This window comes from Panthera onca, chromosome D2 (assembly GCF_046562875.1).
Source record: "Panthera onca isolate mPanOnc1 chromosome D2, mPanOnc1 haplotype 2, whole genome shotgun sequence".
In the NCBI taxonomy this organism is placed as follows: domain Eukaryota; kingdom Metazoa; phylum Chordata; class Mammalia; order Carnivora; family Felidae; genus Panthera; species Panthera onca.
Window position 1 is genome coordinate 88,405,075 of NC_138349.1, and position 144,179 is coordinate 88,549,253.

A 144,179-nucleotide genomic window follows, 5' to 3' on the forward strand; every position below is an offset into this window, starting at 1 on the left:
GATTCATTTTCTTGCTGCAACATGGGAGGCACTTCAAAGCAGCTGTGCAATGGCTCTCATCAAACAAAGGAAGACGCAAGGTTATTGTAGGATTCAGGGGGAGGGTAGAGTTTAGGTAAAATTTCGGTGAAATAAAGTTTTGACTGGCTCAAAGCAAAGTAAGAGCTTGATGTAAAGAGGCTTACATCCTGGCTGGATGGCAAATTGGACTCAAGGTTCTGTTTCCTTGGAAACTACAAAAGTAAGATAATTTAGAGTGTTTTATTTAAAAACTCCTTATCTGTAGTTCTGAATGTGTGGGTTAGCAATTCAGGTTGTCTCAAAGTGACTCAGATCCTCTATGCAAAATGGTTCCATTCTTATTCATAGGGTTTTTAAACAGCAAGGTTTCTGACATTCTGTGATTTTAGGAAACAAAATACTTTCTTAGAACTATGTCCTTATGTTAAGCAACAAAATCAGTTTTGGCAGGTTCCTGGTTTCCTCATTTCTTTTCACCTGCATTAGACCTACATAGAATCAACCCCTAAGAGGCAATGGGGAACTATAATCTCGACCCTCTTCCTCCACCCAGTATCTTCAATATTTATTGAATGCCTACTATAAACTAAGCGTATACTATAAACAAGAAAAAAAGAATGAAGCAAAAACAAACAAACAAACAAAACTGGTCCCTGCCTTCAAGGAACATCCCCTCACTTCACATAAAAATGATAAGTGGATCACACCAGAGGACACCCTTTAGATGAAAGGATTTCTTTTAAGTTCTCTGCCTTTTGTTCACCTTACTGTTAGAAGTAGATGACCAAGTGAATAATGCATCAATGTTGCCACAGGCAAGAGTCTTAAAACCAGAAGTGTTGCCGTTAAACTAGTCCTGCTCTCGTAACCAGTCATAACGAAGCTGAATATACACAGGACCAGAAAACAGCCTGAGCATCAGGGGAAGGGAAGTTATTTCTCAACAGTGGAAGGGCATCTCTCTTTACCATAATTTGTCTAGTTACTAATCATCTTTCATGCCTCCTACACAGTCCCAATTTCTCTGCCAATCCTCCCCTAACTGCCAGAGGCCACCCTGACTCTTCACCTTCATAGATTGCTTTTGTAGTTGGAAGCAACAAACCAGTGGTAAACTCATTGTCCCCTATGTGGCTAATTAGTAAGTTCCTAAGAAAGTATGTTTGCTGATACATTCTGTATAGTGCAGTAAACTCGTGAATATGATACTGCGTAAGTCATGGGCAATGTGTAAAGTGGATCAGCTATAATTGCTGTTCACCTTTGTGTTCCAAGACAGTAGGTTAGGAAGATTCGATAGGAGTCTACTGAATTGATGCATAGGCAGAGAGATGTATTTCATTGCATTTTTTTTTTTTTTTTTTTTTTTTATTTATTTTTGGGACAGAGAGAGACAGAGCATGAACGGGGGAGGGGCAGAGAGAGAGGGAGACACAGAATCGGAATCAGGCTCCAGGCTCTGAGCCATCAGCCCAGAGCCTGACGCGGGGCTCGAACTCACGGACCGCGAGATCGTGACCTGGCTGAAGTCGGACGCTTAACCGACTGCGCCACCCAGGCGCCCCTATTTCATTGCATTTTGTGACAAGCAACTTCATGCCCCTTTTGTCAGATTATATTTTTTACAGTGGCAATAAATTGCAGTTTACGTATTTACAATCATTTCAAAGTCACTGATCCAGGTGGAATCCTAGATTCCTGACATTTGAAGGGAAACCTAAATTTCACTCTTTACTCAAGAAGGGTGATGAATGGTCTCTTCAAGGAAATGTAACTAATAGGCATAAATATATGGCAAGACTGAGATGACTCAAGCCTTAGAAAAGGGAACAGGAAGAAGGTTATAGGGAAATTTGTCCTTTATACAAATAAGTAGCCAATTTAACCTAATCTTTTAGGTTGAGTCAATGGAATAGAAGTTAGGGTATCAATAGAATAGGTGAGATTGGAATATGAATAAGGAGCATTTTTATTAGAGAGAATAAATGAGAAAGAGAAGTAACAGGTATAGTAACTAACATTGCTGAATGTCAGACTTGGTTATTAAAAATTAGCTTTCAGATTACTACCAGGTGATCATATCAACTGGTAATAAGGGCAATCACTTTCTTCAATGTGTATTTATTTTTGAGAGAGAAGGGGGGGGGGGGGTGCAGGGGTGGGGCAGAGAGAGAGGGAGACACAAAATCCAAAGCAGGCTCCAGGCTCTGAGCCGTCAGCACAGAGCCCGACGTGGGGCTTTAACCTACGAACTGTGAGATCGTGACCTGAGCCGAAGTCGGACACCCAACCGACTGAGCCACCCAGGCTACCCATGCTTAACTTAAAAAAAATTTTTTTTAATGTTTATTTATTTTTGACAGAGAGAGAGAGAGACAGACAGAGAGAGAAAGCATGAGCATGAGCAGGGGAGGGACAGAGAGAGAGGGAGACACAGAATCCGAAGCAGTTTCCAGGCTCTGAGCTGTCAGCACAGAGCCAGACACGGGGCTGGAATCCACAAGCCACGAGCTCATAACCTTAGCCGAAGTCAAATGCTTAACTGACTGAGCCCCCAGACGCCCCTGGGCAATCACTTTTAATAGTAGCGTTTATCTTTTCCCTTCTGGGTGTCTCAAGCACATAACATATAAATGCTGACTGTTGGAAACATTAGTTCTACATGATTCTCTTGACTGCCATTTTGTCCTGAGTTTGGTATGAGCTGCATGGATTTGCTGAACAATAAATGAAAAGATGTTATGGCATGCCGTTGCCTTCTGTTGCCATTTGGAGTCAGTCCCCTGAATGACTAGGAGAAGGAAGAGCATACCAGTGCCCTTAAATCTAGGCCAGAATGAGCTAATTCCTATCACATTCACCATCTCCACAAGTGAAACATTTTATGATTTGAAGCACGACACGGACAATGCTGAGCACAGCGTGCAACACTGTGTGGGCAGCCTTCCCTTCCTCTCCAGCCTCTCTCAATGCTGCTTCTTACCTCTCCACTTCCGTTCCTGGGGTTTCACAGCTACTTTTTTCATGAGGCTTACCTGTAATATGGTTCTTGGGCATTGAGTCCTAAGCTTCTTACAACTAAAACAGCGGCAGCCACAAGTCCCACGCGTTGTTTTGAACCTTTCCTGTAGCTCCCATGTTTTCTCCATTGTTAGTTGCATCTGTGTTTTTCCCTCCAGGCTTCTCAAGAGAAGTGTTTGTGTGTGTCATTCACTGTGATATCATCTGTAATGCCTGTCAAAGTGCCCTATGAAATAAGAATTGAATAAATAAATGCTTACTGGATTTAAATAATAATGCCAGGAAATCATAGAGTTTCAAAAGTCAGCTGATAACTCTTTTTGTTCTTTTCCCTCAAATGTTCACAAAGCTCAGAGATCACTTGCAAACACCATATCAAGTAATTGACTTCTGGTCATATATCTTCTAGGACCTTCTACTGCAATCGATTTGCCCTAAATCAGCTATGCTAGAATCATATTAAAACTTAACTTAAAGCCCTAAAGGAGTATTGAGAGTAAAGAAAAAACATTTTATTCTATTTTATTTTATTTTTATTTTTAATGTTTATTTATTCTGAGAGAGACAGAGAGAGACAGAGAGAGAGATGGAGCATGAGCAGGGGAGGGGCAGAGAGAGATGGAGACACAGAACCTGAAGCAGGCTCTAGGCTCTGAGCTGTCAGCACAGAGGCTGGATGTGGGCCTCGAACTCACAAACCATGAGATCATGACCTGTGCCGAAGTTGGTCACTTAACCGATTGAGCCACCCAGATGCCCCCCCAAAACACTTTATACTATGGACAGAAAGAGGCCATGGGAATCCAGCCTGGCTGTGCGGGCTCCCGGGGGGCAGTAAGGGGAGGTAAGATCAGACGCGGAGCCACAGCACTCCCATCTCCTATGGGTTGGGAAACAGGGCTAGATGCCCAGCACAAAAAAGAATGACAGAAGTCAGAAACCAGCAAGGAGTCTAGCTGGAAATCGGGTGCCTGGAAGGGCGGGACACATCCACCTAACCTCTCCCCAGTGGTCCTCGATTGAAAAGGATGCAGCAAAGTTCCTTGGGCAGTTTTCTCAAATCTAATTACAAGTCTCTCCTGTCACCAAAGGACAGATTGGAACCTCTGGAGAGGAAGACCTAAGAGTAATATTTTGACACTTTCTCTTCATAATTCACAAATATGAATTAACATGTTTGTCTATCCAGTGCCCCATATTCACAGATGTCTCAGGTAATAGCTAGCAAAGTAAACAAAGAAAATAAAGTGAGTATGAGACAGTTTCTCACAGTGGTTAAGTGCTAAGTTCCAGAGGGAACCCTTGACAGATCCAGTCCCACCAGGTGGACCTGTGTGACCATAATAATATGTTTAGCCTGCTTGAAGTCCAGTTTTATTACCTACTGAGTAGAGGTCATTACCGAATCTGTTGCTGTGAGGACTGAACGGGATGACCTCTCCAAGGCACCTGACACAGCCTTGCACAGACTACAGCTCTATGTGTTGGCTGCACATACTAAGAGCAAAATTAACTATAACCACAAGCAGAACACTGAGGCAGCACAGGGACTGTTCAGGGAAGGTCAGTGGTAGATTTCCTTAAGGAAATGGCAGTGGAGGCAGCACAGGCATCTCCAAGTTGTAGCCCTCTTCAAAACCAATAAGCCAGAGTCACTGGAGAGCTATTTGAGATCAAAGTACTATTTGCTCAGTATTTTATCCCCTGTAATTATCAAAACACTCAAGATGCACTTTTTTAATAAATAAAGAGCAAAGTTAATCCTTAGTGGACTATATGTTATGTCAGTACAGCATCCCCACTGGAGCAATGCTAAGCACAACAAAAGAAATCTGAGGTAGTAACTTGTAAAACAAGTCAGAGGTCCTGATCACAGGCTGTGAACTTCACGGCCAAGTTCTGTGTCACCTGAAACCATAGGAAATCACAAATTCCAGGATCCTTCTCCTTAGAATAAAAAAGGGAAAATCAGGTAGAGGTCCGAGAGATTAGTGATAATTACTGTTCAAATGGTCAGAGTTAGTCTTGTCCCCTCTTAAATGTAGGTTTCCGTTAAAAAGACATCTTGGCAAAACCAGAAAAGTTCGCCTATGCCCACTATGCACCACTTTGAGCCCCTCACTCATTTCTGCACAAGCCCTACTATTAAGACAAAGAAAAGTTTAGGTTATCTAGGACTCTGTATAACAATGTATCAGCACAATGTTATTAAACACTTATTCCAAATAGAATAGATTTCAATTACCCAGTCAGTGAACAAAGGTTTACTGAGGTTCTTCTTGCTTCTACCTGCTCACCACTTGGTTTAGGAAACCACTTACTGTGGAAGGAATTATTAAAATAATCATGAAAGATATTGAAATATGCAAAAAATAAGAGGGCTATTTATAATAATATTCAAATATTATTGAATGTTCAAAGTTTTATAAGTTGGAAATATATAACTTCTCTTTGATTTTTAAAAAAAAAATAATGTTTTTATTTACTTTTGAGACAGAGACAGACAGAGCATGAGCGGGGGAGGAGCAGAGAGAGAGGGAGACACAGAATCCAAAGCGGGCTCCAGGCTCTGAGCTGTCAGCACAGAGCCCGACACGGGTCTCGAACTCATGGACTATGAGATCATGACCCAAGCTGAAGGCGGACGCTTAACCGACTGAACCGCCCAGGCGCCCCAACTTTGCTTTGATTTTATAGACTTGAAAACATAGCTGTGGAAAGATATTTGACTGTCATTCTTTAATGAAATTTGAAGTATTGCAAATTCTACATGCATATATTCATCATCTGATACTTGAATATACTAAAATAATATCAGAATTTACATTCAGCATAACAGAACTGCAGAGACAGATAGGGAGAATTTTGTTAGTTCTAAACTATTCTGTGAAGAACCAGTCTTATCTCTGAGGACAGACTCTTTCCCATGCCCTTTGCACACACAGATTACACTTTAACTTTACTGGGTGTTCATTATGCGTAAAGGTCGATTAAGCCTCTGTGGGAAACTAAATTGTAGTAAAAACCCACTTCAACTGCTCTAATTAGAGATATTTAGGGCTTCCTGGTTAAGGGAATTTATACTTATTTTTTTCTAGATGCAACTTTCACAAAAGATTCATAAATTCAGTGATTTTTTTTAAAGAATACACAGGTTTGAACAAGTGATTTAGATTTTCTAGTGGTTGGTTAAAAATATATCATAATGTTTGTGGTCATTTTGCTGAGCATTTTTATTAGTTAATTGTTTTAATGATAGCTATAATGTTGACCCAGGACACTGAAGATTACCAGATTTAATTCAGTCTTGCTTACATTTAACTGTTAGAAGTAGGGAAAGGATACTAGAGTGGAAATAGCTGATAAGAATTCAACATCCATCAGTGTTGGTATTACATCATACTGGTGCATTTACAAGTGAGGGTCTAAGAGGTGATGGCATCATGTTGCCATGTTTATGACAACAAAGTAAACTTTCATGTGATGGAACTGAGTATTCCCTTTTGAAAGTAACCAAAATGAAATGTTACCCTAACACTGACTGATTATATCACTCTGTATAGATACCATTTAAGGGCAACTGTGAATTTTACACCTGACAAATATTGTTATGATGATTCTTCAAAGTATTATCATTGAAATATTCCACCACCATGGGCAAGACTAATGCTGGAGAAATGAGACTGGCCTAGGGCCACACTGAGAAATGACCTGGGGTGCTATTTCATTTGGTGTCCTGGTACATATCTGGAGTTCTAAAACACCATGGAGATGTTATAAACATGACCATCATAATAATGGCTAAAACACAGAGTGTTTGCTATGTGTCAGACACTTTTCTAAAGTATTTGCATATATTACCTTATTTAATACTTACAACTTCACAAGATATACATTATTATTATTATTATTGTTATTAACCATTATTATTATTTACACATTACAGGAAAGTGAAGCACAAGAGAAGATAAGTAACTTGTCCAAAAAGTATATTGTGTTTACCAGAATTCCGCCCAGGACAAGTATTCTCTATTTTTGGAAGGAACGCTTTGATCAGCCACTTGGTATAAGAAGCGAGATTACCATTCTCTCCTAAACACAACAAACACACACAAAAGACTGCCTTTAAACAGAATAAATGATCTTTAATTACCATTTCAAGAGGATGGGTCATGTTACCTGTGGGGATATGGGTTTGCTGAATAGAGTAGGCAAATTTTCTTCCAAAGCTAAAGTGATTAGAGCCACATTGCTCTCTTCACTCCCTTTAATTCAAAGCCTTGGGCATTGATAATGGAAACATTTCTACTGAATACATTGATCTCCTGATCAGAAATTCCGTAGGCTTTGTCACTGTTCTTTAGAGTAAGAATTTGATACCAGATGAGAAAAAGAAATGAAGAGAAGAAGGTATGATCTCGACTGTCAAATTTACTTTGTAAACTTCCCATAAATACAGAAATGTAAAAAGAAATAGTCCAATTTGAAAAGTAGAAAGTAAAAAAGTTTGAATAAAATTGAACAAAATCTCAGAAAACCATGGGACAAATTCAAATATATAAATATATATAGTAGTCACAGAACAAAAGGGAAAAAATAAAAGTAAAGTAAGTATAATTGCTTAAGGAAATAATAGCTGGGATTTCCCTGATTTGATGAAAGAAATTATTATATAGAAGCAAACATTTCAAGGAATCCAAATGAGATAAACACAAAGATTTATACATGTAGATACAACACATTCAAGCCACTGAAAGTAAAAGACAGAGAGAATCTTGAAAGCAGCAAAAGAAGAATGATACATGTCATACTAGGGAACAACAATGTGATTAATAGCTGACTTCTCATCAGAGACAATGGAGACTGGAAGTCAGAGCAATGACATATTCAGAGCGCTGGAGAAAAAAAAAAATCTGCCCACAAAGTAAAATTACCTTTCAAAAATGAAGGTGAAACAAAGAGTCATACATAAATAAGAACTAAGATAATTCATTTTCAACAGACCTGTCTTACAAGAAATACTAACAAAGTCTTTCAGGAGGAAAGAAAATGACACCATACGGTAACTTGAATCCACAGGAAAAAATGAAGAGTAAAAGCCTTGGAAAATAGGTGAGTAAATATAAAGGACCATATGTTTTAGAGTGAGTGTGTCCCGCCCCCCACATTAATATTTTGAGATTCTAGCCCCTGATATGATAGCATTAGGAGGTAGCAACTTTGGAAGATAATAGGTCACGAAAGTAGAACAATGGTGAGTGAACACGTGTCCTTATAAAAGAAACCCCAGAGAGCACAGTTGCCCTTTCCACCATGTGAAGACATGGCAAGAAGACAGTTGTCTGCGAAGCTGGAAGTAGCTCTTACCAGACACCAAATATGCCAGTGCCTGGGTCTTAGACTTTTTAGTCTCCAGAACGATGAGAAATAAATGTTTGTTGTTTATAAGCTACCTACTCTATGGTATTCTGTTACAGCAACCTGAACTATGACACTATATAAATATATATCTTCTCTTTTCTCCTTTTATTTTATTTTTAAAACATGTTTATATAAAGCAATAATTATAGCACTACTAGAGTAAATTTATAACATATATAAGTGTAATATGTATTAATATTAGCACAAAGGACAGGAAGGAAATGGAGCTATATTAAAGCAAAGTTGCTATATTTTACTAGAATTACATTATTAACCTAAAGAAGATTCTGATAAGGTAAAATGTATATTATAATTTCAGGAGCAATCACTAAATAAACAACTCAAAAGGTACAGTTAATATCAACAGAGGAGTTTAAAAAAGGCACAAAGTAGAAACATTTGTAAAACAAACAGAAAAAGAAGACACGAAAGAAAGAAAAATGAAATGAGACATATAGGAAAAAAGAATAAAATGATAGATATAAATCCAAACAGAGCAATAATTATATTAAATATGAATGGACAAAATACTCTAAAAAGTATTGGCAAAAGGCAGGGATTGTCACACCAAATAAAGAAGCAAGATACAACCATATGTTGTCTGCAACAATATAGAGAAATAAATGGAAAGTAAACAGATGGAAAAAGACAAACTGCAAAATACCATCAAAACAACTGGAATCACTGCATTAATACCAGACTCAATAGACCATAAGCAATATTCTTAGAAACAAAAAGAGTAATTTCATAATGATAAAATGCTTAGTTCATCAGGAAAATAAAAAAAAAATTATAAAGTTATATGCAGATGGCAACTGAGTTCCAAAATATATGAAGCAAAAATTTATAGATCTGAAAATAAAAATAGACAATTCAATACTTACAGTGGCCTTTAATGGTCCTCTCTCAGTAGTTGAAAGAATCAGATACAAAATCAGTATGAATAAAGGCTAACGCTAAAAACCAAATTGACGTAACTGGAATTTGTAGAGCATTCTATCCAAAAAAAAGAATGAATCATATGCTAAATCATGTGTGACACAATGTGTGGTAACAGACTGATCATGTGCATAGTCATTGTGGTATAAGGCAGTTTTTTTGCAGTAGAATGACAACATTGGGTCTGTCCTGGATTTGAATTAGGCTTACTAAATTACTAGCTGTTAAATTTTGGACAGGCTATTCAACATCCCTGAGATTGCAAATGATATCTCCTACTTCACAGCTTGTTGAAATAATTCAAGACGATATATGTAAATAAAGCAGGAATTACTTAATAAAAGGTAACTACCATTGTTATTACCATGAACACTCAGCGGTAGCCTATTAGTAATTATTTACTTATTTTGCCTTATTAAGCAAGAAGTAGAAAACACCTTTTCTACTCTAAGCAATGAATAAAAAACAACGGAAACAAAAATTTGATATAGGAACAAAAAGCAATAGCAAAGTATCTTCTCGTAGTTGAGAACACAAGCAAAGTGAAAGAGCCAATAAAGAAAGAAGTGAATAATCTCAAAGAAAAATGTTGGCTATTTTATACATTTAGGTAGAATGGAACTTTAAAATTGTCTCTTCTATCATCTTTGGAAGAAGTTATCAACTGAAGTTCTAGAGAATGCTCAAAGCACACAAATATACGTGAACATTTGTCCAAGCATGACTACCCCCACACAGACTTACTTCAAACATCCCTATGAGCAAAGGAGTTTACGTGGAATGGAATTTGTTTTTTACTAGACAAAAGTGTAGTCTGATTAAGTTAATATTCCAAATCTATCAGTGGAAAAGTCAAGAGTACTAACTTGCATAGCTGAATTATTTCAGCCACTCTTCTTTTTTTGTTTTAGCAAAAGAAACATAAATGGTAGAAAGGAACTTGGTAATGAAGAGGTTAAAATTTTTTTAATGTTTATTTTATTTTTGAGAGAGAGATAGAGAGACAGAGAACAGCAGGGGAAGGGCAGAGAGGGAAGGAGACACAGAATCTGAAGCAGCCTCCAGGCTCTGAGCTGTCAGCACAGTGCCCAATGCAGGCCTCGAAGCCACGAACCATGAGATTATGACCTGAGCTGAAGTTGGACACTCAACTGACTGAGCCACCCAGGTGCCCCTAAAGAGTTTAATACTAAACATATTTCCATCTATTGTGAGTCTTTGGGCCCAGGCACAGGATAAATCACTAGCCAAGATAATTTATACTATGGTTTCTGAAGGCAAATGTTATTTTAGAATGACAAGAAAACAGATTTGTTTCCAAGTTCCTAATAAGTGGCAACAATTCCTTCATGCCTTCTACTTTTATACTTTTATTTGTGTAGTTGTACTAGGAAAATAATAGCTACATTTTACTGGGATTGAATAAGTAGATAAAAAACATCATGGCAAATATTCAGTAACAATTTAAGTATTAGTGAATTCCATGTTCACTGCAGGTAATTCATTAACATGAATATACATTCAATTATCTCTCATCTTCTAAGAATTTCAAACAGTATACTACAGAACAACAAAAAGGTGAATTTTACTTCACTCCAGGGAATCAGATGTAATTTTCTATTTACCTTTGGACCTCAAACAGGAGAAGAAATGAATTTCCAAGTATTCTTAACCCTTACTCATAGAAAGGGGATTGAGACTATTTAATCAGTTAGGTTTCCTAACAGTTATTATGTGGTTACCATGTCACAAAACAGGGTGCAAGAATTAGATTCAAGACATGTAAGAGAACAAAAATCCTCTAAAAGAAGACTTGGGTGCCTGGGTGGCTCAGGTGTTTAAGTGTCTGACCATTGCTGTTGCTGTTGTTTTAATGTTTATTTTTTATTTACTTTTGGGAGAGAGAGGGGTGGGGGGGGGAGAGGGAGACAGAGAATTCCAAGCAGTCTCTGCACTGCCAACACAGAGCCCAACGTAATGTTCAAACTCATGAACCATGAGATCATGACTTAAGTCAAAATCAAGAGTAGGATGCTTAACTGACCGAGCTACCCAGGTGCTCCAAGCGTCCAACTCTTGATTTCAGCTCAGATCATAATCTCACAGGTCCATGAGTTCAAGCTCTTCATAGGGCTCCTCACTGTCAACACAGAGCCTGCTTGGGATTCTCTCTCTCTCTCCCTCCCTCTCTGCTCCCCAGTGGCTCACACCCTCGCTCTCAAAATAAATAAAAAACTTAAAAAAAAATGCCTTCCTTGACTAGTAGTTTTATTGCATATTAATAGATGTTCTATGAAATAAAAAGGTCTCATGGGTAAATAAGTTTAAAATAATAAGGTTAAAAAAGTTGAACTATTTTTTCTCTCTTATTTTATTTTCCTTTATTTTTTTTCTTGCTACAGTACGTATGTCAATTTTTAATGAATGCATGTTCAGTGGGAATTTCCAAGAGGGAGATAGAGAATGCACTATCTTCCAAACTTGTTTGACTAATAAACCCAATTTTTCTGGATGATATTTTCAAAACTGTAGTTTGTGTCTAATTCTCTCTGTACACAAAAGGAAACTGCACTGCAGAGAAGTTACTCAAAATCACAGGTAATTGTAGGACTAGTATTAGGATCTGCATTTTCTGTGTCTAGAGGCAGAAATATTTTCATGACAATTCTCATTCTTCAGCTCATATCATAGTCTGTTTTCAGAAGAATTCCAACTTGTAAAATGTTAAGCCTTAAATTATCTTTATTATTATTATTTTTTTTTTTGAGAGAGAAGGAGAGAACAAGCATGGGAGGGACAGAGTGGGGGAGAGAGAGAGAATCCCAAGCAGGCTCTAAGTCAAGCTAAGAGCCAGACACAAGGCTGGATTACATGACCAAGAGATCATGACCTGAGCCAAAATCAAGAGTCAGATGCTTAATTAACTGAGCCACCTTGTTTGGTGCCTCAACCCTTAAATTATTTTTTATATTACGATGAAATATATTGTGGTGCCTGGGTGGCTCTGTCAGTTAAGCGTCTGACTCTTAATCTTGGCTCAGGTCACAATCTCATGATTCATGAATTCAAGCCCTGCATCACACTCTGCTGACAGTGTGGAGACGGCTTGGGATTCTCTCTCTCCATCTCTCTCTCAGCCCTTCCCATTCTCTCTCTCTTTCTCTCAAAATAAATAAATAAACTTAAAAAATTCACTCTGTGCATTTATTGAGTTACCAATTAAATCAACTTCTCAAGAAAAGGAAAGTGGCTATAATTCTTTAATTTTGAAGATTGTCTTTTATCTTTGCTTCCTTTATGTGAATCCCTAATTTTTCACTTCTTTTCCTCCTACCATACTGTACCCTGCAGGGCATATTTCTGTTGCATATATAATCTCACATTAGGGAGAGTACTCTTCTAAATAGAGCAGGCCCAATATTAACTCCAATTAATTGTATTGGTCACAGGTTGCATAAGTGGTAAATTCAGTTCTCAGGATTAAGATAATTATTTCATGCACCAAACATTATACCACAGGTTTACACATATATATTTTTGTTTAATCATTATAACCACCTTACAGCATGGGTAATATTTTAGAATACATTTTATATATCAGAAAAGGAAACTTTAAAATTTTAAGGTAGTTGTCCAAGATTGTACCCTAGTAATTCCTGGGTTACAGTTCAAACACTGGCAATAGGACTCCTGAGTTACACTCTGCCAACTCACCTTACTGTTGGCTTAGCTTTTAGGTAGGTGATACTGGCAGTTGAAATCAAGCCACCAAGACTAGAGTGATTAATTTGATGTTATGACTAAGAGAAGAGAAATCATTACTGCAAGATGGACACCCAATCTGTCACTCAACACCATGTCAGTCTCACTTTTAGAAAAGCATCATTTTTATCTCTGTTTCCCCTAACCTCCAATCAAAGATGATGAGTATATCCAATACCAATAACTTCCAAGTACATTGTAAATGATCAAGTAAGGATGAATATTCAGCTGCGTAATCAGTAAATACTGAGTTGTGACAATTTTAATAGCCCACCACTAGGCAGAAAACATTTGAACTGAAGATATGAAAGATGACTTTTATGGATTGATATGTTGCTGAGTACAGAAGAATGAATTCAAAACCACATTTGAGTATTTGAGAAATGGTCACTGCTCTTCTAATAAACATGTAACCAGCTCTCATATTTAAGGTGCCATTTTCACTTAAAGTAACAGTGTTTTTGCATACAGCTTATTGTTAGTTTGCCCTTCCAGATTCATCATCAGCCTCTCTGTGCCCTACGCTGCGCCTTGGGAGGTGACTTCCAAGGGCTGCTGTCATTAAGCTCCCCTGCTGTCTGGCTTCATGTCTACCCTCTGGGAGGCACTGCCTGGGGTCAGAAGGTAGGAACAGAAGTAGGGCAAGGAATTTATTCCCTTTTCTGCTTCTGTATGTTGTTTGGTCCTTTCCTCTCATCTATAGGCACAGCTCCCTTCAGAGCAACATATCCTGTGGGTTCAGCTAACTGCTCCCTCTACTTGACATTTTATACCTAAAAGTGGTAACTTCTTTTCATTTTTACAAGCCTGTGTCTCTGGCTGGTTTCCTTATTCCTGTCCACACCTCTGTAAACATCCCCTCCATTTAACCCTTGAGATATCCCCTTGACTAAGGCATCTGCATTCCAGCTGGGCCCTGACATACCTTGCTTAAAAAAAAAAAAAAAAAAAAAAAAAAAACAATAAACAAACAATGAAACCACACTCCTCTCCACAGTGGAAATGGCTTCTCACCACAATGCAGCAAAAATAATGTACTCACTGTACAATCTCTGAGGGTTTTGCTCATCTCCCTTGTGTTCAGCAGCTATACCTGTGACCCACCTGAAAGCCTGTAGACTATTTCCCAACCCATTTGGTATAAATATTTGTTATAAAGGACTGAATTGTAAGAAATATATTCCTGAATGAAAAGTTTTGATGCCTTAACTGAGACATGGATTAAGAATTAAAGAGAAAATACTTCCAGTCACCAAGAACAGTGTTCTTTTGTTTCCTTTTGAATCAGTCAGAAAGTAATTTCTTTTTGATAGTTGAAATCATTTACTAAGAATTATTATGTCTTAATTTCAGAGACGATCATTTTAATAATTAATATAGTCCTTTTATCTTAGTTTATCAACTATAGATGTAAGAGAGATATTCCCAATTTCAAAACTATTTTAAGGAAGTGAGAAAAGGGAAAAGGAGAAGATCAACACAAAGGAAACTGGCATCCTCCTACACAGCATAGTGTTGAAGGTTTTTTTTCAGACTCTGTTGAAGGAAAATGTAAAAACCATGAGACACTCATTTAAAGAAACACATAAAAACCAAAGTAAGGACATGAATAAAATCTTCAAAAATTAGTATAGATGTTTATTGTTGAATATAAGGAAATAATGACAGCTTTTAAAGATCTTATAGGTAATATGGCAACCAATTAGATATTAATAAAAACCTTAATGTGGAATTTTATTTCAGTTACTGTCTTTTATAATTTTAATCATTCAAACATTTATCTTTTGAGAACTTTCAACTCCTTTTAATGTTATTAGGATCACTCATGATGATTAGTAGGAAGAAACTAATATAATAATAATAACATTTATGAGGCATTTACTATGAACCAAGAACTATGCTATATGGTTTATATACACTAACTTATCCTCCAAGTGACTAATTCGGTTGGCGTTTACTGAGCACTTAGCAAAAACCAGATACAGTTCTACATGTTTTGTATACACTAACTCATTCAACCCTATATCAAACATATGAGATGGGTACAGACCAGAGCACTAAGGCAGAGACAGGTTAAGCAATGTGCTCAAGGTTACACATCTGTTAAGTGGTGTAGCTGTAATATATGCACCCAAGGACCACTTCAGAAGTCATTCGTTTAAACACTCCGTTTTTATCATTCCCATTTTACAATGGGGTGAATGTTTAAAAATTAAATAATTTGTCTAAGTCACAAAGCTAATAAGTAGTTGTATTTGTTTACTAGGGCTATCATAACAAAATGCCATAATCTGAGTGGTTTAAACAACAGAAATTTATTGTCTCAAAATTCTGGAAGCTAGAAGTACAAAATCAAGATGTTGGCAGAGTTAGTTCATCTGTGAGGGAAGTTCTATTCCAGGTCTCTCTCCTTGGCTTATATATGGCTGTCTTTATGTTCACATGACATTCTCCCTGTATTGTATGGGTGTCTGTCTCCAGATTTCTCCTTTTTTTACAGATACCAGTCAAAGGAGGTTAGGGCCCATCCTAATGACCCCATCTTAACTTGATTATCTCTGTAAAGACCCTAACTGCAAATAAAGTTCATCATTCTGAGGGACTGGAGGTTAGGACTTCAATATAAGTTTGGGGGTAGGACACAATTTAAACCATAACAGTAATTTTTTTGTTGTTGTTGTTGTTTTTTTTAATTTTTTTTTATGTTTATTTATTTTTGAGACAGGGAGAGACAGAGCATGAACGGGGGAGGGTCAGAGAGAGAGGGAGACACAGAATCTGAAACAGGCTCCAGGCTCTGAGCTGTCAGCACAGAGCCCGACGCGGGGCTCGAACTCACGGACCCCGAGATCATGACCTGAGCTGAAGTCGGATGCTTAACCGACTGAGCCACCCAGGCGCCCCAACCATAACAGTAATTTGAACTATAGCTAAAATGTAAATTCACTCTCAAGTTTCTGGCAATGCAATTAGACAACAGAAAACCTTTCTCTCAGCAAGTCAAATAGAAATATCACTTACTTACAATCTCAGGATCCAAAGATGCACAGTGACCAGTGGCAGAGAGGAGCCCAGACAATTGTCCTCCACTCTCCCTTAACTGAGACACCATGTTCTTTCTGGAACACTATGACATATATATTAGGACCCTAATTCTCCAAATGAAGGAAGGAGTAGATGAATGGAATGACCATTTCTCTTCTATCAGTTGCAGACCTCTCTTCGAGCAACAAATTCTGAGAACCTATCTAAACTGCACATCTCTGCTCTTAAATCACTTTATCAATAATCACAATGCTGGACCAATGATAGGTCTACCAAGAGTTGTTGCCACACGTATAAAAACAACCTATATTATACATCAGCCAAAACCCTAGTAGGATTAAACAGCTTTAAATTAACTCAACTTGTCTTAGCATTTCATGACTGAATAAATATGAAACAGAGAAAAAACATTCTTTTTATAGTAATGGACTTAAAATCTTAATTTTTTATTTTCTCAAATAAAAGACAGCTTTTCAATAGTCAGCAATGAGAACATGTGGTTCTAGGGGTGTAAAAAGCAGATGTTCCTTTATGCAAAAACAGAGACCACAGGGCTGTAATATTCCCCTTAATATCATTTTTCATTTCCGTTGTGTATAAACTATAATTTTAGAAGAAAAAAGAATGAGTTCAATGCTGAGCCAGTATTTTTTAAGTTTCATATTAGCAAGCTTATTCTATAAGATTAGTCTTGGATATTCCATAAAACCTAAAGTAATTATTTAAATCCAGCCCTGAAGCAGGAGGTATACTTAGCACATACATTTTCAATAGTGCTGTAGTTGCTCCTTAGCAAATGTGAAAATGTGATCGTGTGTCTTAATTATGGTATAATAATGATGATGATGGTGAGGATGGTGAGGATGATGATGATGATGATGATGATGATGATGATGTTGATGATGATGTTGATGATAAACACTGTGAGAACCCAAAGCCAAAAGTGAGCATTTGATGCTGTTTTCTGGAAACTTTGCCCATATCTAGAATATTTAGGCACTGTTTATTCATTTTATCTAATGTACCTATTTCTTAAAGGAATTATGTGTTATAGTTTTCAGTGTTCCTATTTTACAGGTGAAGAGAATGAGACCCAAAAAGCTAAGTTACAGCCTAGGGAATGGTATTACGTGTGAAAATCAGTATCTGCAACCTAATTCCTCTTTCCTGGTACCTCTACTATGGTAAAAAGTGCCAGAGAGACAGCTAGGCAGGAAAGGCTAGCATTTGAATGCTGAAGAAAAGGATCCATTGGATCCAGTAGACAAGGGGCTCAATCTCAGGACTTGTGGCTCAAACAGGAGAGGTCAATTTTGAGCAAGTTCTCAGAATTAAGCATACACTTGGCATCAGGAACAGCACTGGTGAGCAGACCTGCTGAGCTCTATGCCTCACTTTTATTTTGCCTGGTTCAAATTGCCTGCAGGTAGTCCTTGATCTGTAGATACTGACTGTGACTTCATGAGGCTAATGAGCCTTTTAGGTGATTCTTTTCTTTCAGAAAAGAAAGGGATAGAAATACGAGCATTAAACCATGACTTTCCCTAAATTAAGCAGGGCAGAGTTGGCGACTTGGTTACATGGCATTCTTGGCACCCTTCCTGCACCAGGACTAATCTCCCCAAAAAGTCAATCTTTCTGAGAACCTAAAATCTGGATTAAACTGTTTCCTGGTCTTTCCAAATCTACTGCACGTCTACGGTAAGATTTCAAGTACTGACCATCTTGAACATCCTGGCATTCCAACCCTTTTCCTATGTGTTCATTTGTTCACATATTTGCTAGAAACTTTGCAAAAATGAACATACTGTTTTCAAAAAACAGTAGGCAAATAAATTTTTACTAAATAGGACATATGGTACTTCCTAGGCAAAATAGTGTTTGGATGGTTGTGATGTGTCTTATAAATTCAGGTTTATAATTTATAAAGAAATTACTTGTAAATAACTTAAAATGTAGATACTTATAATATTTAGAAATTCATGTTTATAAAAACAAAAGTATTTTTAATTAAAATACATTCCTTATATTGTTTTAGTCTCAAACCAGTTAAATACATACATCTTCTTCCAGTTAGAAGGATTTATGATGGCTCTTTGTCCTGACAGAAGCCTGGGTCAGTAAGAAAGCTATGTGCCTATTGCCCCTGCATGGTGTGTACACTGATTTTTTTTCTTCTTATAAGAAGTGCTCATTTCAGCATCTCTGTCAAGATCCACTGCCCCCCTTCAATTACAATATAGTGATTAAGAAGGAAAAGAAAACCTTAAGGATAACTCATCTGTTCTTTAGATTTTTAAGTTGTTCATTCAACCGAAAGGTGATTTTGCAACAGATGGAGTGAGGCAAGTTATTGATGCAGCGTTTGGTTCCAGAGGCAATTCAGTCCTTTCTATTTAATTCACATTGGTCTTGTGCATGAAAGACCCAAGAACTTCTCTGACAGTTTCCATTGTCTTATAGTAATTTAATGAAACAATCCTGACTAAGCAAGTCTAAGTGGGAAGAAGAAAGTAAGCACTTTTGCCCAAATAACAAAATGTATAAGATAGGTTTTTTTTCATTGGGTGGGGCGTATTGTCCTGTTTTGTTTTGTTTTGTTTTGAAGTAAAGTAGGGAAAACCCAACTCAAAGGGAAATGGAAGGGCTATTCACACTTTGGAGTTTAAAGAGTCATAAAGTAAAACAATTTTTTGGATCAAAGCTGTTTTGCCTGCACATAGCAGAGGCCCACGCAGCCAGTTCAAAGATGTCAGATCTCACTGATGTCACATGAAAATGTGATGTTAGGCATCGCTGGGCAAAAGGGGAAACTTAGCTGCAAAAGGGTACCACTGAATTTCCCCCTCCATTCCTCTTTGCCTCTGCCTGACCTCTCTCTTCTCATTTTTCTCCCTGTTTTTGCTCACATTAGCATTTTCCTATCTCTTCTCATACTTGGCTTTAACTTGTCAGGATTCCAGCCTTAACCCAGCATGATCATTCATGTTAATCTTCCCATTCCCAAATACCTACAAAAGGAATGTTATTGGACCAACTAGAAACAGATGTGCATATCTGAAGTAGCTGTTGTAGGGAAATGGATCACAGGACACAAATCTGACTACCGCACTTTAGGTGGGAAGAAAAAATGTTTCTATACCCTTCAAGATTCTTCTACCTGGTCTAAGAATTAAATTGACATGAGACAGATTAACAGGAGGGAGCACATGGAGGCTCAATAATGAAACTGAGAACCAAAGAAATGACGAAGGCAGGAGGTTTTTATACTTTTTAGACACAGAGATGTAAATCTCTGAGAAATTGACAGGGCAAAGAAAACTTATGTTTGGGAGCTTCAATTAGTAAGGAATTCTAAATAAAATTTGGGCTGGGGTAGTAAATTAGAAAAAGTGGCAAAATTTGCTTATATAGCCTTCTTGGCTCTGAGTTTCCTATCTCTGATGATAAGAAGTCTCTTTATCTCTTGGTACAGAATTGGTACTTTTCACATGGGAGATTTATTTGCTGCTTACAGGGGGTCAGAGGGGGGCCAGATGTTCTTCTTGCACCGGCTGTTCCTTAATTAACTTTAATTCAGAATCATCAATATGCCATTATTGCATATTTTGGGGCAGCCTGCCCTGGGCCTCTACAGTGTACTGATATGTGGTTGCTATAAATGTTTTAATTCAAGAAATGTTTAAAAAAAAAAAAAAAGCTCAGAAAATGCACCTCCTACAATATCTGCTACATTGAGGAGTCACAAGCATCAAGTTTAAGTCGCCTCTTATCTCCAAAGTGAGACAATTACTGCCTTCTGTATCATCAATGATGGGGAACATCTCTACCTTGTATCTTCACCCTGTTGCACTGTGCAGCAGTCTCTCCTCTACCTGCAGTGGCTAAAAGAGCTACAGCACAACTATTGTGACCTGACATAATTCACACCTAACAATCTGGTTGTATGGTCTTGATTAAAAACACTTCACCTATTATTCCGTTTCGTGGAGGGTGGAGTGGGGATAGAGATATTAAACTAAATGATCTCTGAGATTCCCTCCAGATCAAATGTGTTTGTGAAATGCTTTGCTCTCAGTCATTTTGATAGATTCAGTATTAAACTTGGTTTGGTAAATGTCAGAGAAATGACTACAGCTTCTCTGTTTGTAAAATGGTGTATTTCCTAGTTAGCTCTCTCCCATCTCATGGCACTTTATCCCATACTGAACATCACCAGTATCACAACTTCTAGTGGTGTGAGCATGTCAACAACTTTCCTCTGTGTCCCTGTTGCTGTTCTCTTAATCAATGATGCCCTTTTCACCTTTTCCTGCTATTGAAATTCTACTTATATGTCAAGGCCCAGTTAAAACATCACCTCCTCTCTGCAGCCTTCCCTGACAACAAGAATTAATTGCCCTTTCTTCTAAGGCACAAGTTACTAATGCATCTCTTCTAGCATGAATTTCAACTGGGATTGAAACAGCACTTATTTGGTAATTTATTTTATATTACTTACTGATTCACAATGCTTTAAGTACATGGATTCTTTCTTAGACATCTTTGTAACCCCATTAGTACCTAGAAAAGCATTTAGAATCTGCACTGAATGGATGTATAAATGAATGAATGAATGACTATTCATTAAATAAAAATATCTAAAATTAAGAATCCAGCATTCTTGAAAATAAAAAATTTTACAAACGATAACATTTTGGAAATCCTTTCACAGTATAATGAGGAATTAATTTTTATAACTTTTAAATCTGATAATGGTCACCAATCCAAGTAACTGGGCCAACAGGAAATCAGTTTAATAATCATTTTCTCCACTTTTATGGCTTTATATTCAAATATTCAATGTTTAAAATAAATTTCCTTTGCCCATTGTCATGCATCATCATGAAATTCAGTGGAAATATTTTGTTCTATACTTGGAATCCTCTAAAAGGTGAATTTTCTATCTATCCTGCCTTTTATGCCTTCTCTCTAATGATGGGCACCTCACCTTGCTGTGTTTTCTGACTTTATCCTCAACATCATTTAAATACTTCCACTAGTTTCATCTTGTAAAAATGTGGCATGGTCTGCATGCATGAGTGTGATATTGTCTCCCATGCTGACTTGGACTCCATGGCTGCATATAGATAGTTTATAAAGACAAGTTATATCCTTCTTTTGGGTGTTGCTCAATTACATGAGTGCATGTCCTAAGATCTTGGTCTGGAATTAAGAGTCTCTTCTGAGGGATATTTGGAAAATATCAACACTTCAGTATGTGGGTTTGTAATCAGTCTCTTAATTTTCTGTATCTGATCCCTATGACTGCTTGACTAAAAACAGATAAGCAAAAGATGGTTCATAGCAAGAGGAAGTTTCTCTGTGATTTCTCAAATCAAGAACTTCTCCAAACCAACCGAAAACTGAGTTTCTCCCAAGAATACTACTACTTGTATTATTCTGTCTTCATAGTTCTATTGTTTTCTGTCTTCCATTCTGGAACTAGTAAAAAAGTGAGATAAGTTTTGAGAATAACTGTTACCTTCCTTGAAAATACTTCACAGTAGGAGCGCCTGTGTGTTTCAGGCTGGTAAGCATTCACCTCTTGATTTTGGCGCAGGTCATGAACTCACGGTTTGTGAGACGAGTCCTGCCATTGGGCTCCACCTGACAGTGTGGAGCCTGCTTGGGATTCTCTTGCTCTCCCTCTCTATGTCCCTCCCCCACTCACTCTCACTCTCTCTCAAAAATAAATTAATAAACTTAAAAAAATACTTCAAAGTAAAATAAAGTCTTATCTAGTTGAACTGGTTTATGTTAATATAGTTGGAATTGGGGAAAGAACAATGATATCTTAATGTTTCTTCTATTTTTGTGATTCTATGTTTTAAAGACATGAAAATAGTTTAGCTACTTCAAAAATATCAGAGATTCATAAGTGAGACAAGTTAGCTCCAAAGAACTTGAAATTGAGATGGCTCTTTGAACATGCCAGCAATGAACAGATACGATTAATCATGTGGGGGAGTGTACTAAAAGATCATTAAATGTATGACACACACACACACACACACACACAAAACAAAACAAAACAAAACAAAACAAACAAACAAAAAAAACAACTCTGTGAATCCCCCAAGGTAATCTGGAAATCATCTCCAGTAAACAGAACTAAGGTATATCTGTAGTTGCTGTTGTCAGAAACTTCATTACTTGTATTGCCCTCCATAGGAAATGAAAAAAGAAAAAAAAAGATATGAACAGGGAAAATGATCAGCCTGTCCATGAGAAATGGGAAGCCCACAGAATTAATAGCAAGTATTGTTTACATGGCACCCTCCATTAATGAGACCACCCTGGGGAGATGCTGGCACAGGCATCTGGGGCAGGGAGTACTCTGTGGTGTGAAAGAAGTCACTGGCACCAACACATTCTAAACAGAAAGTACTCACTATTATTTATCTGCCTCTGCATTCATTCAACTCTCACTAAAACCACTTTCTAATTATTAACTTGACAGTAATAGAAGAGTTTACCTAAACAAGTGACTTGAATATTCCAATTAATGAAAATCATCACTCACTGTAAATTAATGCATCTATCTTAATTTATCCATCAGTTTCCCCTATAAATTTAGTTAAAATAAATTGTTCTGAATCTAAACACCAAAAAGTGTCCTGATAAAGATATAATGTGGACATGCTGAACCTCAGAAAAAATGAATAAACGTATTGCCAAGCATGAAGACTGTCCAACCATCTACTACTAGTAAAAGAAACTCATCATTAACCTCTTTGTCTTTTAAATGTTACATTGAAGTATAATATACATTGATGGGATTTCAGGTAGTTTTTGATCTCGTGCTATTACAGATGGTGCTGCTTTCAGGACGTTGGGGGTATATTTCAGGAGCAGAGGGACTAAGGCTAGGTATGACCTGCTTTGGTAGCTGCTACCAAAACAGTTCTTTCAAGGAGTTGTACAGGTTTCATTCTCATCAGCAATATGGGTTGCAATTACTACATAACTTCATCAGTGCTTTATTATCTTCTTTCAATCTACAATAAATAGTGTGGCCCTCTGTGTTTACCAAGTACATTGATTTCTTATGAATATTTTTAAATCAAAGAGTTATGAACTAAGAATGTAATTTGTTGCATCAAATACTGTATTAAATTAGCATCGCTGTATGAGCTCTCATGATGTATTTCAGTAAGTGATGCAGACACTTAGGTAAACAAATCTATTCCAACGAATCACTGGCAAATAACAAGTAACAACAATAATTTCCTAGCAACTAGAGTTTTAATGCAAAATGGATAATCCAAAAACTTCATTCATTTCTTCAAAGTAGAGGAGAAATAATTTTTACCACACTATAAAATATGAAACTCATTTATACAAAAAATGATTCCAGGAACTTTGATTAGAAAGTTTAAAAGTCCCTAATGAAAATTTCTGTTTGGTTTGACAGTGATTAAAAAAAATACCATCACTCAGATCCTAGCTGTCTAAGAATAAAAAGTTCTTGTCTCTGAAAATGATTTTTTTGGGAAAAAAATGTTAAGAAAATTATGCAAATATGCAGAAAGTGGGAAAGACAAGATTTTAAGCCTCTTAATATGACTGAAGACTGCATTTTCAAACCAAACTCAGCTTTTATAGCTATTATTCTATTAATCTAAAAACAATGACAAAATAAACAAAAAATATTATGTGCCCACCAGTTTTCTGATGTTAACCTGAAACAACTGTGACCTCTGCTGTCCACATGTGTTTGCACGTTCAAATTGTCAATGCAAAGCTCAGCATCATTACTGAAAATTCTTTGAGTTTCTAGTGAAAAAGGCTACTAGGAAAACCGATGCAAAGTCTAAAAACATGCCTCTGATTCTGAAGAAATGGACAATTCAGTAAATTCGGAGGGAAGAACAAATGTGTCAGTATAAAATAGCTCTGCTTTTCCTGGAAGCTTCCCTGTAAACTAGCTGTAGACACTGTGCCTGCCCTACTTCAGCCCGCATGTATGAATGGAGTAGACTGTAATGTAGAAAGAATGGCTCGAGATATTGTTTAAAAAGACTTATTAAGACATATTGTCACTGATAATTGCAACCTCTATTTTTATTGATTCTTCAGATTTCTTAGTGTAAACTCAGGAATTAATGCAAGTTTCCCCATGTACAGAAAAATATACTTAGTTGCAGATTAAGCATACTAATAGGTCCTCCCGATATCTAGGTGGCACTTTAATGTAACATTTAATGAGAAAGATTAACTGGGCATCTCATTAGACCAAAGCAGTGTTTATTTACATACGCAGTTTGGGATGAAGGATGTAGAAAAAGGGAATTTATTATTATTATTATTATTATTATTATTATTATTGAGCATTTCCTATATGACAGTCACTGTTATAAGTGCTTTATATGTATTTTGTCAAGCTAGTACTCAGGGCATTATGACCTATTGATTATTATCCAAATTTCAGACAGTCTAAGTAAAACTGTCCAAGGTTACATGGAAATTGAGTAGTAGAGCCAGGACCCAAGAGCAAGTCTACCTGACTCCACAGCATAGACTCTCGTATAAAACCATCCTGCCTCCCACATCCTACTGTATTTAGGATTCAGAACAGAGCACAGAGATCAGTTGTAACAAATGCACCACTCACTGGAGATGTTGATAAGGTGGGAAGCTGTGCATGTGTGGGGGCAGGAGCTAAATGGGAAACCTCTTTACCTTCCTCTCAATTTTGCTGTGAACCTAAAACTGATCTAAACAACAAAGTCCTTTTTTAAAAAATAGCACATAGAAACAGGAAGAAAAAGACAACTTTGTCAAAGATCAATAGGACATATTTTCCTAACTCTATGAATTAAATAGAACAAATATTTATTTATTGCCACTATGTAACTAGAACTTTGTGTTATTCTAGAGAGAAGTTAAAGTGTGAAGACATGTCACAAAAGGCAAAGTACAAGAATAGGTAATTTCCTAAGAGGAGAAAAACTTAATAAATCCTGGGAAACACATTCAATGTCATTATTATTAAAATATTGGATCAAGTAATAACGAGTTAGCAGTTTTTATTTTTCATATTGGCAAAAGTTAACATTTGGCCCTAGTAAGTATTGGCAAGGATATATGGAAATTGGTTGTGCTATATATAGCTAGTAGGACTCTAAAATGGTTCAGCCTGTTGTGAGTTGGGGAAGCAATTTCGCAAAGTCTAATAAAATTAAAAAGGAATAATCTTATGACTTAGCATTTTCATTTCTGGTAACATACCCTTAGAGAAATTTTTATACAGAACCTTGTGCAAGATGCATACATAAACATATTTTGCAGCATTTTTGTCATATTAAAGAAATAGGAACAACTTAGAAATTCAGCATTCAGGAACAGATAAATTAAATATGGCCTATTCATATAATGAAATACTAAATACCAATTAAAAGGCATGAACTATATAAAAAATATAATGTTGCAGAAAAGAAGCAGATGCCAAATAACATGTCTAGTGTAATAGTGATCTTATTTACCTGAACATGATGTGAATGGCTTCTCCTAGAACTATGTGGTGCCTTTACTAGTATTTATGGAGGTTTTTCAGATAGGTATTATTAATACATAAATGGTAGATTGATTGATCAATAGATAGATGGATAGATAGATAGATAGATAGATAGATAGATAGAATCTGTGTTTGCATGTGCCTGAGTGTGTATCTATGTATAGATGGTATTATTTACACATCTGTATTTATCTCTATATCTATCTGTTCACAAGAGAATAATGATGACCAGAAGAAAACAAACCAAGTTCACAATAGGAATGCCCTAGGAATAGACCTAAGTGATTTGAAACTAACAGTGGTTGATAAAAGGAACTTTAATTTTATTTGTAACATTTTAATTTTCTTTAGGAAATGGTAGTAACAAAACTAATGAAATATTAATGCTATTCTGGGTGGTAGAACTGTTTGTAGTTATTTTTATTCATTCATCCAAAACATATGCTATAGTACCTACAATATGCCAGCCATTCTCTCTTGGTGGTGTGAATAGAGAAGCTCAAGTCTCATATTCTGTTTTTTTTATATTATTAATTTTACTCTTATGTATTTTATTATCAAAAATTCAAAAACAAAATATTTTCAAAGAGATAAGACATCTTTGTCAGCAAAATACACCTACAATGGAATGAGAAAAAGCTGACTTCTATAAAACAAACCACGGAAAAGAAAGGAAAGAACATTTATGACAGTTAGTACATGGATAGGCATTTGTGAACTGAGGAACCTACCTTTCTGGCTTACTTGAATTCCAGCCATCCCCCACCTCAACCTGGTTTCAGGCTTTGAAAACGGAAAATCAGGGCCAGGAAAATTACTGTTAAGCATTTTATGCTGCTATTTTATGGCATCACCAGCTCCTACCAACCTGCTAATGAGCACTCTCAGAGCTTGATGTTTGTTTTTTTCTTTTTCCTCAGCACTTTAAAATGTGTCATTCTACTGTCCAATTGCCCAATGCTTTACATAATTTCTGAAAAGGAATCTGTAGTAAGTCTTTTTCTTCTTCCTCCCCTTCCTCCTCCTTCCCCTCCTCCTCCTCCTCCTCCTCCTCCTCCTTCTTCTTCTTCTTCTTCTTCTTCTTCTTCTTCCCCTTCTTCTTCTTCTTCTCCTTCTTCTCCTCCTCCTCCTCCTCCTCCTTCTTCTTCTTCTTCTTCTTCTTCTTCTTCTTCTTCTTCTTCTTCTTCTTCTTTTTCTTCATCTTCTTCCAGAGTGAGCAAGAGAACATGAGTGGGAGAGAGGGGCAGAGAGAGAGAGAGACAATCTCAAGCAGGCTGCACACAGAGGCCAACATGGGGCTCCATATGACAATCCGGGAATCAGGACCTGAGCCAAAATCAAGAGTTGGATGCTCAACCAACTGAGCCACCCTGGTGCCTCTGTAGTAATTTTTATCTTTTTTTTCTCTCTGTGTATGCTTATTTTTGTCCAGTTGCTTTTAATATTGTTTTCTTTATCATTGAATTGCAGCAGTTTGATGGTGGTGTGCTTTGATGTGGTATTCTTTGTGTTTATCCTACTTGGGTTCATGAACTTTGTAGATCTGGATGATTATCAGCCATTATTTCTCAGAAGATTTTTTTTTCTCTCCCCCACTCATTCTGGGACTTCAATTACACAAATATTAGGTTGCTTGATAATTTCTTATAACTCTTCAAGTCTCGGTGGGTTTTTGTCATCCCAATCACATTATTTTCCAGTTTTCATTTTGAATTATTTCTATTCTTATGCATTCAAATTAACTGATTTTCTTGTGCAGTGTCAAATCTGCTGTTAATTTTATACAAAGAGATTTCACTTCAGATATTGTACTTTTCATCTCCAGAAGTTGCAATTGGTTGTTTCAATTTTCCATCTCTCTCTTCATTATGTTTACATTTGGTTTACATATTTGAGACTATAGAGCATGCTTACAATAGCTGTGTTAGTTTTCTTTTTTATATATACTAATTTTTCTGGTTATTGGCCATATTCTCTGCTTTTTTATATATCTAGAAGTTTTTCTTTGAATGATGAACATTTTATATTATTTCCTGCTAGATTTTGGGGAGGAGGGGATAGGAAGTTAAATTACTGAAGATCAGTTTGATTCTTTCACATATTTTTTGTTCTTTTAATTTTTTAAAAACTTTTGTTTGTTTTTAAAATGATTATTTGAGAGAGAGAGAGAGAGAGAGAGAGAGAGCACATGTGGGGGAAGGACAAAGAGTGAGAGAGGCACAGAATCTGAAGCAGGCTCCAGGCTCTGTGCTGATAGTGGGGCTCAAACCCACAAACCATGAGATCATGACCTGAGCTGAAGTCAGACACTTAACTGACTGAGCCACTGACGTGTCCCCTTTCACACCTTATTAAAAACTTTATTTTAAGGAAACTCAAGTAAAGACTACTCTTGGATTAATTTAATTCCACTTCTATGTCATGACCCTTCTGCAGTCTCTACTGAATGCCCAATATATTAAATAAGATCTCTCAACTTTGGCTGGTAGGAACTCAAATGATTCCCAGTCCTCTGTGAAATCCAGGAATTGTTTAGCTTTCAGATTCTTTCCATAGAACTTGTCCTTTCCTGTCTTCATAGGGTGCCTATGCATTCTCAGATTAACATTCACCTAAAACGTCAAAGGGAACCCTATGCAGGTTTCTGGCACTCTTTCTCTGGCCAGCTCTCTCCTACTGGGTACTATGCCCTCAAAACTCTTCCCAGAACTCCATTCTCTGTATCTGTTGTTTAGATTCTCACTTTCTCCATCACAGTCTGCAACTTACCTCTAGATACAAAGTCTGGCTTACATAGGGACATGTACATATTTTTTTATATTGAGTTGTATAAGTCCTTTATATATTTTTCATATTAACTCTTTATCAGAATATCATTTAAAAATATCTTCTCACATACAGTAAATTGCCTTTTCATTTTGATGATGATTTCCTTCACTGCACAAAAGCTTTTTATTCTGATGTAGTCTCAAGAGTTTAATTTTGTTTTCATTTCCCTTGCCTGAGGAAACATATCTAGAAAAATGTTGCAATGGCCAATATCAAAGAAATTAGTAGTGTTGAATTTTAAATGTGTATTTTCAATCACTCATTTTCCAACAGTGTAGACCCAAGGAGGCAAAGATTTTAGTTTAATCAGAGTTAAAGTTTCATTTTGGTGACCCAGAATTATATGGCTTTCTATTTCATTTGCTAATTTGTTAATTTATATGTTCATTCCCTTGCCGTATATATTCATGTTCCCTATAATAGATGATAGATAGATAGATAGATGATATAGATATAGATACTCTCTTTCTTTCTCTCTTTCTTAGAGAGAGAAAAATATATATATCTCCAAGGTAATGTACACCATAACTTAATTTGTTTCTTTTGTGTCTTTTGTATGCTCAAGGATTGTATCCTGAAGCATGCCCAAATTTCACCTTTGAGCTGGATATTTTAAATAACTTAACTGTATAAGTCTCATATTTTTTACTTTTTCAACTTGGCCCATTTGTGTCTAAGAGGAATTACAACCTCAAGAAAATATATATATTTTGCCTCTGATACTACTCTGATAATTTCAGCAAATCAAATAAAGCACATGATGTTCATTTTAAAGTTGGTGTATTTTATTTTCAGAACAGGATTTTTAATCCATGGTAGAATATGTTTATCATTAAATACTCACAGATTGTTTTGCTACCACTGCCTATTACTTTTCCTGGTTACACACCAGAAATTTACTATACAATCATTGTGAAAATATCAAGGGACACAGCTACACCAATCCATTATTACATTACACATTCTTTGGGTATTATCTCATCTGTTTCTTTAAAAGTGATGTAGCATAGCAGTCTCAAAGCTGCTTCTTTTTCACTTGAGATATTTTAAGAAGCAAGGGATTTTTATAGCTTATTTCTCAACCTAGAAGTGTTCCATCATTCTGGGGGGAGAAAGAGAGACTTCAAGTCATGAAAGTATATCTATGCTCTTTGTTTGCTTTTAACTTTAAAATTTATAAAGTACTACCTTCAAGCTTATAAAACACTATCAATGCATGAATATATAAAAATTATATAATAAATCAGGACTTAAACCAAAGAAAAAATTAGAAATTATTTTACCAAGTGGAATCTTATTACCATTCACACCTTCTTCATAAAACATTTTCCTATTCTACAAAGCTACAAAGTCATAAATTATAGAAATTGAAATACAATGAACCCAAAATCAAGGCCAAGATCTATGGTCTCACTGACAAAGTAGTGGTATTTTTCTTGAGGAAAATTCTCCCCTTCAATGAAAATCAATTCTCTAATTCTAAAAAATCATATATTTGTGGGGTGACTGGGTGGCTCAGTTGATTAAGAATCTGACTCTTGGCTTCAGCCCAGGTCATGATGTCACAGTTTGTGACTTCCAGCCCTGCATCGGGCTCTGTGCTGAGTGTGGAGGCTGCTTGGGATCCATTCTCTCTCTCTCTCAAAGTAAATGACTTAAAAAACAAAACCAAAAAGCCATATATTTGAGAGTGGGAATAAGTCACTGCATTCTTCATGTTAAATAGTTTTAAATTTGTATTGCTTTGACTGCTTTCTGCATACCTATTCAATTTTGTCACAGTCGCTCTTTTAAATACTGCACTAAGAACTTTAAACAATTATACAAAGGTTCTGACAAATGTGATGAGACCCGTGGAATTATCAATGCCTTTGCACTGAACATTCTACTTCAATCTAAGCCATGGTCTTTACTTTCTTTGACAACATCATAAAGGGGACTCATTTTGAGAAGGTGTTGCCATTATGTGACTACAACTCATTACGTTTTTCACTATTAAATTTTCTATTAAGGACAGTTGCTTCACCCATGAAGTTTTTATGTTTTAATTTTATTAATTAACATATTTTTGCTTTCATTCACAAGTACAATAAAAATGTCTCGTTTTCAATGAATCAAGACTATTTAGGTTTTTTTCTGTGTGTGTTTTAGGCACTGAAAATCATATAGGTTAATTCATCCCTTGCTGTCCTATGACTTACTTTTTATAGATTTCTAGGTCTTGAAACAAATAGGTATAAAAAATACTGAGTGGAGCAGATTCATGGCTCAGCACAGCTTGATTATCAGTCATTCCTATTGTCTGAGGCCAGGTAAAGTGCCCCCTCTGAGTTCCTGCAGCCCAGTGTGTTCAGAATCCGGTATACACGCTCTGAGCCCACAGCACTTGGCACAACACCGAATCCCCATGTTATGTTTTCTCCATGAATGCATCCTGAGGCCTTGACTTTTCCTCTCAACATTTCAATATCCCAATCATTATACTTTCTGAATATGTTAGTTGAGCTATTGAACTGGACAAACCAGGACAAGTACAGAGACATGGAACATGATATCCATTCACGCAACAACGAAAACTCCCTCTAGCTTTCTTCCAAACCATCAGCTTTCAATTAAACAAGCTACAAATTTACATAAATGTTTATCTACTTTGGTAGATAGATAGATAGATAGATAGAGAATAGATATAGATAGATGAAGTTACACACTGATATAGAAAATATAGATAAATATGTATAGACATATTCACCTTTTCTGTAAGACTATTCTAAGAAATACTTCAGTTCTTCAAAACTTTTGCTCTCTGTAGTGTCCAGGCTATTGTACGTGAAGTTCCTTTACCTCGTCTTCTCTGGCCAACCCCCACTTGCCCCCAGTAAGCCTTCTCTGACCCTCGTTTACCAAAGTTGGCTTCGCCTCTCTGTTTATATAATACCTTGAATTGCCCACTGTACTGTAAGTACTAGTTTAGTTGTCCTATCCTCCAGATTCTTGGCCCAGTGAGGGACAGTATGTTTATCTTCCTCACTCTTACCTCCCCAGAACCTCACAGTGTCCTATCATAGATAAGAGCCCATTAATAATCATTTGCAAAGTGAATAGATGGAGTTCAGGGCAGGCCACCCCAGAATGTGCCACTTTGGCATATGGGTTATTTCATCAAGGCCCAACAATCAAGACAATCAAAACCAACAGACTCAAGAAGAGCTTTTTACTTCTCCCTTGCCCATCTAAAGGAATATAGTCGGGGGCCCAAATCAGGAAGGGCTATTCCCAGTGTAGAAGGCAAGCACAGGCCCCTCAAGATGGGACGCTTTGGCTTGTGGACTATTTTGAGCTAAAGTCAATCTAGACCCTGTAGGCTCAGGAAAAAAAAAAGCCTCTCCCTTAACTATATAGAAGAATCTAAATTAGGGATCTTTCCCAAAATAATTAGGGCATTAACAGAGATAGATTTTACGTGAGTAACTCATCTGGTTATCAGGGCAAATGTCTAATTACCAAATATCTGCTCTTAGTGCCCCATGAACTTCATTCCTTCTCTCTGAAGTCCCAGACCCTACCCCCTTCACCTTAGCTCAGGATGGCATATTTACCTCATCTTGCATGACTGTCTATAATTTCCATGTCTGTGTGGATTCCCCATACATATGAAATTAATCTCTCTCATATCAGTTTGATTCTTATTATAGCTAGAGGGACCTTGAGGGGGGACAGGTAATTCTTCCTCCCAAAACCAGAGATAACGTCTTTACATGGTAAAGACTCATCTGTATGGCATGGTAAACATTTGTTCACCAAACATTTGCTCTCCCATGTTCTATGAATTGTCTTCTTCCCCTTTGAAGTCCCAGACTCCCGCCCCCTTCTTCTTAGCTTGGGATGGCACATGAGTCTCAACTGCCTGTCTGAGAGCCTCACACACCTTTGTGGGGCTCCTGAACGTAAGAAATTTGTTTTTCTCCTGAATATCAATTTAATCGTTAGACCAGCCAGAGAGCCTAGAAGGTAAGAAGGAAAACTTTCTACCTCACAGAATGAACGATCCATACTATTTATGGAAACTTTCTGGATTGCTCAAACTTTGATTAAAAGGGAAAACAAATGTTTAAATGTGAAAAACATTTTAGACTTGCATAGCTGCATACAATTAAAATTAGAATCTTTGATGTGTTAGGTAAACATGGAGTGCACATGGTATTTCACACAGTCGGACACTTACCAACATTCCAATATTTTATCTCAATATTTCTCTATATGGACCCAAGAGAAAAATGCATTTTTTCTGAGTTGTAGGCATGTACCTTTCTTTTGTGTATTTTATTGGGCACTTAAACGCGTAATTCTGAGAATTACCTCTTTCTCTTTTACCAAACATTACTGTTTAACTCTTACACTAAATTTTGTAGATGTATATGTCCAATTTCTCAAATGATTGAAAGTTTCTGAGGATAGGGGCTGCATGTTTCTTTGTATTCATACACTCTGATATCTCAGTGTTGGGTATTTTTATTTTTCAAAAAAGAATTTCTAAAGTTATTTTTTTTAATCATAAGAACTATTGAAGTCACCCAGGTTTATTTACTTCTCTGTAGATCTGCCAATATGCTAAATGTTTCTGAGCTTTACACCAGAGAATGAGAATGTTGGTATTCTAAAAACATTAATTCAGATTAAGTTCAGAAAACCCTCAATTCTTCCTTCCAATTACTAGTAACCTTTTATATTATTCCCTAAGTTGATTGATGTTGACCTAAAGAAATCCAATTCTTATTGCAGTTGTATTTCTCAGAGAACATGACTATATCAGCTATTTTTATGTCATTTCTGTTTTTGCACTATTATAATACATAAAATCTATTTTGGATGATGCATAATTTAAGATCGTTAGTAGATCTGCAACATAACTGGATGAAGTAAGAGACTTTGTTAGGTTTACAAAAAGTTAGGAACTCAGGTAGGGCTGTTGAGCAGAGCTCCTCAGGCGTTACCATGTGGCATGTGCTGTTTACAGCATGGTGGCTAAATGTTGAAAGGGAGCCCCAAAAAAACAAACATTCCTGAAGGACAAGTTTTAGTGTGCATGTGTTATCAGCCTTTGAATGAACATGCTTGCTAATGTTCCATCCCAAAGTAACTACAGGAGTGTGCAGTCTAGTGGGGATGTATTGGGAGGGGGTCATCCCAGCGGGGAGATGTGTGCTATCGCTGACATGGTTTCAAATTGAAATACATGGTGATAACAAAAAGCTGACAAACTCTAAGTTGATTTTATCATATTTTTAATTTCTCTATAAGCAATGCCTGCATTCTAAGACTGATTGCCCCATCCCTTTTGGTACACCACTGGGGAAATGCATAAATACTGAAGGCGGAGTTCATCTGGGCACCATCAAAGTTGTAGTCTACCACAGTGTGAGACTTTGGGCTCTCACATGGGAGAGGAAATGTTTTGAGGCAAAAGTCAAAGACTTTGGGAAATTGATTAAGTATAGCGAATAAAGGAGAGGAAGAGTCAAAAGTTATAGTGAAGAGTGTCTTAGCATATAGTTAAGATCTTAGAATATTGGCTGCTTCTCAGAAATTAGAGAAGCAAATAAAATAAGATGGGCTTATTGTAAAATGTTGATAAAATGTACAGGTGGAAATTCCCCAGATGTAATTGAAAATATGTCCCAAATTGATACTGGGGGGATGACTAGAAATATGGATGTCTGTTTGAGATACAAAAGCATGGAGAGAAGGATACGGAGGATGTTGAATCATTGCAGGGATGCTCACACGCAAAGGTTGATGATAGGAGAGTATGTCATGAAACGATTTCATGAGAAGGGACTGGAAGCAGGAGAAATTTTCAAGAAATGGGAGATAATTGGGCCAAATGTTAGAGGGAAATATGGTAATGGTGATATCTGAAAATAGGCCAATTAACTTAGCGATCAAGATGTCCCTTCCAACAGAACATTTCAGTTGAACAGTGCAGGGAGAATCAGGCTGCAAAAGTTTTGGAGGAGAGTCTGCGGTGATCTACTGATAGTGACAGCATCTGGCATGTGAGTGATCACTATATAATTTGTATGGGCTTAACATACAATCCTTATTTACTACAACAACCTTGTAAGGTAGGTCAGAATAACCACATTTCATAGTGTCAGAAAAATTATCTCAAACTTGGAAACAGGTAAGACAGTACTGCTTTTTTTTCAGTGCAATGCTAGACATGACTTTTATTGTCTGAGCAATTTACAAGTCTGAGAGGCAAAGGTTAATTCAAAGAGTGTTGCCTAGTAGATATGCAAATAATTTCTCTCTGGTGGAACATGAAATGTCTGTTGGATATTAACCAAATTAGTATCTAAACAAGCAGCTTTCTTTTAAAATTCTTCTTAAATTGTTGATTACTCCTAACTTTTCAAATACTCTTGCTTATTTTGAAATCTTAGTTGTTCCCTCACAGCAGTTTTCAGGAGAGAGTAGCAGTCAAGGACTGGGAAGGTGGGGTGCCCCCAGCCTGGGCTAGAGATGTTCACATGCATATCTATACCCCTAAAGCAGGCACTCTCAATCCCAATGGGACGTTGGCTAAGGAATCTATCTCCCCTCTGACTCAGCACCTGCCCACATCTAGCCCTGTCCCTGTGGTCTCTCCTCAGACCTGGGGTTCATAAACATGCACAAGTCCTTCCATCAGAAGCTGCGGGATAACCCCCCCATCTGTGCTACCTTCATCTGAACCTCTCCATGTTCCGTTTCTTGGGGGAAATTGGAATACCCCGGAACAGGTGCCTCTTTTTTGTTTCTTGCCTACACAGTCATAATAAGTGAATAGGGGCTCGACTCTGAATTTCCATTTGGCTCATTATTCTCATGACCACCTTCATACCCAGCAGCTCATCAATGTGCAAAGTACAATATTAGAAACTTGATTTAACTAGAAATTATGAATACTAAGAAAGGACTACTGGCTAAGGAAGATGGCTTAATAAGGATAATTTAAACTCACTTTTTGCCAGTGAAGGGGAGGAAAAATAATTTTTCCTTTACTTTTCTATGTTCTTGGCTGCCACCAACACCTCTCCCCCTCATAAAAGACAGACTAACAGAAGAAAAGCAAACATATGTACAAAAGCAAACATGATAACATGTGTACCTCCTATGTACATGGAGAAATGCAGGAAAAGAGCAACTCCCTGAAATGGCCCAGGCCACCACCTTGAATGCCATCTCTAGGTACAGACAAGGCATGGGGACAAAGGAAGCAGTTTTGCAAGGTTACCAGGAAACAGTGGCCAGTAACAAGGGTTCACAGGTAACAAAGACAGTAAACAGTATAAGGTTATATGTCTAGTCCCTTCCTCCTCCATCCATAAGCGTTTCTGGAGAGTCAGCCATCCTCTTCCTGGTACAGGGAGGGAGACTCTCCTACAGATGGAGACTCCCCATATACATGTAAATACCTCTTACAAAAGGGTAACTTCTACTCAGTTGTCTGCTGTTTCTTAAAAATAGCCAGCTCAGAATAATCAATATGCCAAAGAGACATATTTTGGGGTTGTGTGTTGCTCTTTCACCAGGCATTCTACTATCACTTTCAGAGGGTTATTTATTGTTTATTTAGAAATTACAGCAGCCCATATCGGCAGGTGTTATATGGAGAGAAATCAGAACAACAGAGATACCTAAGTTCAATGCTCCTTTCTAAATTTTTTTAAATGTTTATTTATTTTTGACAGAGAGAGAGACAGAGCATGAGCAGGGGAGGGGCAGAGAGAGAGGGAGACACAGAATCTGAAGCAGGCTCCAGGCTCCGAGCTCCGAGCTGTCAGCACAGAGCCCAACGCGGGGCTCAAACTCACAGACCACCAGATCATGACCTGAGCTGAAGTTGGACGCTCAACCGACTGAACCACTCAGGTGCCCCAATGCTCCTTTCTTAAGTTACCAACACATTGCCAAATAAACATGGGGTGTTTCCACCTGTGCATGGGTTTGGTGAGGACAGGAAGGAAGTGGTAAATTAAATGGTAAGGGGACACTCAGGATCTGGAAAAGATATTTTCAGATTGAGTATAGCATGTGTGCATGCATTCTGGTACCAGAAAAGCAGCAGGTGCAGAGGGAGAAACTGAGGCTTCCAAGGAGAGGGAGGGAAGCAGAGGAGTGCCACAGAAGGAAGGGGCAGGGGGCAAAGCATGGGGGGGGCAGTGAGGTATAAGCATCATGGAGGAATGTTACCTGCTTTCCTAAGTCAGAAAGAAAGAAAAGAGGTGAGGAAAAGCACAGAAATAATTAGATGCAGCAGGGTGGCATTTTGGCAGGCAGCAGGAGCTGGAGGGATGAACGAATTCTCACTAGGTGACCTCAATCTGCTCAGGAAAATGGGAGACAAGGTCATGTGGTGAGGATCAAGGATCTGAGTTTGATTGGAAGGGACAGGACTGGAGCAGCCACTCCGATGATGAATTAGAAAGTGAACGTGATATAAATAAAAGGATTGCTAAGCAGAAGAGAGAGCAGCAGTGTTGTTACCTGGTCCAGCCATGCAGCCAGAGACTGGGGAGCGGGGGTTGGACAGAAGGAAGTTCACGGGAGAGGGAGGGCAAGCAAGCTTGAAACTGGAGAGGGGTGGGTGGACATAGGGAAGGTCACAGGAGAGGGAGGGCAAGCCCAAGTCCCAGGGGACAGAGGGGAGATCAGGGCAGAGGGAGGGCAAGCCCGAGACTGGTAGGGGTTGCCCTACCAGTGGAATCTTGTGGAATTCCAGGTTCCACAAGACCCCTGGAATTCAGATAGGTGGGGGCAGGACTGGAATCCCTGCTAAGTGTTCCCAGAGCACCTGCACTGCCACAGTCACAGCTTTGTCACAAAAAGATGTAACTTCTATTTTGCAAGTGTCCCCAGCTCAAGTGTAAACAGACTGAGGGCAGGGCTGTGACCCCCTTGCTGCTCTCTCAGAACAACAGGGGGCACAACCCACCTCATATCCACTCAGGGGCCAGAAAATAGTTGCTACCTGCTTGGACTTTGACCAACTGCCCAGTAGCCTCCAGGCTTTGTGCTGTGCTGGAGCTGGTCACATGTTCTCACCTGGGTTTTCTCCTGATGGATGCTCTGGTTCTCACGATCTGTGTCTCTCCTGACCTTGACCTGCCTGGATTTGTCCAGTGCACCTGTCCTTACCTTTCAGGAGAATTACTTGTTTCCAGGTCCACTCTTCTCCCTTGGCCACCAGTTCCCAGACATGCCTATCTCCATCCATGGCTTCAATTCGTAGCATGTGCTGCCACTTTATGCCCAGTACTGACCGTGATGCAGTGATAGCAACATGGGATGAGAAGAAAACATCATCCTGTGGTGTAGACAGGGTCCAGGGACAGAACTGACAATGCCAGAGTGAAAACAGGAGAGAGGGGTTCCAGAATCTGGCATCAGTAAGGAGAAGAGAAATGGAGGAGGTCAGAAACATGTCAGAGGCTGAAAGCCAGAGGTCAAGGAGGGAACAAAGAGAAAGTGGAGTGAAGGGCGGCCTGAAGGAAATAACTTACAAAGAATGCATGTGACCTTATGGGTCAGAGCAGGTGAAATGGAAAGCCCACTCTCCTGAATAGCTCAGCTCTGGCACCTGTGACTTCCTGGGAACATAGAAATGAACCTGACACTTGATGAGAGCATATGTTCTCACTTATTTTCATGCCCATAATCCTGGTGCATTGTAATTATCACAAAGGGGCTACGGAGTCAGGGCTGGTCTAATATCTAGAGTTAGAGCTATGAGGCTATGCATCCCCAAGACATTTGTTGAATATCCTTTTCATGCAACTCAGAAGCAACATGAAAATGGCTGCCCTCCTTTGGCAGGCAGTGAGGGGGAGGGGTGAGGGTAAGCTGTCCAATCCTGGAAGGATCTAGGAGGACTTCCAGAGCAGGAGTCACGAAACCAAGGCCTAAAAAATGATAGCTGTTTGCTGGGTAGGACAGCTCTTCAGGCACAGGAGAAAGAATGTCTCCAAATGCATCACTGTGAAAGAGCACCTTGTGTTTGGCAAACCACAGGTATTTTAGCATGGTGGCGTATAGGAGAGGTATCAGAGAGTGACACGTGGTAAAACTTAAAAAAAAATGAAGCAGAAATTAGATGATTAAGATAATCATCTAATCATGATAAAACATTTGGCATTATTCTGTAGGTGAGAAGAAATATTCCATAAGAAGCTATAGGAACAGGGCATTTTCAACCCAGGAAATACAGAATTCATGGGGAACATTATGCTTTTCCAGGTATCAATGGGGTAAAATGCAGAAATGTAAATTTCCTGTGGGCATTTTGTAAACCTAGAGTCAATGTGTAGAATTTAAAGAAATGCTGTGCATACGGATGCCCTGTTATTTCAGGAAGGCTCTCTAGCAATGAAATGGTATCATAAGGGAGTGAGCCTCCTAGCACAAGATGTATTAAAGTGGAGGCTGGAGTCTGCCCGGGAAAAGCACATAGAAGAAGACGGTATGAAAAGAAGAAAAGATAACCAATAATAACCCTTCCAAGTGTAGGATTTTCTATTGCTTTTGCACTTCAAAATCAGAATGGTGTATGTATGCTTCACAGATACTGAGCAGTAAGTTATCTGCAGCAAAATTCAAAATGAACTCTGACGTAAGCCTTTAACAAGCAGTTTCCAGGCCTCAGTGATTCCCTGCAAATACAGTTATATACCCAATTTCTTTGTCTAAAGAGCCTCTCCAACTTCAGAGGCTGAGATTTCAAGCTAAACGTCCAAAAAGAGAAAGCCCTAAATTATAGCTAAAATAGTTTAGCATTTTTAAAAGTCTGTTTTCTGCTGGTAAGGATATTTTAGCCTTCATTCCACAAAGATATGAAGTTAATTATATTCAAGATTTTAAAACCACCTTCTTGCAATCAGGGGTTTATAACATGGCTTTGTTCTTCAACAAGAAATTGTTCCTATATTCCTCTTAGTCTAATTTGTCTTACTTGAATCATTTTTCATGGAGATTGAGGTCAAAAGGTGTGCCAATCTAATCATTTTTCAGCCCAAATGTGACAACTTCTCAGAGTTGCATTTAGCTTATCAATATGTTTAATGACATACAATTATTTGTGCTAAATTTTAATTATATAAAGGTTCTCAAATGCATGAAAGTCTATGAATGGTGTTTTTTTGATCTCATTTTTTCTCAGTGAAAGAGTATTTGACAGACTAATCTTTTGTGTTTTAATGTAATCAGTTCATAATGAGAATTTTGGAATTGGTTCTTTAATATAGTTAACATTTCTCAAATCCTGTTTGGTTTAATCCAGACAAATTCTGTAGTTCTTAACAATCCAGGCAAAAATACGATACGACCAAAGACAGTTTGTTTTCCTGCATTGCAATTTGTAAGTCTCCCTTATGGAAATTTAACTCAGGAAGGTGAAGGTCAGTCTCTCTGGAGAATTTGTGCCTGTGTGGCTACATCGTCACTTCCTCACCACCTGTTATGTGCATTCAGAAACTTTTCCTATGCCCTACGAATTATCTCATAGCAGTGTTTCCCAAGCCTGACTGCTCATCAGAACACTAGGAAAAAAAAATTAGATGTCTAAGCCTTACCTAAGATTGAGACTCATTGGGTGTACGGGTCTGACATCTGTATTTTCTAAAAAGTTCCCCAAGGGGAAATGATAAAACAGAGCCATTGGCTGATGTGTCCAGATTTAATGTCAGTTCCTTGTTAGCCAAGTCTTTATTTTTTTGACATCTCATATTCTCTATAAATGTTCTCTACAGTTGTTCTGGAAGTTTCATATCAAAAAATGCCTGCTATAAAGTATCTCTCTCTACTTTGCCATATTGTATTTAAGTTTCTCCAATGCTTTTTCTACCCCTCTATTGGCTCAACTTTGGGATGTTTTCCCCATCACTAGCGTTCAAGCCCTGAGATAACCTCAGAATATTCCTTCTCCATGGTGCCAAACAAATTGTGTCCTCCATAGTTCACCATGTAGAAAAGCCTTCATTTATTTCTGGTGAAATAGCCCTAAGCCTGTGCAAAACTTCTCCTATCTTTTAACCTTTTTTGTTTGTTTGTTTGTTTTGTTTTTTTGTTTTAAGTAGGCTCCACACATAGAGCCCTATGTAGAGCTTGAACTCATGATGCTGAAATCAACATCTGAGCTGAGACCAAGAGTCAGACACTTAACCCACTGAGCCAGGTTTCCCAAAACGTTGTATTGTTAAAATCAACTTTACATAGGCATAATTTGCATACAAAAAATGCACCCATTTTAAGTGGACGTCTTGGTGAATTTTGACAAACTTATGTACAAGCGTAATCACTTCTACAATCGAAATTAAGAACATCTTCCAAATGTACCCTGTGTCTCATTCTCCCCCAAATTCCAGCCTCAGGAAACACCTGACTTGCTTCCTGTCACCATAGACTAAATTTGGCTTTTCCAGAATTATACAGTACAGGAGACCCATGGACAACCTAGGAGTTAGGGATATAGTCAAAAATGTACATGTACCTTTCTACTCCCTTGAGAACTTTACTGATAGCCTACTGTTGATCAGAAAGAAACCTTACCCACAACATAAACAGCTGACTATGTATTTTACATGTTGTATATATTACATGCTATGTTGTTTCAATAAAGTAAGCCAGAGAAAAGGAAATGTCATTAAAATCATAAGGAAGAAAAAAATACATTGACAGTGCTGTGCTGCATTTATCAGAAAAAATCTGCACATAAGTGGACCCACACAGGTCCCACCCGCATTGTTGAAGGGTTAGCTATATGCATGCTTTTGTGTAGAGCTGCTCTTTTTAAGCATAACCGTATTAGCCACTGTTCTCCAGAGAAACAGGATCAGTAGGATGTGTGTGTGTGTATAGGGTTATACAAATGGGTCATACAATTTTAGAGGCTGGCAAGTGCAAACTCTGTGGGGTGGGCCAGCAAACTGGAGACCCAGGAAACAATGATATTGCACTTCAAGTCCCAGGCCTTGTGCTGGCAGAATATCCTCTCACTCAGTGGAGCTCTGCTTTGTTCTACTAAGGGTTCCCCTTAGTAGATGAGGCCCACTCACATTATGGAGAGCGATCTGCTTTTCTCCAAGAGCACAGATTTAAATGTTCATCAATGAAACATTAATATAATCCAAACAACACCCTCACAGAAACATCCAGAATAATGTTTGACTACATACTGGGCACTGTGGGCCAGCCATGTTGGCACATAAAATTAACCATCACAAGTATGTTCCTCATATTCATCTGTGTTTTACACAAATGAACAGATCGGTCCATTTAAATATCGAATAATATTCCAATCTGTGAATACGATACAGTTTGTTTACCTCTTCTTCTGTGGGTGGGAACTTGGATACTTCCAGTTTGTGTCTATGACAAGAGAAGGGGCTTGGAGCACATACATGTAAGTATTTGCAAGAACAAATGTTTCATTTATCTTGGGTAAATGTGTATGAGTGGGCATTACTGGGTCATATGATAAGTGTAAATTTAACAATATAAAAACTGTCAAGTTTTTTCTCACGGTGGGTTTAAATTTTAAATTTCCAAAAGTAATCTAGGAAAGTTCTAGCTGCTCTGTATTCTCGTCAAATTCTTGGTACTTTCGGTGTGTTCTCATTTTAGTGGTGACTAAAAGTATCTCACTGTGGTTTTAATTTGCATTTTCCTGATAACTAATGATGTCAAGCATATTTTTATGTATTGACCAGCATTTGTATCTTACTTTTAAAGTGTTTCTTCAAATCTGAAGCCCATTTTTAAATTGTGTTTAGTTTCTATCATTGAGTTGTAAGTCTTCTTTACGTGTTATGAATACAAATCATTTGACAAGTGTATACATATTACAAAGGTTTTCACCCAATCTGTGGCTTGCCTTTTTTTATTTTCTTGCCGTTTTCATTAGAAGAGCAGAAGTTTTTAGTTTAGGTGCCTCCCTGTTTTCCTGTTTTCTTATAGTTTAGTTTTCATGCTATCTTTGCTTACCATAGGCCAGAAAGATGTTTTCCTCTAGAAGACTTTTAATTTTTGCTTTTACATTTACGTCTATGAGCTATCTTGGTTTATTATTTGTGTACCACACGAGAAGAGAACTGATATTTATTTATTTTCCGTTTGGATAGCCAATTGTCCTAACACTATTTTTTATAAGGCTCTCCTTTCCCCATTTAATTGCCTTGTCACCTTTGATGAAAATCAATTGACAAATATGTGTGGACCATTTACTGGTGTCTCTGTTCTGTTCCCTTGATCTATATGTCTATTCACATGCCAACAGAACACTATGTTGGTTACTGCAAATTTCATGGTGAGTCCTGAAATCAGGCAATGCAGGGCCTCCAATTTTGTTCCGACTTCACAAAATTGTCTTGGTATAATTTTCATTTTAACTCTAGCTGTCAATGCATTTAGTATTAATTTGATGTTTTTATAGGATGAAGTCAACGGATATGCATATGCATAAGCAGAAACATAGCACCCTCTTTCGGTCCTGCATAATTATCCTTTTAAATTTACTTTTCTTAAACATAGTGAGTCTTCAGGGGCGCCTGGGTGGCTCAGTCGGTTAGGCATCAGCTCAGGTCATGATCTCACCGTTTGTGAGTTTGAGCCCCGCGTCGGGCTCTGTGCTGACAGCTCAGAGCCTGGAGCCTGCTTCAGATTCTGTGTCTCCCTCTCTCTCTGCCCCTCCCCTGCTCATGCTCTGTCTCTCTCTGTCTCAAAAATAAATAAACAGTGAAAAAATAAATAAATAAAACACCATAAGTCTTTCAGTAGCCCACGTGCATGTGCTTTCTGTATTATGACCGGTATCATTGTTCTGCACGTTGAACTACTGTCAGGTTACATCTCTTCTCATCCTCATCCACAATGAACCTCTGCATCATGACTCTATTCCATATTCTCCTCTCAAAACAACCTCCTCAATGCTTAAACATTTGAATTTCTTTAAACCCAGCCTGCTGCTGTCAACCCTCATTTTCTTAATCTTAAAGACAGCACCTGAGGTCTGACCTTGTCAGAGCGTAGATGCAGAATAATCACCTTATGACATGTACAAATGTCACTGCACATTTTGATGACATTCTCACTGTCTCACAGCAAATCCAATTTCTGCTCTGCTCTCCCTGAAAGTTTTCTTCTGCCTTAATGATTCATAACTCATGTTAGCTATTACGAATCTTCCCCTCCAAACAATCATGACATGACTTTCTTAAAGTAAATCATGATGGGTGGTTTGCACTCATCTCCAATTATTTATTTTAAAAATAAAGGCTAAAAGAACAAAAGGAGGGTTGAATTTGAATGCCCTATTGTGAAGGACAGGCATGCTGAGTTATTTCTGAGGGTGGGATAAACTGGAGAAACTGCAAATTAAGAGCAGAGGAAACAGAGGAAGAAGAGGAGCTTTGCTCTGGAAGGAACAAGAATTGGGGTGACAATCAAAGGAGCAGGAATTCAGAGAAACAAGAAGAGCTTCACTTGCTTCACCAGCAGCCTCCCCACACCCCACAGCCTTTTCTCAGTAGCCTCAGTCCTGTTATTTGTCAGCACCATCATTTAAATGACCCCGGGTCTGAAAGCTTATGACCCTAGCCCATCCACCCAGCCCCCACCCCCGCAAGTACAAAGGTCACCACTGCCATTTCATTCTGCAACTCCATCAGCACCTGTCCTTATGATCATGTCCTTAAAAATATGGAAGAGACTACAGAATATGTTCCTTTTTCTTGATGGCCTTGTGGTCCTCTTAGTGTAAGAGAAAATACATGACACAGCGACCCCATGAGTTACAGCAGCCGCCCCCACCCAGGGTCTGAATTCACAGGAATTGAGCATAAGCATTGACCAAGGCAATGCCCGCAGGATGCTTTAGTAAAATCCAGAAAGTGCTTCCAAACAAAGTAGCCACACCTGTCCTCTGTGAGCCCACAGACCGGACAGAAGGGGAGCCAAGCTCTTTTCCCTACCCTCTACTAATAACCAACATCTATGCATTTTGGAAACATCCTCACCAACACAACTATCTAATTCTTGATAAACCCTGAATTTTAGAATCAAAAGAGTCCTTTGGAAATCTTTTTACAGGTGTAAACATTAGAAAGAGAGAGAAGTTAAATGGTGTAAGACCACATGCAAATCTAGTCCAAAAAGTAATTAATGCTGGTTTTCTGTTTCTATCTTACCAAACCAATCTATACCAAAAATATTCTACACCCTCACCTTTCCTAGATCCTTTTGGGGATATTGTTTCAAGGGTGGAAGAAGCATTTCTGGAGACAAGAAATTTCATTCAATAAGAAATATGATATTGGCAGTACTCTCTGAGAGCTGATACAGGACATCGCTTCAAGGAAGCCCAATGTGCTGGAATGAACGATACCTGTGCCAGCTGACTGATAATATACACGGACATCCAATGCCTCCAAAATTAGAAAGAAGAAATTTCCAAAATACAGTGAAGAACTGAAGTCATTGTCTTCATCTATAAAAATAAAAACCTACTTAAATTTTCTATGAAAATTTTTTAGATAGAAAATTAATCATCAATTGTTTCTCCCTTTCATTTTACTCCACATACTTAGAAGAACAAACTTTGAATTTACCAAAAGCAAGATCAATAATGATCTGAGGGATATTTAACAAATCACATGGCCCAGGAAATCCAATGCCATCTCAGCAGTTCCATCCCCTTCCTCCAGGCCACCTGCTGTTGACAAAGTAGCAAACAGTGTTGTTGTGGTTCCTGCTAACCGTATAATACCTCCAAACAATACACTTTGATGGCCTGTGTGTGTCTCTGTACTCCACCCTCAGTGACAGAGGAAAACCAAGTGCCAGCTTTTAGCACTTACCTTGCCAGGCTGTCTCAGCTGATAGAGAAATTTTTCTCCATTATCTTCCCTGTAGAAGGTCTTACATGTTAAATTATAGCCACCTAGAATGCAAAATAGCAATCATTATGATTGTGTCAGGGTCTTGAAAGCTACAGATATTGAGGCATGACTCATTCCCCATCATTACAGATCATAAAATTGATGAATAAATACACGTTTTGGCAAAGGAAGGCCATCAAGCCACATATATATTAAAAGTTTGTAACTTGAAATGAAAGGCGGGCAATAGTTTCATTAACCATTTACTGTTATTGAAGGACAAAATCAACAACAGATGAATTTGGCCGACGGAAGGGCAACTGGATGCAATCTCGTGCAGGATTTCATAGTCCTAGCTCTTAATCCCTCTCCTCAAATTCTAATCAAAAATATGATCTGTCCATACACAAGACACACATAAAGCCAGAGACCATTATAGTCTTTATAAGACATTGAACAAATTCACCTCTTTACAACTGGAAATTGTCAGACTAAATATACCATTTTCTTCAAATCATAAGGTAGTTTATAGGGCAGCACGTTGTTGACATGTGTGAAAGCTGGTAATGTGTGGATTATGATTTTAAACAACCTTAGGGTGCTTGGGTGTTAGGACAATTTGCAATCTGTTTTGGGGTCTATTAGAAGCCACTGATGTAGAAGCAATCAGCCTCTTGATTTGCTTGTATTACTACTGGCAGTCTCCAAAAACTCAAAGAGCTGGTTGGAAAATGAAATTGTTCAGTCAATTATCAGTCAGCTGGTAATAATTTTAGTTCAGGTGAGCTTCTGTGAGCGGGCCAGGGTTTTATTTACAAAGAATAGCATATTTTCTGCCAGAACTCCTGCATTAAAAAGGCTTGTGTATCCATTGTCCATTTTCAAAGAAAGCTGTAAATTATAAATGCTTATGACTATCCGTACCAACAAGTCATCTCAATGGAAATGACATTAAAAAAAAAAAAAAGAGGGGCACCTGGGTGGCGCAGTCGGTTGAGCGTCCGACTTCAGCCAGGTCACGATCTCGCGGTCCGTGAGTTCCAGCACCGCGTCAGGCTCTGGGCTGATGGCTCGGAGCCTGGAGCCTGTTTCCGATTCTGTGTCTCCCTCTCTCTCTGCCCCTCCCCCGTTCATGCTCTGTCTCTCTCGGTCCCAAAAATTAAAAAAAAAAAAAAAAAAAAAAAAAAACGTTGGAAAAAAAAAAAAAAAAGATACATTCACATGTCCACTGGAATTATAAGACAGTACGGGTTTTATAATGAGAAGCACCAGTGTTCTCCCCAATTTCCACACAAGCTATCTGCTCCTCAGAGGTCATTGCTTTTAACCATGTCTGTCTTTATTTCTGACTGTTACTTCCAAACTACTCTAAATAATATGCTTATGTCTCCATTTCTTTATTTTCTTTCACCAACTCTACTCCCTGCTATAAAAAATAAGGACTTATTTCTTCATGATACTTCTTTCTTAATCCTTTCAATTTTTGAGATATGCAAAATTTCCCAGTTCTTTTATTGATTGTCTTGGTAGAGTTGAATAATATATCTAAAATTCTGTATATTTTGCTATCAACTTTAAACAGTCACTTAGATGTTTACTATGTAAAATGTTTATGTTTGTATTCTTTTTTTCTGCCAGTCTTCCAAATTTTGATCTCCAATTTGTGCCATTTTCTCTATTCTTACATTAATAGCACATAGAGGCTTTTTTGGTAAACATGATCACATCAACTGTGTTTTGACCAAAGGCTGATGGTGAAGTTGAAAACTAATGAAGAGGTTACATTGACCTGTCTAGAAAATGCTTAACACCTACAGAAAAGATGAGGGTGTTTCTAGGAAGTTACTGAATGGCTGGCTTTGTTTCCTCCACAGGCCTCACAGCTGAATGACAGAGCGAATGGGCTGTCTCCAATGGAAGAGTGTATGGCCTGGGACACTGACTTCAGGACACAGAGCATTGCGTATCTAAATGAGAAGCAGGTGACAGTGCAGGGTCATTCTCCTCTAACTCCTTTGGAACATGGTCTTCAGTGTGTGGTCCCAGACGGGCAGCAGCAGCACTGTCCGAAATTTGTGAACTGTAAATTCTGGTTATCCACTCCAGAACAACTGCATCAGAAACCCTGGGAGTGAGACCAGCAATCTGTGTGTGAACAAGCCCCCAGCTGATCATGAAGCAAGCTAAGGTTAAAAAAACCATGCTTTAGAGGAGACGCTATAGGGGCTATAGGGTTTTGCATTGAGGTGAATGCCAAGTAGCAGGCAGAAACAGGGTAAAAAGAGTAGGGCCAATTGGCACTGCTGGTCTAGACCTTTAATTATCTCTGCTCTCTCTTGGGGTCTCACCCTTTATTCTTACCTTTTGGACCAGGACACCCAAAGTGGATTTTCTATGGTGTTCCTTTCAATGATATGCTGGTAAATGATTAACAACCAGCTAATGAGAAGGGAGGGAGACCCTGATCTGTACTCCCCGCAAGACCAATTTCAAGTTGCCAACATGACATCTCTGAAGAAGATGGGAAGACATGGGCACAATCCCAGACCGGTGAGACCTGGTTCCACCACTGGCTCCCTGGGGAACAGATTCTTGTGCAGCTCCCCTCTGCCCATTTCCAGCTCTGTTTCCTCCACCAACGTGCCTTCACAAGCTTCTTTTCTTCCAGAAATTCTGTTGACATCTCTTTCAATTGTTGATGTTTTACTGTTAAAGGTTTTACCACCTTTGATTGTTCTTTACTAACATTCTTCTGGGGTTTTATATGCATGTGTTCAGTCCAACACCTTGAAGCAGAAACCTAAGGATATATTATCACCCAAAGTTTATGACCCATTTCACTGGGTAAAGACAAAGCAACTATTCACCAACGTGTTGTTGAGGTTACCATCTGGTATTTATAAATATGCCGTGACCCCCATGGTAAAGGTCAAAGGTAGCACTGAAATTCAGTGATCCTCTATAATCCCTCATCATTTATGTGTTCAACAAATATTGAGCGCTTCCTATATGCTAAGAATGATTATAAGTGTTAGGAATAAAAAAGTAACAAAAGAGAATAAAACTGCCCTACGATTTTCATCCTGGGGACACTGGAATAATGTAGACAAGAGGTCCAGCCTGGAATGGGAACATCACAAAAGGGCAGCTAAAAGGAGGGTCATGGCCTGGAAGACTGGCCCAACACTACTTGATATCTGACAAAGTAGGTTGGGAGAAATGCACAAGGCTGACTGTAACCATATAAACCAAACATACTGTAAAAGAAATGTAAAGTGTGTAATTAATACATATTATTCACAATTTCCAGCAAGATTCAGCTCTCAGTCATGCACATGCATCTCTGATATACCAGACACAGTCACCATTTAGGTACCAGAAGACAGTAGAACAGGATCCTCTAAAAAGACGAAGCTTAAAATAACGACACCAATCCTTCAATGACTTCTTGCCTTGCCAGCAATGAACTCATTCCCAGACAAGCCTCTTTTGAACTCTAGTGGGTGTTATCGCCTTTGAGTGAGGGCACGGAGTTAGAAGGTCAGCTTGGCTATGTGCCCTGGCTTGGCCCCTCCCATCCTCCCAACCTCTGCAGATTCACAGCTCTAAGGCAAAGTGTCTCATCTATAAAATTAATTTGATAACAGCACTTCAGCAACGTGCTGGAAGAGTTGAATGAATAATGCAGGTGGAGGTGAGGCACACAATCCTTGCTTATTAAGTGCTCGTTGTGTGCGCTGAGTTGGCATTCTCTTTTCTGCCCTATTGCACCACAGTCAGTGCTGTCTTCCACCCACTCAACTTTGACACTGACAGATTTGGGGGATGATTTGAACCCTTCTTTTTTTTAACAAAATATGCTGCATGTCAGCTCTCAAAATTCTCTAGTTTATAATGAAGCAAACATTTCCTTTTCCAGAGCCTCGCTGTTCAGTTCAGCCCCCCTGCCTGGTGCCACACACTGAGATTTCCCACAGCCACCTGAAGGCTCAGAAATGGGCCCTTTCTAATTTGTCAGCTCTTTGGGTAGAGCCTGAGTTATCAGTGAAGGCAAACTTTGGTCCTTGGAGGTGAAAAAAATCTAAGTCTTCCTAATTATAGAACACAAATATACATACAATATGGGTTGTATGATAAACAAATGTTCCACCAGAGAGCACAAAACATAAACAAATACACAATTTGTCTGTGGTATTAAAATATCATGGGCTGTCTCTAGGAAAAATTTCCAAAAAGGCTAGAGGGGAAATGATGAACAATATTTGAGAAAGAGAAAAATACAGTTTTCAACTTACAAAGGGGTAAGTTGATCATAGAATTTTTATGGAGAGGGCATTACAGGTCAAAAGACTTTTAAGTACCACCCCACCCCACCACCCCACCCCCGACAAAAAAAAAAAAAAAAAAAAGCTTACTTTACTTCAAAATGCTTTTTAATTCTTACCTGGTCAGTCCAGGAAAGGGCACTTCCCTGCCTTCTACTGCAGCCGCTACAAAAGACAGAAGGCTCTGCAGAGTCGGCAGGAAGAGGGGTTCCTCCACAGTGGTAGGGAGCACATGAGAATATAATTATAACTGAAGCCTGGACCCTGAAGTGGGGAAACAGATACACCTGTCAAGAAAGCCCAGGAAAGACTATGATCACAAATGATTCCACTGTCTCCGTGGAGCCTCGAGGATCCTGTGAGTAGACTGGCTGGATGACCTTGAAGACCCCTTGATCCAGAACACTCTATGATTCTGTAGGTCAGCCAGGTTCACACAGCTCATCAGCAGCTGGTCAGCGCAAACATCTTTCTCCCAAATAAGCACATATACAGAAAGGGGAAAGCAAAGCTCAGGGTAATTTAGTGACTGGCATTCAGGTGTCCTTGCTCTAATATATAAATGTTGGAAAAAGTTCTCTCACATATCAGTCCTTGATCAACATGCATCAAATGTCTGCTGTTGGTTTGGTGACTAAAATGCCATGAATTATTACTATGCATTATCAAATTGTCCGAATACTCTGGGTTTGCTGCCCTGATGTGGTTCTGAATAACAGAGAAGCTTACTGGCACTCGCATGTCTATCAATCCCCCAGACACAAATATTCTCATGGGTTGCATGATAAATAAATAAATGTTCCACTAGAGCCTACAAAACAAGTAGAATTATACATCATTGCTTAAAGGAAAGATTGTCCTTGAACAGATGAATTGTACTGAGATCTTGATTTTTAAGATATTTTTAGAACTATCAAAGAAATAATTTACTTACTGATGATTCTCCTTCCTTCCTCCTCTTATTCTATCATGAGTTTTTGGCTTTATTAGCACTAATTTCTACAGCACTGTGATTCTAATATGATTACTTGACAGAGTGATCTGAATTTTTACCACCTGTCAAATGAAACTGTATTATTGAAAATAAACCTCATTTTAGTATCTTGAACACTTTTACCAAAAAAAACCACCCCACCTTTTTCATCTAACCATTTCCCATTATTAGAGCTAAGCAGGCAGTGAAACATGCAAAGAGTGATGTGTATCTGCTTATTGTAAATGCATTTGCTCATTCATTGTTCATTTCATGCCTAGAGACCTAAGATTGAATAATTAAAAATAAATAAAGAGAGTAAAACTTTCTCTTCCAGAAACAAAGAAAGGCTCAGTACTTCAAGAACTCAAGATACGGCATCTTGATGGTGGCTCAGCCCGTCCAGAGCCTCTTGAGCCAGGGACCAGCAGCACAGTGTTCACAAATGAGTCTTTTCAGGCTGGTCCTCAGTCAGTGACCCAGTAAATCATCTTCTTCAAACTCAATTTTAAGCGAGGCCAACCATTTAAAACTGATTTCGGTTTTGGCTCTCAGGAAGCCAGAAGTCATGAAGGGACAGGTGGTCCAGAATGCAATATGTCTCTGGCAATATTTCCTCAATAATTCCCTGTGAGCTCTTCCCATGACATGGACTTTGACCTGATTGTGGGAGCAGTTTGGGTATGCCCAGTGCTAACACCTTCCTGGGAAAAACTCAAGTCCCACTGCTGAGTATAAACAATTAGGAAACATAAATATGTACATTCTGCCTCACTAGATTTGCTCCCAGGAAATAGCAGTGAACCCCAGAGTGGTGTTTTTCCAGCATGATAGCCAGTAGGGTGCACAGAGCCAGAGAGGTACCACTGTGCTGAGGTGAAGGGGTCTGAAGAAGTGTGTCTGAAATCAATTCAGCTTCCACAGAACCTATGGGTGATTTTTCTGGTAAAATTCCATTTTGCTATATTTGACATATCCAAGCTCAGATAAAGGGACATGACAATTCATAACTCTTAAGGAACATTTCAGGTATTTTTAAAAGCTTAGGTGACTAAGAGGTATTCTTTCAAAAGCAGTTTTAAAATAAAGAGGGGAGAAAAGTAAAGCTAATTTTACTTTACAAAATCCTACATTTAATGCTTAGAACTCTTTCTTCATGGGAGTTTTTGTTTATAAGTTTCAAGCTATTTTCTGGATTGGTCATTTACACAAGAAGCTCTTACCACAAGATCATATCATGTAAATGTGCCAAGTAGACCACATTTCACATTCCATTGTGTGGGGAATACAAAGCAAGGCTTTTTTAAAAAAAATATGACTTGATTTATTGATTTTCTTGGGATTTCTACTTACATAATGATATTAAAAATTCAATCTCAGTCTTAAATCGCTGTTCTCCCTAAGGGTCAGCAACTGCTCATTTTCTTTTTTTTTTTAATTTAGACACACATACATCTGTGATTATTTGAACAACTCATAGTGACAAAATATGAAGTCTGGAAAAACCAGGGATGCTAGAATAGGTCTCCCTATATTTAAATCCCAGCTTGGCCACTTCCCTGTTTGACGGCCTCTGGGAAACCACTTAATCTCTCTGTGTCTCAATGTCGTGTAATGTCAAAATGTTGATTATGATGATACGAACCTCATAAGGTTATTTGCAGGTTTACATGGCTTAATACTAATGTGCTTAAAAAAGAGTTTCATACTGGGGTGCCTGGGTGGCTCAGTCAGTTAAGTGTCCTACGCTTGATTTCGGCTCATGTCATGAGATCGAACCCTGCATCAGGCTCTGCACTGACAGTGCAAAGCCTACTTGGGATTTTCTCTTTCCTTCTCTCTGCCACTCCCCTCCATGCTCTCTCTCAAAATAAATAAACATAAAAAAAAACCTGGTACCTTATACATATTTGTTGTATAATCAAACACAATAGAAAGCAATGACTCAAATACATGCAAGAACTTCACACATTCATTCAACTGCCATTCAAAATTCATTTAATAATTGTCATTTTCATCTCTTTTAAATCTATAAAATTTTGTTTCTGCATAGCTTTTTGGGGCAGTTGGGTGGCTTGGTCGGTTAAGCGTCCGACTTCGGCCTAGGTCATGATCTCATGGTCCGTGAGTTTAAGCCCCGCGTTGGGCTCTGTGTTGACAGCTCAGAGCCTGGAGCCTGTTTCAGATTCTGTGTCTCCCTCTCTCTCTGCCCCTCCCCTGTTTATGCTCTGTCTCTCTCTGTCTCAAAAATAAATAAACATTAAAACAAAAATTTAAATCTATAAAATTTTCTTTCTGCATAGCTTTTTAACTGTGTGGCCTTTGGACACATTGTGTAACATATATACACTTCAGTTTCTTCATCTGTTCAACAGGAATAATAAACGTACACATGTCATAAAATTATGTGTGATAAATAACATGATGTTGGTAAAATGCTTAAGAAAGTCCTTACTCTTTCAGCAAAAGATTAACAAATGTTATGTAATCTTAATACTCTAAACAAGGCCTTGGGCATATAATCGATACGATATTTCATATTAGGGATGAACAGATGGATTACCCAGTGAGTGGTGTGGAGGCAGCCAGCATGTGGGAATGTAATATTAGATTTTCACATTACATCTTAAACCGAAATACATACAAATGTAAAAATGAATCCTTTAAATCTAGCTGGAAATCTAGGTACATTTTTTTAATCACAGCAAAAGGTTATTCATTGATTGGCAAACCTTTTCTATAAAGGGCCACGAATTTTAGCATTTGAGGCCCATAGAGTTTCTGTTGCATTTGTTCAGCTCTGCTGTTATAGCTGCAAACACCTACAGAAAATCAATGACCAATGAGGTATCGATGTGTCCCAGGAAAACATCATAAAAATAGGCTAAGGGCCTGTTAGACTCCAGGACCATAGTTTTCCAATCCCTGTCTACTTCATTCTAGTGTCCCAAACAAAAACTATATAAAACCTTGTAAAAGCCATGTTGGGTTACCAAGTTTGTCATATTATCTCGGGCCTAGACTCTACATAGTATCATGAAAAAGAAATAAATAATGTGTTCTCTACCTTTAAGAGCATTGTCATCCAGTCAACTAGTTCCGGACAAAGTAATGCACAAAATGTTATAAAGAGCACACAGACGTGCGATCGGAATTACAAATGGTTTGTAGTCAAAACAAGTCACGTCAGTGCTTGAAGAAAATTATATGAAATCCAACTGGAAGATTTCCCAGTGGGGCAGTAATTCCATCTGGGGCTCATTTTCCATGGACACCAACCTGTTTTTCTTCAAAAATATGAAGGAACTTGAAGATTTAATGTTCTTTCATAAACTGAATCAACCATTCACATAAAATGTGACATATTTTAATCCACATACTTTTTGAGAATTTTGGTTTTAAGAACTCCAACATGAAAGTACCCTCTTTGGGCTTTTCTTGACAAGTGTCTTAAGACAAGGAGGCTTCTTAACCCCATTTGTTCATGTTTTTCTCATCCCATAGTCAGACACTGCCTTTCATTTCATTTGCCTTAATGAATTGGATGGTAAATTGATTTTCTAAAATGAAGAGTTATCCCTCAATTAACTTGTTAAATTAAATATCAGCTGTGCCATCAAGGAATTCTTTCCTAGTGAACAATTAAGTTTTACAAGCATTATTCTGTCTGTTCATTCTGGCATGACAAATATAACACTTCAGGCATCAAGCTTTTATAAACTGTTAACATGTAATCTGATTCATCATGAGAATGCACATTTTGTCCAGTGGGAAGGGTTCTACACAATGCACACTGAAGGAACAGCAAAACCATGAACTGCTCTGATGACTCGATTAGTCATTTCAAGTTCCTTAAAATCATCCCACTGTCCTACCAGGAATCATTCTGTAATTCCCACAGCCGTCTCTATATTTCCCTACCTTCGAAGGCAGGGGGTTAATGACTTGCTTCACTCCAAGTGTGATTCACTACGTTCCTGCCACACTGGACTTCTTGAACCCCCAATATCATTCTTGGGTCTTTGCATTTGCTGTTTCTTCTGCCTGAAAAACTTTACCTGTAAACTTATTGATGTGTCTCATTAATGAGTGTTCTACAAGTTTTAACTCATCTTTAACTCTTCAAAATACTTTTTCCAGATTACTTAACCTAAAGTGTGACACAAACACACCCTCCATCAATCACCATCAGATGACCCTAATTCATTTTGGTTACCAAGATCTGATATGATCCTGTTTGTAGATGCATTCTTGTATTTTATGACTCCCGTCACCAGAACATAAGATACATGAGTGCATCTTTGTGCATCTGTAGCTCCTAAAAGATGGTCAGGAATACAGTAGGCCCTCAACAGTAGAATAACAAAAAGAAAGAAGGAGGAAACAAAGGAAAGGAAGGCAAGAAGGAATAAAAACCAATAGATAGTGCAGCCTCGTCTGGAACTCCAGAGACACAGAACTTCTCAAAGGCCCTTCCTTATTCTGTCTGCTCCAGCAGGGTAAAAAGCCACTTGAGGTTTTGAATGCAGGTTTGAGTCTGGTTCTCTTGGGAGAACGTCATGTGATATGCAAAGGGAAGACCAGTATGTTAGAGCTATACATGAGTTCACATGGCTAGACATGTTAGAACATGTTAGAGCTGTTTGCTCATGAGTTCACACTGGTGTATGTGTGTGTGTGTGTGTGTGTGTGTGGTTCTATTCTACCCAACAACTCATTGATTACCCTCTGGGTCCAGTGTTTTTTCAGCCCTCTTATTGTTTCCCTTACTTAAGCCCACAAACTTCTTTCAATCTGTATGTCTCTACATAAAACAAAATTTGATTTAAATAACCTCTTTTCATTCTGTGTTTCAAATTTTGATTAAAAAAATAAAAATTAAGTATTAAATTATTTTTTACTAAGTAATTTTTTACATATTTCTGTCCACATATTTAGTCATTATGGAATTTCTTCCATTACCATTCTTTTCCATATTTTTACTATATTAGCAAAAAGCATTCTCAGAAATAAGCTCCCATAATTCAGTCTAGCATTGAACACACTGTCCCCCAGCCATGACTGCTACAACTGTTTTTAGTGCACATTATAATCACATAAAATTAATTTTTGTGCTAACTATAATAGAGAGAAGAGGGTACAACTTGGGTGTCAAATATTAGTGGAAGACATCTCTTCAATGAAATACCATGCAGTTAATAAATATTATGTGATTATGATGTGTCTGTGTAAGCTCATCAGTTGAAACAAATGTACCATTTTAGTGAGTGATGCTGACAAGGGCCGAAGATATGCATGTGTCCAGGCAAGGAATATTCAGGAAATCTCCATACCTTCTCAATTTTTCTGTGAATCTAAACTGCTCTAAAATACAAAATTTTTAAAAATATAAACAAAGTATATCTGTATTATAATCAAAACTACAAAAAATTAATGTGCACCTGATCTGGGTAAGGATGATAATAAGCACCATGAGAGTGGTCAACAGTTCATGCACTTGAGGGACTTCAAGAGGTCTTTTAAAAAAAAAAAATTTTAACCATTAATTAATTTTATCAATAATAATAAAACAAAATAGCACAAAATTATATTTATACATGAATAAAAGTAAATACCCATCTAAAGTAATTTTCCAATCAATATGAAGATCTTTTTTCATTCACTGAATGCAACCCAGAGCTTTGACAGTGAGGATATTTTACGGATTTCCTACAAAGGCTCACTGTGGTGTCTAATCTGCAGAGCTGATGATATCATAGGGGAGCTTAAAAACAGTTACAAAAATTCCTTCTCTGCCAGATAGCACATGAAGAAGTTTTAATGTGAGCTGCTGCCCTAAGCTGCTTTGTATTTCAAAAGTAGACAGAAGGCTTTGGACAAGCAAAAGAGGAAAGCCTCCTGGCAGAAGAGCCTTTGGGTTGGACCTGAGAGAGGCAGGTAGTCTCCACAGACATCATGGGCACCACATAACTTCCAGTCAAGTGTGGGCAATCCTAGCTGTGATTTCTACGGAATCACTGAATCATTGGCATAAGTAATTGGTTGGATTTAATAAGTTCTTTCTGCCAGAAGAGTAACGTTTCAGCCTATCTATGAAACTTCTTTCTGGCAAGATTACGCTGGAATACAAAGGCTGATTGCTTTCATACTGAGTATCAGCTTTTCTTCAAATGTGTTTTGCAGAATCCTGACTCCTGGAGATTTTCTGCCAAACCCACCTACCCCCATCACAGATTAACAGTCCTGAAGTCAACCTTTCTATTCTCATTTCACCACAAACCCTTTTGGGTTAGTAGGTAATGCTTATTAACAGCCTAGCAGCATTGTAGAATTAAGAGGCAGTACAGTGTAGTGGGGAGAAGCCTGGACTAGAGACAGCCTACCAGGGCTGTCACTGCAGCTTTCCATCTAGGGCTGTGTGACCTCAAGCAGGTTACTTAACCTCTCTGTGTCTTACATTCTTCATGTACAAAATGCCAATGACAATAATCACTGGACATGGTGAGCACTAGGTAAGGGCTATCCTTAGAGCAGCGTTCTCTGGGTTCTCTGTCAGAAAAAAGAAATTTCTGAGACACAAGCAAATGTAACATGCTCTTGTTGATGTTCACATAAAAATCCAAGAAGGCTGCTTCACCCGTGCCTCTGGCCCCTGGACAGAAGCTTCTGACTTCCCGCACAGCAGAGGAATGAGAGCACAGGAATGAGAGTGGTGCACTCAGGTGTAGGAGTTGTTAAATCTGAGACGGTCTGGTATGCGCAGTAGATGGCAGGCCATGCAGATTTGCAGTGCAGAGCCGAGGACAAGGCTTTTCAATGAATTACCCCTGTTGTCTCTCCTGATGGCTTCAGGACATGGACCCTGTCACACTCACATACGTTCTCTTCCAGGACTGGCTAAGTCTCAATGATCTGCTGAGAGACCTTGGTAAAGCAGTCCTCTATTTATGGACGTGTGTCCATTCCACCAGGGATGTAGGCACTGGTTTCCGAGAGTGTGCTGAACTGCCTCCTCTTGTCATTTATGTGTCCCTTCTTATACCTGCATGGCTGGCTGGCAGCATTTCCCGCCAGAGGCAAACCATAGTTCTGGGTCCCAGACCTGACAGAGTGTATCAGCCCCTGCAATGAGGATGCCTCTGAAAGCATCCTCCCTACCTCCAATGAAGCCGAATGTGGTCCTGTCAAATCAAGTGGACCTGGAGTTTTGCTCTGAGGCTAGAACTGGTGTGATGGCATGTAACAAAGTTGACTGAAAATCTCAAGAGCCAGAGAATGAATCGGAACTAAAGTTTCAGAGAGCACAGAGGCTCAAGGCTCAGAAACAGCCGTCAAATTCCAGGAGTCTTCTTGAGTCACCATAGACCTTTTAAACCACTGATCCTTCTTTAGGAGGTCTGGAGGGGTCTTCCTATTTATTCATTTTTAAATTTATTTTTATTTTTATGTTATTTTATTTTGTTTATTTTATTTGGGTCTTTGTATTTAAGCTGCATTGCCACTGAAATGTTCTGGTCATTGTGCTACCTCAGGTTGGATTATGATGACAATGATGATACCGTGTATCCCAGTGATTCCCAGACTTCTCTAGTCTTCAGAACCACGTGTTTCTGCTGTGAAGCCATAAGGATTCACTGGTTGATATATGTCCCTGATTTACAACACTTATTTGGTTCTCAGTCACCTGAACCTAATGATGTCCCACCAGCAACAGTGGTACACTGGGTGGAACACTGCTGTGGACTGAGTGCTCCAGTTCTCTCCCACCCCTACCCCACACTCCCCATCTCCACACCCCACTCCTGAAAAAATCCATATGTTGATTCCCTAATACCCAGCGTGATGGTATTTGGAAGTGGAGGCTTTGGGAGGTAATTCCATTTAGACTAGGTCATGAGATGGGGCCCATGATGGTATTCTTACCTTTGTAAGAAGAGGAAAAAGACCAGAGCCCCTCTCTGCTATGTGAGGACACAGCAAGAGGTGGCCATCCACAATGAGGAACAGGGTTCTCACCAGACACTTAAGTCCACCAGCATCTTGATCTTGGACTTCCCGACCTGCAGAATGTGAGAAAGACATGTTTATTGTTTAAGCTAAGCAGTATATAGCACCTTGTGTTGACTGAAGCATGCTCACCATCCACGTGAGCATAATGTTAGGGAGTGAGAACACTGAAAAAGATGCCCATGGAATTCTGATGCTTCCCATACTATGTCTCTGAGAATCACTCTTGTATGCAAACTGCTTAGGAGATGCCTATGAAATATGAGCTATTCATTAATCTGCCTCTGCATACAAAGGTATTATCATTTTTTTAATTGTTTTTCTTTTTCTCTCAGTGAATTTAAAATTCTGTAGCAGAGAAAAACCTAGTAAGTTAAACATTAATAAATGGAAGATAGAGATGTAGACTTTGAAAACTCATATGTTTATATGGTTTCTCCTTCCAATTTATCTGTCACAGGCATTTACAATGTCTAGTAGGTGTTGTCAGATTTCAATGTTCTCAAGTCTATAATAGGGACAATGATCTTGCCCTATCTCACAGAGTAATTAAAGAAAGCAAATTAGAAAAAACAACACCGGGGTGCCTGGGTGGCTCAGTTGGTTGAATAATTTCAGCTCAGGTCATTATCTCATAGCTTGTGGGTTCGTGCCCCGCATTGGCCTTTGTGCTGACAGCTCAGAGCCTGGAGCCTGCCCCTCTGCCCCTCCCCTGCTCATGCTCTGCCTCTCTCTTTCTCTCTCAAAAACATTAATTTTTTTTTTAAATTTAAAAAAATAATTAAAAAAATTATAAAGAGAGATACCATTAAAAAATAAATGAAAAGAAAGAAGAACACAAATGTTCCTGGTAGTGTATAAAATATTCTACTAGTTAAAATTGAATTTATTTTAGTTAAATTATCATCATTAGTATAAGAAAGAAATATTTAAAAGTTTATTGTTGCACTAAGTCACTGTTGACACAAATCACTTCTAGTAAGGGGGCCAAAAAGAAGAATAGCCTGTCTTCCAAATGAATAAATAAACAAAAAGCAGAATAAGAGAACAAATTTATGGTGGCCGTACAGGAGGTAGGTAGGGGATGGGAGAAACTGGTGAAGGGGAGTGGGAGCCTACATAGGCTTCCAGTAATGGAAGGAAGAAGTCATGGGGCTGAAAGGCACAGCACTGGAAATGCAGTCAATGATATTGTGATCAGGTTGTGTGGTCACAGATGGTAGTTACAAGTGTGGGGAGCACAGCATAACGTACAGAGTTGTTGAGTCATTATGTTGTACACCTGAAACTAATATCACATTATATGTCAACTAGACTCAAATTTTTAAAAAATAGCCTGTTTTTGCTAAGCCCTTTACTAGTGAAAACTAAATTGATATGCAAACAAATATGATAAATAATATGATAAAAATGGCATTTACTAGTTGCTTTGGACTTGACCATGAAATAACCAAGCCATTCAGTGCATTAAATTCCATGATCTGTCTTCAACCACTGCAAGTGAATCAGTTGTGTGATACACATCAGTCATTACATCAGCTGCCCTTTTATTTTATTTTTTTAATTTTTTGTATGTTTATTTTTGAGAGACAGAGAGAGACAGAGTATGAGGGGGGAAGGGCGGAGACAGAGGGAGACAGAATACGAAGCAGGCTTCCAGGCTCTGAACTGTCAGCACAGAGCCTGATGCGGGGCTCGAATTCACAAACCACGAGATCATGACCTGAGCTGAAGTTGGATACTCAACACACTGAGCCACCCAGGCGCCCGTCAGCTGCCCTTTTAGACATGGGCTAGGATCCAATGCTACAGGCACTATGTTTATTTCCAGTAAGCACTTTTGGCCTTGGGCAAGTTGTTCCCATTTATCAGAGAATAGGGACAATTCTGTGGTTTCTTAATTGGGTGAGTGGCTTTGACAGCCCTTCAGAAGCATGAAGAAAGTCCAGTTTTGAGGATCCTCAGTACAAGCATGAGCATATGATAGCCCCAAGAGATAACAGACCTTATGCTGCTCAAACGGAACCAAGGTGCTGGCCAGCATCGTGCTGAGCCCATGGACACATTTTGTTATTGTAATTCTATGTGGCATTCACTAAGGATATGCAGTATATTCACATTTCAAGCCTGCAAATAATTCTTTAACCTTTAATCAAGAAAGCTGGAGAATGCTACCCCTTACCCATTGCTCTATTTCATTTAAAAGAGAAAGCCTTTGCTTCAAGCTTTCTTTGAATTTGGAAACCAAATTATCCATTGTAAAATAACATGAAATTTATAGCATATTAAAAGAATTCTCTCTGGACTTATTTTCATCATATCACTGAGAACACAATATTACGGGTGACTCAGAGGAAATAAATAATTCACCAGCATGTTACAATGGCCCTTTCTGGATTTAATTGTCAAGCCTGAGATATTGCATACTGTTTTGGGGAGAAAACCTAGCATAGGAGTTGATTTTAATGAAGAAACAAAAATGTAAGCATTTAAATAGAAGCAGAACTTAAAGTTATCAAGTCACTGACAAAGAAGCTAGTCAAGGACAATTTTACACTTGTGTTAAAAAAAGCCATACGTTGTGTGTGTCCATTGTGTGTCACACGAGCTGGCTATAGTTTGTCTGTGAAAAATGGAGAGATTTGTAAGGGCAGGATAGGGTCTGGCTGGATCACCAAAAGCAGACTTTAAGTGCAACTAACTTTCCAAAGATTCTTTAATACAAATGCTATTTTTATAATCAGATAAAAATAACACACATTCTAAGCAATCAAGTAACTTTGTAAACAATTTTCGCCTCTTGCATAATGTGGGAAATTTTTCTAATCATATTTTAGTCGGTAAACTTTTTAATAAAACATTTTTACCTGAGGTCTAAAATCCAATATACTGATGTATAACAGACAAAGACAAAAAAAAATGCTTCTCAAGCCTAGGAGTTAACAGAACTAACCAACCTTTTCACCCTACATCTAGTAATCACTCGATTTCAATTTCAACATTTATCAGTCAGGCTTCAATTACTGAAAACAAGATGCATTCCAGCTGGTTTATGCAGAAAGGCTCTGCACCACTTGCAGAATTATTACGGGACTGAAGATATGGTCTGAACAGCCAGGACGGACTGGACCACCCATGGGCAGCTGACCTGAAAAGATCACAATGGTCTGGACTGAATTAAAGAGCCATCAGCCAGCCACTGACTCCAGTACAACCACCTCTGCTTGGGAAGTTACCAGCCAAACAGGGAAGCTGTTTGGAGGAATCAGAAAATGTTAAGTTCCTCTGTGAAGAAAATGTCTGCACAAGACAGATATTCCACAGCTTCTACCTGGTCAGAGAAGAAAGAAGTCACCTCACCTTGAGAAACTAATTCAATATCCATCAAATTTAGTCATACCCAACCCCACTCTGTATATGGTTCTGAGCTTATTCCTATGTATTTACCTCCCACTGGAGACTGTCAAAGTCATTGGACAACCTGTTGAACCAAGATTCTAGGAAAATTTGGGATGACTAACAGCTATAGATAAACCTTTATCATTTCCCTAAAATTTTAAGTGTCATTTTTGACTCTACGACACTATTCAGAAATTGGAGCATTTGAATATTTTGCTAACTGGTACTCATGGAACACATGAGGCTTGTATCTGTGAGATTATGACACCCGGGAGCTGAATATGACCTGAGGTCACCTGGCTCACCCGCTTTGCAGGCCAGCACGTCTAGGGGGTGGTCAGGCCACTGTGTTCTGGCACATGCACTTAAGGAGCATGGTGGCAGGTGCGTTATTTGACTTCATTCCTCCCCATTCTTGCTGTCACCACCACCAGGAAGATGGAGCAAGCATATGCCCCTCTCCCTTGTCTCTTCTCAACCTAAAGCGATGGCTTTCCCATCTCTTGTCAGTGGCAATAGGGACACTGTTGGCGTCACACCCAGGTCCTTGGTGTCACTCTGTCCAGTTACTGTGCCTGTTGCTACCAACCGCTTTCTCCTGCTACCTTCTGTAAAGAGCACCCTGGTTGGTGGACTCTGCCTGCCCAGAAGCACAGCAAGGTGATGACAACTGTCCACCATGTCTGGCCGCCAGTGACTGTTCTGTACGAGGGGCACAACAGCCCAATGCTCTTGACCGTGGAGAACTTGCCACAGGAGCAGACCGGAGCGAGACTTCACCTGGAAACACTTGGCTAGCTTCTCTCTCCAGTATCCTTACTCCCATTCAGGTTTCTCTGGAAAGCACTGCCTTAAATACCCACCACAGACATCTGTGTCTCAGCCCCATTTCCAGAGGCCCACCTGCCACACTGCCTGTCCCCGAACGCCTCCTCAGAGACCGTCTCCCAGCCTGCCCCTGTGTGGCCTCCATAACCACTAGCACAGGACATGGCACCCAGGAGACACCCAAGAAATGTCTGATGAAGGAGTATCAATAGCACTTTTCAAGGAAGATTAAAAACTTGTCGTTGCTGCTGCTTTGTACTTTTCCATGACTCCTGAGTTTACTTTCTGAGCATCTCTGACCATGGGGCAAGCTAGCTTCCTCTGAATTATTCTGTGGTTTTACAGTGCTGTATAACTAAATGTATTGTATATTCTAAGTGTATTGGATTTTCTGATAAACACAATTTTTAAACCATACTATGAAAGAACAAAGTTATCCCTTTCCCAGAACTTTTATAGTGCTTTTCTGCAGATTTTGCTTTTGTCAGAAGACAAGAAACTGCCACCTTTATTTAGTGTTACAACTTGTGAACTGCATTAGAATTCAGTCCAGGCAGACAACTGTGTTGGGTGGATGGCATTAGAGTCCTGGTATCTGGGATAGAGAAGGATATGCATCATTTCCACCCAGGTCCATGATGGCTTCCTAAATAGCTGTGTTGTGTCTCATATCAGTGTGACATGTGGCATAAGGGAACATCACGCAGGATGTCCCAGGACTCCCCTCTCTTTGGAGAATAGCACAGTAAAACGGTATTGGACAAATGCATGAACCCAAGCTTTTCAGATTCCATGCAGTGCCGTGAAACCCTGGACACATTTGAGGTCATTCGCTAAATACTGCTTCATACTGGTCTTTCCAGCAACATTTGCTGCTGGTCTGCTCTTCCTTTCTTCCTTCTCTTTTTTCCTATAACACTTTTTCTTTATCTCTGTGAAAGAACATTTGACCACAACTTTCTTTTCAACTCTTTAAGTTTTAATCATCCGTACACAGCCAAATTCCCTCAGCGAACGCTGAAACAGTTAAAGCACACTATACTTGCCAGCCTGCTGAAGAAACAGAGGAATTTTAAATATGCCAGGGGCTGCATTGGTCTGCCCTCTTGCCTTCCCCTGGTTAAGGTTTTTCTTTATTCTCTTACTTCCCTTTCTATGGTGTAGAGTATTTTTGTATTTTGTATCTTCGGGCTTTAGGCCTGTTACACATTCCTTTGTAACTAGACTACAGATAATGACAGATACTCTAAGAAGTCAGGAACAACACAGCTATATTTATAGAATATTTGCATCTTCACTTAGGGAATGTGGTGGAATAGTATATCAGAACAGGAAATCAGAGGAAATGGCTATTCAGCAGTGGAGAACAAATGCACAGGGCAAAAGTGAAAGGGAATATAGTTTATGAAGCACCAGCCAAGAAAGGAAAAAAATGGTGTGATATTAAAATAATTATGAAGGAAAATGAGGTTCTTTTTTCACACAGCATTTACAAAATGTGTTTTAAAAGAATTTAAATTAATTCATTTTAAACGTAGAGAAATGCATGGTTGAAACTTTAATAACATGGTAATAATATAGTAAAGCCCCACAGTCACCAAGCAGTCATTTTTTAAAGAGAATATAAGTTCAGTGTGAGAAAATTTCTACTTGTGTTGTATGACTACACATAACTTCAAAAAATTTTTTTAATGTTTACTTATTTTTGAGAGACAGAGAGACCGAGCATGAGCAAGGGAAGGGCAAAGAGAGAGGGAGACACAGAATCTGAAGCAGGCTCCAGGCTCTGAGTTGTCAGCACAGAACCCAACACGGGGCTTGAACTCACAAACTGTGAGATCATGACCTGAGCTGATGTCAGAAGCTCAGCCTACTGAGCCACCCAGGCGCCCCTGAATATACATAACTTTTGAGCAATGTTATAGGGAATCACTATTTGTTATCAACGGAGGGAGGAATCCCCCTAAACAAGCCACATAAAGATCATCCCTATGTTAAGCTGGTAATGACAATCTAATATGAAAGTTTTTCAGGGAGGTAGTTTTGAGGAAGTTTTTTTTTTTTAATCGGTGAAAAGAGATTATCAGATTTTAACACAAAGTGGTTTCATTGACTCCTTTTAAAGACTACCTAAAGATATTTCTATTAGTTCTTACATACATTTTGAATTCCTATAAATTTGTAGTATACATTGAAGGCAATGTCACTGACACATTTCTATAAATCAGTATAAAGAGAATGATACTGAGGTTAAGAATATAAAAACAAAGCTCCTGATACTTAAATGAAACAGCATTAATGGTTGTATTAAAAATAGCATCACAATTAAAATTGAGTTCTAAAAAAACTGATTTTGTGAAGTATTTTGTCTTGAATATACGAATACGGGCAACATAGTACAATTTCCCCCTTTCGGGGTTTAGCACTGAGCTGGAAGACCAGACAAAAAGACTGGGATTTGAAATCCTCTGCTGGCTTAAATCTACGCCAACTTTACACAGTTCGAGATGCAGAATCTGCTATTAGGTCCCGGAAAGAAGGAACAGATCCCATGTAAGCTTAATGCTCACTGTGTGCCGGGACCAGAACTCAGAGTGTTGTGTTGCCTCAGACCTCAGATGCCATCTGCCAATGGTAGGCACCCTTCCCACCCACACCAAACGGGTGACGTGAAAACAAAATAGAAGTGACTGTGCTGGCACTAGCCATAGAGCTGACAGCCAGTGGCCTTCCTGACCTGGCCTCGGCCTCCACCCCCACGGACCCTGCCTCACACCAAATGGCCCCCTGGCTCTGGGCTCCACAGAGCCTCCCTCTCCAGGCACCGGTGCTTGTTCCCCGCCTTCAAGTTCTTCCCTCCCCCGTGCCCACCCACAGGCTGGCCCTCCTGCAGCCTCTCTCCAGTCATTTCCATTCATCCCTGGATCTTGGCTCCAGTATTGTTTCCTCCCACAAACCTTCTTAGACCCCTTACCCTGAAGTTAGGTCAAGGTCTCTCCCATTCATTCCTGAGGCATCCTTAACACGCATTCAGAGCCCTTATCTCCCTTTCAAGCTTACATTTACATATGATTGTTTGCTTCATTTTGCCTGTCCCAGAATTTTGGAGGAAGTAGGGCAGGATGTGCTTGTCATTTTATCCCCCAAAATGTGCAAAATCATGCAAATTACAGTAGTTTGAGAATGGGTGAGTACAATATTTAATACAGACTCACTTATCTCAGGGAGTTTACATGAAAAGTTATAATTTGTTATATGATATATGCTGAGAAATAAACAACATAATTGCTGTAAATTAGTAGATAGAGAGCTTGTTTGCTGATGTAGTGAACAAGACATCTCCCTAGGGAAGGCTGAATTTGCCTGAACTGAGGCAAGTGGCTTAAGACAATGCTGTAGAGGTAACCTCTACAAACTACAAATAATTGGAATTCACCTCCTCCCCGACCAAAAACAAACAAACAAAAAATCAGATGAATCTATATGACCTTTGCAAGAGAAGTTAGACCATTGCAAGGCTTAAGATCGATCCTGTGATCAAACTTCCATTTCTCCTCCTGAGTCAAAAAAATGGTGGACTGAATTATTAACAACTCTATCTGGACAAACATGAAGTATTGTTCCAGAAGCTGAAACTCACTTCTAACAATTTATGAACATACAACTAATAAACAAATAAAGAAAATATAAATAAGTAAATAAACTGCTTACATGATTCATTAGGATTAAGGAAAAGTTATTTTCAACTAATAAAATGAACTTTATATTTTTAAAAGAAAAACTTTTTCTTAAACTTTCATGCATTTACAAAACCTAGAAAGAGGCTTATCAAGTATTATGTAGGAAAAGATTTAAAATTTCTTTAGAATGTTTTTTATTAGGATATAAGTTATATGAAATAATGCTCTTATGTTTGAAACTTATTCTCTCTGGTGGTTTTAAATATTTCCTTTATAGTTGTTATATTATTGATATTTTAGCCTATCTTTTTTTAAAAAAATTTTTTAATGTTTAGTTATTTTTGACAGAGAGAGAGAGAGAGACAGAACATGAGCGGGGGACGGGCAGAGAGAGAGGGAGACACAGAATCTGAAGCAGGCTCCAGGCTCTGAGCTGTCAGCACAGAGCCCAATGCAGGGCTCGAACTCACAGACCACGAGATCATGACCTGAGCCGGAGTCGGACATTCGACCGACTGAGCCACCCAGGTGCCCCTAGTCTATCTTTTATCTATGAATAATATCAAAATCAATTTAAGTGCACCTATTGCTTTTACAATTACAAATTCTGAATGTAAAATATTTAAACAGTGATTTGTGGTTAAATTTCATTCAGTCAGAGTGTCTTTATTTTTATATGTAGAAATACATTTTCTGGGAATTATATTTTAATGGAATGAAATTGTAGGGTCTTCAGAGTTGGGCTTTCTCTTCTAAAAGTTTCTCAGTTCACTAGAAACATTGTAAAGGCATCAGTCATGGCCACACAGAGCTTGGGAGAGCTTTATCAGCTGGAATGGGTCAGAAATCAAAGCTCATTTTTATAAAGATAAACCAGGCTGGTTTTAGAGAAGCCCATCCAGTCAACAGTGCCTAGAACCCTGTGAACTCAAGCATCCCCAATGATTTTGATACTATCCATTATAAGAGGCAGCATTTTTCAAATTCCAAAGAAGCAGTTTTTTTCATCTGATTTCATGAGCATGTCCTAATTTCCATACTGACGTCTCCAGGCAGCTGTGACCTCAGGTTATGGCTCCCTGAGGATTCGTACCCAGCACCTGAATGACCAATCATTAGCCAGGGAGCTGAGAAGTAATAACTTTCCTTGGATGAAGTTAGTTTTAGTTGGAAGTGAAGATTTATTATTTCTTTTTCTCTGGTCCAGGTACAAGTGAATGTGCATTTAATCTCAACTTTCCTGGTTTGCCAGACACAAAGTTTGCAGATTTATTGTTCAGTCCTCATGCTTCAGTTTTATTATTATTATACAATTTATTTTCTGTTTAAATGAATGGAAAAATCATATTCTTTGATGAGGAGCTAGAGAATTAAAATATTAATGCTCTGAGAAAAAGATTTTAATTTCTGACTGATATAAGACTGATAAATCTTTCCACCAGGAGGCATTGCTGGTGGAAATATAAATTGTCATAGCCCTTTTAGAATGAGGTAAAGAATCAGTTGATTAAAACTTCTGGAATGTTATACCATTTCTGGGGCATCATCCCATTATACCAGGCACTGGTACAACGGATACATGTAAAGGGAAGTTTATGGCAACCATGTTTGTAGTGCAAGACAAAACCCTACACATAAAAATATAAATGCCCACTGCTAAGTAAATGGTGTCAGTAAATGTGCTTCCATCCCACGGGACACTCTGCAGCTGTTCAAAAGAGTGAGTTGTCTTCAAAGCCCAGCGAAATAATAAACTTGTCAGAAAAAACACAAAAAGAAATTGCCAGGTGCCAAAAGCAAGAAGGAAGCAAAAACCAGGACAGTAGGCACATCTGCCGATGGTGCAGCAGCCCTGGGGAATTACTGGAGCAGGCAGGGGCTAGAAGTGTGGGACTTAACACCCGCACAGGACAGGGCAGCAGGCCTCAGGCCCATACCAGGTTAGGGATTGGAACTCAGCACTCTGTAGACATCTGGACCCTGGAGGCTACAAATCCAATGCAAGAAACCCTTAATCATTCTGCCCACTGACCCAGAGAAATGACAAAGTTTGACAGATGGTTTCAGTGCCCCGACCATGTCTCCAGAATTCAGACAGCAAATGCCTGAGACTTGTAAAATCTACTTTTCTGAGGGGTGGGTGTGGATGTGGGGCTTCGTGCATAAAGACAGCAAGCTCAACATGTTGGAGACACTGTCCCTCAGAAGTGCCCCCAACCAATGATGGGCAGGAAGTGGCCATATAAACATCTCACCATTCTCCCCCCTTGACTGGGATAACTCTGGTGTAGGCTCTACATTATCCTCAGCAGGATGTGCTTCAGGTGCACCGCGGTAACCTGATTCTATATACTAAACATGGGCATGCAGGAACTAAATGTGAAAACATAATAGCATTTACAATTGCCACTGAACTTCGTTGGTTTGCTTCCTTTTTTGTCTCATGTTAGCCATTCCCCTATAGATGTTTCCTGGGATAACTTCCCAAATGAACTACCTGCATTTGAATCCTTACTTTGGGGTCTTTTTTTCTGGGGGAACCCAAACTAAGATAGATTATGTCTGTCCCAAATATGGAAGAAAAAAAACAACACATTTTTCTGTGAGAAATTACAGGTATGCCTCCACTGGCTTGGAGTCAGAATCTACTACACCTGAGTGACACAGAGAGGCCAAGCCAGTAAGTAATTTTAGAAATTGAAGAAAATTAAGTAATGCTCCTAAGGCATATGACAAAAGCAAATTCAAAACCGTTTCTGAAGAACACTTCCCCAAAACTTGCCATATTTACATTCTTTAAAGGAGAATTTTGGGGGACTGCCTGGATGGCTCAGTCAGAAGAGGATGCTACTCTTAATCTTGGGGTCATGAGTTTGAGTTCCATATTCAATGTAGAGATTACTAAAAAAAAATTAATTAAAAAAGTAGAACTTTTGTTCTTAAAATGACTTTATAATACAGAATATAGATTTATTTTTTTTTAATTTTTTAATGTTTATTTATTTTTGAGAAAGAGAGAGAGACAGGGTGTGAGCATGGGAGGGGCAGAGAGAGAGGGAGGCAGAATCTGAAGCAGGCTCCAGGCTCTGAGCTGTCAGCACAGAGCCTGACATGAGCTCGAACCCACAAACTGTGAGATCAAGACCTGGGCCAAAGTTGGACGCTTAACCAACTTACCCACTGAGATGCCCCTAATAATACAGAATATTAAAACACACAAAGAAACAATCTACCTTGCGTTGGAATCAAAGGACAAAATAAACAGGGTAATATCCTCTCCCCACAAAAAAACGTGAAATAACAATTTGAATTCACAAAATAGATATTTTAAAATTATCAAAGTGTTTTTTTAATTATAGATCAACAAGAAAAATATTTAATATGACAATGGCTAACTTTTCCTCAATGTTTCTCATGAGCTAGGCTATCACTCATGGAACAAAATAATGTGCAATTCAAGATGAGCTAATAACTTGGCTTTTGTTTACTAGTAGTTTTTGGTAATGACATAGTAATAAATGTATATAATACCACTCTTTTCAACATAGTGCTGGGAGTTCTAGAAACTTCAATAAAGCAAGAAAAAGAAATAAAAGATGTACTTATTGGAAAGCAAAAAATAAAACTTTCCTTCTTGAAGACAACATTGTTGTCTATGCAGAAAATCCCAAGGAATCTAACAAAAAAATCTTAGACTAATAAGTGAGTTCAAGAAGTTTGCAGGAGGGGCACCTGGGTGGCTCAGTCGGTTAAGCATCTGACTTCTGGCTCACGTCATGATCTCGCAGTTCGTGGGTTTGAGCCCCATGTCGGGCTCTGTGCTGACAGCTCAGAGCCTGGAGCCTGTTTCGGATTCTGTGTCTCCCTCTCTCTCTGACCCTCCCCCATTCATGCTCTGTCTCTCTCTGTCTCAAAAATAAATAAACGTTAAAAAAAATTAAAAAAAAAAGAAGTTTGCAGGAAATAATCACACAAAAATCTATTGCTTTTCTATATACAAATCTCAAATGAATGATGTTAAGTAAAAAAAAAAATCGAATCTCCAAAATTTACATACTGTAGGATTCCATTTATATAATTTTCTCACACTATTTTAGAAACAGGTTAGTTGTTGGCAGGAGTCAGGGATGATGGGGTAAGGTAGCTGTGGGATGTGGGTTTATAAGAGCAGTACAGGGATATGTGTGGTTATGGAAGTGTTCTGCACCTTAACTCCAGTGGTGGGTCCATTAAAGTACACATGTAATAAGACTGCATGTGATAGAACTAAATACACACACACTTGGCATGCAAGTAAAAAGGAAAAAAAACCTGGCGTAACATCAGTGGATTGTATCAGTGTCAGTACCCTGATTGTGATATAAACTGTAATTTGTAAGATGTTCTCACTGGGGAAACTGAGGAAAGGGCACAAGACACCTCTGTACCATTTCTTATAACTACATGGGAATCTACAATTATCTTGAAATAAGAATGTAATAAGAGAAAACGCAATAATATTCCACAAAAGCATACAGAAATGTGTGAACTAAAAACTAATCCATTAAAATATATTTTACTAAACAGTTCTCACTTTCTTGGAATTCCTGTACTCTAGTTGGGTTCACAATAGTCTGAACTAGAGACTATCTTAGGAAGGGGTTGCAGTTGACCTAGTAACTCTCAGGAAATCGCATCACCACATATCATAATAATTAAGAACATGATATTTGGAGCAGAATAACCAGGTTTAAATTTAGCCTTTTCCACTTCCTGGCAGCATTACTTTAATAGTCTCATTAAATCTACAATCTTCAATTTTCATATTACAAAATGGGGATAATCACACTACCTAATCCACTGGGTGTTGTGAGCATCAAATTAAACAATGCATGGCAGGCAGTTGGTGCAGGGTTGGCACATGGTAAGAGCTCACTATACTTAAATATGGCTTATGTTTATGTTTGTTGTGGAGCCTGTCCAGTGGCAGCACAGTTTGTACTTGGATCCTGAATTATGGTGTAAGGTGTCTCACTCACATGCACTTTGTCTCTCAATGTCCCTCTCTCCCTCTTACACACACACACACACACACTCACTATTCAGTAGAGAAAGGTTAGGAAACTGTGACAACAAATCCTTAATTTTATTGCAGAACCCCAGGGCTTTGGAGCTTTATTCCATGGTAGAAAGACCAATTTCCACACCAGAAGTCAAGTATGAACTGACACATGGACACCCATGTTGTCCGCCACATCTGTGACGTGTTCCAGTGATGTTTCAGAGACACTCAGGCTGGGGAAACTGCTGGCCGGCTCCCGTTCCGTGCATCAGCAGTTAGCACCCACCTTGACTGTGTGCTCACCACAGCACTGAGGATGGGTGTGTGTTCACTTCACAGTGAGGAAACAGTGAAATCCTGTCATTTGCAAGGATGTGGATGAAGAAGCTAAAGAGTATAATGTTAAGCAAAATAAGTCAGTCAGAAAACGACAAATACCATATGATTTAATTCATATGTGGAATTCAAGAAACAAAACTGAGAAAAGATGGGAGAGAGAGAGAGAGAGACAAACCAAGAAACAGATTCTTACCTGTAAAGAACACACTACCAGAAAGTAGGTGGGTGGTGGACAGGGGAAACAGGTGATGGGGGTGAGGAGAGCACTTGTGATGAGCACGGCGTGATGTGTGGAAGTGATGAACCACTATATTGTACACCTGGAAACAATATTACACTGTACGTTAACTGGAATTTAAGTAAAAACTTTAAAAAAAAAGGAAGATGAAGCAACTTGCCCAAGGTCAAGATTACTAAAGTCTAAAAGTAAAAACTTACATCCATCTGACCCTAAAACCAAAGGTCTTATATATTATATAAAACCAAAGATAAAATCATAATTACATAAAGTTTTGTAAATATTTTCCCCTTTTATCTATGAGGTGGGTTGCCTAATATGGGCAGTATTTCACAAGACAATAGATGTGCTACTAATGTCTAAACCTTGTCTTACTATAAAACTAACCATTTGGTAAATACCACAGGAAAACTGATTTATTTGTACACTTCTGTACTTTTTTTTGTAATGAAAATGTATTTGCCTTGTAAATCTAAATTCTGGTATATTTTGCTTGCTCACAATATAATGTACTTATGACCAGCTATGAAAGCTCATTGGACTCTCATAAGTGTATCAGGTTGATCTAAGGCCTCAAACCCCAATAGGAAACAGAACGATATCCTGAAACATACACATGGCTTTGATTTCTAACTTCATCACTTTACAGATAACCTTCCTTGTGTTATATGCATGATATGTCTTGCCCCGTTGTACCTTCACCACAACCCTTTAAGGAAAGTTCTTTCGTTATTCCCATTTAATAGGTGAAGAACATGATGTATCAAGAAGTCATGAACCTTGCCCAAGGACACAGGAGCTCAGTGCTCAGAAGCCAGGGTCAAGCCAGGTGGCATCACTCCTCAGCAGTGCTGGTAACTACTAATGACTTCCAGATTCTTCTGCCCCCTCCTGACCTCAGGAGTCTGTCACCTCTCTAAGGCTCGGTTTGCCCATCCATTAAGTTTTAAAGTAATGCCTTCTCTAAAAGACTTAAAAGAATTAAAAGAGATAATACATACAAGTTGCCTTGGAAAGAAATGTAAAATCTTCCTCCAATCACTGTCACTTTAATTGCCAAGAAGTGTCCACTAATAGAAAAATATGAACCAATGAATTGATTCTAAATATGTAAAAACAGAAGTATAAAGAATAGATATTCTTCCCAGGGCTGTTGGAATGGAAATCCAGAATGTCCTCCCTAACTTGCACACACTGGCTTGCTCTTTCTTGGCCCATCCCTACTTCTAAAGCCAGGAAACCAGATAGCTTTGAATGTGAGCACATGTTCATGCTCCCATCAGGCCCACAAAACAGTGTATGTGCTTGCCGTTGTCAGAAATAATCCTCTAAGCTTGAGGAAAATTACAAGGCAGCTTCACTGGAGTCCCTCTGCTATGCATAGACACACTTGCCCCTCTGTTACAAGTCCACTATCTGGCAGTCATGCTTTTGTGAATCTGTGCACATTATTCTAACAAATAAGCCCCATCTCTGCACACAAGGAATAATGGGGCAATTTTAGTTGCAAACAGGACTAATGAACATGGACATAGGGATATACAAGTTTGTGATGACCCATCAGGGAAGACTGATCTTGCCACTTCAATGATCCCACAGAACACTGACTGACGAAGGGAAATAGGTATGAATAGGTATCAGTGTCCATGTACAGTAAATGCTGAGGATGACAGTGATCATCTGGATTCTCATTGCCTTTGGACAAGCCAAAATCCAAGGTCCTCAGGTCTTCTTCTTCCATTTGATCTTAACATGCTCTATACTTCACCAGTCCTCTTGATGTGACAGCTCTGGCCGTGACCAGAGAATTGTTACCAGGTGGTGACCAGGGATATGACTACAGTGCTCCACAAATATCAAACACATCTTAGGTTCTATATGGGAAGCCAATTGAAGAGTTTTTAACCAATTCCAAATTTTAAGACCCAGCGCCACTCATTATTTTACATACATTTATATAAACTCATTCAGGACCAAGCATAGAATATCATTCAATAAATTTTGAAGTAATGAATGAGTATGTCGGACCTAAGTCCATTCACTAGCTCCTGGTCACTAAAAGTGAACATTAAAGAAACATGTTTGTAGACACTTTAGTTATCAATCTGATAGAGTGATAATTTCTGGATTCAGGAAGATTTAATTGAAACCTCAATTAAAATTAATTGAGCTATGCTAGTGCTGGTGATTTAGAAACTAAATAACAAACCTAAAATATGCCAATTTGCTGATGATTAATTCACATTAGAATAAGATGGTCATTAAACTGCCTTGTATATATGATTTTGATTTGCAAATAGAAATGAATTACATTGATCATGATTTACCAGTTTAGAGTCCAATTTTTACTTTTCTTCCTTAACCCAAGAATTGAATCAAAATTCATAGATAATATATTTAATGTTTTAAATTATTTTTAGTTATCATTAGTTATAAGTTATTATTTTAACTATTAAAGATTTTTGATGTTTTATACGAGTTCTCAATCTATATACAATATAAACATTTAGATTTAGAATATATTGGTGGTTATTCAGGAATTCAATGTACAGGCTATTTTAATAACTTTGTAAAATGGGGAATAATTGTAAGTTTTCTAAATGGACTTTTACTTATCTAACCTTCTTCAAACATCAGCGTGTGCCAGATGTTGTTCTGGGTTGTATGGATTCAGTGTTAAACAAGAAAAAGTCTGTGTTATTAAGGAGTTTACATTCTATTAAATAGAACAAGAAAAGAATCATTATAAGCAAAATTTGCCTACGTTTTCACTCATGCTGGTTATTTCTTCCTCTTTATATTGTTCATATCCTTTGTTCATGCTTTGCAAATTGACATATAATTACAAATCAGAAATCACAATGGCATATCAATGTATATAAATAGATTTTGATAGAATTTTCCCTTGATTAGCACTGATGTCTGATTTAAGAGGATATTGTGTTTCATTTTATTGTATATGGTGACTTATGTTTAGTTTTAAAACTTAATCATTAATAACAATTGCCAAATTTGATTGATATCTAATTCAGCTGTAATACATTAACAATCTAGTTCTGACAGCAGAGCATTTAATCATGTGTAATTATTTTAAATAGATATGCATTAAATTTTTAAAAAGGTCACTTTGCTATAAAATATATTCACATGGGAATTAATAACAGATTTTGTGTGAGTTCCTTGCAATTTGACATTTGTTATGATTGACTAAAGAGTCAAGTGTAATTTGTTCCTTGAATAACTTGGCTTATTTCGGCAGTCTTGTTTTGAAAATATCACAATCCAATTCAATGTTAATTTATATTCAGTCACACAAATAGAGACTATTATAAAGCCCATATTCTAAAAGCCTAAATCATTACCTTTCCAACCCTTCCTTGATAGCTTCAACGGAGCAAGATTTGCTAAAAAGGGTACATATCTATATCCATTATGACCTTGGTCTTTGTGCTGCTGCTTATGGCTGAAAGCAATAGATGGCGAACCTTGAGAGAAGCAATCGGAAGGTATAAACATCTAATCTTTGGGGAATGACACTGATAGAAGAAGTGCTAATATCCACACCATTTCTCATCATTCAAAGTGGTAAACGTTCAGTGTCTCAAACTGTCAGCAGTTTTTCACAGAAGCAACAGCTGAGAATGCCAAAATTCATTTGATTTTGAAACTTTAGTTTCATCCCAAGACCAGTCTTTTTTAATTTTTTTAATGTTTATTTATTTTTGAGAGAGGAGAGAGAGACAGAGTGCAAGCAGGGGAGGGTTAGAGAGAGAGAGGGAGACACAGAATCCGAAGCAGGCTCCAGACTCTGAACTGTAAGCACAGAGCCTGACAAGGGGCTCAAACTCAAGAACCGTGAGATCATGACGTGAGCCAGAAGTCAGGCGCTCAACAGACTGAGACACCCCGATGCTCCTCATCCCAAGGCCTTTTTGTAGGGGAGCTGTTGGGTCCATTTCTTAAGAATGAGCTGTATTTAATTCAGTTTGGCTTCAAGTGTGAACATTTTTATGGGATTTTAAAATGACAACTTTTCATAAGATCTCTAGAAGCCCAGCAAATAAATTACACCACTGAAATAATAATCAGAATAAAAATATTAAATGCTTTGAAATAAGTTTGTAAATCCTCTCTTTTGGAATGTAAGAATCTGAGAAAACTAAGGGAATCACAGGGAAATACATTTGAGAAGGACCGTGTAAAGGCACAGCCTGCCTCACTAAATGGGCTTGGGCAATGGCTGGGCTGTAATGCAAGTCTAACCAAACCCAGCAAGGAAAGAATAAGAAAATCAATAGCTTAGTTACTCAGAACTTTAAATAAATAACTTATACTCTCCATTTCCTTACAAGCCTAAAAACAAATAAGACAACAGATTGCTAATGTAGGAGCCTATCCATTTGAGGGCAATCAGTGTGGAGTTTGGAGGTTTGAGAAAGTGTTTGCTCACTGCTGCACCATTAGGCAGTGACTTCCATATTGGGAGATTGCACACATGTGAACCATTATCGCCAGCAAAAACCCAACGAAGTATATGGCTAATAATTCCTGCCCAGATTAAAACATTTGATTTTAAATTCCCCTAATAACTCTAGGTATTTAAAGATAAAATCAGTTGTTAGACTGAATATTTTACTATGATGAAAATTAGAAATAGTATTTTCTAAGACCTAGTTCTTGATAAAACCACCATTAATACAACCTTTCCTGTCCGTCAATGATTCTGCATCCTTTTCTCTAGGCTTAGAGGGATGGGAGCTAACACAAAACCCAGCATCTTTGCTTTATTTTATTCATGGGAGTGCATATAACTTGTGCAGGTTTAAGGAATGTGACTTTACACAACTGAGTTTTAAGTGGAAAGTGGGCTACCTGAACAAATCCCTCCCTTTCTATAATTGTGAATTCCAATCTCCATCACAGGCCATAAAAACGCATTTCTTACTACTGATATTCTGGGGAAACAGTATATCCTGCAGGGAGATCTAAGAATTTCCTGTGCTGTAAAAAGGGCAAGGCTTAAAAACATAAATTCATTCCATATAGCTATGTCACAAAGGGTGAGGCCAGACCTCTCTTGATTTACAACTACAATAGACACTGAGCAGTATATTACAAAATATATTCGTTTGCAAATTTACTTAGAACATATTCTTTATGTCTGGATGTATTTCTTTCTATTGTAGTCAGCAAAATAGGACTTAGACTCCAATGCGCTGCAGAGAAGGCCACATCCTCTATCAAAGACAAATGGATAAAACAAACTCACAGATCTTCCTGCAGAAGCAATATTTTAGCAGATCTACCTGGAGCTGAGGCTTTTGCTCCACACTTTATGGGGACAGAGGAGACAATCTAGTGAAAGCTTTGGTAGATTCCAAGGCTCTCTTCAAAAATAAAATATTGGATGTTGTCATGAAGCAGTTCCTATTCCAATAAGTTATTCTACTGATTTTGAAAATGAGAAAGGTACTAGACTATATAAGATATTTTTTTGATTTATGTAAGATACTTTCTTGCTGCGGATAACAGGTGTCCTTCTTGGATGAGCCTAAGCAGAGAGTACATTCATCATAAGGGTGCTGGTTGCCACAAGAACCCACGCTGATGAATGGGATAGACCTCTGCACTGAGCTAGAACCCATGACCCAGAATGCCACTGCAACTATCCCTGTTCCTCTATGCACCCCTATCCTCCTTGTTTCCCTCTAAGCCATTTATCTGTTCCCTAAAACCCTCCCCTCACATGTAGCTTGGATCAATCCCAACTCCAAACGTAAATGGGCCCACTCAATCCCTCCCCCAGGATTTGGGAGCCAGCATGGAACATGTGTCATGTAAATTATGGGGATCTTGATGCAAGGTGCTCTGGCACTCACCTAGCTGACCCCATGGCCACATGTCAAGTAGGCCACCTCCTTCGTGAAATTCTCTGCCTTTACTTGAAAATTCAAGTTAACATAAATAAGATTTGTGTAAAGTGGTGAATGTCTCCTTAACTTTGATGAGCCTACAGATTTGGACTTTAAGAAGACTAAAAGAAGCAGGAGGTGTTTTCATAATCCCTAACTGTTATAAGTATTTCCTCTTCCCATCCCTATAGGAATACATAAAACCACAGAAATCACATAACAAAAGACCCTCAGAAAATTTTAAGGGAGCATATGTGTAAAGCACATTCCCAAACTGTATGCTAGACTTGGGGCAACATAAATGGAAGGATAAACAGGAGGTTGGAAAAATAAGCAAAAGCTTGGAGCACCTGGGTAGTTCAGTTGGTTGAGTATCTGACTTCGTCTCAGGTTACGATCTCAAGATCCATGGGTTTGAGCCCCGTGTCAGGCTCTGTGCTGACAGCTCAGAGCCTGGAGCCTGCTTCGTTTTCTGTGTCTCCCTCTCTCTCTGCCCCTCCCCTGCTCACACTGTCTCTCTCGCTCCCCAAAATAAATAAACATAAAAAATTTTTTTTAAAAAAGAAAAAGAAGCAAAAGTTTAATATGAAATGAATTCCTGGTATGATTTCAATATGAAATTTTAATTAGCTTTGGATATGAATGCTATTTCTAATGTGTAAATATGTACATACTAACATGAAAAATGTACTTAAATTTTTAATTAGAAGTCCATTTTGTCTTACTATCAGTTTGTATTATTAGTCAGTTCATATCTGGTTTTCACAAAAGCCCAATAAATAAACATACAACAGAATAAAATTCTTTGAAATAATAAAAAAGATAAATTAAAATTTAAATTTACTTCTACAGGTTTCTGCTCAGAAGTTTCCAAGTATTAATTAATTTAAAGAATCACTGAGATAATTCACATAAATATATTCAGGATTGTCATTTGGGAAATTCATGTTTATGGGTACCAAATTTGCATGCTGTTCATAGGCTAATTTTTGTTTAATTAAAATTTAGAAAATTTAAAAATTATACAGTAAGTGTGCCTAAAATCCATGGAGTAGAAAAGTTGAAGCATAGTATTGACATTTTTGGAAGGTTCCTCCAGGAAGATATTGAGAATTAATTAAGGGCAGAATTTTTAAAGCATTCAGTCATTTAAAGCATTCATTTAGGTAATAAGATTTTGATGAATGTGACATTATGCTCACCAAACTGAAATTTTTATTCAGGAAGCAAAAATAAATTAATATCTTTAAAGGCAGATAGGAATATTCTGCAAAATATTGGATTTATGTAATCTCTGAGGCAGCCTCAAAAAACACTGGCGTGAAATTAAAATTTTCATCTTGCAAATATGAAACACTCAGGGAAAAACTTTCCTGAGTTAGCTAATTATTTAGACCAGATGAAACAGAAATTCTAGTATCTGGAAAACTGCCATCCAGTTTCTTCATCTGGTGGCACACGCAGGTGCTTCTGTGCCAGTGTGAGCCTCAGGGGACACGAGGCTCCCGTGTGAGGCCATGCACTGCACTCTGAACCTTGGCTGTGTGGCCATCAGACCCCTTGTCCTTTCCTTCTGGCCCTGCCTATGTGTTTGCACCCCCAAAATGACAATCCTATGCTTGAACTTTGCAACATGATGGATTTTTGGAAAGTGTATTGCATAATTCTTTTAATTTTCCAAGTTTTTAATTAAGTAAAAATTGAACCGTGTATAGCATGCAAATATAGTACCCATAAGCATGAATTTCCTAAATGGCAAAAATGAATATTTTATATGGATTATTTCAGTAATACTTTTAATTAATGAGCTTGGAAATTTCTGAGCTATAACCTTTGGAGTAAATTTGATCTTTAATTTATCTCTTCAGTGGAATATGAGCAGAGCCATGGGCACCACCTCACAGCCACACACCTTTGAAATCCTGCACATAACCTTCTGCGGTCAGTCACGTGTACAGGGCCCAGAGCAGGACTCTAAGGCTCTGGAGGATGGTGAGGCCACTAGCCAAAAGCATCCCAGTGCCTAAATAACTATGTGGAGGAAAACCCACTGCAGACCTGCACTGGACTGTCCGGACAGTGAGAAACAAAATGGCACTGGGTAGAACCACTGAGATTTGGAAGTTGTTTATAACAGCTGTTACCTATAGTGAGTTAAGAGCCTGACTTATTTCTAGTAAATGTATCACTAACCCTAGTGGATAAAAACTTGGAGATTTTAAGGAAAGAAGCCCAAACTTACCACCTCTGTTGGGAAGTAAGTACACAAACAGGCTCAAGATATTACTGACATATACTGACTTTTTGGGGTAACACTGTGATTTAATAAACTATAATAACATAATTAATGTTTATAATGCACATGTGTGCCAGACATTGAGTCAAGCACTTGGCACATAGTATCCATACCAGGTATCCATACACTAGTATCCATACCAGGTATGGGAATTTTTATAATGGAGAGATGTTTCATGGGTGTGTCTTTTTTGGCCCTTTGGAAGAAAATAAGCAATAATATTGCTACGTTTAGGATTTAGAAACTGAGTGAGGTTTACAATAAATAATGAATCAAAGACGTCCTGAGACAAGGAAGGCAAGGCCTGGTCATTTGTAAACTCGGGAACCAATCTCTCTGAGCCTTATAAACCAAGGCCCTGACATGAGCTCATGTCCTCACTACCAGTCTTTAGGAGGATAAGCTGCCAGGAAACACTACTCTGACAGGGCAGGTGTGGGGTTTCAAGCCGTGCAGTGTCTTCCAGGAGCATCTCACTTTTGAGAAGATGATCTGGGAGCAAGCTCAACCCTAACAGCTCCCATGAGAACCAGACAAACTAGGGAGGCCCAGAAGAAACCAAGAAGGGTCTTCGGAATGTTGTCACAAACATCCGAAGAAAAAAATCTGTTCCGAAGAAACTTCCAAGCCAGGGTCAGGATGTATGAATAGGGGTAGAGACGATTGCTGTTCACTATGTTTTCCCACTTTCTCCTTAACACCCAGTAAATTTATCTTCCTTTCTGGGGTACCTGGTGCTAACAACTCTTACACTGAAGATAGTGTATGAGTAGCCGAGAGAAAATTGAAAGAAGCTGTCTGTAATATATTAGAAATAATCCAAAAGCAATTCTACTAAACCTGGATATACACACTTTGTTCACATGCATATCTTTTAAGAAACACTTCACTGAAAACTTATCTATTAACTACTTTAGGATTCCTTCCCACTCCCCCTCCTTTTTTTTTAACTTTCAGGCTTGACTTAGGTCTGTCTATGTAACCAATCTAAACGAGAATTGCACTCCTCTTTATAACATGCCAGGCACATTTCATAATTTAACTTGGTCTCAGTCTTACCGTAGCTTCAGCTTCTGCTATCATTTAAAGCTTTTTATTTTAAACAACTGGAAGGATTTTAAACTACAGCATAATCAAATTTATCTTTAAATCATGTTTTCTCATTCATAACGAGCATTTACACAAAGTAAAGTGCCTTTCATTTATGGCATTGAGTACTTGCTCTGATGGCTCATGGATAGCGAGAGTGCCAGACACAAAAACAAACAATGGAATAAAGAAAGGAATAAAAAGAGGGTGCAAGTCTACCCAGAAGCCTACTTCTGTGGGTGGGAACACAACTTAGAGAAGGGTTCTCAGAGGCATCGGTTGCTCTGAGGAATCAGTCGGTGAAAACCTTTCAGAGGCCAGGAGCAGCACTGTGCTGTCCCAGCTGGAGCTGTCACACGGCCACGTGAAGTCTCTCCTGTGTCATTCCCAGGAATACGAGCCACATTAACCAGCTTAAGCTATGCACATCCTTCTGCCTTGGATCAAGCCCTTATGATATGGACACGATGGGAACGGGCTTTTTCTTAACTGGATTAAACCCAAAGGGGAAAAGGTATTTCTCTCTCTGGCTTTGCTTATCCAAGCACTTCACGCTTTTCTCCAGCCTCACATGCTCAGCAACTATTCCTGGCATGTGCATATTGCTGCCACCTTCTTGTTGAGGAATATCTCCCAGAAGACACTCAGCAGTGTCAGAGTTTTGCCAACTGCTAAATGCTTACCAGTTGGCTTTCCATTACTCTGAGCTACAAGGCACAATGAGGAAGGGCTCACGTGCCCTCACAAGTATTTTAAGGATCGATTGTTACGCTCCTGCCACAAACTTCACTATCAGCCAACAGTTGAAGCGCTCAGGCTTTCATCCTCACACGTTAATTTTGATATCTCCATCACATCTGGCAAAGTCTATGTTACTCTGAACCTCTCCTCACACCTCCCCCACCAGAATGCACCCCATACTGCTACCTGAAACCACAAAACTAATAAATATTAAACACTGATGGGGTACATTAAAGCTCTAAACAAATGAAGACATTTACCATGTGCATGGGTGGGAAGAGTCCATATTGTCAGAGATCCACCATGACTAAAACCTTCTTTTCTTCCAAATATGCCATCAGGAAGATGTAAGCAAGCTGCAGACTGGGAGGAAATCTCAACATCTATATTTAACAAAGGCTTGTACACAGGAGATACAAGAGCTCAGTAGTAAAAGAACAAACAACTTCATAAAAGTAGAGCAAAGGACTTGAACACCCCCATAAACACAGCTAGAAAAGCTGCAAGTAAACACATAAAAGGGTGTTCAAATCATTAGTCTTCAGGGAAGTTTAACTTAAAAGCACAATGAGATATAGCTTTGTACCCTCCAGAAGGGCTGGAATTAAGGAGTCTGGTGATACTGACAAGTGTTGGAGTGTTGGAGATGTGGCCGACTGAAAGCTCTATATATTGCTGGTGGGAGGGAAGAAAGTAAATCAGGGTAACAGTTTTTTTAATTATAAAGTTAGACATGGTCCATATTACCTACCTAGCAAGGTCACTCACAGATATTTACTTATAAGGAAACACACTTTCAGGCAAAGACTTCTCCACAGATATTCACAGTAGCCTTGTTTATCTTACTCAAAAACTGGAAAGAAAATGAGTGTCTTCAAACAGGGCCATGGGTTAGTATATTCTGGGATATTCACACAATGTAATACCACTCAGCAATAAAAGGACCAGACCAATTAGAGCAACAACATGGATAATCTCACATACACAAGCCAAGTAAAGAGGCAAGAATTATTTTTTAAGTGCTATACTATGTTTAAATTTATATAAAAATCTAGAACACGCAAAATCATAGTACTAGAAATCAGATCAATGGTTTTCTGGGGGTGGAAGCTACTGACTTCAGAAGGACACGGGGTACTTTCCGGGTACATGGAAACACCCTATATATCAACTGGCTTGGTGATAACACAAACACTGACCTTTACACTTACACATATGAAAAGCATTGTATGGAAACAATGCTTTGATTTTCAAAAGTATGGTAAAGTGTAGAGCAAACAACACTCTCTGTGATTCCTAGATCTAGGGTCAATCCCTAAACACCAACTCCAGGCTATGGAGCAATTGATTGATGGACTAAAGCTGGCAACATCACTGCTGGTCCTCTTTTAATAACACCAATGTTTTCAATACAATATTAAGATCACATGTGGCTGAGGTGTCTAAATTAAGGAACTACAGATTAAGTTATAATTAATTAAAAAATCATTATCACAAGGCCATTTCAAAGTCCCACTGCACTGACACCTATTAAAATAACATAAACTCTGATGAATGGAGTCTGCTTAGTCACACTATAGCTGAAAAGCAAGCTTGGTCTCCAACTATAACAGAAAACTTGAGCATATCTTGTAAACTGGAAGTCATTGAGCACTTTGCCATACAGTACAGACCAGAAATGGCAAATCACTGGTTCGCCTACAGACGTGTTTCATATGGACCATATGTTCTTGGCTACACCTTACTGTAATTTCTAAAAATTACTTGCAAAAACTTAAAATTTGGGAGAATTCCCAAATACATTCACCTATTTTTCCTATTTAAGTAATCTGTCCACTTGGCATTCTGAATGTCATTCTGACGTGGCATTTCCACACTGCCATGGTCACAGCCACTCCCTGCTGCTGTTCCTTCCCCGGAATGAGTCCTGTTATTTTAGTAGCAAAGAGGGAAGTGAAATAAATACGTCTTATACCTACACCTGTGAAACAGTGGAAAATGAAACCAAGAGTGTTTTTGAGAAAAGGGAATGAGCACACTTCTTTACAGCTGTGCTACATTTAACATGCAAACCGAGCATGTAACTCATCTATCCAGCTGCTGTATCTTATGTTTCCTGTCTGGCTACTTAGAAGCAAATAACAACTAGGAGCCAAAACATGATGACACATGATCAAGTACTAAACTAGATAAGAAACATTTAGAAATGTGCTTTAAACATTTTTTTCAGAGGGGCGCCTGGCTAGTTCAGTTGGTGGAGCACATGACTCTGAATCTCAGGGTCTGAGTTCAAGCTCCACGTTGGGTGTGAAGCCTAGTTCAAAATTAGAAAATAAAAAAATTGTTGTTTTTTTCAGAGATGGGAAAGGTCAATGTTAACTAAAAAGTTTCGGAAGTGTGTTGAGATTTGTCCTGAAGATTGTTTTTGAATAAACATAACAAATAAATATTGTACATATTTCCATGTTTATGTCATGGGTCTTTAAAAATTTATCACTCAGTATGAAAAAAAAAGAAAATTGTATTAGTAATATTCATTGTAACACTATAATAATGTCCAGAGAGAGAAATTAATTTACAAAAGATAAAAAGCACAGAAACTAGTAACTTTGGACCCTTCTTAAAACATTATACATAATTTCATTTGATAATTCCCAATTACACTACCCATTGGAGAATAAGGATTGCTATTCAGTCACCTCAAAATGTGATAATTGAAACTAAAAACCTGCCATCATATCATAAATAATTTACTGGTAAAGATGTAAATAAAGTTTCTATGAGACATTACTATCAAAGGTCAATCTTAGAATGCTTCTACAGCCAAAGGAGAAATTTTAACCCAAAATAAGTTATAATAGTGGAAAAATCACTTAACAGGCCCTATATGTATCTTCATATTATATTACCTATTAGACTTTATATGAAGTCAACAAAACCCAGTGATGTGAAGAAACAGATTCTTCACATTCTAACTGTAAAACAATGAATTAGGAGGAGTAAAGAGATTTTTTTTCTTATTATTAAGAAAAACTATAAATATTTTATAGAAAACTATGTTAAGTATGATTCACTCTTTTCATTTTATTAGGTTCTGGCGAAAGACTCTGTGTGTGTGTGTGTGTGTGTGTGTGTGTGTGCGTGCATGCTTGTACACATGCGCACAAGCACGTGCGTATCTCCTCAAAAGACTATCAATTCTAAAATTCTAAATTCTAAATTTGTATACTGTAGAAACTCTTTTAAATGAACTGTAACAGCAATAATTGCTTTTCTCTGGGTCAGCTTCATGGCAAATGGTGTGTGAGTCCACACCTGATGATATACACACAACTCCTCTTTGTGTGGTCCACAAGAAATTCAAGTGCTTAATTAGATTATCCTTGATCTCCCAAAAGAGCAAAATAAATAAAGCTTGTTACTTGAGAGGTAAAAAAAAAAAAAAAAGGAGATGGAATAAATATAGGCCAACGTAGGAAGGTGCTGCAGTAGTTGCAAGGAAAAAATGTTTTCTGGGAAAGGACTGGGGATGCAGGACTGACAAGGCAAGTAGGTCTTACGTTTGCAACCCCAGAGCTGACATTTGTAGCTTTCATGTATAACACGGTTACATTTATATTTTTATCACATAACGGGTATATAATATATGCTATATATATATATATATATATATATATATATACACATACACACACACCTACTATACAGATACACACAGGCCAAGGTTAGAAAACTACACACAAAATTTAACAGTGCTTTACTCTGAGGAGAGAAATTTAGGAAAATGAAGGATTTTTAACTCTTCACCATATAAATTTCTAAGTCGTTGGACTTATTATAAATTGAACTTATTTTATAATTAAAAAACAAGATTTTTGAAACCCTGTACTTTTAAAAGTATACAGGAAAGATATACATCAAAATGGAAAAGTCTTTGGATGGTAGGATTGTGGAGGAGCCCTAAAAATCTTCCATTCATTTAGTTCTTTAGTAATCACATATTACTTTTAAAAGTGGAAAGTAATCAATATGTTTTATGTATTTTTTTGTTTTTGATTTTTGCTTTTGTTTTGTTCTGTTCACTAAGTTTTATTATAATTCCAGTAGAGTAGCACACAGTGTTATATTAGTTTCAGGTGTACTATTTATTGCATGTGCCAATATGCATGTGTGCTGGTGCATATCTGGCATTTGCCCATTGATCCTCGTCTTGGGTCTGAGCTTTCCTGGGCACCCGAGAATGCTTCCAGACACACCTTTCTAGTGTCCTGTCGGAGTGACCTTTCACCTTCCCGTTCCCCTCAGGGCGGATCTGAATTCCTGCCTCTGCTATCCTGATTGAAGTCACATCTCACCCACTTCTTTGGGTAATAGAAAACTCTAACTGATTCGGTCTTCAAGTATATTTTCTCACCTTTTGTCTGCAAACTAAAATTGTTTAAAAGAATAAAGAAAACCTTTGCATCTGTGGTCTGATGGTCTTGCGTTGTTTGCTTGCCCAGTATTCCCAGAGTAACAGAAGCTGTCACTCAGCCAGGAACTGTTTCCTGCTTCCCAGAGCATCACACCGTTTGTGAAACAGGAGTTTATTGCCTTGCACATCAGCCCTGACTGGGAGGCTCTTTGAAAATGAGAGTGTGACTCTTCAGAGCCACAAGTGGGTATTCTTCTCAAGAGGGAAAGAAGATTCACAATGTGGAAACAGGATAAAAACCTTACATTAACTTAGTTTCATTACTTGCTCCAGAGAAAACATTTCTCATATAAATCCTAAATATGATAGGAAATAAGAAAAGATATTAAGACACATGAGTGAAAATTTGTAAATATGTCCCAGGAACCTATATAAAAATTGGCATTTCTGAAACTTTTCCAACTTAGTTTTACTTAACTATTTTCCAGTTTTTTGGCAGCAGCTTTCTGTATTTCATGTCATTCATACATCTCAAAGCATGTAGGAGAGATTTTTTAATCAGTCTGATTTTACAGAGAATAATGTAGCTGCTGTGATTAGTGTGGCATTGAATGTTTGCACTGACATCATACAGAGTTCCTTTGTCTTAAACAATTCGAAATCATTTATGCTAATAATAATTAGAAGATCCAGTTGGAACGATCTAATTCATGTTTCCAAAACATCTGTCCCCCACTTACGTGTTTTACTTAATATGTTACAGATAAGCATAATGATAAAAATATTTTCCTGCTTAGTAAAAAATAAGTTTCTTCCCTCATAATGTCCTTATATAAAGTAACATTATTTATGAGTTTTAAAAACAACAGAGGCCTATCAGAAAAGAAAAAGATATAAAAGGAAAGAAAAGGTCAAGTTCAGTGTTAGTGAAGAAGGTATTCTTGTCCATTGGTAAGGGGAATGGCAGCGTGGCAATGCTCACTAAGCCTCTAATATGTGCAGTTTTAATCATTTTTGACTCATTGTTTCCATTTCTAGAAAATTTATCCTAGGGAAATAATTAAAATCTGCACAAGATTTAGCTACTAGGAAATGCAACAACAAAAGAACCCAACAGAATTTGAATTTTGAATAATCAGTCCTTCAGAAAGTCTGCTAAAAGTGTGTAATGACATAATATGCCATCTTTTCAAACAATGTTATCAAATGTGTAGTGAGACTGAAGGCAGTCACAAAATACTAACCAAAAACAGAGTGTTACAAACTGTGCATACAGTATGATTTTATCTGTAGTTTATATACATAAAAAGGTTATCTGCAAAACTGTTAAATTCTAACCTCCTCTTCTTGGTCTAAGATCCTAAATGATTCAGTTCCTGCCTGATTTCCAATCTCACATGTCTCTCCCCTTTGCTCCCTGTACTTCACACACACTCAGCCTTGCTTTCTTTTCATTAAAAATAAAATAACTGGGATGCCTGGGTGGCTCAGTTGGTAGAGCATCCAACTCTTTGATCCCAGGGTTGTGAGTTCAAGCCCCACATTGGGCTTGGAGCCTACTTAAAAATAAAATAACTTTGTAGTTGAAGATGCTTTTAGGAATGAAATAAGAAGCTGAAGACTGACACATGAGTCATGGCCTTGAAAGGAAGTGGAGCAAGGTCCTGGGGCAGTAACATCAAATGGGAAAACACATGCACAGTTGGTCATGTTCAAGGAGGGAAACGCAAGTCTGGCAATTGCTCCTGGCAAATATCCCACCATTTTATCTTTCTCAGTACCCACTTGTTACCCCCACTATTTACGGCAAGTTATCAGTGATAACTCCATCACGTGCCTTAACCCTGTTTTTGTCACTCACCACAGAAAGCCCACGACCCTCATGTTATCCCTTTCCCCTGGATCTAAACCCACACAGCTCTGCCCACCCCTCTTCAAAGTGCCGTTCAGAACACAAGGTCAGGCAACAGCCTCTTCTTCAAACATCGTTTCTCGTTCCAACAACAGATTGACTCCTAAAGACCCTGCATCCCTCTCCTGCCACATACAATTTTCTCTTCATTGCTACATCCAGACCATTCTCCCACTAAAATCCCAAGTGTCTAAGACTCGTGCCATGAGACTTTGCCATCACTACCCCTACTTGACCAAGGTCCCTGACTTGCTTCCTTTCACTCCCTGAAGATTTCCATTCTTGCTTCAGTTACTTTCTCCAACCTTGCTTCTGAAGCAATCCTTTGGTGTTTATAAAATTCTGGTCTCCAATTTCCTTGGTCTCTCTTCCAGTAACCTGATCCTCCCTGCTGCCTCCTGCACTATTACCACAGTCATACAGTAGACCCGCACCTTGCAACCATTTTCCTGCCATGGATGAAAGAACGTGACTGTGTGGTACATTCAGGCAAAAGGAGAAGGTGCCCTGGGGCCCTGGAGCTCTGGCCACTCCAGATTTATCTGGCTCTTTGAATCTCCACCCTCCTGGATTAGTCACTGGGAGAACTGTTGTCATTACCAAAAACTTCAAGCTCTCCATAAACATCCAAGTGTCTGACCATACCTTCCGGTCATTCCAAACAATCTCTTTAGCACCCAGTTCCAAGACTGTCAACACCATCAGGACCAACTCTATAACAATCCTGCTCTCACCTTTCATTTCCTCACAGGCTTTCTTTCCTCTTGCCCAACAGGAAATGCAGGATCCACCACTACAGCCCCATCACTTTGTAGAGTCTCAGATCCACTGTCTTTCCCTCACCTCCCACTTTGGTTAAGTTCAGGTCTATGCCTCCATCATGTCCCTTGCTGAATGCATTTGGAGAAGAACACAGCTGGCTCTCCTCACTGTAAATGTGTGACCACGGCCTGGATGGGATTCTTAGTGCTGGTCAGCAGTGTCTACATCCCAAGACACTCACATGTCTGCTTTCCTACAGCATTATTTCACCTCTTCTACCCACACTCACAACATTTCCTGCAGACCTTCTGATGAACATTTCCTGCAGTTCATCTGATGACTAGTTCCAAGTTCACTGAGAACACAGAAGCAATCAGGAAATAAGCTCTGCTTATAAATCACACACATTTTGAGGTGTTATTACTTGTTACATAAATTCATGATTTGTTTTATTTATACTTTAATTCACTCACTTACTAACTCATTCATTCAAGAAGCATTTATTGAATGCCAAGCACGTCTGTTTGGAGCACTAAGGAGGATCCAGGAAACAGAGATGGGATCTTTTTTTAAAATTCCTGTCCTCATGTGATTTATGTTCTGGTGGAGAGTAACAGACAATTTAACACATACAACATACATACATGAACACACACATACATGCATGGACGCATACATACGCACATACTTGCGCACATGAACGCATACATGAACACACATGTCCACACGAACATGTACATGCACGAATACATGCATGGATACACACAAACATAAATACACATACATGCACGAATACACACATACAATGAAAAGACTGGATAATAGAGAAAGATAAAGCAGGAAAGGTGGTGCAAGAGTAGGAGGGTCGCTACTTCAAACAGGCTGATCTGGAACAACACAGCTAGGTTGTGTCATCTGAGTGCTATTGGAGGGGGTGAGAAATTGTGAATGAAACACAGGGAAAACACATGAAAACGCAGGGAATACACTTTAGGTGGAGAAAACATATCTTTGAAACCTCTTCAGTGAATAGGAGAATATATCTAATTTATATTTATTACCATAGCTAACATCACTGGTTTCAGTATCTAGCATAGAAAAATGATCATTAGAAATATACTGTAGTTAATGAACTAATAAAAAGCTTTCTGATGTTACAGAGTTTCAGCTTTTATCTTCTCTCGACTGCATTTAATGAACTGGTTAATTTCCTTTTATTTCCCTTGCCCCCCCACCTCCAGTAAATTCAGAAGAATCCAGTTTCTTTTTAATTTTCCAAGTCATTGTTAGTTTAACTAAAACTAACTTAAAATGGCATTTCTCAATGTATCAACTTCAAAACCAAAGCACAACTTTTCATTTTTCTTTACAAAAGATGAGGGAAGCAGCGCGACCTATTACTGCTCTCCCCCACTCACTTTTCCAATTTTTGCTTAGGTTCTTGGTCTAATCTAGTTTTATGAAATTATTATTTTCCTTATAACATGTAACTTTCTCCAAGAATTTTAACTGTCATTCTGTTTCTCACATAGAGCTAATGTTATTTAGATCATACTCTATTTTTAAGTAAATTTACTGCTCATCATAAATTCACAGTATGGACTTTTCCATTATGATTTTTTGATTTGGATAAATCTTTGTAAATTCAACTAGACTGAGCTATCCATAAGCTTTTACAGGAGGGAGCATTGGCTTTATTTTCTTAATTTTAGCTCATTGAAAAATATTTCTCTATTCCCTTTATTCATTCAAGAAACAGGTGCAAAAGTTTGGTTCTTGTACATTTCTTCCCCAAATTCTAGAGACATTGTCCCAGTACCTACTAGACTTGAGAGTTGCTGAGAAGTTTGAGGTCAGCCTAATATTATTTTTCCACTTGTACTTGGAAGCTTCTTCTTCTTGGTGGACTGTACAATATCCATCCTGCAGTATATTTTCAGTGTAGATGACTCTCTTGGAACATGGTGAGATTTTTCTTCAAAATGGTCACCCTTTATTTGAGAAAAGTTATTCTCTTTTTTTTCTATGCCATTTGTTGTATTTTCATAGATCAGATCTTTGCTTTCTATGCTCAATGACCACAATTTTCTCTTTAATATTTCTTAATTTTCACTTTTTTTTGAAGCTACTAGAGTAGGGCTAGGTTAAAGGGAAGGGGAGGGGGAGACATAAGAATGTATATACGTTTCCAGCCTGTCCCAGAAAGGAGACCTGGATTTCTCCCACGTCAATTCTGTTTATTGTTTATAATGGGATTTTAACTTCTTCAGTGGTTTAGGTTTTCTTCTTTAATCACCTAAAGTTACTTTTCTGTTTTAATTTTATTCTATTTTCTTATTATTCTTCTTAGAACTCTTGCATCTCTCGTGTTTATTTGTAAGCTTATTTCAGAGTCTCTTTTTTCCTAAACTTCCTAAAAATGCACAGAAATTGTTTATGAATACATTTTCTTTATTTCCAAGAGTAAAACATTTAAAATTATTGTTAAAATGTCTTTTGCATGCTGCATTCTTCTGATTTTCAGTAGAATTTGTTCATAAATTTCATTTATTTCTTTTTCTCTCCTAAAGGAGAAATATTATTCTGGCCTTATTAATTGTAAGCAAAACTCAGGTAGATGCTCCTTAACCCCTGCCCCAACAGCTGAAATACAGTTTGAATGCCCCGATTAAAGATCGAGATAGAGTGCAGAGTAGGAAAGATAGGTATTCTAGGTTCACTAACCAAGTTTCTTAAAATGAACTGGAGAGGGGTTAAAGAGGAAAGAGGAGCAGAAAGCCATGGGAGTTCAAATAGGAATACCCCATCCAGGCTTACATCAGTGTTCAATTCAGGCTTCAGTTCTTCTTTACATTCAGGGTGATGAGGAGACAAGGCCAAGTTCAGTGCTCATGACTCAGAGCCACACAGTGAATATGTGCAGAGGTCTATGCCAAGATTCCACTGAAACCCACTGAACAGCTACCTTTCTTCCTTGCTGCCTCCACTGTTCTCGTTCTGTTGCCCTGTTGTTCCCAAGCGGAAATGAAGGGGACTCCTCATGTTCTCAAGATCAGCCCATGGCCTCAAAGACAGTTTCTGAGCTGGGAATGATTTGGAGAGCCCTTGTGACAGTTTTCACCCACCTCATGCATAAATCATGTGCTCATAACCAAGGAAGCTTGTATTAAATGTCTATGTCTCTCTATTGCTTGACAAATAAAGTTGAAGGTAGGTGTTACAATGATGAGTCTCTCAAACTTTCAGTTGCTCTAAAATGACTTAGGACTTCTGATTCACAACTGGGGTTGTGATAGCAAGGCAGGCTGTTCATAAACCATACTTTTCAGGTTTGAAAAACTAGACAACACTAGACAAAATTGGGTTCAAATCCCAGCTACCACCCTCTAAATTTGTACAACTTACCTTTCCTATTCATAAAATTAAGGTAATAATAGTTACCTCAGAAGTGTTCTAGCAGCAAAATAAATGTTCCAATCAAAGTGTCTGATGTACTACCTAATATTTTTTAAGTTTATTTATTTATTTTCAGAGAGAGAGAGAGAGAGAGAGAGATAGAAAAGAGAGGGAGAGAGCAAGGGAAGAGAGAGGGAAAGAGAATTCCAAGCAGGCCTTATGCTGTCAGCATGGATCCTGATGTGGGGTTTGAACCCATGAGACATAAGATCATGACCTGAGCTGAAGTCGGGAGTTTTATACTTAACTGACTGAGCCACCAAGGTGCCCCACTACCTGATATTTAAAAAAAAATTCCTTTCTTCCCTCTTCCCCAAATTGGCAAGTGTAAACTTAGAAAGTAGTAGCAAAAATGGCACAGACTCACGGACATTATTAAGGGTTAGGATTTTTTTGGTTTATTTTCCCCCTGCTGTATTTCCAAGGTCCCAAAACAATGCTTAACATGCCATAAGCATTCAATAAACACTTTCAAATTAATGAATGAATAAAAGGTGAAGATGAGGGGTGCCTGGGTGGCTCTGCCGGTTAAGCCGACTTCATCTCAGGTCATGATCTCACCGTCTGTGTGTTCAAGCCCTGCCTCAGGCTCTGTGCTGACTGCTCAGAGCCTGGATCCTACTTCAGATTCTGTGTCTCCCTCTTTCTCTGCTGCTCCCCCACTCTCTGGCTTTGTGTCTCTCTCAAAAATAAATAAATATTTTTTTAAAAAGGTGAAGATGATTTGGAATCAGGATATATGAATTAGAAAATCAGTCCTTTGTGGATTAGTTCCGATCTCTCTGAGCCTCAATGTCATAATTTTAATTTTTTTTTAAATTTTTCTTTATTTATTTCTGGGGGGGGGGGTGGGCAGAGAGAGAGGGAGACACAGAATCCAAAGCAGGCTCCAGGCTCTGAGCTGTCAGTACAGAGCCCAATGTGGGGCTTGAACTCATGAACCATGAGATCATGACCTGAGCTAACTGACTGAGCCACCCAAGTGCCCCAGCAATATCATCATTTTAAAAACGGAAATGAGAGTACATACATTACCAAGTCTGAGTAATGTTTACATGAAAAAATACATGAAAAATCTAAAGTCTTATATCAATTTAAGTCATTAGGAATTATTTAATCACAGAAATGTATATGCTTAAGAATTGCCTTTTATTAACCATTAATAAAGTAAGGTCTAAACTGAAGCATTCTTATTTATCTCATATAAATAGACAATTATTCCTAGATCCCTAATATATATCTAAAAATATCCTAGGAACTATGGGGGAAAATTAAAGAAGGAATAATACCTGCTTCTTAGAAGGACAAGTTGGCAAAATGTATTAAAGGTGAGACATATAGAATGAAGTACAAGAAGTACACTACTTTTCACTAGAAAATCTCAGCCTCTAGAAAGACTCTATAGTCATTGTTTTAGGTTATGATTTCTGAAATATATAAAATGAAACAGAAGGTTGCAAGAAGTCTGATTTGTAACAAGAAATATGTCAATTTCTCTGCATTATGATGTGCCTACTTGGACCAAACTACAATTTAATTTATATTTGAGACTGAGTAGAATATTGATAGTAAACTCATGACCTCAACTCATTTTTCATTTCTGAGAATAAACAGCCACAGGGAATAGGTGTCGGGAAGTATGTGCACATACATGGCATTTCAAAGAAGTAATCATCTTGAGTATGTATTTATTGCCTCCAAACAGGAATCGTGTCCTAATGGTTTTTGTTTCTTAGGCATGGTATTTTTATTATTATTTCAAAACAGAAACAGACAATAAACATTACCATTTATTTCTTTTAGTGCTAGAAAGAATTTTTACTACAGTTTATCTATAGCTATTTGTCTAAATCGTCTTCCATACATACACCAACTATTAGTATGCACTTAATAAATACTTGACAGATTGAAATGATGGCACAAACGCATGGAAGCTGTACTAATGGCCCATGAGGGGTGGTGTCAAATTATAAAATCCTATTAAAACAGAACCAGTCCATCTACTTACAAAGTCCTGGAGGGAATATGCCTAACTTTTATTTTATTTTCCTATTGCCATGTTTTACATAAAAGCCTGGGTGATAAGCACAACTTTGTCTTCATTGTATAGATAAGGAACTTTATGCTTAGAGTGAATTCTCTAACCTGAGAAAGCTGAGAGATGTCTTCAAAGTCACACAAGAAGTAACTGGCAAAGCTGAAATGGAAACAAAGCCCCACTAATTCCCAACACAGAACCCAGTCCCCTCAAAGTCTGGCTGGTAAAATAAATGTTTAGATGAATGATTCTTATTTCCTTTTTGAACATTCATACTGCAATGAGACATTCTCCCAGCCTCCTCACACTGACATGGTACAAATACTCATTTCAGAGATTATTGAGAAATAATACAGTTTTTAATTATTGTTACTTAATGTTTTAGAGATAATGCTTATTCTGCCTGTGCTTTTGGTTTCACTTTTCATAACTATTATGACTATTTTTTTCTTTTTCTGAGAAAGTTTGATCTGTGCATTCAAAGAGAGCTTCTATGCTTATTAACTCAAAATGTGTAGTGATAAGAGATAATCCCAACTAACTGCCAGAAGCAGCTTGCCACCTTTAGAAAAATCATCCTCTGCCTGTGTATTCTGTTGTGGACTCTGGTTCATCAAAAAGGGCCTACCTTGCACAGACTCCAGATGCAGAAGCTATAATGATGGATTGGACTGCAGCATTAGAGTTTTCCTCCTAAAACTCATGATGTAGCAATGTGAGCAGCAGACACCCCCTCCCCTAGTGCATCCAGACCCCACGTTGAGAACAACCACTGTTCACTCTTCCTTATCCCAAATCACAACTTGTTATAAAATTTGCTCCAAAGAATATCAGTTACAATCTGCAACTTATTTACTTCTTTTATAGAATTACAAGGGAATACAGAGATTTCTGTATTTTAACTGGTGCTGGAAAATATACAAAAATGTGTATTTAAGTTGCCAGTAAACTACTTCAGAAACCACTACTACACTGTATGCTAACTAACTTGAATTTTAAAAAATAAAGTAAAAAAGAAAAAGAAATGATTTCACAGATATGAAAGCAAAACATGTAAACACGAAGTTTTAGTTAAGCAAGGTGAATAAGCTGTAGGAAACAACTATAATATTATGTGCATATCCAACAATGATATATTGTATACTGAAAATTTCTGTTAAGAGGATAGATCTCCAGGGAGGGGCTGAGATGGAAGAACAACATGGAAGTTTCTTTTGCATCTCTCATCCCTAAAATGCAGCCAGACCAACACTAAACCATCCTGCACACCGAGAAAACTGACTTGAGGATTAACACAACCATCTGCACACCTGAACCACAGACCTCGGCAGGTACGTGGTGTGGAGAGGTGAACTGGGGGAGAGAGAAGCCGCAGAGGGAAGGGAGCTGTTTTTGCTTGTGGAGAGAGGACCAAGATGGGGGCAGTGGGAAGGGAGATTATAGAAAGCATCCCCCCCTTTCTGCCCTCCCAAAAGCAGCTGGAGAGAAAAGGAGACATACACAAGGGAATGAACCAAAAAGGGAGAAAGAGAAAGAAGAGGGTTTAAATTCCATGAAGACTCTATAAACAGGGGGATCGCAGAGTCTGAAACTTCACAGCTCAATACCTGGTGGTGCTCTGGTGGGAAGGCTGAATCCCTGGGAGCAGAGAGGGAAGTCCAGGGGGATCAGGCCACACAGGGAGAGACAGTTCCCCTGCTGGGAGAACATCTGGTAGAGGCTGTGTGGCCCTCCCACAGGCAAAGGTCCCAACAGACCCTGGAGAACAGCCACATTGCTGGTGCTGGAACCAAGACGTTAACGGTGAAGCCTGGTGCTGGATGCGTGCTGTGATTTTTCCATATTCCCTGAAATTCTGCTGCTACACAATCGCATGAAATTTTTCTGGGGCCGGCTGGTACCTGGCCACAGTCTCTGGGCACTGGCAGCAGCACAGTTCTGCGAACGTTCCTGGGTGCTGCAGCACCCGGCCATTGCTGGGTGAGACCCTCCCCCTGCCAGGCAGAATGGGTCAAAGCTGCAGTCCCTCAGAAGTGAGGGGTTGGAAAACACAGCTGCATCTGAGATAAAAGTCAGGAGAGAGGTGCCACCTGGCAACCTGTCGGCTTGGTCATGGACAATGTAAAAGCAGGGAGGGGATGGGAACTGAAGACAAAGGATGGGTGTGCGATTGCTGGTTGGGGAGAACAGAGTTTCCATACTAGAGACTGGGTAGCTGGGTGACACAGTTTTCACAGTTCCTGCGCATGTGCATACATTCATATAAGTGCCACAACAATCCACCCCAGTAAGCTAAGCAGAGCCATCTAGTGGAGAACAGAGCCATTACACTAAGCCATGCCCAACTGGGCCAACCCTGCTCCTCCAGAACACCACAAGTCTCTCCACCTGCTTAGTTTACGGACTATAAAGTGCTTCATAGTTTTACTTCCAATGTAATTTCAATCATATTTCGGTCTGTTTGTTGGTCCATCTATTCAATATCTTTTTCTTTTCTTATTCTTGAATACAGAAAGAGAAAAAATTTATTTTTATTTTCCATTTTTATTAAAAAGATTTTTCTTTAATTTCTTTCTACTCTATTTTTTACTTTTTTAATTCTATTTTATTTCCATCATTTCATTTTATTCTATTTCATTTTATTCATTTTTTAAAGTTTTTCAAACATTTTCCTTTTTTTTCTTTCCTTATCTTTCCCTTTTTTCTCTAATCTATCAAGCTCCTTTCAACAACCAGACCAAAACACACCTAGGATCTAACATCCTTTATTTGAATTTTTGTGTTGTTTTTAATCTTTTATTTTTTTTTACTTTATTAATTCCTTTTCTTTCTTTGAAATGATGAAACAAAGGAATTCACCCCAAAAGTAAGAACAGGAATAAATAACAGCCAGGGACTCGACACAGATACTAGCAAGATGTCTGAACCAGTACTCAGAATCACAATAATAAGAATAGTAGCTGGGGTTGAAAATAGATTAGAATCCCTTCCTGCAGAGATAAAAGAAGTAAAAACTAGTCAGGATGAAATAAAAAATGCTATAACTGAGCTGCAATCTCAAATGGATGCCACAGCAGCAAGGATGGATGAGGCAGAGCAGAGATTATCCCTATAATCCTCTCCCTCTTTATCTAGACACACTTTCTCCAGATGTCTCTTGGTTTCTTTCTCTTTCATGATAATCTCCCTCCATCATTCAGGTATTGCATGTGACAGATTGATAGTTGATATACTACAAATTTAAACATGATAAGATTTTTTTCTATAGAAGCGGGAAGTCTAATGTTGAGATGGTAGCTCTGAAATAATCAGGAATCCAGACTGTGTATTTGCTATATTATCCTTAGCACTGACTTCAATCTTCAAAGGTGTCTTGCCCAATTTGGGTACTACAGCTCCAGCCACCATAACTGCATTCCAGGCAGGAAGACAGTGAAGGACAAAACACAAAAGGAGTCTGCATCAGAGAAATAAGCCCCTTTGTGTAACACTGGTCAGGACTCTGTTAAATGGCCATCTCGAAGTATAAAGGAAATTAGCAAACACACTATCTCATTTCTTTGAGTAAAGAATGGAAGAATACACATCAGTGAGGCAGCTATCCTGGCTCTGTTTCCTCTCCTCATCTCTCATACTTGTGTTCCAGTCTTTCCACTCTGCTTTTCTATGTGGACTCTGTTCTACTACAAGGCCTTTCTTCACAATGGGATATATGGCAACTCGCCTGCCTTCCCAGAGGATGAAGGCATGTCTTCCTGGCAAGAGTGCAGTCTGGTCCTGGTTTGGGAACTACAGCCCTCCCTGATCCAGCACCTATGGCCAGGGGAATGAAGTGCTCTGATTTTTCAGTCATAAGTCAAGTGTCTCTTCCTGAGTTGAGAATAAAAAGTATCAAATTAACTTCATCCAAGCATATGGACAGAAAGGATGAACTTGGAATGGAGGGAGATAATTGGCATGTTTCTATACAGACTGTGAATAATAAATTGAATGTAGAACATAATCTAGAGCTAAACTGAACGCTTCAAGCAGAGAATATGATGATCAAGAAGAAAAATCGATTATGGTTTAAGTGATTAATGACAATATCATAATGGGGTATAGGATATGATAAGGATTAATATATATTACTATTGACTTATTAGTAAGATTTAATTGAGAGCTAATAGTATACTCCAGATTAGAGAAACATCATGAAGAAATCTGACCTTGCATATTTGGGTATTATGAATAAAACTCCCTCAGTGAAGTGCAAAGTATAAGCTGGAAGATAAAATAGGATAAGCAGGAATTACACTCAAAATATTTAACAGCCATCTGAGCAGAAGCACAAAACATTCTAAACCATTAGTTCTGAGGATACACAAAAAGGTAAAATTATAAAGAAATAGAAATAATGTATATAATCAAATAAATAATACAAGAAATTAGAGGATTCAGTTGGTCTCCAGATTTAAATGATCAACTAAGTACCCGAAATAATAAATACAAATAATATTAACACCAAAGAAACCAGAGAGAGGAATACAGACAACATGTTTAGAAATACAGAATTAAATACCAAAAGAAATAGCAAGAGGAGTTAGAATGGTGATCATAAGTGAGTAGAACTGGGGAAGGAGGAGATACAGAGGCCTCAACTTTCTAAAGACCTTTCAGGATGATTTGAATCTTAAAATTATGTTTATGTATTGTTTTGATTTAAAAATCTCAATAAAATTAAAAGTTTGAGAAGTTTAATATTTATTTTAAAATAATAGAAAAATAGAGACAAAATTACATAAAAGCAATTTAAATTGTAAACAGGCCTACCAAGCTCCTCCATTTAGCTTCAGTGTACAGGCCACTCATACAAGACATTACATCAGACTTTCCCTAAGCCACAGATTTTCTGTGGAGATTTTCAAGCTGCACACAAAGTTGTTAAGTGCCCGAATATCCTTAAGAGATGCGTTAGATCTCCTACATAGAACTTGCTTAGCGACCTAGAAACTTTAAGAGAAAAAGCAAATTTCATAAACATTTGATAAAATACCATCAAAGCTTTTTAAATGTCTTAATGCCCTTAATATATAACCCTTTAAAGACATGCATGAAAATTCTTTCCACTAAAATTACACCATTAACAACATTTCATGGAAACTCCTTTTAAAGGAGTAATATTCGAAGGCTCTTTTTTTTAAGAATCAATGACACCATTTTGTGCATAATACACAAATCGCCTGTAAAATAATTTCCAATAAGGCTCCATGCTAATTAGCACCAGCCCAGAAGTCAAATGATTCTTATAAAACTATTGAAAAGTAAATTGCAATTCTGTAAATCACACAACCACTGTACAGCATAGTAATAATGTCTTATATATTGGAAATGACAGCCCATTTTCCATCCAGTATTATGAAAAGGTATGGATGATATAAACTCATTGCATTTTCTGAGTTAATATCCCATTCTAGAGCCAGCCTGTCTCCTACTTTGTCAATTTTTCCCAAATGAAACAAATAAGGCTGCCACTGGCTCGTGCAGATAACAACTTTCATGATGGTCTATACATTTCATCATTGATGGTTTATGCAGTTCAAAAAAGAAAAAGGTTTGACTGTCCCTGCTTACTAGGTTCCTGTCAATTTGCTACAGGAATTGTCTCTGCTATCAGGAAATGACTGCACCTAGCATTGCCTCAAAGGGCTCTTCCAAGATGATAGTCTTTGACATTATGAAGATAACAATAGAATCTACCTCACAAGTTGTCAAGAGCTTTATATGAGGCAATGCAAAAATTTAGCACAACATCTGGTATATAGGAAGTGTTCAATAAATACTGCAATTATTAGTAGCACTTAAACTGGGGGAATAATATGAAAATTCAAGACCCAGGAAAAGGTAGATAAACCAAGAAACAAGAACTCTAGAATGTGAGGCTTGTCCTGATGTTAAGATTTGTCTCTAGGCGTTTAAATGGGTAAAATGAATGGAAGTAGTCAATCAAAGCAAAGCCATCACTTAATACCATCTACAGAATGTGGCGTCCAGAAAACAGAAGATGCCATTGTAAGGGAAACATCTGGGAGATGTTGTAAGAGCTGAAGTGGGCACTTCATTCTGTGTATTCAAGACTTGCAAGAAAAGTGAACATATTACGTGCGTAGGTCCCACAGTTCAACAAAACCCTATGTGTATGAATACCATCCATTTCAGCTGACCATTCTCAGATTGCAAGTGACACCAGTCACTCACCTTGAGAAGGTGTTTTAATGTCTCAGTGGGTACAGGGTGCTATGAATACAGGAGACCTTATTTCTTCCTTCTAAAGAAGTATTGCACAAGAGGCTTAGCATAACAAAAATCACAATAGTGCAGATTTGACTTTCTTTTGTTTTATTTTAAGAAGCATAAAATTGTATTTGCTAAACAACTTCTAAACCTCTGAAATGTGCAGAACAATGTTAGTGGATGCTCATGTAGGGCCACATTACAAGAAACACACTCCTATCCTTGGTGGAAATCCTGCCATCAGAAGAGGAACTATAAAGGTCACCACCAGAGTCCTGCATGGGGTCTCAGCAAGCACAGCCATGAAAGGTGATCCAGAACCAACGAGAATACATTTCTGTTTTTTCTGCTAGTTGCTGAACTTATTTTTAGTGTCAAATCTTTCAGGGAGTTTGAGACAATAAAGACTAGGAACAAAATTATCTTATTTAATTCTTTGAATCGCTAGATAAGAAAACTCTCACTTTTACAGAAGTTGTTACTAGCAAACACGAAATTTAGAGCTAACTCTAAATCCCTTTAGCTCATCATTGTGCTTCTTACCCGTGTCTTGGTTTTCCTTCTATACCAGGAACAGAGTGGCACCTGCCCACTGCCTAATAGTTCGCTGGAGTAAGTGCACCAGATTAGTTTGCCATAAGGTAGTGTCATCATGACAATCTGTGGTAACTTTGTGAAAATCCAGATTCCAGGACCTCATCCAAGACCTATTTCATCAGCATCTCTGGGGTTGAGGGCCCAGGAAATGTTCCACTAGGTTATAGGGTACTTCTAAAGTTCATGCTCTTTTGTGAACTACTTAACTAAATTAAGGATATTTTAATAGAAAAATAACATTGTTTTAGGAACAAATGGAATTTATTCATAATAGTCAGGAAACAAATACACAGTAACTTTCTGAGATGTTTGCAGTTAGGAAAGCTGTTTGATTTTGCAGCATTGAGAGTGTCAGAGTCCATAAAGAAATAGGATGGAAGACATTTTGTGGTCATTTTTAAAATAAATTCTAATTTCTTTCTACCAGGATGTCAAAGAATGTAATGGAGTCAAAGAAAAAATAAGAGAGGAAACCAAAACAAACAAACAAAAACCAAGCAGAGCAAAACACACAGGGAAAAGATAACAGGCATATTGCAGAACGTATGCCATATGCAGATTTTTAAATCTTAAATTCCAATTAATAAAAAGAGTAAATATACTCCACAAAAACTGTTTCTTAAGCCGTGTTACCTATGTACAAACTTTGAATGATAACATATGGAGAAACTAAGAATTTTTTAATTTTTGTTATGTTTTATTATATATTTGAGAGAGAAAGAGACAGAGACAGAGACAGAGCACGAATGGGTAAGGGACACAGAGAGAAGGAGACACAGAATCTGAAGCAGGCTCCAGGCTCTGAGCTGTCAGCACAGAGTCTAACCTGGGGCTTGAAGTCACAAACCATGAGATCATGACCTGAGCTGAAGTCGGATGCTTAACCGACTGAACCGCCCAGGAGCCCCAAGAGTTTTTTAAATTAATACCAAGATCCTTGAAACAATATATGCAGTAGCAAATGTAAGATAAAGAATACAAAAGAGAAGCAGTAAACTAAATGAAGATCCAGAAAACTGAAGGAAGAAGATGAAGACAAGGACAGAGATCTTTCCTATAGGCATCCTCAGGTATAAAGGCTTTCATTGGGTCATGAAGTTAAGAAAAGATCAGACTACATATTATCATTGCTTACATATATCTATTAAAACTAAAGGACCTCTGGGTGGCTCAGTCGGTTAAGCCTCTGACATCAGTTCAGGTTATGATCTCATGGTCCGTGGGTTCAAGCCTGTCTGTGCTGAAAGCTCAGAGCCTGGAGCCTGCTTCAGATTCTGTGTCTCCCCCTCTGTCTGCCTCTCCTCCATTCATTCTCTCTCTCTCTCTCTCTCTCTCTCTCTCAGTGTCTTTCTCTCAGAAATAAACTTAAATAAATAAATAAATAAATAAATAAATAAATAAAAGTAAAAATAATAGATTAAGTAAACAATGCACAGTTATATAATTTCTCTGTAATGATTCATAAGTAATAGTTTTGTGACATTAAAGCCACAAATTAAAGTATCCCTTCATGTATGTTGAAACTCAGATGTCTAAACTGAGTTAACTGGTTCTACTTCCCAGTAATACTTGAATAAATTTCTAGGACTGACTCCCTCTCACAGATAAGAACTATAAACTGCAGACACGCCTACCCCTCAAAAAAATTACATGAACATATTGGAGAACAAACAAAACCAGGAATAAATATTTTTCAGGGGAGCTGACATTTGAAGGAAGGTACTAGCACTGGGTAAACTCCCCTGCTTTCAGAGCTTTTAGCTGAGAACAGGCTTTGCAGGCATCATGCATAGTAAAAACTGCTGTCTTTCTAGCTTAAGGAAGTTAAGCTTGGAAGAAGTTTGGAAGAAGTATAGCCACTGGAAAGTGAGAGAGCAAACTGGAAAAGAGAGATCCAGGGAGGGAAAGCCCCAAATTCTGTGTATAAATTCTGCCCAAATACCTGGCAAACTCCTGAAGAATGTGTGTGTGGCCAGAGTTCATGCAGCCCAGCTAAGGCAAAAGAAACTCAACTTGTAACTAAGTCACTGTCCAACAGTCAGAGCAATAGTTTGAGACAAATCAAATAAATTGCCACCTGAAACAGACTAAATAGGATTTTAAATGGAGAGATAAACCATGTTCATGGATCAAACATTGAACATTGTTTAGATGTCAGTTCTCCCCAAACTGATCTTTAGATTTGACACAATCTTTATCATAACCCTAGCAGACTTTTATATAGAAACTGACAAGTGTATTTTATAATATATATAGAAAGACGAAGAACCTAGAAGATCCAAAGGAATTTTTGGGGGGGATTGAGAGAGACAGAGAGTGTGCGCGTGCACACACACACACACACACACACACACACACACACACACGAGCGGGCAGGAGCAGAGACAGGGAGAGAGAAGCCCAAGCAGGCTCCATGATGTCAGTGCAGAGCCCAAAGTGGGTCTCAATCTCAAAACCATGAGATCATGAGCTGAGCTGAAATCAAGAGTTGGCTGCTCAACCACCTGAGTCTCCACCCCTAAAAGAATTTTTTACAAAGAGGAGTTAAGGTGAAGAACTAGGCTACTTGACTTCAAAAAGTATCACTAGAACACGTTAGTAGTCAGACTATGTGGTACTGGCATAAAGATTGAAAAATACATCAATGAAATAGAGAACACAGAAATAGATTCATACTTATGCTGTCATTTTATATTCAAAAGGGAGGGTAGGGGCATCAAAGCAATTCAGAGGGGAAAATAATTTTTTTTTCAATAAAATGTGCTGAAACAACTAGATATCCATATGAAAATATACAATGACCCTCCAATCCCTATCTTATATCATACACAAAAATTAATCAGAGATAAACCATAGCCTAAGCCTAAACACTAATTACTAAGCTTTTAGAAGAAAGAAGAATATCTTCATGTCATGGGAGTTGGGAAATTGTCTTAGACAGAAAATTTTAAACATAAACTTCATCAGAATTAAAATACTTTGGTCTCCCAACTCTACCATTAATCAATTAAATTTGTGAATTACAAACTAGAAGAAAGCATTTGTACAACATATCTCTGAGAAACAACTGGTGCCCAGAAAATATGAACTCGTACAACTTAGTAATTAAGAGACAAATCTCATATGAGCAAAAAATTGAAATGTACACTCTTCAAAAGAAAATATATGTCTGGCCAGTAATCCCATGAAAAAGTGATTAATGCATTAATGATCAGGGCAATGCAAATAAAACCACAATGAGATAATCTATGGACATCCATCAGAATGGCTGGAATTAAGAAGACAAACAATACTAAATGGTGGCTAAGATGTAGAGAAACCAAAATGCTCATACTTTGATGGCAGGATTGCAACATGATGTGAGCTCTTTTATAAATGTTCTTGACAATTTCACACACACACAACCCTCCCCTGTGACTCCATAATTCCGATATTAGATATTTTTTCCAAGAGAAATGAGAACACACCCACAAACAGACTTATACAATAATGTCTATAGCAACTTTATTCTTAATAGCCAAAAACTAGAAAGGGCGCAGGCATGGGTTAATACACAAATATATTAACAGCTAACTGTTCAGCAGTAGTAGGAAATAAACACTGGGGCACCTGGATGGCTCAGTTGGTTAAGCTTCCGACTTCAGCTCAGGTCAAGATCTCACAGCTTGTGAATTCAAGCCCTGCATCAGGCTCTGTGCTGACAGCTCAGAGCATGGAGCCTGCTTCTGAATCTTGTCTCTCTCTCTCTCTCTCTCTCTGACTCTCCCCTGCTCTCTCTCTCTCTCTCAAATATAAATAAACATTTTTTAAAAGGTAAAAAAAAAAAAAAGAAGCACTGATAAGAAGCAGAATAGATGAATCTGAAAAACTGAAGCCTCAAACAAAGGCTGAAGCCTCAAACAAAAGAGAACACACTGTATAATTCCATTTATATGAAACACTAGGCCAGGAAAGATCAATTTTTTACGTAACAATATCAGAACAATGTGAGGGAGAGACCAGTGGGAATGGGAACCCCGTGGGAAGGAGAAGGAAGGAACTTTGAGGTATTTTTTATCCTGAAAGGACTCTTGTAGAAACAATGTCACATTTGCAAAACTCACTGAATAGTATATTTACGATTTATACATTATCAAAAGGAAAAAACTATAAATAATATTGAAATCTAATTCATGGTAAGCATGCCGAAGTGGTCAGGTGGAAATGTATTGATGTCTGAAAACTACTTTGAAATTTATCAAAAAATAAGACCAAATGATGGATGGGTGGTAAATACATGATAAAAAAAAGTATAGAAACTGTTAATGGTAGAAACTCATTGGTGGATAAATGTTTTTTTCGCTATTAAATTATTTCAAAAATATTTCCACATTAAAAGTGTTCGAGGAAAAACAAATTAACGCAGGAGCTATTGTAATGAATAGACAGACCTGAAAATCAGCACATTTTACTGATGGTACTTTAATAATGATCATCGTAGTTTATATATTCATATGGTTCCATAGATAAAGTGTAAGAATAACTACCTTATAAAATTAGGTGTAAATAACCTAGACAAAAATTACTTAAATTGCATATTGCTCAGAAAAGACATTCATACCATGTGCAAAAAGAGGAGAGCACGTGAATATCATGGGGGCCATTAGAACTGCCATGTAAACCCCAGCTGGGTTCCCTCCCTGCTTGAAATCAGGCGTCCAAGCTACTTGCTCTGCACAATGAAATATGAGCACAAGTGATATCTGCTGCCTCCAGAAGGAAGCTTTAAAAAGCACTAAGTGAGAACTCCTTTCTCTTTTTTTTCCAGCTAGGACAGTTCATAAGGTTGAGGTCAGCGGTGTCTACTGCATTATGGGTCTAGAGAGCAACACCACTGAGTAGGGCTCTCTCTGCCCCTCGGGGAGCATGCTGTGTAGGCAGGAAATAAACCCGGTTCCTGTGGCATAACCTGGTAAGTGAGTAAAATCCCTATGCTGTTCCTTAAAATACATATGAGCCCACTGGGCTGATGGCTCAGAGCCTGGAGCCTGCTTCCGATTCTGTGTCTCCCTCTCTCTCTGCCCCTCCCCCGTTCATGCTCTGTCTCTCTCTGTCTCAAAAATAAATAAACGTTAAAAAAAAATGTTTAAAAAAAAATACATATGAGCCCAAAAAGCGCCCTTTTCAAATCCAAGTTCTAAATTGGAAAGAATTTTACAAAATATGTGTAAAAATAGTCATTTCAAGAGCAGCCCACAGTGAAAATTCAAATCCCCCTCATGTGTGCTCCCCTGAGGACTGAAGAGCCCAGGGCACAGGCCTGCACAGTACAGTCCTGGAGAAGAGCTTGGGGCTCAGAGTGGAGTGTCACGGAGGGTGGGGCACAAGGGCCACGTGGAGTTGAGTCCCGCTCACAGCAGCAGTGGCCACAGGACTTTAGAAAAGCAGGGGCAGATACTTCAGGCTGTGACCATACCAGCGCAGCAGACTGGTTACAGAAAAGTCGCTCTTCTGTTGACAGGAGTCCTCTGCCAGGGCCACAAGGACACAAGGGACTGCAGAATCACCAGCGAAATCACACTCATCTCAGGGCATCACATTTACACGGACTGTTTGTGAATAAATAGTTATAGAAACCCTTGATGGTCCCAGGCTGCGTTCTCAGCAGGTTATAGATTCCAGGGCCCCATAAGACAGGCCCCAGCGATTTCCCACTTCTCCTCTCCAAAGACTCCTGGGGGGTCTGATCACATTTCACAGACCCTCCCCTCAACGTTCTTCTTTTTTTAAAAAAATTTTTAATGTTTTATTTATTTTTGATACAGAGCATGAGCATGAGCAGGGGAGGGGCAGAGAAAGACACAGAATCTGAAGCAGGCTCTGGGCTCTGAGCTGTCAGCACAGAGCCCGAGGTAGGGCTCGAACCCACTGACTGCAAAATCGAGACCTGAGCCAAAGTCCAACACCTGACCGACTGAGCCAACCAGGAGCCTCAGCCCCTCAACCTTCTTAAACTGCACTTTATCACTCTTCAGTGGGCTTTTCCAGAACCTTGTAAGCACAGATACATTGAGTTTACATAATGGCAAAAATAATCTGAAGTGCTGGCCTTGTGTTTTTAAACTCCTGCTGAGCAGCATGAGAACCTATCTGTAAAACACTGGGCACAATGTCTGGCATGTGACAGGAGCTCCCTCCTCAGCAGCCCTACTTCACAAAAAGCATGCCACCACCCTGTGTTGTGACTTCACATTCCAGCCTTTGGCACAGCAATGATCAATCTTCCACATAAATAAGATATGTTTAAGAAGCAGTACAGCCCCCCAGATTCCCTTCTTTTTAGTTGTCAGAACACATTGTTTAACACACACAAGACAAAAAGAGAAAGTGGTTTCTTGGGTCATGTTTTTCTCAGTCACAATCTCCTATTTTACCCAAAATGTACTCTATCACACTCAGTATATCTTCTTCCAAGGTTTATTTGTTTGAGACCAAAACCTCCTGGTTATTTAATCATTAAAAAAGGAAAAAATGCATAATATGTAGACCACCGTTGGTTGCTTCCCCAAACTATCTGTGTTGAAAGTCTCGTCTGAAATATGCCATGCTTCCCACAAGAATATATGTCTATTTGGCCTGTATTTTAGAACTCCTACCTTTTCAGTCTACAAACTCTTTGCACAAAGAGTGGTTTTATCTTCTACAATGACAGATATCAGGATAAACTTTAACAAACAAGTAACTAGTTCCAGAAGGCAGTTCCCATGAGCTAGAGTTCATCTCACAGATGACAGATGACAGATCCTTTGTGGACATTTTTCACAAAAGAGTAAGTTTTGAATCAGCAGTAATTCTTTCCGAAAAGAAACTGAGTCAGACTGTGCTATCTACCATAACATAGCTTATTTATTTAAGTCAGCAAATATTTATTGCCTGAATAATTTATTTCCTACTGGGTAAAGCACAGACTTTCAAATAGGAGACATTCACTTGCATGGCCTACAGACAAACACTAAATATACATAATCCTCAGTCTCCTCATCTCGCAAATTAGATGAATTTCCATCCCATAGGATTCTTGGAAGAAATAGAAATAATACATATAAATCTCTTCTCACAGTGCTTGGCGTCTAGTAGACTCGTAATAAGTATTTGTTTCCACGGTAGCTTTGTTTCCACACCAATTTCTTCCCCTTCCAAGGGCTCAAATTGCATGTCACCCATCTTCTTTCCAGTTTGGTGGCACCAAGTGACTACTTCTGATAAATAGGCAGACGTATTGGTGAAAGCACAGACGAGTAGAGACAAGTCTCTGCTGCTCCTACAGATAAGGGAGCCTGGGACCCCTGAGTGAGACTGTGTAGCAGATTCACTCTCCATCCAACCCACGATAGACATGTTGCCATGAAGGAGAAATGCACTTGGATGTATCGTGATAAGCTACATAGACCTGGAGAGTGTTTCTAGCCACATCACAGCCTACCCTGACTAATACAAAAATTGGTACCAGAAGTAGAGAACCACTACCCATATGGTATCACACAAACTTACCCACCGGGGACAACTAGAAAAACTGGGTGGAATACAGAAAACACCACAAGGCTGATAAGAGAGCCAAGACTTGGGAAGATAAGAGCACAGAGAAAAGAGAAGTATGTCTTCGTGAGCCCAGCACTCTGCACTGTCTTTCTCTCAGAGTCTCTGTGGAGCAGGAGGACGCAGCGCTGCCAGCGGCCAGAGCAGAGACAGAAAAGTGGACACAAAGGGCACAAGAGTGAAATAAGGGTTCTGTATCTTGAGTGTCGTGTTGGTGAACAACCGCATATATTGGACAAAACTCATCAAACTCTGCACCTAAAAGGGTTTTTAAATTATGTACCAATAAACCTGTTTTTTTAATGTTTGATTGATTTCACTAATGGTTAGGGAAATAGAAATTAAAAGATTATTTTTTTCACCTATCAGGTCGGTAGAGATTTGGAATATTGATAACTTCCTAAAAGTTTGCTTTTCTAACTATAAGGTTATGGGGTAAGGACACATTTTCATACACATTGTGGGTATAAATTAATACAAACTCTCTAGAAAGTAATTTAGCAATATGTATCAAAATTTTAAAAGAGCATTTCACTTTCAGAGAAAACTGAATATATGTTATTTTGCTTATGTGATGCTGCATGTGTCAAAGCTGCTAGCATAGCTCATACTGGTTGGTTGTGAAAGAACCTGACGCACTGTCTATGAGTTCATGCTCAAGGTGAGCTCCTGGTGTTACTGTTGGAGTTCACAGTAGACTTATTTCAAGATATTTTACTAAGAATTTTGTTAGGTCCTAAACTCTATACTTTCTTTGACAGAAGGTATAACACTTACATATTTTAATGAAACTGCCACCTGGCTAAAGCTCAATGAAGGGGGATTCCCATCACAGCTTATAATAAAAGCAACAACATTTTAATCATCAAGATGTATGCTACCTCTACTATATGTTGATAACTGGGCTTTAGGAAAATGACACAATTTATATCAGCTAGGCATCAAACACTGACATTTAATCTGCAGATTTTGATCATCTGTAACTATAGTCAAGACAACAGAATGAGTTATTACTTACATACAAAATTGTCATGAAGCTTTTTAGGAAGAGGTATAAATTAGAAAGATCTCATAAGTCACATGTGACTGTAGCAAACCTGTAGAAGAAATCTTTGTCCAGAAGTCATATTCCATACTTCCTTGTTAGTCTATCAAAAACTAAGATTAAATGTAAACCAAATTCATCTCAACTCTTAAGATGAACTAATACTGCTTTCCTTTCCCAAATTAGATTCTCCTACTCTGTTCCATTTAGGTTTTGAATCAATCCTACTTGTTTCAACATGTATCAAGTGCTATACATTCAAACACATAGGACAAGAGTAGGAAAGAAGGATTCAGAGCTAAACAAGAGTCAGACACTGGGCTACTTGCCTCATAGGTCATACTGAAGAATTAGGATGATATTCTTTGGGTAGTAAGAACAATGTAATTAAGCAGGGCAGTCATAGGATCACTTTTCCGTCTTTGAAGAAATCACATGTCTGCGATATGAAGCATGAATTTGAGGTCATGCCAAAGGCGGGAAGACAACTTAAGATTTTCAAGTAAAGTGCACTTAAGAAGCTATGGAGAAGACGGGGCAAAAATGAGAAGAGGGGAAAGGCAGGACAGCGGTGGAAGGAAGGGCACAAACAGAGGAGGCAGAGTGTGACCCCACCTGCCATCGCTCCCATCAGGAAATGCAACCCACTCACACTCCCTGCCTGTGAAGCCTGAGGACCCAGAGGGAAAGTGGGGTCAGTCCCTGGACCTCCCCTAGAAAAGGAACATCCAGTAGAGATGAACTCACTCACAATTGATCCACCAAGAACATCACAGTTTGAAGTTTTCATTTTCAGAAAGCGTGTGGAAGGAAAAGATGAGTAGTCGTCTACTAAGGCCTAAAGTGCCTTCCAAACAGACCTGGTTAGGAGATATGTGAGTTGTCTAAGGAAGCCACCAAATTAGCTTCCAACTTTCACATGATCCATTACAAAGCTTCCCTGTGGTCCCTGAGGCTGTCGTGTCTGGAGGCAGAAGTATAAACCCCTACACGCCTACCACATGACTCTCTCGGGAGAGTCTAAGGTAGCGTCACGGTGAAGAAGCATTTAACCTTAGGACTGATTTCAGAACTTCTAACTTGTACAGTCACATGACTGCTCTTCACTTGAACCGGCAGTCACATCATGTCAACCGTCAAGGAAGAGAAGGAGACAGAAGGAGTGGACATACAACACACAGCATCAGGGAGCGACAGCTTCAAGGTGACCCTAGAATAATGAACCATTTCAGCAGGAACCAGACAGGACCAGTTCAGTGTTTTTAATTTTCCAGTACTTCTGGTACCATACTTTGAGTTTCATGGGGGCAGAAAATACACCTCACCTCTCCTAGATGTAGTCATGTGGTGCTTTTAGCCCCACCGTCCAGAGTGGCCATAATACTCCTGTATCTTTGCACAGAGTGTGCTTCCATCTGTTCTGAATGGTTCATGGGGAGAGTCCATCCACTTTATAGCCCAACAGACACAACTGCTTCCTGGGGAGGTACCAAAGTGTGATCACATGTACCTCAACACAACTGGCAAATGTCAAACTGGTCTATGAACTTCTTACCTGACATCTAATTCTGAGCCAAACACTTGAAACAAACAGATCATCAAAGATGCCAGACCTTAATGTCCACAGGTCCGGGAGTTAATCAGCTACTTCACAACCTCCAGTAATTTATTCATCGGGTGGCTTGCAGTCTCTTGTCCCCAGCTAGTATGACATTCAGCATATTTCAACTTGAAAAACAAGGGAAATTAAACCTGAATCTCCATAAAAATAAAAATTCTTCAAAATTTCATTTCTTCCAACTTAAAACATCCAGAAGGTACTCCTTGTTCGAAGTTATATCTTAAATATAACTGAGCCTACTGATCCCACAGTCGCCAGCCCCCTAACTATTGAATAGTGTCATGGCCTGCCTCATCTCTACCCTTGAGCTAACACAGACACAGCAGTCACACAGGTCATGCAGAATCAGCCCACACTCCTCATTTGCTCTGGAACACTTGCCACTGCTCCCAGAAACACAGCTTTGCTCATCCCTACTATCCCACTGGGCACCAATTCTGCGATTTCTCCTGAAGCCTGGCCATTCAACCTGATACAATGTACACTTCTGAATTTATACTTTCTTCAAATAAACTCCCTGCAGCTACACCAGAGGTGCTATCTCCAATAATGACTTGTAAATTTTCTCCACCAACATGATCATTATATCAAAACAGCCTACTCAGCACCTCGTGGACTTGCTTTGCATACGAGTCAAGTTGAGTATGAAGTTGATGATGCTGCCTGCACGGAATGTTATTCATCCCTCAAAAGTCCAGGGAGCAATGACTTCAAAGAGAACTTGAGATCAAAAGAAAAAGCTGCAGAGACGAAAATCTGAAGTCAAAGAAATGGAGAATAGCCTAACTCAAAGGCATCAGAAAACACACACACACACACACACACACACACACACACACACACACACACACAAAACCACAAAACTCTATATCCTTTAACCTCCAGTTGCAGAAATGCCACAGATAAGAAGCTGTAATAGATGCATGTGGAAGTCCCACATTTTCATGCCAGTGCTTTTCATACCTTTATGGTGATTCTGGATTTGTAGATCTTGTGCTCCCAAAATGCAAAGATCAAAGGCCCATTCTTAAAACACTAAATATCTGAACCATAGAGAAGTACTCATTTGAAATTTGCAGCTGTAACTCTTTTTGAAGCATGAGAACCAAGGCATTTTTGAGACAAAAAGGCTGAATGTCTTCTCTAAAACATCCAAAGTTCAAGAAACTGTGTGTGTTCAGGAAAAATTTTACCAGAATATTGCATCTTGTCAAATTGAAGATGTGATAAGAAGGTGCTCACAAATTTTGCTATTAAATGTCAACCTGCAGGGGGCAGACTGTCACAGACAAGTAAAGACAAATACTGTACAGTGTCATTTACATGTGGAATCTCAAAAAGCCAAACCCATGAAAACAGAGGCTAGAACAGTGGTACCGGGGGTGGGGGGTGTGGGAAATGGGGAGATGCTGGTCCAAGGACATACACTTCCATTTATTTGATGAACAAGTCCTGGGGATCTGATACATGGTGTAGGGATTATAATTAACAATATGGAATTGTAACCAAATCACCACGATGTACACTTTAAATAACTTACAATTTAATATGTCAATTATACCTCAGTAAAGCTGAAATTTAAGAATATATTTAAATAATCATAATACTGTATCATATAGTGGGAAGTTGCCAAGAGAGTAGATCCTAAGTGTTCTTGCCACATACATAAAACAAGGTAATTATGTGATGTCTGGAAGTGCTAGCTAATGCTATGATAGTAATAATTTTGCAACATACAAGTGTACCAAATCAACATATTGTATAGGCTAAACTTACACAATGTTATCGTTAATTTTATCTCAGTAAAGCTGAAGGAGTAATAAAATAACATAAAATAATAACACGAAATAAAATCCATCCCGTGGAAAGCAATCTGCTGGAAGACTTGGTTGCCAGCTACATCGCCATGAGCCCTGATCCCGGTACCCGTTATGCTGAACTCCCTACATATTCAATGCGTGGGTTCCCAGTATTTTCCCAGTCATGTCACCACTAAATTGTGACAAGAAGAAGAAAATAGAATGACGGCTTTTTATTTCTGAAGCTTGCAGTGAAACAAAGAGGACGGGAAGACAAGGGACAGGAACTATGCACTGGTTTCGGCTCTGGCCGCATCTTCGTTGTCCTTGAAACCCTCCCCGCTGTGAGCGGCTCCTACAGTCTGACGATGGGAAGACAAGCCCGTGTTCTGTACAGCACAGGCAATAAAACATCCCAAAGCTCTGCCTGAGTCCACTTGAAGTGATTTCTGTTCATGTGTCCTATCGTCTTACATTTCCATATGGATTGTGTAATGCTCTTTTGTTCTTTCATCTTCTTTCTCCATTTTTAGTGACTTACAAGACCCTGTTGATTTCAAACCTTATCTGAAAGAAGTACTATCTTAACATAAAGCATCATTAGGGCAATGAAGCTACACGCAAAATCCCTGTCTCCCAACTTTTCCGAAAATGGTGCCCAAGTTCCGGGCAGACCTGCAGATGCCGCACAGGGAAATGCAGAAAGCATTGTAAGAATTAAGCTTCTAGGTCGTACTAGGTACTGAGTTTTGCAGTGAGTCACGTGACAGAGCAGTTTATTTACCATGGGGAACCTTAAACTTAACAGAGAAACAAGGCCAAACCTATTTCATCTGCCCAGTAACAAATATTTCACAAGAGATTATTGGAAAATACAAGCTCAGAATCAGCAACAGCAGCAGCACCTTGTTTTCAAGAGACATGTAAATGCTTTATCGTTTGGATAATTTTTTTCTGAAACCTGACTTAGTGACAGATCACATTTCTTTTTATAAAATAAGGCTCATCATAACTGTAAAAAATATGAAAAAAGAAAAACAAGCAGAAAAAAGGCAGGCAACCTTGAGCTTTCCTTTATCTTGGTGACTTTTCTATAAGGAAAATAAACGTTTACATGATGAGAAACATATATAAATGGAAACAAGCAGAAGTACATGCACATGTTCACACAGGCAGCATGTGAGAATTGATGTATCTCCAGATAGGCTGGGGCTGGAGGAAGAGCTGGCTTGTGTCCAGAGTCCTGAGACAATGCAGACCGGCCCCCCTGCAGAGCTGGCCAGGGACGGGGAAGAATAAACTGGATCATTACTCGGGACTGAAGTGAATGTTAACACCTTGCCTTGAGGCTTTGCACTTTGTAAATGGGAAGAAATAGGACACACCACAGGGAATTACACAATAAATGCAAAGCCTTGCAGTTGACGAATTTTGTTTTGTACATAAGCTTTGTTTACAGCTTTGTCTGGGGTTCTATGTTTTAGAATTATTATTTAATTTATTTTATCAATACAACTGAAAATCTTGAGTTGATGGTTTTGTGGTTTTCCTAAGCACCCTATCTTTGTAACAGGTGAAAATGTTTACTTGTATTTCATACTTACAAAAATGTAAATGCTATTTTCTAAAAACTGAAGAAAAAAAAAAAGAACCAGACCAAAAAGAACCAGGCATGTGGAATAGGCAGTAGACATAGCATTGGAGAGGTGAGCAGAGATACAGAGATATTTAGAAGCTCAAAATCAGTATTTGTTCATTAAGTTACTGTTGGTTCACAGCAGAGAATTGGGAACAACAAGAGTTACCACTGATCCCTGTGTCTTTCATGTTTCCACCAACCAAACTTGGAGATGTGGCTTCACATGGTAGAATTTGGGACATCTTAGGACACTATCTTGAAAATGATGGTAATGATAATAAAAGCAGTTACCAAAGTTACTATTGCCAGCTATCTACCATGAACCGAGGCTGTACTAGGAGTTTGATATGCAATATTCTATAATCCTCACACCTACCATTATTTCCATTTTTCCAAAAGAAATTGAGGCACAGAGAAGCTTGGTAATTTGCCCTAGGTCACACAGCTAATAAGTGGCAGAGCCAAGATTCATGCCTAGACAGTTTGGATCTAAATTTCATGTTTCAGATCCAGGAGAGAGGGCCCAGAAGAATAATTTTATAAGACAGAAAGAGAAAAGGGCAGAAGGACACTATGTGAACATAACAAGCCTGGAAAAACTGCAAGTGAATCCCATCAGAATGACCTTATTTAAGAACAGCTTTGTCCAAAGCAGGACTGGCCCCATACTTGATTGGGAGTCCTACACTTTTTTGTGAGGCCTGACTCTGCTGAGCATCACTTGGAGGGTGTGTAATTCGAGGGGAGTTGTTCAGTCTCCCTCCAGCCTCATTTTTATTCACATTAGAACAAGGACATCATGCCTCATGGGCAATGAACCCCCTCCAGTTCTACACTTCTGATATTCAAAAGAAGAAACTCACTGAAAAGCATTATTTTTTAAAGATTTTATTTTTTAAGCAATCTCTACACCCATCATGGGGCTGGAACTCACAACCCTGAGATCATGGTCTCCTGACTGAGCCAGCAGCTGCCTCAGAAGAACATTATGGAAGCAATCATTTCCAAGTGCAGAGGAGAAACCTCGTAGGGCAGTTCAGATTTATAATAGCAAGAAGGCAGATTGTTGCCCTAAAGGTAGAATGTTATATCAATATTTAATCTGAAGTGAATACAAACCTTTTCCTCTTCATCATCTGATTTAAGACTATTAAAATATTTTAAGGTAGTATTCAAGAAATGAATCCAGCACTTTAGAAGGAAGCTTATTCTATTGAATCTAAACATTTGTCAAACACACCAGGCAACCTTCCAAGGCCTTGAGGTGCCATCATGAGGGAATATTCACATGTTCTTTGGTGCTGGTTCCTGTTTGTACATTTAGAAACCCCTTCTCTGGGCCTCTAATGGTTAGTCACTGATGATAAAATAATAGTGTCATCTTCTAAGCTCTAAGCATCTCCCATAATTTATTTTACAAAAAAAAAAAAAATTGTCCTCTTACTCACTCACCAACATACTTACGTATGTAAGAGAAAAATCTTACAAAAAGGAAAAGCAACTGTGTCCATATGGACCTATGCCTAGGACTATTCATCTCACAACGAATGATTTCAGCATTGATAACACAGGATATGAATTTTGCCATGTGATCTTTTTAATTTCAGCTGATTTAAAGTCACTGTCAAATGATCTCCGAGAGGCCGATGTAGTGGTTTCTTAATGGATTCTTTGGGGGAGGTGCTCTGTTTTCCTTAGATCAGACAGCCGGCAGGAAACCCAAGCATGTGCTCTTAGCACTGTGAGGTGGTATCTTTGTCAGTGTTTTACTGCACAGGGCCAATCAGACAACCCTTCCACAAATGTTTCTAAGGACCTCTGTGATCTTAAGAAACTCATTCAGTGTCACTGGCACATTCACTGCCAAGACAGCAGTAAAAAATTTGAAAATCTTTGTTTGAAGATTTCAAAAAGTCCTTTGTTCAAGATTAAACTCAAAGGAGGTTTTTAATAAACAGTTGACTGTTTATTAATAAAAATAAAGAATGCTATTCACCTCTATTGTTTGTTCATATTGCTCTTTCATGATTTTTCCATAGCAATACAATTGGTGGAAACTTTCAAAAAGATGAATCCTAGGAGAAAATTCTCTGAAATGATTTTTATATTGGTATCTAATTGTAATGGGCATTTTAGTCTTCCCATCATACCTTTTTATAAGCATGAAGAAATTCTTGTGTCTGGTATTCATGCAATAAACTATATTTTTCAGTAACATCTATTTCCCTCAATGTTTAACATATGTTATTATAAAAATCCCAGCTTTTCTAGCAAAGAAAAATTAATCATTCCTGCCACTTGGGTTGATTTCTTTAAATGATCATTAAAATGCATGGGAAGTTCTGTTATCTTCAAATGCATGGTCTAAGTATGGTTTCTATGATATAAAATGGTAGGTTTCATGGCTTATGTTGATAATTTTAGGATTTGACAAGGGACATATTACCCAACATATTGGGTAGTAGGGACAAAACACTTCTACCCTTCCATGAGTATAAAGAGAAAGAGAGAGAGAGAGAGAGGGAAAGAGAAAATGTATACTCTCTTTCTTGATCTTGAAAAAAATAGTATATAGGATTAAATAGAAATAATCTCTGTTAAAACTTACTTTAAACACATTGAAGAATCTGTTTTACTATGTAATTAAGTGGTGATAATACTGAAACGTCTCATGCTCTTAAGGGGAAGTTGATTTTGAAATAAAATGATTAAAGCATTGCCATCACCATGCTGGTATTGTTCATTTCAGCATTTAAGTTCCTTATGTACATGGAGCCTAGTATTATCCACATTACCTACAAGGCAAAATTGATAAATATTTTCAAAAAGAAGTTGGGAACATAAAAGTAATACACTAAGAATCTTAGTTAAAATATCTTTTGATTTTAAGATACAGAGACCCATGCAGACTAGCCTATATAGTAAGAAGATTATCCCTCGTGAATACAGAATATACGGGAAGACTCAGAGGGCAAATCACAGAACTGAAAGCAAATGGTAGAGAGAGATAGATACATTGGGCAACGGAATGAAGAACTGGAAAGTCATGGCAAACCCAGACAACACTCTCCTTTGAGATCACATGGGCTCTCTTCTCTACTTCTATCTCTGACTCTGTTTCATTCCTCTATCCACAAATAAACTCTTTTTCTTTAAATATGGGGTCAAATATAGTTACTGGGACACTAAAACAACATGGTCTCCTTACTTCAGTGCCTCCAATCAACTAATCAGAAAACCCTATCACAAGCTCTCAGAGAGAAAATCCAATGGGGCCAGTCTGACCCAACTGTCTACTCATCCTTCAGATGATTATAGTCCTGTAAAGCCACAATGCAAAGAAGGTCCCAAAGGGATAGCACTCTAAAAACAGAGGAAAAATTTTCAGAGAAAGGCCAACATGGCAGTATAAACTAAGAAAAGAAGAAAAACAGTACAGCAAAGTGTTAAAGGTGCTGATTCCAGCACCACATGGTTTTGGAGGCTAGCCTGCCTCTTACTATGAGACCTTGGGCAAGTGACCCTGCACTCCCCATGTCACACTCTTCTCATCTATAAAATGGAGATAATCAGAGTACCTACTTCTTAAGATTGCTTTTTGGACAAAGCATATAAAATACTAACTACAGTGAAAATGGTAAATGCTCAATGAACGTTACCTATTATGTTAAAATCATACTGAGTGTGGTAGGTAGAATAATGGTGCCTCAAAGTTGTCAATGCTCTAACCTGAGGAATCTACAAAGATGTCAGGGGTACATGGCAAAAGTAAATTAAGATTGGAGATGGAATTAAGATGGATAATCAGTTTACATTAAAATAGAGAGATTATCTTGGATTATGTGTGGGTCCATTGTAATAGTAAGGGTCCTTAAAAGTAGAAAAACAAATCAAAAGAGAGAGACAAAGGGATATGACAATGGAGCAGAATCAGATACATGTAACATTGCTGGCTTTGAAGATGGGGGAAAAGGGGGGCCATAAGCCAAGGCATGTGAGTAACTTCCAGAAACTGGAAAAGTCAAGGAAACAGATCCTACCCAGAGCATACACAAAGGAATACTGCACTGCCAATGCCTCGATTTTAATCTGGTAAGACCCACGGCTCATACGCAGCACTGGATGAAGATTTAGCTGGTGGTAACTTGTGCTCTGAAGAGCTCATTGACACAGATCCACTGACAGAATATATATACTCTCCTGGCAGGTCTTCTGAGGTCTTAGGAAATAACACTGAAAATAGCAAACTTCTCCCTGTAAGCCATAGATGTTTCATTAGTATCCTGGACAGTGGCCAAATCACCTCTTCAAAGTAAAAAACTACTAACCCACCATTTTAAATTTGTACAGGGGCACAAAAGAGAAAAGGAAAAGAACCAATGTACGTGACCAAGGGAAAAAAAATGGCTATTTTTCTCAGGCTAAAAAATGGGGTCTACAAAGGAAAGAAATTAAAAAAAAATTGTTTTTCTCAAAAGACTTGGCTGCTTTACTGTTAGGACCAGCATATTGCATTTAGCTTATTCTGGAAATAAATGTGCATAAAAGAATGGGCTTTTTTTATGTACAAGAAACTTCATTATTCCTCTACAAAAGACTTTAGGCAATATATAATCTTCAAAGAATAACAGTAAAAAAGAATCCATACAAGACATTTCAACACAAATGAAAATAAAAATTGATAGTTCTGACCGCTTTCAAAATATTAGCCAAATTTCTCCCATCATCTGAGAAGGCAATATTATAGAATCAACAGATCATTTCAATTTATTAAAACCAAAAGTGTTCCAGGTTCAAATTTAATAACAGAGCCAAACAACACATCTGTAGTACTCAGCAAATAGTGTTTACACACCAATGTTGAGATCGTAGGCAAGTATCCAAGATTCAAAGAGAACAGTGAGACCCTCCAGGGAAAAAAGTCACAGAGAAATAACAACAGTATATTAGTAATGAAAATAGGGGTGCCTGGCTGGCTCAGTCAATAGAACACATGACTCTTGATCTTGGGATTGTGAGTTCAAGCCCCATGTCGGATGTAGATACTACTTGAAAAAAATAAAATATTTTAAAAAACATTAAAAATAGAAAATTAATGAGGAAGGAAAAATGAATGGCATAGGTGGGCTCAGAGACAACCAGAAACTGACACGATACAGAAAACAGTAAGAGGTGGATGGATCTGAGGCAGTAGATATGAGGGACTCATGGTCTGGGGTGAAGCCAGCAGGCTGCAGTTGGCTTCTCAGAGTAACCAAGACAAAGGATGGCTGTTGAGATGGGATCAGTTAGACCCATTATCAGAATTCAGGACACAAACTGAGGATTCCAGCTCCTCAAAGGAGTTTGAAGTTAACTCCTGCAGAATTTATGGATTTAAATAAAAACAAAAGACCTATACAGGGCAAAAACATAGTCTTGTGAGCAAGAATAAGTGAAGTGACCTGCCAGCTTTGTGACTAGATTTACAATATCTATAATATCAACTTGGGTAGAAATACAAAATATCATCTAAAAGCCCAGGTCTGAGCTGGGGCTTGATGATACCAATGGGTAAATAGTAAAACTATTACAAACCCCATATGTAGAGGGAAGGGGGAGGGAGAGAGAGCAAGAGAGAAAATAACAGCAAAAATCTCTCTTAAAAGGTACCTTTCTAAACCTGCAAAGAGATTCATCTAGTTTAGCCAATACTAAAAAGCTTACAAAATCAATAATTGAGGTGTAAATTTGCTCCACACGAAATCATTGTATGATATAAAAGTAACACAAAGACTTTGAAATAGGATAAACTAAGAATAAATATCTATTAAATCAGAATAAGAAATTATGACACAGAAGAGGCATAAATGAAATAAAGACAGGTAGATATGAAAATAAGCTCATTCATTCCATTTATTGAAAATAAATAACATAATGATTAATATATAAAATAACAGAGAAAAATAAATGTAGCCCAGAAGCATATCAGTAATTAGTGAAAGAGAAAGTCAGACACAGAGACAGAGAGAAAATCCTGCATCCCAGAAACAGAGTACCTATTATTTTGAAGTATACAAGAGACTCTTAAAAATATTGAAGATGAACAAGGAAATCTCAATAGATTTCAAACAGAAAATCAACACCATATAGAGCACAACCTCTTACTAAAATCACAATTATAAACCAGCAATAAGAAAAAATTTAGAGCATTAGATTTTAAAACTCAATACCAAACAACTATAGAAAAGCTAAAGTTCTGCATGTCAGTACTTGTGGGATACAGTTAACACAGACGTGGAACAATTTGCTGCTGTTTTAGATGTAGAATACTTCAAAAGACCATCGCCAGCACCCAGCAATGAAAGCAAGCTGGATAGGCTACAAAAACTACAGTTGTTTTAAAAACTCAGAGAGTTGAAGATTCATACACAATAAAGTAACCTACATAAAATATATTCCAGAAAGACGTCTCTGGCTAAGAAAGAAGAGACCCACAGCTGCTATCAGCCCTAACCAATCAGCAGAAGGAAGAGAAACCTTCCATAGATGGGGATAAAAAGAGGCCAGGTAAAAACGTAGTGAATTTTTAATGATAATATAAGGCACGTATGTGCTAGTGTGACAGATTAGAATAGCTCCAGGGAACGAATGAGTCTTCATCCACGGACAAAGCCAGCGCCATGGACCTTCACTGCAGGCACCAGCAGCTTGCGGAAGGCGGGGTGCAGGACCCAATTGCTGAGATACACTGGGTCTTCCCCAAGGGCGGGGAAGTAGCTTCAGGAGGCCAGGGGCGGAGCAAAAGCTGCTCAAGATCTCTCCAAGGCACACTGAGCATTCCTAAACCCCCAGGCAGGTGCAGTCCAAGAGTATGTGCAGGTCAGGAGAAGCCAAAGGTAAGACTGTTATGATTATAGGACAGCAGCTGCCTGAGCCCTGATGGAACAGGAAAGCTGGGGAAACACCTCAAAGAAGCACGGGTCTTTACCAAGTGCACGTCTGGGGTCCTCAAGGTCTGGGGGCATCGTGAGCCTTCACCAAGTGCACTTCTGGATCCTCAGAGTCTGGGGGCATCACAGGTCTTCACCAAGCACACTTGGGGGGTGGGGCAGAGTCTATGGGCGTCGCCTTCACCAAGTGCACTTCCATATCCAGACGTATGGAGGAGAGAGAGCCCTCTGGAGACACAGAATGTGGAGTGAAGGACTGAAGAGAAAACTGTAGTCCATATAACCCAAAAAGCTGGCAAACAAGTTATAGCGCAGATAAATGAACACAGTTCTGAAAGCTGATGGTAGAACAAAAGATCTCCAGAGTATCATGAATACTCAGATCCCTAGTATTTGTGAATGGAGAGTCTTGACTCTACCTTCTAACCATTATGTGACGGAAGTAAACTGAACTAAATTCAATGTCAAACAGAGGCGGAAGCAGCCCAACCGCACAAAGGTGTAGCTCAGCCCCCACACAAGTGACATGGTAGGACCACACCTTATTTTAGAGGTAAGTGTTATTTACTTCTCTCCTTCCTTATCTAACCTATGGTCTGACCTCAAATAAAAAATACGACATACACATAGTAGGAAGAAAATGAGAGCCCTGGTGAAAAAAGACAGAAGTCAATGGAAGCAAACCCAAAGACGGTGCAGATGCTGGAATCTATCCAGGGGCTTTTAAATGATGATCATAAATACATAGACAACATACTCACAAGATGAGCTATTTCAGAAAAGTTATAGAAATCTTTTTTTTTTCATTATTTACTAGGAATGAAATATATTAAAAACGAAGAATCTATCCAATGGACCTAACAGCCTGTATACAGCAGAGAAAAGGACAAGAATCTGAACCCAGTCAGTAGACCTATTGAAACTGAAATACAAGAGGAAAACAAGTGAAAAGTTGAACAAAGCATCCAATATCTCTAGAGCAATCTCAAATGGTCTAGAGTGTCAAGTAAGTGTAATTGGTGTTCTAGGAAGAAGACAGGGAAAAAATGAAGCAGAAAAACTTAAAGAGTTAAATGTCACAAATTTTCCAAAGTATATTGAAGAAGTCAACCTATGGACTGAAGAATTTTTTAAAACTGCAAGAAAAATAAGTACAAAGAATCAGACATCTAAGCACAGAATACTCACACTGCTGAATACTAACATGAAAGAGAAACTTAAAAGCAGGCAAATGAAGAACATTTTGTATAGAGATGTTTTTAAATGATAAAAAAGGAAATTACAGCCAACTGCTCAGCGAACACAACAGATGCTGAAAGTCAACATACAGTATTCTTAACGTGGTGAGGAGGGGGGAAAACACTTTCACAGTTAGATCTTATATCCAGTGAATATATTCTTCAAACATGGAAGTAGAATGAAGACATTTTCAGTGAGACAGAATTTAGAGAATATTTCTCCAGCAAGCCTACATTATAAGAAATGCTAAAAGAGGTAAATACACTTGATAAGAGAGCCTTGTAATATTCAGGAAGGAAGCAAAACTGTGAATTATAGTCTTTGAGAAACCAAGAATTTATATCGTAACATCTAGTTTAATCAGTAAGACTATATTTGAATACATATACAAATTCCAAGATGTTACAGAAGGGAAAATGAAATAATAAAATCATTTAATCCAAAAGAAAGTAAAAAAAATAAATACAAGGAAATAGATCAGCATTTATTAAGATGTATATTTAAATTCCAATAGATTAGTAATTATTTACATATAAATTAACTTGATCCGATTAAAAGACAAAAAATCAGAATAAAAAGTTATATTTGGTTTGCAATAAATTCATCTAAAGAAAAGGGCAAAGGATGAAATATATATATATATATACATATATATATTACAGAGAATGCACAGGGTAGAGGAAGATTTTCCAGTCTATACTTTTCTCATACTTGCTCTGTATCACATAACCTAAAAGGTTCAAAACTTCACTTTCATGTGCTGCCTAAATTCTAACAGAAAGTAAATGAGAAGCAATTACTTTAACCAACTGAATTTTCTTTTTTGAGACATAAAAACAGTATTGACACATTGTAGAGATTAAACCATGATTAGTACCATTTTTTTATAACCAACAATTTTAGAATATGCATGTGGACTTTATCCTGTTGTTATACACAAAATATTCCTGGTTTTCCCTGAATGAGAAAATACAAAAACAAGTAATTGATTAGCTTTTTTTTAATCCAGGCCCCCCCAGTCACATTTTCCTTTAACCTGCACATGAGCACAACATAGGCATGCTCTTCTGTGGCTCTCGCAGCCAGCCTTCCAGGCAGCCCTGTGTTTTTCCAGCCACACCTTTCCATACATACTAAGAAGAAAAAAAAATCAGGAAAACAACCCATAATAACCCCAGTTTTATTTTTTTGAAATTTATTTATTTATTTCAAGAGAGAGAAACAGTGTGAGTTACAGAGGGGCAGAGGGAGGGAGAGAGAAATCCAAGCAGGCTCTGCGCTGTCAGTGCAGAGCCCAGCATGGGGCTAGAACTCACGAAAGGCAAGATCATGACCTCAGCGAAATCAAGAGTTGAAGGCTTAACCGACTCAGCCACCCAGGCACCCCACAAATATCTATTTTAAAGTAAATTTAGTTTTTTGTTCCCTTTCACTCCTGCTGTTAGTCCACAGCCATGATCATTTTCTCTGTGTACATCCCTTGGCTTGCCCATCCTCTGAGGTCATAAGCTGCCTACTCCTGCATGCAAGGCTAACGTAGATGCCAGGAGAGCAATGTGATGGGGATATGAAACCCGCCCAGAGGACACCTAATATCACATGGCCCATTAGTCACTCCCCATAATCTTCCCAAACACACTTATGTTTTCATGCTAATGACGTTTAAATCACACAAATCACAGGCATAAAGCATTTGGGAAGAAAGTTCTGTCTTTAAAAGAAGTCTGAGAGCCATGATTTTAGCAAGAACATTTTCTTCAGACAATACATACAGAATCCCAACATTCAAAGCAGATAAGAACAAGTTTTGTTGAGGAAATGGCAAGAGGACACAAAGACTGTCCCCTTAGTTGCTCTGTCACATGGGGTGAGCCTGGACACACATCCTCAGCATGTTCAAGGTCAGCTTTCAGAGTGGAATGTGGAAACATTGAAGGTTCTGACATATCTCTGCTTTTCCTGAGCCTCAGGGAAGAGAAAAGGGCAGGTCATTAGCTGCTTGGCGCCACTTTGTAGAACAGACTGAGGGCTAGGACCACAGTCACAGTTTTCTGACCCAGCGCCAATGTCCCTTCCATGGTCCACTCTCCCCCTAAAAGGAAGCATGAAAGAACCATGACTAACACCCTTTTCTAAGCTGCAGCCTGGAGGGCCCCATTCAGTCTCTGACATGCACACAAGATGGGCAAATGCCAGGAGTCCTGGGAAACACCATACTCTGTCAGATGAAATATTCTAAATATCTGGCCTTAGGAAGCATAATCAAAAGTTAGTTGAATGGCAGAGTAAATACATTATATTTTAAAACAGATACATTAAATGTATTTGAAACTCCTACTTTGAAATATTCATTTTTTAAAAAACTTTCTATAACATACTGACTTCATTCTGTCCTGTCGTATACGAAGGCTATAGACGTATACGAAAAGCTATAGCTTTTCTTCATCACTAGTTTTAAACTGGAAAACAGCAAGAAATCACACATAGACATATAAGGTGAAAGTCTTTTTCTCAATGATTGTTACATTTTATCCACCCAAAACTGTCAGATGGCAATGATATTGTCAAGTTGCATGCCGTTTAAAATGTGAACTTTAAACATGAATAATAATAAGGGGGAGGAGCCAAGATGGTGGAACAGCATGGAAGCTTTTTGTGTGTGTCTCGTATCCATGAAATACAACCAGACCAACACTAAACCATCCTGCACACCTAGAAAACTGAATTGAGGATTAACACAACAATCTGCACAACCTGAACTACAGAACTCAGCAGGCATGGTGCAGGGAGGTGAACTGGGGAAGAGAGAACCCACAGAGGGCAGAGGGCTGTCTTTGTTTGTGGAGAGGGGATGGAGGCAGGGGGAGAGCATGGGAAATCACCCTCCCCCCCAAAAAAAACAGCTGGAGAGAAAGTGGAAAAGTGGAAACAGCTGCAGGGACTGAACTAAAAAGGGAGAAAGGAGAAAGGAGAGGTTTAAATTCCATTAAGACTCTATAAACGGGGGAGCTGAGTCTGAAACTCCACAGCTCGATACCTGCTGGTGCTCTGGTGAGAAGGGTGAATCCCCAGGAGCAGAGTAGGGTCCCTGTGTCTTCAAGCCACATGGGGAGAGGCAGTTCCCCTGCTGGGAGGATACCTGGTAGAGTCTGTGTGGGTCCCCAAAAGGCAAAAGGCTCCAGTGGACCTGGGAGAACAACCACATTCACCGGTGCTGGAACAAGGTCGTTGTGGGTGAAGCCTGGTGCCAGATGTGTGTTGTGATTTTCCATAATCCCTGAAATACTGCTGCTACATGCGTGAACTTTTTCTGGGGTGGGCCGGCACCTGACCACAGTCTCTGGGCATCAGCAGCAGCACAGACGCGCAAACGTTCCTGGGTGCAACTGGCATTTGGCCATTGCTCAGTGAGACCCTTCTGCAGAGGGGCAGAATGAGTCAAAGCCACAGATCCTCAGAAGTGATGGGTTGGGAAACACAGCCACATCTGAGATAGAACTCAGGAGGGAGGTGCTGCCTGGTGCTCAGTCACAGACAGTGTAAAAGTGGGGAGTGGACAGAGCTGAAGACAAAGGACAGGTGCACAATTGCTAATCGGGGAGAACAGAGTTCGGATACCAGAGACTGGGTAGCTGAGTGACGCCATTTTCACTGCTCCTGCTCATGCACATACACACCTACAAGCCCCACAACAATCCACCCCAGTAAGCTAAGCAGCGCCATCTAGTGGAGAACGGAGCCGTTACACTAAGCCCTGCCCAACTGGGCCAAGCTCTCTCTTCAGGAACACAAATCTCTCTGCCTGCTTAGTTTACAGACTATAAAGCACTTCATAGTTTGACTCCTAGGGGAAAAAGAAGGAATTTCAATCATATTTCAGTCTGTTCACTGGTCCGTCTATTCAATTTTCATTTTTCCACCCTCTTTTTTGTTTCTTTTCTTTTTCTTGAATACAGAAAGAGAAAAAATTATTTTTAATTTCAATTTTTATTGAAAATATTTTTATTTAATTTTTTTCTACTATATTTTTTGCTTTTGTGTAAATTTTTTCAAATTCTATTTTACTTCAATCATTTCATTTTATTCTATTTCAGTGTATTCATTTTTCAACTTTTCAGACAATTTCTTTTCTTTCCCCTCTTTTTTCTCTAATCTATCAAGCCCCTTTCAACACTCAGACCAAAACATACCTAGGATCTAGCATCTTTTATTTGCTTCTTTTGTGTGTGTGTTGTTTTTAACTTGTTAATCTTAATTTCTTTTTTCCTTTTAACTTTTTCTTACCTCATTAATTCATTTTCTCCCTTCAAAAGGACAAAATGAAGGAATTCATACCAAAAGAAAGACCAGGAAGAAACAAGAGCCAGGGACTTAACCAACACAGATACAAAGAAGATGTCTGAACCAGAATTTAGAATCACAATAATAAGTATAAGCTGGAATCAAAAATAGATTAGAATCCCTTTCTGTGGAGATGAAAGAAGTAAAAGCTAGTCAGGATGAAATAAAAAATGTAACTGAGATGCAATCTAGAATGAATGCCATGGAGGCAAAGATGGATGAGGCAGAGCAGCGAATCAGCAATATAGAGGACAAACTTATGAAGAGAACTGAAGCAGAAAAAAGTGGAAGACTAAGGGAAAAGAGAATGATTTAAGTATTAGAGAAATTAGTGATTTATTAAAAAGTAACAACATCAAAATCATCCCCAGAAGATGAAGAGAGAAAAAGAGGTGGAAGGGTTATGTGAGCAAATCATTGTAGAAAATTTTCCTAACCTGGGGAAAGACACAGACATCAAAATCCAGGAAGCACAGAGGACCCCCATTAGATTCAACAAAAACCAACCATCAACAAAGCATATCATAGTCAAATTCACAAAATTCTCAGGCAAGGAATGAATCATGAGGGTAGCAAGGGGAAAAAAAAGTCCTTAACCTACAAGGGAAGACAGATCAGGTTTGCAGCAGACCTATTCACAGAAACTTGACAGGCCAGAAAGGAGTGGCAGGATATATTCAATGTACTCAACCAGAAAAAGATGCAGTCAAGAATTCTTTATCCAGCAAGGCTGTCATTCAAAATAGAAGGAGACAATAAATGTTTCCCTGACAAACAAAAATTAAAGGAGTGCATGACCACTAAACCAGCCCTGCAAGAAATTTTAAGGGGGACTTTCTGAAGGGAGAAAAGTAGATAAACAAACAAACAAACAAACAAACACCAAAAACAACAAAGACTAGAAAGGATCAGAGAACACCACCAGAAATTCCAACTCTACAAGCAGCATAATGGCAATAAATTCATATCTTTTGGTACTCACTCTAAACGTCAATGGACTCAATGCTCCAATCAAAGATATAGGGTAACAGAATGGATAAAAAAAAAAACCCAAGATCCATCTACATGCTGTTTACAAGAGACCCACTTTAGACCTAAAGACACCTTCAGATGGAAAATAAGGGGATGGAGAACCATCTATCATGCTAATGGTCAACAAAAGAAAGCCAGAGTAGCCATACTTATATCAGGCAATCTAGACTTTAAAATAAAGACTGTATCAAGAGATACAGAAGGGCATTATATCATAACCAAGGGGTCTACCCACCAAGAAGACCTAAAAATTGTAAACATTTATGCACCAAATGTGACACACCCAAATATATAAATCAATTAATCAAAACATAAAGAAACTCATTGATAGTAATACCATAATAGTAAGGGACTTCAACACCCGACTTAAAGCAATGGACAGATCATCTAAGTAGAAAATCAACAAGGAAACAATGGCGTTGCATGACACATTGGAGCATATGGACTTAACAGATATATTCAGAACGTTTCATCCTAAAGCAGCAGAATATACATTCTTCTCCAGTGCACATGGAACTTTCTTCAGAATAGACCATATACTGGGACACAAATCAGCCCTAAGAAAGTACAAAAAGATCGAGATCATACAGTGCATATTTTCAGACCACAACACTATGAAACTCGAAACCAACCACAAGAAAAAAAATTGGAAAGGTAACAAATACTTGGAGACTGAAGAACATCCTACTAAAGAATGAATGGGCTAACCAAGCAGTTAAAGAGGAAATTAAAAAGTACATGGAAGCCAATGTAAATGGTAACACCACAGCCCAAAACCTCTGGGACAGCAGCAAAGGCAGTCATAAGAGGAAAGTATATAGCAACACAGGCCTTCCTAAAGAAGGAAGACAGGTCTCAGATACACACTCTAACTTTACACCTTAAAGAGCTGGAACAAGAACAGCAAATAAAACCCAAAACCAGCAGAAGACAGGAAATAATACAGATTAGAGCAGAAATTAATGCTATCAAAACCAAACCAAAACAAAACAGTAGAACAGATCAATGATACCAGAAGCTGGTTCTTGGAAAGAATAAACAAAATTGATAAAACACTAGCTAGTTGTATCAAAAAGAAAAAGGAAAGGACCCAAATAAATAAAATCAAGAATGAAAAAGGAGAGATCACAACAAACACAGCAGAAATAAAAACAATAGTGAAAAATATCATGAGCAATTATACAGCACTAAAATGGGCAATCTGGAAGAAATGGACAAATTCCTAGAAACATACACACTACCAAAACTGAATCAGGAAGAAGTAGAAAATTTGAACAGACCAATATCCAGTAAAGAAATTGAATTAGTAATAAAAAATCTCCCCAAAACAGGAGTCCAGGGCCAGATGGCTTTCCAGGGGAATTCTACCAAATATTTAAGGAAGAGATAACACATATTCTCTTGAAGGTGTTCCAAAAAATAGAAATGGAAGGAAAACTTCCAAACTCTTTCTATGAAGCCAGCATTACTTTGATTCCAAAACCAGACAGAGACCCCACTAAAGTGGAGAACTATAGACCAATTTCCCTGATGAACATGGATGCAAAAATCTTCAAAAACATATTAGCCAACTGTATCCAACAATACATTAAAAAAAATTATTCACTACGACCAGTCAGGATTTATACCTGGGATGCAGGGCTGTTTCAATCTCCACAAAACAATCAATGTGATTCATCACATCAATAGAAGAAAGGACAAGAACCATATGATTGTCTCAATAGATGCAGAGAAAGCATTTGACAAAATACATTGTTTCTTGATAAAAACACTCAAGAAAGTAGGGATAGAAGGAGAATACCTCGAGATCATAAAAAACCATATATGAAAGACCCAATGCTGATATCATCCTCAATGGAGAAAAACTGAGAGCTTTCCCCTTAAGGTCAGGAACAAGACAGGGATGTACACTCTCGCCACTGTTTTTCAACATGGTATTGGAAGTCTTAGCCTCAGCGATCAGACAACACAAAGAAATAAAGGGCATCCAAATCGGCCAGGAGGAGGTCAAATTTTCACTCTTTGCAGATGACATGATACTCTAGATGGAAAACCTAAAAGATTCCACCAAAAGACTCCCTGAACTGACTCATGAATTCAGCAAAGTGACAGGATATAAAATCAATGTACACAAATCAGTTGCAGTCCTATATACCAACAATGAAGTAACAGAAAGAGAAATCAAGAAATTGATCCCATTTACAATTGCACCAAAAACCATAAAATAACTAGGAATAAATCTAACCAAAGAGGTGAAAAATCTATACACTGAAAACTATAGAAAGCTTATGAAAGAAACTGAAGAAGACACAAAAAATGGGAAAAGATTCCACGCCCCTGGAAAGGAAGAACAAATATTTTTAAAATGTTGATACTACCCAAAGCAATCTACATATTGAATGCAATCTCTATCAAAATAACACCAGCATTCTTCAAAGAGCTAGAACAAATAGTCCTAAAATTTGTATGGAACCAGAAAAGACCCCGAGTAGCCAAAGCAATCTTGAAAAAGAAAACCAAAGCAGGAGACATCACAATCCTGGACTTCAAGCTGTCTTACAAAGCTGTAATCTTTAAGACAGTATGGTACTGGCACAAGAACACACACTCCGATCAATGGAACAGAATAAAGAACCCAGAAATGGATCCACACACATATGGCCAACTAATCTTTGACAAAGCACAGAACAGATGAACACAAGGGAAGCAAAGATAATATAAAAACAGGGAGGAGTACAAAACATAAGAGACTATTAAATATAGAGAACAAACAGAGGATTACTGGAGGGGATGGGGGGATGGGCTAACTGGGGAAGGGGCATTAAGGTATCTACTCCTGAAATCATTGTTGCACCATTGCTAACTAACTTGGATGCAAATGAAAAAAAAAAAAGAGAAAAGAAAAGAAAAAAAAGATGAGTAATAATAATAGTATTAGTTAAAATATACTTAATTTACTCTGAGCAAAGATTTATTCTAATATTGTTGGTTTTTCCCTAAACAGATAGCCAACATCTGACCAATTCTAAACACCTGCACTGAGACCTTGATGTCAGCCACCATAGTGTCATACTGGAGAATTGCAATAACTTTATAACTGGCTTCTACCTTTGCCCCCTTGGCTCAATTCGCAAATCTATAGCTAGACTGTTTCTTTTAAAGCACAAGTCACGGGACTTCTGGGTGGCTCAGTTGGCTAAGCGTCCGAGTCTTGATTTCAACTCAGGTCATGATCTCACAGTCATGAGTTAGAGCCCTGTGTCGGGTTCTGTGCTGACAGGCAGAGCCTGTTTGGGATTCTCTCTCTTTCTCTCTGCACCTCCCTCTCTCAAAAATACATAAACTTAAAAAAAAACTCATAAATCAGTTCTTGCCACATGGCCGCCACTTTCCTCTCAGCATCATTGACCCTGAAGGTGACTAATATCCTGCATACCTTCTCCATCATTAGATCTCCAGTCACTCCCTGGCCAAGACTGAGACCAAGCCTGCCATCAGAAAACAATAAAATATCCTAAACTTTAAGGCTGTGCAAGAGAGAGGTGTTAGCTCCAAGAGCAGAGAAGATGGCTGTTGACCCGCACTGGCCAGTGTTGACTCTGCTGCAACTCCACTAAGTATTCTGAACGTGCTCTTCAAAGATGTTGAAATGGGTCATGTAATCTCAGAAAGGGGGTTGTCCATGGAAGAGGAGGGAAATAAAAATTGTTATGTTTTCCTAATTCTCTGCATTTGGCCCTTGAAGAAATTCAAAAGCAGTACGAGCTGTTAGGATCCTGCACTCAGGGCCCAGCTGCACAGAGGATACTTATGCGAAATGGAAGCAGCATTTCCCAGTTAAAACTGGTGTAACTGATTTTTTCAGCAAAACCATCCATCCAAAATTCTGAAGCAGGGGTTGTAACCTTGTGGAGTAAGCCTTGCAATCGGAATTTAGCTGATGAGGTGAAGACAAAACACCCTGAGCTTTCAAGAGAGCAATTCTGGAAGCCCACGGAGGCTCTTACAATCGAAATGACAGAGTTATGATACATAATTCATACACTCACAGTTCATCCCTTGAATCTTAAGGAACCAAAGAATAAGAAAAAAAAAGTAAGATGGAAACATATGTGAAACAATATACATGGAAAATAGTCCTTAGAAGAAACATACACAAATTAAAACTACTGAGAGAAAAAAAGAATTTTTTGGTGCTAAACAAGTTGAAGATCACAAATTATCTATTCATCTTAAGAATGGGGGGTGGACAAAATAGCACTTCTAAGTACAAAGAATCAGTGGAAAGTCTATAGTGAATTGTATGAGTTATGAAGTGAAAATATCTGGGGTGCCTGGTTGGCTCAGTCAGTTAAGTGGCTGACCCCGGCTCAGGTCATGATCTCACAGCTCATGAGTTCGAGTGCCACGTCAGGCTCTGTGCTGACAGCTCAGAGCCTAGAGCCTGCTTCAGATTCTGTGTCTCCCTCTCTCACTGCCCCTCCCCTGCTCATGCTCTGTCTCTGTCTCTCAAAAATAAATAAAGATTTTTTAAAAAGATCTGTGAAGTGAAAATATCTACTAATTATCAGTTTTATGACAATGTGCGTATGTACCCTCTCTATGTAGTAAAGAATGTGGCTGGCCTTTGTCTCTGGTTCCTGGGAGGTGAACTCTAAATCCTTGGAATTTCCCAGATGATTGGAGCATCTCTGTTGGTCATGGTGGGCACCTGGAATCACATCCGGTTGTCTGCACGAACAAGATGACTCAGGATGGCCAGAAGGACCAACTTGTGATTAGCAAGTTGGGCTTTCAGCAATAAGGTATCAGCCCAAACTCAGAGGAGGGGAGAAGAGGTTGGAGATTGAATTCAACTATGAGGCCAACGATTTAATCAATCATCGCTGTGTTATGAGGCTGCCACAAAGACTCTGGGCACCACACTACTTGAGCATCTCCAGCTGGCAGTACTCTGAGTATCATCACACTTCAATGTGGAGAGGATAATGCATCCCCAAAGATGAAAGGAACTTCACACTCGGAACCCTTCCAGACCTTGCCTTATGCATGTCATTTCCTTTGGATGCTTCTAATTTGTATGCTTTTGCGATAATAAATTTGTCATCTTTAAATATAGCACTTTTCTGAGTTCTGTGAGTCACTGTAGCCAATTATCAAACCTGAGGGTAGTAGTGGGAAATGCTAAACTTGTACCCCACTGAGTAGACTAAGTGTGGCCATGTGCACTCCCAAATATGTGCCTGGTAACTGACATGAGGCCAGTCATATGGGGATTATGCCCTCAGACTGCGCACTTTGCTTGACTCCAGGTACCACAGCAAATTTCGTACAAACTCTAAAATATTGTTTAAACTGGCATTTTATAGTAGGATCTAATTTTTCTTTTTACATATATATGCTCAAAAGAGAAGTCAGATAATGACACTCCTCTGTCCCAAATCCTGGAGGGACTCCCATTCTACTCAGTAAAAGCCAAAGTCTGTTCAGTGGCCCATGAAGTTGAACTTCTCTGGGCATGTGCCCCCTCCTCCCGCTTTGTGAGACCCCTCCTCCCACTTCGTGAGACCCTTCCTCTCAGCACCCTGTCCTCTGTGCTGCTGCTGGGATGTTCCCCATGTCCTTGCTGTCTCCATTGCTGGGATCTTCTCCCCACCATCAGCACAGCTCACTCCCTCACCAGCTTCCAACTTTTCCCCTGGCTTCTCTAAGGATTGTTTTTTCTCGATCTTCAATTTCCTGTAGTGTGAAAATGATACATCAAGGTTTAGTTTTTCTGCCATGTATCCTGCTTAGTGTTCTCTAAGCTTCCTGGATCTGGGGTTGGATATCTGACGTTGAATTAGGAAAATTCTCCATTGTCATTATTTCAGATATTTCTTCAGTTCCTTTCTCTCTTTCTTCTCCTTCTGGTATTTGTACTACGCAAAGTTACACCTTTGGAGTTGCCCCACAGTCTGTGGATTTTTTGATTCTGGTATTGTGTGCTCAACATCAGAGATGGTTTCCTCAACTGCATCTCACCCACTGAGTCCATCAAGGACACTCTTCATTTCTGGTAGTGTTTTTGATCCCTGGCATTTCTGTTTGGTGCTCTCTCAACATTTTTCTCTCTGCCTACATCACGCCCTGGTTCTTCATGCTGTCCACTCTACCACTGTTGTAAATTCCCAGTCTGATGGCTCCAGCACCCCTACCACATCTGAGTCTGGTTCTTAGGCTTTCACTGTCTCTTCAGACTGTGGTTTTGTTTTTGTTTTTGTTTTTTTTTTTGTTTTGTTTTGTTTTTTGTTTTTTTTTTTTGCACTTTACTGTGTCTTGTGATTTTTTTTCTTGATAGCCAGACAGAAAGGGCTGGGTGAGAGGAAGGCTATAAACCAGCATGTGGTATTGAGGTGTGTGTGTCGGGCAGGGGGGTGGAGGGCAGGTGTCCAATGATCACGTCTTGGCCTTTCAGTGAGACTCAAGACTGCAAATGTGTCTCTCAGCTCCCCTGCCCCCTTAGGTGGGACAGGATGGCCAGAGGGGGCCAGAATTAGGGATTTCCCTTCTCCCAAGCCAGTTATACTCTGTTTAAATGGTTTCTCATGAGAGCAGGTCTCCACAAGAACAGATGCCCTGGGTTATTTCAAAACAATTCCTTTTCTGTCCTCTGGCTGGAAGCATGGCAGGAGTCTTCTCTGATATCCACTGTGCAAGGCTCATAGAGCTTTCAGAATTAAGACTCACAGAAATGTGGGGATCCCCCATCACTAGGTCCCCTGGAGTTTTTATTTCTCAGGCTTGCCCACACCGAGCTTCCAGCAATTCGTCAATTAGATTTTAGGTTTCTTACTTCAACACTGGTTTCTGCAGGGGCTTCTGCTCTGGTGGGTTGTGATCATCTGTATTTATCAGTGAGCCTCACAAATTGGGGGTGGAGAGTGGTTTGCCCTGTGACCTCACTTCTTTCGTGTATCTAAGAAGAGTTGATTTTTCAGCTTGTTCAGCTTTTAAGGCAGACTGGTGACTTTCAAGCTCCTTATATGTGGGGCCAGAAACCAGAAAGTTCCTCTTTCCATCTCTGCTGAATGTTCCACACACTGCCCACTCCTGTCCCCTCTGAAGATAAGTCTCTAGCACAGTGCTCTCTGACAACCCCATCAGAAACTCTGGCACTGGGATAATTTCCTCCTTTTCTTTCCATGTATGTTTATTTTCTGTGTGGCCCTGACATGACTCTCCAGGTAGTGACATAGCTGTGGGTCACCACCAGTCTGCCTTCTTTTTTCTATCAAAGGGAAGCTTTGACTCAAAATAACACAATGTACTAGAGATTATGTCTCTAGATCCCAGTAGGAGTGGAGATTAATGGCTAATATACGTCTTTTATGATTCACCAGGGCCTTGAAAGCAGAGTAAAGAAAGCCAGAATGACAATGGAGACCCAATGACTCCAAACATAGACCAGAGACTTTAACAGTGGAGGAAACGTTCTCTCTCAGTATGAAATAACTTTGTACTGTCCTTGGATGGAAGGTGATTACTCTAACATGCCACTACTTTAATAACAACAGTAAAGGAGCAGCAGGCCTGGAGCTCCACTTGGAGGAAGTGTTGAAGAGGTAACATGGGGAACATGTGCATCGGAGCCAACTTTCCTCATCTCACCTCTGCTTCCCCCACTCCAGGTGCATGTGACCCAAGGGGTCAGCAGGATGAATGCTGAGTTTATTTTAAGATTGTGCAGCCAAGATGTGGAGAATTGTATGGGCAAGGGAGGGTGGGATCCATCCAGAGCAAGCTTCTCCCTGTGTGAGGGGTTGCAGTTGTGCACCAAGAAATGTGAACAGGGCTGCTTGGGAGCAACCTGTGAGTAGGAGAGGTGGGTCAGGAGGAAGGATGAGACATGGAGACCCTCTTCCTGGGCCCAAAGGAAAGACCACCTTTCCTGGAACCTTAAGCACATGTTCTTATAATGTAATGCCTTTCTGAACCTGCCCTAATCTTCAGCCAAAGGAAAAAAAAGTGTATAAGTAAACCAATAATACATTTTATCGAAATGCTGAATGGCAGAGTATTTAAATTAAACCTCAACCAAGCAAAGACCAAAGCTGAATATCTTCATCACAGAAGAACTTCTGAGTTGAGAGTATATCTTAACTTATATCCAGAAATGTAAACTAATATTTGAATATCTACTATAGTATAAACTGTTACAATACAGTGGACTGTCTTTAAATATAGTCATCAAATTTTTTAAAGTTACCATTAAAGGAAAAGGAAAACGGTCTCGGCACTGTCACTGGCTAATCGCTTCTATAGCCGCCAAACTGCACACTCACAACACTTACACCCATGCTCACTTCCAACAAGGTCATTGGAAGAAGCAAACTGTATCAGTTCTGCCACTTTTGTTTCCTGCTGCGTCTGCTGATGTACCCACCAAGTTATTATGCATTCTTTATCTCTGATATCTCTTCAACTCCTGAACCAGACACTGATGGGAATTATGATGATCAATTTTATGCATCAACTTGACTGGACCATAGAGTACCCAGATATTTGGTCAATATTATTCTGTGTGTTTCTTTGAGGGGAGGTTTAGATAAGATTAACTTTATATTGGTATCCTGAGTGAAGCAGATTGCTCTCCCAAATGTGGATGGGCCTCATCCAGTCAGGTGAAGGCCTGAGAGAGAACAATGGTTAACAAACCCCCAACGTAAGACTGAATATTTTTTATGTGAGTGCCCTCAAACTGAGACCTTGACTTTGTTCCTCTCTGTGAGTCTGAACTGGAATACTGGCTCTTCTTGGGTCTCAGGCCCACCAGCTTTCAGACAGGAACCACACATACATTCTCTTGGGTCTCCAGCTTGCAAATTCACCCTGCAGATCTTGGAGCTTGCCCACCCCCAATTCTTTATAACAACTCCCTTTATATACATACAGGATATACCTGTATACTATAAAAAAGGGTAATATACCTCTTTTGTGATTCACCTGAGCCTTGAAAACAGAGTAAAGAAAGCCAGAGTCCCTCAGAATTACAATGGGTACCCAATGATTCCAAACAGAAGACAGATAGATGATAGATAGATAGACAGACAGACAGATGGATAGAGATGATTGATAGATGGATAGATAGATAGATAAAACATAGATAGATGATACATAGGTAAATAGATGATAGATAGATGATAGATATTTAGATAGATAGATAGATAGATAGATAGATAGATAGATAGATAATCTCCTATTGGCTCTGTTTTCTCTAGAGAACCCTAATATATGATGCTACAATTTTATTGATGCAATACCCAAACCAAAGCTTTGTGCACTGCTTGTGAAAGATGCTTTCTATTTTCAGAAGCAAATTTAAGGCCCTTATTTATTTCTATTTGTAATATAATTTGCAGGCCCTTGATGTTTCACACAATCACTTGAGGAAAATTAGTGCTTAAACCTCATACAGAAAAATGTGCCAATGGAGATATGAACTTAACTTTCAAGATAATAAAATTCTCTCCTAATTTCCATCTGCAATTCAGTTTTCATTGCACACATGCCCACTTTAGCATTTTTCCTGGAGTAGAAGAGTAGGAGGATTAAGCAAGCTTATGGAACAAATACCTGCCCTCACAAGAAGTGTCAGCAAGTTCTGGTAAAATGAACTCTTTTCTTTAAGGCCAGTATTGATTGTTCCTAAGTCTGTTCTGGTATCACTAAACCAATTAGTTCATGGAAATATTGTTAACTGCAAAGTACAGTATTAAAACAATTTGTCTCAGTTTTTTACATGTAATTGCAGTTATTCCAAATTATTTGGTTATCATAAGGCAGTTCTAAAACTTCCTGCATATCATGCAGTTTGTCTATGGCTGAAGAATGATTAACAGAGGCCCTTTGCCTCTCTCAGCTCTGATCAGTAATTCTGGAGTGTGTTCTGTGCTGCATTTGAAATGCGGGAATAAACATGAGGTTTCCAAAATCCTTCGCAGCCCTCATCATGTGTGTTGTATCATCAATAATGTCTGCATGATGTTAAAGTCCATATGCAATTATTGTTTCCCAAAACTAAACCATGCATCAGATTTGGGCAACTGCTGAGATGACAAACTAAAGCCAAAATCAGTGCATCCCAAAAGCAGTCTTGAGAGACACAGAAATGAAGAAGTAGAGATACAGGAAAGGCTGGCCCACTATCTCCTGTCTCTGACAGAAAGGCATGCCTACGGGGTGAGTGGTGGTCAGTGCTGCTGGGGGTGAGCCATATCCAAGGCCCAACAACACACTGGAGTGACTTTCCAAGGACCACATGGGCAAGAAATAATCCACAACCAAACTTCTGGTTACACCTACAGATCAGAGGACAGTTCTCTCATGAGAGAAGGGCCAGCAAGCAACTGGGTTGCAGATAAGATACTTTATTGATGAGGTGACTGGCATATGGGTTTCTGAGTACATCCTAATGGGCATCTGTCACAACTTGGCAATAAGAGACTGTTGATGGTAATGTCATGGCTTCTCTTCTTAAAATATCTTTTTACTTTTCTTTATAAAGAAAAATGAACTCAACCTGATTAAAAATATGAGTTAAAATGGCTACCCATCATAATCATGTAGAAAAATGGCCTCTAAAAGTATAGACACATCTATACCAGGGAAGTGGGAGCATTTCCCATGATGAAAAATTTGTTTCCTTGTTTAGTTTGGTTGTAACCAAAAGTAATCTAGAGCTCAAACATGAGACAGAGAAATAATGGACTGCTGAATTTTTTAACCAACTGAGCCATAAATGCTGCACTCATTCCAGATATTTTGGTTCTCATTTGGGGAAGATATTTATGTGCTTTTGTGGGCTCTGTGATAAGACTTTATTTGAATGTGTTACAATATCCATTTGCTTTACTATGAGAACAGTTCTTACAGCAGTGAAAGAGGGCCATAAATCACAATTACCATTTCTTTCTACAGGTCAAGTTTTCTGGGTCATTTTCTTTGCAAGACCATAAGTTTTCTTGGCTACTGTTGGCCAAAGTTATCACTAATTCTATTAGAATCAAGAGCTGAAGTTGAGTGTTGGTAAATTTAACTTCTCCTGGGTCATTGCAAAATTCTCACTTGTTAAAGTAAATGTTTATTGATTTTTACTTACCACCCAAATAAATTTATGCCAGTTGTGAAAATTTAGAAAATATGAATAGAAAAGATATAGAATATGACTTATTCTATCATCAAAGACAACATTCTTACAGCCCCATAGACTTCAATTTAAATAAAAAATGCTAGAAATAAGTTCATTTTGCTGCCAATTTACACTTCTTCTTTACCATCACATTAATATTATCTGCAAAACTGAAATATATGATGTTGGAAACATACGAAGTTTTCATGCATGAAGGGCCACAATTTAGAAACTTTTTCTCTGTAGCTCCTTAAAAGATTGATGAAGACAGTAACCATCTGTCTGTACTGAGGAGGTAAATGGACCTGTGGAGGGGGTGGGAGGGTCCTGGGTCATGTAATCACCTGCTTTTCCAATCTCTAGTGTTAGACAAGAACACTTCCTGATTGATAGCACAAATGCAAATTATTTTCACATACTAATGGCTTTCCCCCAAAGCTTCTTAATAATAGATATAGAGGTTTGTTGGATTTTATTAAATGTTTCAATAAATATGAAAATAATTTATGTTCCATGTTTGGTAATAAAATAACACATTTAAATGTGTGTTAAAGTATTACTATAAAACCTTTAAAACAATCTAATATAAATAAGGGAATATAATATTGTATTAAAATATATCATGGAATGTACATTTAAAATGTGTATATATATATAATGATGATGTCTATAATACCTAATGTGCCAACATAATGAAGTCCTTTTCAATGATGTACAGATTTTATGTTGAAAATTCATTAATGATATATTCCTATAATTATATCAATTTTGAAACATATCAACTTGACATAAGATAATTCTAATGTTTTTAAGTTTATATATTTATTTTGAGGTAGAGAATCTTAAGCAGCCTCTGCACTGCTACTGCAGAGCCCCATGCAGCTTTTGAACTCATGAACTGTGATCATGACCTGAGCCGAAATCAGAGTTGGATGCTTAACTGACTGAGCCACCCAGGTTCCCCAGTTTTAAATAAATATGAGAAATAAGACATGGAGCAAAATCAAATATTCTTTACCCATTACTGAATACAACACAGTTTATTAACAGCATAGACCACAGGAACCAGCTCTTGTGAGAGCAGGTGGTAGGTCCTAACAGGACGCCTGCAGTCCAGCAGCCAGGAAGCCTGAGTGGCTGTCGTGAAGGTCAGTCCTGTCAGCGCTCCTGGAGAAGTGGGCCAGACAGGACCAGGTTGCACCTGGTTTCATGGGTGGATTCAAGCCCTATGTCAGGCTCTGTGCTGACAGTACAGAGCCTACTTGTGATTCTCTCTCTTCCTCTCTCTATGCCCCTCCCTTGCTCATGCTCTCTCTTTCCCTCAAAATAAATAAGTAAACTTAAAAAAACTTAAAAAGAACTCCTTATATTAAAAGCCACAGATGTAATGTCATCATACGGATGCAGTTCTGAACCAAACATTTTCCTGTTTTGTGGGAAACAGTGGGCTTAAAGAACAAGATATTTGAAAGATGTCTTAGGAATGAAAGCCTTCATTTCAAAAATAGCAAAAGGGTGTGAACGGTGCTGTTTCCATCACTATTATGAAGTGAAGGTTATATGCTATTGTTCTCAAGAAAATTAATGTTCTCCAACATGTCCTACTATGCAAGCGAGAAGAGATTCTGCCTCCGACTGATTAGTGGTCACTTGATGTGAGAAACTGAGTCACACCTGTTTAAGCAGAGCAAGAAAACAGCCACCAGCTTACATGCACAGTATGCTTATATAATATTATTTATAATATTTATGTAAAACAAAGTTCTTTATTCACTTTTATATGTAATCAGATAACCAAAAAGAAAAAATCTTATGATTTAAAAAGATGAACTGCATAATATCTCACCTTAACTATAATAATCACCTTAATGTATTATATCAGAGATGTATTTTAATTGTTTTAAGTATCAAATGCAAGAATTCCGTTCAAGCATTAACAAAATATTCCTTCTATGATAACTTTAGTCCCTCAACCCCACCTCACCTTACTAAGTCTCTCAATTTTATCTCCTGTTTGAGATCCAAAGAAAAGCATTCCCATGAACACATCCCCAGTAACTGAAGAACTCAACTCCTATTCTCCTCCCAAGGAAGTTCCTTATTCACATTAAAGCAGTGATTCTGCTTATACTTCAAGTATAATGAGCTCCAGTAACAAAGAGCAAACAAATAAACAAGCAAAACCTCACATCCTTTGCTCTAGTGACTAAAACATCTTACTCAGGGTATATAGGTTATGTTATGTTATAGTACATATAGTACATATGTTATGTACTAATTGATTACTAAGTACACGTCTCTACTAAACCCTTTGAACAACAAGCTTTCAGTTGTACAATCTGTCCTTTGGGAACTACAATTAACTGTCAGGCTTATCATGATGGTGTTCACCTATTTTTCCTCTGTGAGCATCAACCAGATGACCATACCCTCCCCTGTGCCAGTGTCCCGAATGGTCAGAGTCCCTGCAAGCATTCTTACTCTTGCCAACCAGGTGGTCCTCTCACTGATCTTAGTCTGATCACCCAATATCAGCCTTCTTCTCTAACTTAACCCAACTCTTTTTTTTTTAATTTTTTTTAACGTTTATTCGTTTTTGAGACAGAGAGAGACAGAGCATGAACAGGGGAGGGGCAGAGAGGGAGGGAGACACAGAATCTGAAACAGGCTCCAGGCTCCGAGCTGTCAGCACAGAGCCTGACGCGGGGCTCGAACTCACGGACCGTGAGATCATGACCTGAGCCGAAGTCGGACGCTTAACCGACCAAGCCACCCAGGCGCCCCTAACTTCACCCAACTCTTAACCCAACTCTTAGCTCCAATCCAACTACTCTCCAAATCACTCCACCCACCTGATTTGATCCTTTCATTACTCTGGAGCACCTAGCTTGTGCTCAGCTGGGTTCTACTGCCTGTAGTCATCCTGTGCATTGGTCTTCCTCTGGTAATGCTGATACTTTTCTGCCTATTAACGTGGAGATGGATAAAGTCACTATTTCCAGATGACCTATCGAAAACACCCTATACTATTAAAGGAGCCACACTGTTTAAAGACAGTAATGTATGTTAAAGTCAGGTCACTATCCTAGATGATAAATCTCAGACTTTTTCTTTTCCTTGGTTAGCAGTGGCATATATTATATGTGGCATGTCAGCAAGGACCCAGGAATACGACCTCAAAGCATGAGCAGCTGAGGTACCCTCCATCTGCTCCTGGCTCTCTACCTTCTAGGCACCTGGCAGGACTTCGTTTCCCTGTCTCTATGAGGCTGGGTGTGGCTGTATATTTCTACCGAAAGGGGAGTAGAAGTGTCCGTTCCAGGTAAGATCTCTAAGAGCCGGTGTGAGACCCACCACCCTCTCTCCCTGCCACTGGGGCAATCCTGAAAACAAGCATCAAATGCAATTGAGAGATGAGCCACGCCCTTTGCTGGGCCATGTCAGCACATGACAAGAAATGAACTTGAGTCCAGTCACTAGGATTTGGGAACCGTTTCTTCCTCCAGCAATTCAACCAAAACATTGCCAGCTCTGTGGAATATAGGAATGAAGGGAAACCTAAAGGACTGGAGTTAGACAGGATCATATATCTGACAGAATCTGTAATTAGCCAGAACTAAGGGAGTCCTTATACATGAAACAGCCAAAATCCAGGTGCCATCTTCTCAACTTTAAATAGAAATTGACATTCTCTCCTTATTTCAACTGAAAAATATGGTAGCATTTAGACTCCAGACCTTCATCATTTCTTCTAAATTAATGGTACAAGAAATCAAGGCCAGTATTTTTACTTAATACCATTTGTAAAGACTGCAAATCTATAGGACATAATTAACCTTAGGGACATCCCTCAATTTATGAATTCTAAACACACATATATTAAATTAGGTATAAATTAGTTAATCTGTAGATTTTATATCTATAAAGATTATAATTTAGTACATTTTATGAAATTATTA